The sequence below is a fragment of the Chrysemys picta genome, chromosome 7 (assembly GCF_011386835.1).
Source record: "Chrysemys picta bellii isolate R12L10 chromosome 7, ASM1138683v2, whole genome shotgun sequence".
Lineage (NCBI taxonomy): Eukaryota > Metazoa > Chordata > Testudines > Emydidae > Chrysemys > Chrysemys picta.
The window spans coordinates 58,877,030-59,021,208 of NC_088797.1; the positions used below are offsets into that span (position 1 = coordinate 58,877,030).

General features: G+C 46.6%; 2 protein-coding genes and 1 long non-coding RNA gene across 7 annotated transcripts; 2 read left to right on the top strand and 1 right to left on the bottom strand.

The window, feature by feature from the left end:
- Nucleotides 1–6,081: 6,081 nt before the first annotated feature.
- LOC135972690 (uncharacterized) lies at nucleotides 6,082–7,845 on the top strand. The gene is made up of 2 exons (XM_065551587.1): nucleotides 6,082–6,625; nucleotides 7,221–7,845. Exons 1-2 carry the CDS (start codon nucleotides 6,082–6,084, stop codon nucleotides 7,721–7,723), a joined length of 1,047 nt encoding a protein of 348 aa, XP_065407659.1. The 3' UTR covers nucleotides 7,724–7,845.
- Nucleotides 7,846–45,243: 37,398 nt separating this feature from the next.
- Nucleotides 45,244–77,919, bottom strand: LOC112061093 (uncharacterized). 3 transcript variants are annotated; one of them, XR_010589173.1, is made up of 5 exons: nucleotides 77,841–77,919; nucleotides 52,738–52,838; nucleotides 50,611–50,737; nucleotides 49,313–49,417; nucleotides 45,244–46,049 (listed from the first exon to the last, which is right to left on the bottom strand). It is a non-coding gene; the product is annotated as an uncharacterized LOC112061093 (long non-coding RNA). The 3 variants fall into 3 exon arrangements; XR_010589172.1 differs by lacking the exon at nucleotides 45,244–46,049 and adding an exon at nucleotides 74,528–74,807 and having other exon boundaries at nucleotides 47,457–49,417; nucleotides 77,841–77,917; XR_010589171.1 differs by lacking the exon at nucleotides 45,244–46,049 and having other exon boundaries at nucleotides 47,457–49,417.
- LOC135972691 (cytochrome P450 2H2-like) lies at nucleotides 76,379–111,805 on the top strand. 3 transcript variants are annotated; one of them, XM_065551592.1, is made up of 9 exons: nucleotides 76,382–76,756; nucleotides 79,680–79,842; nucleotides 84,292–84,441; nucleotides 88,565–88,725; nucleotides 89,634–89,810; nucleotides 90,182–90,323; nucleotides 91,515–91,702; nucleotides 93,685–93,826; nucleotides 94,446–95,129. In XM_065551592.1, the coding sequence occupies exons 1-9, from the start codon at nucleotides 76,577–76,579 to the stop codon at nucleotides 94,622–94,624; spliced, it is 1,482 nt and encodes a 493-aa protein (XP_065407664.1). In that variant the 5' UTR covers nucleotides 76,382–76,576; the 3' UTR covers nucleotides 94,625–95,129. The 3 variants fall into 3 exon arrangements, with proteins under 3 accessions (XP_065407665.1, XP_065407666.1, XP_065407664.1); XM_065551593.1 differs by lacking the exons at nucleotides 91,515–91,702; nucleotides 93,685–93,826; nucleotides 94,446–95,129 and adding exons at nucleotides 104,368–104,395; nucleotides 111,231–111,805 and having other exon boundaries at nucleotides 76,379–76,756; XM_065551594.1 differs by lacking the exons at nucleotides 91,515–91,702; nucleotides 93,685–93,826; nucleotides 94,446–95,129 and adding exons at nucleotides 104,368–104,395; nucleotides 105,306–105,550 and having other exon boundaries at nucleotides 76,380–76,756.
- The last annotated feature ends 32,374 nt before the right edge of the window (nucleotides 111,806–144,179 follow it).

A 144,179-nucleotide genomic window follows, 5' to 3' on the forward strand; every position in this document is an offset into this window, starting at 1 on the left:
CCTACTGGGGTCATGTAGTAATTTTTGTTGTCAGAAGGGGACCACAGTGCAATGACAAGTTAGAGCAGCTACAGAACAGCTCTCACAGTCCCCTAAGGACTGTTCCACTAGATGGGGGCATGGCAGAATGTATTGCAACCCAGCTCCATTTTCTCCAGCTGTCATGTCCCCTAGTGTCCCAGATATGTCCCTTGCAATTTATGCCTGCTAGGGGAATCCTCGCTTCTCCTTTAGGATAGTTTAAAGGTTACTTTGTACCACTCGGGTGATGCAGAGAGACCTTAGCAGGGCCCAGGAGCTGGCTCATAACCTCTAAAGTAGCTAGTTAACAGAACATTTATAATGTTTTATTTTTATTAATGTTATTTTACTTTTTAAAAAATGACTGTTGAATAGATTATTTTCTTAAAGCGTTGGAATAGGCATTTGGGTTATGTAGTTCAGATCCCTGAATCACTATAAAATAGTTTTCCGTATCTTCTTAATACAACCCTAATAGTTCATTGTCTAGTGTTGAATGGTTTTAGGGAAATGATGATTCTACAATTTCCTTTTGCAGCTTTTTCCACTGCCCAGTTGTTTTAACCGTACAAAGAAGATGTGGCCTTCCACCTTCAGTGAAACTATGGAAAAAGAAGAGTATACATTCCTTTGAATTGACATACATACTCTCATGCTTCTTCTTGCACAATGTTAAAACTCTTACACTCTTGCACTGTTAGACAAACTCCTATGGCCTGGGTTCAGCCTGTACATCTCATCACACTTTCAAGCTGACACCTCAACAAGCAAACAGCCACAGCAACAAGATAGTTAAGTAGAACAACAAAAACAAAACAAACAAAAAACCCTACATTGCACTACCGAGAAGCAGCAATCTTCCAATCCAGCACTGAATGTGCAACACGATGATACTGCTGAGACTTCAGCATCATGAATGAGATGGAGTTTGCAAAAGTACCACCAAGGGATTAGATTTAAAATTTTCTTGAAACGATTTTAAGGGAGATTGAAATGTGATTGGTATTAACAGCTTCTCCTGTTTATGTAGACTGTACCCCTGGAGAGGAGACACAAATTAATCTTGGTAAACAGAGAGAAAGTGTGGGGAATCATTTGAATTTAATTTGCCTGTCGCAAAACTGCTCCTTGAATGGCTTCTTTTAAGTAACTGAGTTAAATATTTTCTGCGGTTCCATTGGACTTAGTTAAGATAATTTACTTCTGCTCATTTATAAACTGCTAGGTTATACACGATAAACCAAATAGGATTCACTAACCTTTAAAAGAAAATTCTTTTGCCAATCTATAAGCTGCTTTAGTTATCTATGATACATTGAGACAGGACTCACTGCTGATTCTGGAGATAATATACACTTATACAATACTTCCAGTATTGTCTTAACTTACCAAGAGAAGAGCACTGCCCCTAGGATAGATGCATTCTCAAAGGTGTAATCGCTCTTGAAAGCTCTCCACAGAGAGACATACAGAAGGGATTATAACTGAATTAATCATTATGTAAGCAGAGTCAGGATGAGCTCTACCCTGACATCTGGTGGTGAATTATGGTGAGGGTGGAAAGGAACTTCAGGGGCTGATCTTGTTTGCATAGGCACACCCACCTGCCTAGCCTGGGACAACAGCAACTGAAAGTGGTTACTTTGGCTGGTGTGGGACCCCAGTTCCTCTGTTATTGGGGCAGGAAGAATAAAGTGTTGTTATCCTGATTCTGTGAATCAAGGCCGGTGGAACTGTTGTATGACAGAGGGACTCACCGTTAACTAAATAGCACTCGCTAGACAAGGGGCATAGGTTACAAAACCCAGTGAATTGGCGTGGGGGGGGGGGGATGGATGATGACAGGTATGTGTATCTGATGGTATGGGGCCCCTTTTGAGGGCCTGGAACACCAATTGTTCTCTCTCTCCCCACCCCGTTGAATAGCAGAGCTAATTTTGCTTCCGTTAGGAGTCTAGCTAGAGGTTGCTGAGCTGAATTCACTTTGGGCCAATAGTGCACCAGCACTGGGGCTCCCCTACTACAAGCTGAAATCACTAAGAGCTGAAATCACTGAGTGCGGTGTTAACTAGTGGGGGAGCCTGAAGATATATTGTTAAGCAGCTGGCAGAGTGGAGCAGTTTGCGGGATGGTTGGAGCAGCCCACGGAACAGTGAGCTGAGCAGTTTGCGGTGGCAGCTGGAGCAGTTCATGGGATGGCTGGTGGAGTGGCGCGGCTGGCAGAGCCGAGCAGTTTGTGGGATGGTTGGAATGGCCCACAGAACAGCGAGCGGAGCAGAGCAGAGCGGAGCAGTTTGCGGGGGCAGCTGGAGGAGTGGCGCGGTGCGGCTGGTAGAGCGGAACCATTCGTGGTGGAGGCTGCAGCAGAACTCCACGGAGAGGCGGAGCAGTCGGCCTTGGACCACGTAAGGTGCCCCTTAACACCCTGTGTGACCCCCCATTTCCACCCAGGCTGAGGGGGGTAAAACTCTGCAGATAAACTTTTGAACTCTGGGGCGTCACTGACCAGGGGCAGAGACTTTGGGTTGTTGGACTTAAGACCCTGAGGGGAAAAGGACACTGCCAAACTTACGTGGAGGTGGGTCTTTTGCTCATGGTTTGTGTTATGAATCCTGTTTGTGGTGTTTCCCCAACATAATGCCGCATTGTTTCCCTCCTTTATTAAAAGGCTTTTGCTACACTCAGACTCTGTGCTTGCGAGAGGGGAAGTATTGCCTCCTAGAGGCGCCCGGGGGATGGTATGTAATTGTCCCAGGTCACTAGGTGGGGGCTTGAGCCGGTTTTGCATTGCGTTATTGAAATGGAACTTCTAGATACTGAACCCGGCCCTTGTTGCTGCCAACTCAGAGGGGCAGAAGGGTTACAATTACACTGCTCTACAGCCAAAATGCTTCTGAAATAAATGTAGTCAAACTTTATTAAGTCTGGGTCACTGAGAACGAAAATGATGCTTACAATTGTTGATTGGCTCTAGTTTTCAAGATATGCTATTGGGTCAGTATATATGACCCTTGACTTGGGAATGGCGGAGGATAAGTGAGTTATAAAGGGAAGGGATCTCAATTTAAACCAGAAATGACTAAAATACATCTTTGACTGGATCTATGAATAAATTTATGACTGGGTTTGGACAGTACTTGCTTTTTAGGCAAAACAATGAATGATGCAATCTGAAGCTGGTATTGCGTCATACATGATATGAATTGCATCATGTTATTCCTAGAAGTCATGGATGATGCAATCATAACGAAGCTTACATCAGTCTGCTGAACAAATTGCCTTATATCAGCTCTAGAAATCATACAGTGTCGTGCTCTCTTATTTGTCAGTGTTTGATTTTGCAAAGGGACACATTTCTGTTTAGCCAAAGTGAGCAGAGATGCCTCGTACTTGTGTGAACAGTGCAGATAACTTCTGCTATGTTTGTGGTGAAGTGACTATTGCGTCACAAAAGCGCAGTATAACCACTATGGTTAAGAAAGCCTATCACCTTTATTTTTGCTGCAAAATTGGAGATCGGGACAAGAGGTGGGCCCCACACATGTGCTGCAACACTTGTGCAACAAGTCTTCACCAGTGGTTGAACAGGAAAAGGAAATCTATGCCTTTTGTAGTGCCAATGATTTGGAGAGAGCCAACAGATCATGTCAGCAATTGTTACTTCTGCATGGTGCCTCCAGTTGGGAAAGGTGTGTCAAAGAAGAAAAAGTGGACTGTGCATTATCCAAACATTCCATCAGCTATACGCCCAGTACCCCACGGAGAAGGACTGCCGATTCCTGATGCACCAGAATCATTCTCACTTGAGTCAGACGAGGAAGAGGATGAAACTTCTGGTCCTGAACCATCAATGTCACAGGACCCACATTTTCTCCCATCCTCCTCCTCTGAACCACACCTCATAACACAAGTTGAACTGAATGACCTTGTCAGGGATTTGGAACTACCCAAGAGTAAGGCAGAGCTGTTGGGCTCCAGACTACAGCAGTGGAATCTCCTGGCAGGTGATGTTAGGGTTTCCATGTTCCGTGACCGTCAAAAGGATCTTGTCCCATTCTTCTTCATGAAAGGTGATCTTGTAGCCTGCAACAACATCGATGGTGTGATGGCAGCCCTCAACATCGTTCACGATCCAGATGAGTGGAGACTGTTCATTGATTCATTGAAGACGAGTCTTAAAGATGTTTTGCCATCAATTCCAGTTGGCCATGCAGTCCATATGAAGGAAACCTATGACAACATGAAACAACTTTTGAGGTGCATAAACTATGACCAACATCAGTGGCAGCTTTGTGGCGATTTGAAGGTTGTTGCTCTCTTGCTTGGTCTGCAGACTGGATACACAAAGTACAGCTGTTTTTTCTGCGAATGGGATAGTCGTGAAAGAGATTCCCACTACATCAAGAAAGATTGGCCACTCTGACAGTCATTGGAGCCTGGGAGGAAAAGTGTTCAGCATCCACCACTTGTTGAATCAAGGAAGATTTTGTTACCACCCTTACACATCAAGCTGGGTCTGATGAAGAACTTTGTCAAGGCCATTGACAAAACACAAGCAGCTTTCAAGTACCTCCGTGGAAAATTTCCAAGGTTAAGTGAAGCTAAGATAAAGGAAGGTGTCTTTGTTGGTCCTCAGATTCGTGAACTTCTTCAAGATGATGCATTTGACCACGCACTGCGTGGCAAGGAAAAGATGGCATGGAAAGCCTTCCAGTTAGTGGCAATAAATTTTCTCGGAAACAACACGGCAGACATCTACAGGTTGTTGGTGGAAAACCTCCTCAAGGCATACAAAAGCCTTGGTTGCAACATGTCACTAAAGATACATTTTTTGCACTCTCATCTAGATTTTTTTCCACCGAACTGCGGAGCAGTGAGCGATGAGCACGGCGAGCGATTTCACCAGGACATTGCAACAATGGAGAAACGCTATCAGGGCAAATGGAGCCCATCAATTCTTGCAGACTATTGCTGGACAGTGACAAGAGAAACTCCATTTAATGAATACAAGAGACAAGCCAAGAAGCGCCGAGTAGACACTGAATAGGATTAAACTATGTACATAATAGTTTTTTGCCTTTTGTTTCATAATAAATTTTATTTATATAACCCTTTTGCTGATTTTTAAAGTGTTACATAAACAGGACAGGTGAAATATTATCATGTAAAGCAACCATAAACACATGAAAAGACCTAGGTTTACAATTTATGATTAAAACTCTACTATCTACACAATATACATAGACATAAAATGTAAAAACTTAAATATCTTAGAAACAGTAGCCAATCAGTTGTTTTAATTGTCATATTTGAATTCAGCCCATCAAAATACATAATAAATAGCACATTTTATCTCTGAAACAGACGACTTCTCAAAAATTGTAGACCAGTGTTAGTTATTGTTTTTTTTTTTTTTTACAAAAATATTATTTCATTTCCTTTCTTTAATAATAAAATAATCACAATGAACCACTGTGAGCATTCTGCTTGCCTTTAATCATGATGCCCCCTAAGGTCTGGCAAGTACCGTATGTGACTAAAATAATGGGGGTTGCATTCCTGTTCTGGCATTGAGAGGCAATCATTACAATTTGTCCCCCCATTTCTTGTTTTAGTAATTTGGGGAATAAAATTACTCTGAGCTCAACACCTTACAACACTCCTTTCTACTCTATGGCCTGGTCTACACTACGGGTTTAGGTCGACTTTAGCGGCGTTAAACCGAATTAAGCCTGGACACGTCCACACAACGAAGCCCTTTCTTTCGACTTAAAGGGTCCTTTAAACCGGTTTCTTTACACCACCTCTGACGAGGGGATTAGCGATAAAACCGGTCTTTGCGGGTCGGAATTGGGGTAGTGTGGACGGAATTCGACGTTATTGGCCTCCGGGAGCTATCCCACAGTGCTTCATTGTGACCGCTCTGGACAGCACTCTCAACTCAGATGCACTGACCAGGTAGACAGGAAAAGACCCGCGAAGGTTTGAATTTCATTTCCTGTTTGCCCAGCGTGGAGAGCACAGGTGACCCCGCAGAGCTCATCAGCACAGGTAACCGTGATGGAGTCCTCCCAGGATCGCAAAAGAGCTCCAGCATGGACCGAACGGGAGGTACGAGATCTGCTCGCCATATGGGGAGATGAAGCAGTGATAGCTGAACTCCGTAGCAGTAAAAGAAATGGAAAAGTATTAGAAAAGATCTCCAAGGCCATGAAGGACCGAGGCCATAACAGGGACACACAGCAGTGCCGCGTGAAAATTAAGGAGCTACGGCAAGCTTACCACAAAGCCAGAGAAGCAAACGGAAGGTCCGGGGCAGAGCCGCAAACTTGCCGCTACTACGCGGAGCTGCATGCGATCCTAGGGGGTGCAGCCACCACTACCCCAACCGTGTGCTATGACTCTCTCACTGGAGAAACACACAGGGAAGACGGTTCGGGGAACGAGGAGGATGATGACGATGGAGGTACTGTAGGTAGCTCACAGCAGCAAGGAAGCGGAGAAACCGGTTTCCCCAACAGCCAGGATATGTTTGTGACCCTGGACCTGGAACCAGTAACCCCCGAACTCACCCAAGACCCTCAGGGCACACAGGAGACCTCTGGTGAGTGTAACTTTGTAACTATTTGTAAACATTACAAAAAAAAAGCAAGCGTGTTTAATGATTACTTTGCCCTGGCAATCGCGGCCAGTACATCTACTGGAAAAGTCTGTTAACGTGTATGGGGATGGAGCGGAAATCCTCCAGGGACATCTCCAGAAAGCTCTCCTGGTTGAAATGGGGTGATTTTATTAAGGGGACATTCAGAGGCGCCCGTTCCTGCTCTTCTGACCAGAAATGTTCCCCGCTGTTAACCACGCGGTGGGGGGAGGGGTGAAGTGATCATCCCAGAGAATCGTGTGTGTGTGTGGGGCGGGGGGGTTTACTTGTGTTTGTGCCGCATGTTAACCGGGAAACCGCAGCCACTCCTTTTACATTGAAACCCCATTTTAAATGGACAACCCAATTCATCCTTGATATGGGAAATGCGCTGCTGTTTGCAACCTTTCCCGCATGTTAAGAAGGTTAAAAAAGCCAAAACACTGTGGCCTACGATGGCTGCCTGCAAGCCGAAATATGCGACCTTGTAATGAAAGAGTGTACCCATTGTTCTCTAAAATGTGTCTTTTTTAACCACCTCTCCCTTCTCCTCCGCCAGCTGCAAATGTTTCTCCTTCGCAGAGGCTCGTGAACATTAGAAAGAGAAAACGTAGGACGAGGGACGAGATGTTCACGGAGCTGCAGATGTCCGCCCAGGCTGATAGAGCACAGCAGAATGCGTGGAGGCAGTCAATGACGGAGATGAGAAAAGCCCAATATGAACGAGAGGAGAGGTGGCGGGCTGAATCGCGGGAAGAACAGAGCAAGTGGCGGGCTGAAGACGATAGGTGGCGTCAGCTTGCAGACAGACGGCAAGAGGCAATGCTCCGTCTGCTGGAGCATCAAACTGATATGCTCGAGCGTATGGTTGAGTTGCAGGAAAGGCAGCAGGAGCAGAGACCGCCGCTACAGCCCCTGTGTAACCAACAGCCCTCCTCCCCAAGTTCCATAGCCTCCTCACCCAGACGCCCAAGAACACGGTGGGGGGGCCTCCGTCCACCCAGTCACTCCACCCCAGATGATCGCCCAAGCATCAGAAGGCTGGCCTTCAATAAGAGTTAAAGTTTTAAAATGCAGTGTGTCCTTTTCCATCCCTCCTCCCCCACCCATCCCAGGCTACCTTGGCAATTATCCCCCTACCTCTGTAAGGAACTAATAAAGAATGCATGAATGTTAAAAAAAAATGACTTTATTGCCTCTGCAAGCGGGAGGGGAGGGTGGGGTGGGGTGGTTGGTTTACAGGGAAGTAGAGTGAACCGGGTCGGTGGGGGGGGTTTGGAGGGTTCATCAAGGAGAAACAAACAGAAGTTTCACACAGTAGCCTGGCCAGTCACAAAACTCGTTTTCAAAGCTTCTCTGATGCGCACCGCGCCCTGCTGTGCTCCTCTAACCGCCCTGGTGTCTGGCTGCGCGTAATCAGCGGCCAGGCGAGTTGCCTCAACCTCCCACCCCGCCATAAAGGTCTCCCCCTTACTCTCACAGATATTGTGGAGCGCACAGCAAGTAGCAATAACAATGGGGATATTCTTTTCGCTGAGGTCTGAGCGAGTCAGTAAGCTGCGCCAGCGCGCTTTTAAACGTCCAAATGCACATTCCACCACCATTCGGCACTTGCTCAGCCTGTAGTTGAACAGGTCCTGACTCCTGTCCAGGCTGCCTGTGTACGGCTTCATGAGCCATGGCATTAAGGGGTAGGCTGGGTCCCCAAGGATCACGATAGGCATTTCAACATCCCCAATGGTCACTTTCTGGTCCGGGAAGAAAGTCCCTTCCTCCAGCTTTCGAAACAGAGCAGAGTTCCTGAAGACGCGAGCATCATGTACCTTTCCCGGCCATCCCACGTTGATGTTGGTGAAACGTCCCTTGTGATCCACCAGGGCTTGCAGCAGCATTGAAAAGTACCCCTTGCGGTTTATGTAGTCGGTGGCTTGGTGCTCCGGTGACAAGATAGGGATATGGGTTCCGTCTATGGCCCCGCCACAGTTTGGGAATCCCATTTCAGCAAAACCATCCACTATTGACTGCACGTTGCCCAGAGTCACTACCCTTGCTATCACCAGGTCTTTCATTGCCCTGGCAAATTGGATCACAGCAGCCCCCACTGTAGATTTGCCCACTCCAAATTGATTCCCGACTGACCGGTAGCTGTCTGGCGTTGCAAGCTTCCACAGGGCTATCGCCACTCGCTTCTCAACTGTGAGGGCTGCTCTCATCTTGGTATCCTGGCGTTTCAGGGCAGGGGACAGCAAGTCACAAAGTTCCATGAAAGTGCCCTTACGCATGCGAAAGTTTCGCAGCCACTGGGAATCGTCCCATACCTGCAGCACGATGCGGTCCCACCAGTCTGTGCTTGTTTCCCGGGCCCAGAATCGGCGTTCCACGGCATCAACCTGCCCCAGTGACACCATGATTTCCACATTGCTGGTGCCTGTGCCTTGTGAGAGGTCTATGTCCATGTCAATTTCCTCATCACTCTCGTCGCCGCGCTGCAATCGCCTCCTCGCCTGGTCCGGGTTTCGCCTTGGCATGTCCTGGCTCTGCATATACTCCAGGACAATGCGCGTGGTGTTCATAGTGCTCATAATTGCCGCGGTGATCTGAGCGGGCTCCATGATCCCAGTGCTAGCTATGGCGCCTGGTCAGAAAAAAGGCGCGAAAGTAGTATCTGATGGACCAGGAGAAGGAGGGAGGGCGGGAGGGAGGGAGGGCCGAGTGACGACATGGCGTACAGGTACAGGAACAGGGAGAAACACAAACAACTGTCACACAGAATGGTCCCCCCAAAGATTAAAATGAAAACCCTGGGCTTAGCAGGCCATTGATTTCACGGAGGAAGTGGAAGCATATGAATACAGAACAAATCTATTTTTTACATCTTAAGGTGGCAGCCGACGGTGCAGCATGAGTGACAGCCATACCAGTACGACGATGACGGATACCAATCATAAAATACCATCATCTGCCAAAAGGCAAGGGGCTGCTGCTGTGTAGCAATGCAGCCCCACGTCTGCCAGCCCCACGTCCGCCAGCACCCAGCATCGCCCTCGGCCTCTTCTGGGTGCTTAGCAGACAATACTGGGCAATTGGCAGAAAATAGTATATTACGACTGGTAGCCATCATCATCGAAACAGTAGCATGTCTGCCCAGGTGGCCATGATTGACAGCCACACCAATACGATGACGACGGATACCAGTCATAATATACCATCGCCTGGCAAGGGGCTGGTGCAATGCAGCCCTACGGCTGCCAGCCCCATGGCTATCACTCATGCTACACCGTCTACCGCCAAAAGGCAGTTAGCAGCTGCTGCTGTGTAGCAATGCAGTCCCACGTCTGCCAGCACCCAGAGGACATATGGTGACGGTGAGCTCAGCTGAGCTGAGCGGGCTCCATGCTTGCCGTGATATGTTGTCTGCACAGGTAACCCAGGTAAAAAGGCGCGAATCTATTGTCTGCGTTGCTGTGACGAGGGGGGAGGGGCCTGACGACATGTACCCAGAACCGCCCGCGACACTGTTTTGCATCATCCGGGCATTGGGATCTCAACCCAGAATTCAAAGAAAAGGCGCGAACCGCTTCTCGGCTCTCTGAGCTGTGGCGCAAACGTAGTATCTGACGGACTAGGGGAAGGAGGGAGGGGGGCCGAGTGACGACATGGCGTACAGGCACAGGGAATTAAAATCAAGAACGGTGGCTGTGCATCAGGGAGAAACACAAACAACTGTCACACAGAATGTTCCCCCCAAAGATTAAACTGAAAACCCTGGGCTTAGCAGGCCGTTGATTTGACGGAGGGAGGGGGAAGCAAATGAATACAGAGCAAATCTATTTTTTACATCTTAAGACGACGGTGCAGCGTGACTGATAGCCCTCGGCATCTTTCTGGGTGCTTGGCAGCAAATACGGGGCGGCGTATGACGATGGTCTTCAGGCCTATTGCACAATCGGCTGCTCGGGGAAGACTCTGCTAATGTGCGATGACCCGACTTGTAATAGGACGGCTAATAGTCGTAATACACCATTTACTGCCAAAAGGCAAGCCCCACGGCTGCCAGCACCCAGATCGCCGATGAAGGCTACCAGTCTACTGCACCGTCTACCGCCAAAAGGCAGTTAGCAGCTGCTGCTGTGCAGCAATGCAGTCCCACGTCTGCCGACACCCAGAGGACATATGGTGACGGTGAGCTCAGCTGAGCGGGCTCCATGTTGTCTGCACAGGTAACTCAGGTAACCCAGGTAAAGAGGCGCGAATCTATTGTCTGCCGTTGCTGTGACGGGGGAGGGAGGGGCCTGACGACATGTACCCAGAACCGCCCGCGACACTGTTTTGCATCATCCGGGCATTGGGATCTCAACCCAGAATTCAAAGGGGCGGCGGAGACTGCGGGAACTGTGGGATAGCTGTGGGATAGCTACCCATAGTGCAATGCTCTGGAAGTCGACGCTAGCCTTGTACTGTGGACGCGGTCCGCCGACTAGAGCACCTAGAGCATTTTATTGTGTGGACACACACAATCGGCTGTATACAACCGATTTCAATAAAACCGGCTTCTATAAATTCGAACTAATTTCGTAGTGTAGACGTACCCTATATGTTTAAGTGCTTTCCTGATTTGGGACGTTTTCATGAACTGGGGCTAAAACTGGTATTTGGTCCTGCTACTGAATTTATATTTCCATTGCTTATCCTGAAATACATATAATCCTGGTTTATTCCCCAGATATTTAAAGAAATGCATTACAAAAATTCTGCAAAAATTTAGTGTTAAAATGAATAGTATTGTTATGAGGTGTACCAACCCCACACTGGGCCGGAAGAAGTTAATGAAAGGCAGTGGGGTCAGTCAGTCCTACCTCACCACACCTGCACTTGGTATCAAGCCTGGAGAAAGGAGTGAATAGGGTTGAACCCAGCTCAGCTGGGGGTAGGCCAGGAAGGAGAGAAGATCTCTGGCCCTCCCTCAGAGAGAGTAGCTGGGCAGAAATTGTGGTGCTGACTTGGACTGCTGGCATTTAGAGCCCTCCTGAAGGAAGGTATGTCTGCAACAGGGAGACCAAAGCAGTTGGGGGCAAGTGGGAGGAAGTGAGTCAGTACAGGATGCTCTGAGGTGGTGGAGGGGTGTACAAAGAGCAGGAAGACTCTGGCTGAGTTGGGGCTGCTCTGTGAGGGGAGTAGAGATAATTGTCCTGCAGCAGAACCAGCTGGGTGGCAGAAAGTGCTAAAAAGCTCTGCAGTGAGCCTGTGGAAGAGGCTTAGAGAGGGAGGTGTTGATACACAGTGAGCGTGGGAAGGTGCTGTGGCAAAGGCCCAAGACAGGGCAGGGTAGGAAGTGGTCCTGGGAGGCAACAAGGGATCTGTGTAGTCAGGCCTTGACTGCTTATTCAAGGGTTCCCTGGACCAGAATGCAGAGAAGAGGGAGGGCTTGGGTTCCCTTACCAGCCCATTGAGGATGATGGAGATGGAACCCCCTGACAAGAGATATGGACTGATGAAACCCCTGATGCCAGTGGTAAGGACTAGCGAGCCTGTGGGCAGACCAAAGGCCAAACATGTGGTTGATGGAGTACTTTCTTTTGGACTGTTGGCATACCCTAGAAGGGGTTGGAACTACAAGTCACCCAGCCAGAAGGCCAAAGTGGAAGAAGATGCAGCCTCTCACATGGCCAAAGTGGCTACCAGCAGGGGACTTAAAAAGGGGAGAGTCTGGTATGCCATGCCCAGCCAAATGGGGACACCCCAGCTAGCAAGTCACACTTATACCGGTATAAATTGTGAGGCTGTGGGTACATCTTCCACTGTTCAAGTGGGAGAAGTTCTTTAAAGGCAGTTTCAAATAGCTATGTGGTGGGCTTCTGAAGAGAGCTGTGAGCAGAGCAATGTTTCAAAATGAACAAGGGTATCTGAAACTTGCACCATTTTTTTCCCCAGAATGGGTTAATGTTGTGTCTCCAGGAAAGCACTCGCAGTCTAAAAGTTAAGACTGAACTCCTGTGTTCCTCAGATGGTGTGCATCATATCGAATGAAAGTGTCTGTGTACCCATGCATGCACTTGACATGGATCATATGTATTATTTGCTGCATCCCCTTCGGGAACCTGTTGACTAGCATTATTTTGTTTAGCAGTTGGATTAAGAATTTCAAAATAACCTGTGTGCATATCTAAAAGGGTGTCATAAGGAGGAGGGAGAAAACTTGTTCATCTTAGCCCCTAAGGATAGAACAAAAAGCAATGGGCGTAAACTGCAGCAAGGGAGGTTTAGGTTGGACATTAGGAAAAAGTTCCTAACTGTCAAAGTGCTTAAACACTGGAATAAATTGCCTAGGGAGGTTGTGGAATCTCCATCTCTGGAAATATTTAAGATAAATGTCTATCAGGGATGGTCTAGACAGTATTTGGACCTGCTATGAGGGCAGGGGACTGGACTCGATGACCTCTTGAGGTCCCTTCTAGTCCTAGAATCTATGAATCTATGTCAGTCTTCCCTGAAGTACTACCATTCCATACTGGTGACCTAGATAGGATTAGCTTCTCCAGATACCCATATGACTTCTTGAGTCTGAGGCCATGTCTACACAGGGAAACACAGGAAAGTGAAGATTAATTAACTAAAGGTATGACGTTAATGCATCCAAGTTAAAACATGTTATACCTGTAAGTCCCTGAGTGTCCCAGTGTGAACAAGCCCTGAGTCTCTCTCCTCTCTGCACTCCTGAGAGTGTCTCTTAAAACCCTGCTAAGTTTCTTTGTTCTCCAGTGCTTTGTCTTCACTAGGAAAAAGATGTTCTTACCTCACATTGGCTAACCTGTGGTAACTAACACAAGGGTAAAATCCTAGGGAAGACAAAACAGTTTGTAGTTTTAACATGAGCTAGCAGGTGAAGGTAAGCCCTAGACTCCCCCATAGTGAACCTGCTAACACATGTGACAATTACAAACAGCCTTGTCTTCACTAGGATTTTACCTCAAATTAGTTAACTTGAATTACAAACACACCTTATTTTCCATAGTGAATATAAGGCCCAGAAGTTTCAAGAAGTGGTGGGACTTGCCCACCCAGGTCAAACTAATTATATAGGCTGTGCTGCGGGGGGCTAGAGTAATTGGAGGTAATTGTTCTGACATTGTCTCTTAGCAGCCCTTCAGTGGACGCTACTAGGCAATCATTGTGAACTATCTCTGCCTTCTGGCCTGTGGGATGAACTTAATCAGAAATATTTGTGCAGAAAACCATGCCAGTAATAGGGCAAGCTACAGTACAATTCAAGAGCATCCCCATAATTGTCACAGTTTTCATGTGTAATAATGAGATCCATGAAATCATGGAATCTAATTTCATTGAGATAGGATACTAAATGAAAATAGCTAAAAATAGAGAGGTCACATTAAGTCACTGGGACACTGTCCTGCCATGAGATATTTTGTTACAATGAAGTTTTTTTCCATTTTGCATGTCCGTTCTTGGATTTTAGAGCTCTACCAGACCCATAACTATTTCACATTTGGGAACAACATATACCTTCAAATCAGCGGCACTGCTATGGGTACCCGCATGGCCCCACAGTTGCCAACATTTTTATGGCTGACTTAGAAAAACGCTTCCTCAGCTCTCGTCCCCTAATGCCCCTGCTCTACTTGCACTACATTGATGACATCTTCATCATCTGGACCCATGGAAAAGAAGCCCTTGAGGAATTCCACCATGATTTCAACAGTTTCCACCCCACCATCAACTGCAGCCTGGACCAGTCCACACAAGAGATCCACTTCCCGGACACTACAGTGCTAATAAGCAATGGTCACATAAACACCACCCTATACCGGAAACCTACTGACCGCTATAGTTACCTACATGCCTCCAGCTTTCATCCAGACCACACCACACGATCCATTGTCTACAGCCAAGCTCTATGATACAATCGCATTTGCTCCAACTCCTCAGACAGAGACAAACCCGGGGTGGCATGTTTGTAGAAATTTTGGTGGTGCCCAGAACCCGCCCCTGCCCAAACTCCGCCCCCCCACCTGCCCAAGGCTCTGGGAGGGAGTTTGGGTGAGGGAGGAGGTCTGGGGTGCAGGCCCTAGGCTGGGGCAGGGGATAGAGGTGCAGGGTGCAGGCTCTGGGAGGGAGTTTGGGGATGGGAGGGGTGCAAAGGGATGGGGTGCAGGGGTGAGGGCTGTGGGGTGTGGGAGGGGCTCAGGGCTTGGGCAGAGGGTCAGGGTGTGGGGGGATGAGGGCTCTGGCTGGGACTGGAGATAAGGTGTTTGGGGTACTGGAGGGGCTCAGGGCTCGGGCAGAGGGTTGAGGGTGCTGTGGGGGTGTGAAAGCTCTCACTGGAATGTGGGCTCTGGGATGGGGCAGGGCTGGGGATGAGTTTGGGGGGCAGGCAGGCTGCTCCAGGACAGGGGCCTCCTCCCCTGCTGTTTCCCCTGACTGTAGGCTCACTGGGGGGTGAGGGATGGGGCTGCCTCCTTGCCCAGCATGGGGCAGGAACAGTGACTGTGGGCGGGGGAGGAGGGAGGCTGTGCTGCTGGAGGGTCCTGCCGGAAAAGGGAAGGGTTTGAGGGGGAAGGACAGGCTCAGAGTCAGTCTGCCCTGGCAGTTGAGTAGGGGGCACTAGGACCCTGCGGCAGCAGTTGCTGCAGGGAAGCCGCATGGAGGAGACAAAGACAGAGAAGCTCTGCTCCGGGGAAAGACATGCTCTGCTCCGGAGGCGGGGAGACGGGGGACAGCAAGTCGGGGCCACAGGACACTTGGGGGAGGCGGCAGGTGGGGCCGGGGGGGGGGGGCTCCGGCCCCAAATTTTGGTGGAGCTGGGCCCCTGGCTCTGAATATTGCTGGTGCCCGAGCACCACATGGGTATGGAACTCGCCGCCTATGAGAAAAACACCTACAAGATCTCTATCAAGCGTTCTGACAACTACAATACCCACCTGCTGAAATGAAGAAACAGATTGACAGAGCCAGAAGAGTACCCAGAAGTCACCTACTACAGGACAGACCCAACAAAGAAAGTAACAGAACGCCACTAGCCGTCACCTTCAGCCCCCAACTAAAACCTCTCCAGCACATCATCAAGCATCTACAACCTATCCTGAAGGACGATCCATCACTCTCACAGATCTTGGGAGACAGGCCAGTCCTTGCTTACAGACAGCTTCCCCCAACCTGAAGCAAATTCTCACCAGCAACCACAGACCACACAACAAAAGCACTAACCCAGGAACCTATCCTTGCAACAAAGCCCGTTGCCAACTCTGTCCACATATCTATTCAGGGGACACCATCATAGGACCTAATCACATCAGCCACACTATCAGAGGCTCATTCACCTGGACATCTACCAATGTGATATATGCCATCATGTGCCAGCAATGCCCCTCTGCCATGTACATTGGCCAAACCGGACAGTCTCTACGTAAAAGAATAAATGGACACAAATCAGACGTCAAGAATTATAACATTCAAAAACCAGTCAGAGAACACTTCAATCTGCGTGCTCACTCGATTACAGACCTAAAAGTCACAATATTACAACAACAAAAAAGTAAAAAAACAGACTCCAAGAGACTGCTGAATTGGAATTAATTTGCAAAATGGACACCATTAAATTAGGCTTAAATAAAAATTGGGAGTGGATGGGTCATTACACAAAGTAAAACTATTTCCCCATGTTTATTCCACCCTCTTCCCCGCCTCCCCACCCCGCCCACTGTTCCTCACAACTTCTTGTCAACTGCTGAAAATGGACCATTTTGATTACCACTACAAAAAGTTTTTTCTTTCCTGCTGGTAATAGCTCACCTTAACTGATCACTCTTGTTAGAGTGTGTATGGTAACACCCATTGTTACACACACACACACCATGAATCTTCCTACTGTATTTTCCACTGCATGCATCTGATGAAGTAGGCTGTAGCCCACGAAAGCTTATGCTCAAATTAATTTGTTAGTTTCTATGGTGCCACAAGTACTCCTGATCTTTTTGCGGATACAGACTAACACGGCTGCTACTCTGAAACCTACAGTTATACTGACTGTCTGCCCATTTCTACAAATCAAGCCTGGGAGCATCATTTTCACAAACCCTGTCAGAAGAACCAATGCAGTGAGTCCCTAAAGCCCCAGAATTCTGCACACTGCTCCATATGGGACTAATCCTTTAGCACTAATTTGTCACTTAAATGATACGTCAGGAATATTTCAGAGGTGAAAGTACTGTCATGGCACTCTGTAGTCCAGAGACAAAAACTAATAACTTTTTACCGTGTAAGTTTCAGATCTTGTTTTTGGTACAAAGCACTAGGTTTCACCTGGGCATTCCAATGATGTTGATTGCATGTGGTCCCATCCCATTTGTACAGTATTTATAAGTAATTATTTGATTATATGGGATTCAAAGTTTAAAGTTCTTCCCGTTGTTTTTGTATACAGATAAAAAACAATGTCCCATTTGTTATAAACCATGGCATTCGAAGTGCAGCCCTCTGCAATGATTGGCTCTGTTTTTAGATCTTTTACAAGGCTTTTCTTTTACCCAATGGAATAGATCCAGATTTGGTTTAAGGAGTCCTGAGGCAGTCCAGTAGTGTAGGTTTTGATCTGAGAGCATTTAGATGGATTTTTATCCCAATAGCATCTGTTTCTTTGTGCTGGTATAGTATAGAGCAGGGGTCGGCAACCTTTCAGAAGTGATGTGCCGAGTCTTCATTTATTCACTCTGATTTAAGGTTTCGCGTGCCGGTAATACATTTTAATGCTTTTTAGAAGGTCTCTCTCTATAAGTCTATATTATATAACTAAACTATTGTTGTATTGTAAAATAAATAAGGTTTTCAAAATGTTTAAGAAGCTTCATTTAAAATTAAATTAAAATGTTGATCTTACGTGCCGGCCCGCTCAGCCCGCTGCTGGTCTGGGGTTCTGTTCACCTAGGCCGGCAGTGGGCTGAGCAGGGCCTGCAGACGGAACCCCGGCTGGCGAGGGGCCAGCAGCCAGAACCCCAGGTTGGAAGTGGGTTGTGCGTGGCCTGTGGTTGGGACCCCGGCTGGCAAGGGTCCGGCAGCCAGAACCCCAGACCGGCAGCGGGCTGTGCAGGGCTGGTGGCCGGGACCCCACAGCCCACTGCTGCTCAGGGGTTTCATCCGCCGGCTTCTGTCAGCCGGGATGCCAGCTGCCAGACCTGCTCAGCCCGCTGCCGGTCTGGGGTCCCAGCCCTGCCCACATACAGTGGGTACCTACCTTCTCCCTGGTTCTGGCCCATTCTCTTCCTTTCTCTGCACTGAGCTGAGGGTGGAAGTGCACTGAGCACAGGGCTGGGGGTGAAGGGTCTGGCCAGGAGCTAGAATGAGGGAGAGGGCTCCGGGTTGGGGCAGGAGATTTGGGTGTGGGGCACTTACCTGGGCAGCTCCCATTTGGTGCGATGGGTGCAGGTGGGAATGTGGGGTGTGTGTGTGTGCAGGAGCTCCCGTTTGGTGCTCAGGGTGGGGGTGGGGATGTGGGTGGTGCATGGGGTGTGGGGGTGCTGGGTATGTGGGGGGGTGCAGGTGTCAGGGCGGGGGGGCTGGGTATGTGTGGGGGTGCCAGAGTCAGGGCTGGGGTCATGGGGGAGTGAAGGAGTCAAGCAGAGGACTGGGTGTGTGTGAGGGGGGCACAGGGCTCAGGGCAGGGGCCTGGGGTGTGTGCGGGGCTCAGGGCATGGGCCTGGGGGACGTGCAAGGCTGTGGGGCTCAGGGCAGAGGGTTGGGTGTGTGGGGGGGGTCAGGGCAGAGGGCTGGGTGGGTGTGTGGAAGGGGTCAGGGCTCAGGGCAGAGGGCTGGGTGTGTGTGTGTGTGTGGGGTTAGGGCTCAGGGCAGAGGGCTGGTGGTGTGTGAGGGGGGGGTCAGGGCAGGGAGCTGGGTGTGTGGGGGGGCTCAGGGCAGAGGTCAGAGGGCTGGGTGTGTATGTGGGGGGGTCAGGGCTCAGGGCAGAGGACTGGGGGTGCGTGGGGGGGGAGGTCACGGCAGAGGGCTTCCCCGACTCCTGCGGCCCCCAGCTGGTTCACCCACTTGGGGCCCCGCGGCACACCGCACCGCACGAGCGCAACTAGCGCCCCCCCGCGAGAGAGTCCCCTCTGGCTGTGTCTGGAGAAGCCGCTCCGGGCGGCGCATGACCCCGCGGTATGCAAGCTCCTCGTCCCAGGGCTCTCTGGCCACCACCGATTGCCGCTCGCCCGCACCTGCTGTGCACTCAGCACCACCGGGCCGCAGGGCTCTCCGCTCCTCCCAGCAAGTATAGGGTTACCATTTGTCCGGATTCCCGCGGACATGTCCGGCTTTTTCGGGTTAAAAATAGCGTCCGGGGGGAATTTGTCAATGTCCGGACTTCCCCTCCTCCCACCCCCCCATGCAGAGCGTGCGCGTGGCATACAAAGCAGCCCGGGCTCCGACAGCCAGAGCCAGAGCCCTTCCTGCACTTCCCCCCTCCTCTCTCCTGAAACTTGACACCACTCCCCTCCGCTCTCTCCCTTCCCCTCCCCCTCCCTCCCTGCATTCACAGATCGCTGGCCGTTCGCCGTCTGGAGCTCCGACCCTGCTGCCCTCCCCCGCTGCCGAGCGTGCTGCTCTGCAGCACAGTAAGGGGGCCGGGGGCCAGAGAAGCGGCAGGGAGGTTCGGGGGGGGGGGGGGGGAGTCAAGAGACAGGGAGCGGGGGGAGGGTTGGATGGGTCAGGGAGTTCGGGGGGGGGCTGTCTGGGGGTTGGGGGTGTAAGGTTTTGGGCAGTCAGGGTACAGGTGGGGGGGTCTCAGGAGGGGGCAGTTAGGGGACAAGGAGCGGGGGGGGTGTTTGGGAGTTCTGGGGGGGCTGTCTGGGGGTTGGGGGTGTAAGGTTTTGGGCAGTCAGGGTACAGGTGGGGGGGTCTCAGGAGGGGGCAGTTAGGGGACAAGGAGCGGGGGGTGTTTGGGAGTTCTGGGGGGGCTGTCTGGGGGTTGGGGGTGTAAGGTTTTGGGCAGTCAGGGTACAGGTGGGGGGGTCTCAGGAGGGGGCAGTTAGGGGACAAGGAGTGGGGGGGTGTTTGGGAGTTCTGGGGGGGGCTGTCTGGGGGTTGGGGGTGTAAGGTTTTGGGCAGTCAGGGTACAGGTGGGGGGGTCTCAGGAGGGGGCAGTTAGGGGACAAGGAGCGGGGGGGTGTTTGGGAGTTCTGGGGGGGGCTGTCTGGGGGTTGGGGGTGTAAGGTTTTGGGCAGTCAGGGTACAAGTGGGGGGGGGTCTCAGGAGGGGGCAGTTAGGGGACAAGAAACAGGGAGGCTTAGGTAGGGGGTGGGGTTCTGGAGGGCAGTTAGGAGCAGGTGTCCCAGGAGGGGGCAGTCAGGGGACAAGGAGTGGGGGGGGGGGTCGGGAGTTTGGGGGGGCTTTCTGGGGAGGGGTGGAGAAGGTTTTGGGCAGTCAGGGTACAGGTAGGAGGTAGGGTCCTGGGGGGCAGTTGGGGAGAGGGGTCTTAGGAAGGGGCAGTTAGGGGATAAGGAACAGGGAGGCTTAGGTAGGGGTGGGGTTCTGGAGGGCAGTTAGGAGCAGGGGTCCCAGGAGGGGGCAGTCAGGGGACAGGGAGCAGAGGGGTTTAGATGGGTCAGGAGTTCTGGGGGGGGCTGACAGGGGGTGGGGGTGTGGATAAGGGTTGGGGCAGTCAGGGGACAGGTAGAGGGTAGGGTCCTAGGGGGCCAGTTAGGATGTGGCGAAGATCTCAGGAGGAGGCAGTCAGGGGACAAGAGGCAGGGAGGCTTAGGGAGGGGGTGGAGTCCTGGGGGGCAGTCAGGGGACAAGGAGTGGGGGGGAGGGTTGGGGGTTCTGAGGGGGCAGGAAGTGGGAGGGAGTGGAAGGGGCAGGGGCGGGGCAGGGGCGGGGCTAGGACAGGGGCGGGGCTAGGGCGGGGTTCCTCCCGTCCTCTTTTTTGATTGTTGAAATATGGTAACCCTAAGCAAGTACCTATCCATGGCCGCGGCCGGGCGCCTCCTCCCGGGGACGCTCAGCAGCCGGCGCTTACTGCCGCCGGGAATCGGGACCGGGTCCGGCAGTGAACCCGCTCCCCCGGCGTGCCGCCAATCCACCATGGCCAGCTATACCAAGGCAGCCCAGGTGAGCGGGCTCCTTGCTGAGTGAGGGGACGCGGGAGCCCACGGGCAGGCCGCTGAGGCGGCTCCTCTCTGGGCCAGCGCAGGCTCTGCCCCTCACTGGCTGCGTGTCCTCGGGACTCGGGCAGGCAGCAGCGTGCCATTAAAAATCGGCTCACGTGCCATCTTTGGCACGCGTGCCATAGGTTGCCAACCCCTGATGTAGTTCCCCTGCTGATGGTGTGAGAGAAATTGTTGAATCATGTTGTAAAGCCTTTGCATATGCACCATTTCCAAACAGAGTGTAAGTCATTGGGCTAATCCTTCTGGTCTTTTAATCCTCTGCACAACTGAATACAGCCAATTGTACTCAAGGAACTACACAGGAGTTTGACTTCAATTGTAATACTAAATAAAAATGCTGGAGACTGAACTCCTCCAGCTAAGTTTCCATTTCAGTTCTTAGTTATTCAGGATAGTAAGGAACAGGGCAGGTCCAACTCCAGAAATTGGCAGTTAACTTGTTTGCCATAGCAATGACTGAGTCATCGAACCATTGCACAAATGATATAATAAAAAAAGACATTTCCCCTCAGCAAAGGAAAGGGATAGGAGAGAATATGACTATCGCTACACAGATAGTAGCAGGATGAAGTTGGGAGGGAGGAAAAGGACTGTTTTTGCATTGCAAGAAGATGTTAACATGAGGAAGAATGGTTGGGGCCTGTTGGTGGTCAGACAAACCCCATCTTCCTTAAAACAAGTGCAGAGAATTTGTCTTGAGTGCATTTTTAGAAAGGTGGCAACTGGTATTCCATGTCTGCACTCAAAACCCTGTATGTATATGTACATCTACCCACTTCCCCTCCCTCTCCATGTGCACACAGGCATAGAATCCTAATGCTCACTCTGTGGCAGAGGGTCCGCTCTGTTCCAGCAAAGCTTTGTAACGCATGTAGAGCCGAGACTCAGGGGCAGGCAAAGAAAGGCCACTGCTTAAACTGGCCCATGAGGGAGCACTCATTCTAAAATAAAATGAATGGAAAGGAAATATTAGCATCAGGAGAGCATTTCCCTCCTGTATCTTCTGCTTCCCCATATGCTATGATCTATGTTAATGACACCACATGATCCCACCTCCCAGTAAGATCACTGTTAATCCAATTTCCTTCCATTTTCAAATGAAAGCTGTATTTTATTAAATAGCAGAAATATCAAAGCCTATTTTGGAAACTGGTCTCCTAAGTATCCCAAAATTCTCATATCACGTAATTGGGCGAGAGGCTCACTGGTGTTCCTCTCTAATGGCTGCCTAACCCCCCTATGGCCTTCAGCCATCACAGCAGGTGCTTTGTTCCATCAGACCTTAGTAACTATGTCAGAGATTAGGGGTCTATTACAGGAGTGTGTGGGTGAGGTTCTGTGGCCTGCAATATGCATGAGGTCAGACTAGATGATCACGATGATCCCTTCTGACCTTAACATCTACGAGCTATTGTTGTTGCTCTTAGTCACAAAGGGAGAAAACTCCATCTGATCAGGGAGGAGGCATGATGTTACTCAGAGGCATTGAATCTTAAGGAATATTCTCCTTACAAGTGATTATTGGCTCTTCAAAGGAACTGTCAGTTGCTCCTTCCCAAGACAGGACAGTAGAAATGGCTTTATAAAGACACTGACAACATCGTAGTTGTCTTCCTCACCTTGAGCCTGCCCTACAGTCTACAGTGAAACTGTCATCACACTAGAGATGTGAGTACTTTATTTTCTGTCTCTGACTCCCTTCTTTCTCCTCTTTGAAGAGGAACCTCATCACTTGAAAAGTGGGTCCAATGCTGAGGCCCTGAGCCCTCCCAGAGTATTTTAAACCCAGACTTGACTGGGGTCTAGGCAGGATAGAGATCTCTGGCTGTGGAAGTGTTTTTCAGTGACTGCTGCACCCACACTTTCCGAATGGTGGGATGGATACTCAGGTGAGGAGGAAGCTGATCCCAGAATTACCTGCTGACTGAGGATTGATATGCCTTTGTGGCATATAAAGAGCCTTCAGTCGGGATAAAGAAGTAAGTGAGGGGCCAGAGGGATGCAGCAAATTTGCTGCGGATATCTGGTCTGGCCCTCGATGGAGCCTTCATCCTAAATAAAATGGAAACAAGAAAATATTAGTAGTGAGTTTCCGATAATAATAATTTATCAATAACCACAGCAATTTAGGGGCAGTGCTATAAGGAAAACAGTGAACAGTAGAGGAGCTAAATCATTGCTGACTCCAATATTGAACGGGAAACCGCATTGAAAATAGTGGCTTAATGAATCTTTCAGGTACCTAGAAAAAGAATATTGAGGAATGGGATCTCTGAGAGGAATCCAGACATTCAACAACACAACAGTCAAGAGATTAAGAAGGAGACATAATATGTTATATACTAAGAGCTGCCTGCAGGGTTATCTGTGAAGCTGTCAGCCTATGTGCCATTCTGAGACTGTTGGCTTAACTATGTGACTTTAACACTCATCTTTCCCGACCGCCCACACGATACAATGTGTGTAATGCAAAACTCTTTTCTTACCAAGAATCCAGCACTGATTTTACGTAGTCCATCCTCTTCTGATGGGTACTCAGATTTTAACTGGATAAAAACAGACATTCACACTAGACATTAGTCAAATATTCTAGGGAGTTAAACAGCAATGCTCTGGCAAAAGAAATAAACTGCCTAGAATAGTAATTGAGGTTCCATCACTGGAGATGCTGAGAAATGACTTAAATCAGTGTATTCTCTATTTTCCACGCTGTAGATGATTTTGTAAGAGCGTTCCCTTTTCATGTACTTTCTCAATACTCCTTTCATTTGTACTGAGTTTATCTCTTCAAACCATCAGAAAGGGCTGTTTACTTCTGATGGTCCATGGATAATAGATAAAGAAGAACTGGGTTAGTTGAATTTATGGGAGATTCATATAGTGGAGAATCTTAAATGATGTGGGTGGGGGGAAGGAGGGGTAGAGTGGATGATTAGCCAAATTCCACTGAAACCTGATCAGCAAGGAAGCTACTCAGGAAAGGGTATGTTTCTCATCATGACTATCATCTTGTTTTATTATCACTATACTCCGCAGGAGCAAAATACATAAATGCTATGGTGATTGGTAATACATAAAAACCTTTGATCACTAGCTAGAGAAGGGATTATAATCGACATTCGAAGGACTTTCCCCAGGTGATTATCACCTCATAAATGACACAGGACAGGAATTTATCCAGCAATGATGTGATTTCTGCAGCTGGGCATGGTAGTCAAACTGTTTCCATATCTCATACAACAGAAATATGGAAAGGCCTTCCCTTCAGAAGCCCCCAGTGAGCAAGTGTGACAATGGACTGCTCTGCTAGTTCCTTCAGGACAAGTCCAAGATTAGGCTGGTAGCCCTTGGAAAGGCATTTAGCTTCTTTACCCCACACAGCAGCTGCTTTTTCAATTCAGTTAATGTACCACAAAATAAATTAAAAACCAGCATTTTCAACCAAGAGTGAAATAACTCCTCTGCCTTGCTGTGGCCGTTTACATAAGGGCTCTGGGAGAGTTAAGAAACGTAATAATATGCGGCCCTAGGTGCTGCATTCCAGCATGTGCTCTTTGACCAGTCCTTTCCCAGATGTACCCATCATGCACCACAGAACTGGATAATACACAGGGTGCTGCCCTAGGATCATCTAGGAGCTGCTTTAGGTCCCTCATGAGTATGTTTGAAATCCCTAACCCAGGAGGTGGGCAGAACTTCTAAAATAGCTGCAATTCAGCAACCCACTAATCAGCTCTTCCACTAATACAAAGCTGAGCACTGACTTGAGCTAAATGCACTGATGGCTGGGGTTGGGCCAGGGGACTTCATAATGAGGGGTGTGGTTAAATGCCATGCCAACCAGGTTTTATATCCATAAAAGGGCAATGCACATACAGCCTTGCCCTGCCTACCCAAGTGTTTGTGATCATAGTGCCCTCTCTAGAGACTAGTCCAGTCAAAGCCCAATATGAACTTAAAAAAATGTTGGTGCATTTAAAGAAATATTGATAAATGTCCTTAAATATTGAACTTTTCAAGAATGACTTTTTTGATACTAGTCACAGTGTAATGCACTCAGCTAGCAATTAACTTGCTTCCAAGAATCTTAAAAGTGACAACAATTATTAAGCCAGAATGTACACTGTGGAGTAGGTAAATATTATCTCTGTTTTAAAGATGTATAAAGAGAGACTCAGTGATGATAGATATTAGGATATTTATCAACCATGAAATAAATCACTTTCTATTTATATTAATAACATTGTCTGCACTAAGGTTGTGATTGAAAGTTCACTGTAGTCCATAGGGTCTCCATTGAATGAATGCAATTGGTTTTGAATTAGGCCCTTAGATAACATAATACCTTGCTTTCAAGGATCTCAAAATGCCAAACAATAATTAATTCATAACTTTTTAAATACTTACCATTATCCCCGTTTTCAAGATGAATAAAGTGAGACACCTGAAAGGTCAATGATTGCCAAAATTAAAGTTAATCAATGCCTGAAGTGAGTGAGGAGTTTTGCTTAATCCCTAATCTACCCCCCAGAGCCCAAATTAGTGAGAATTCCTGCTGAATCTCCAGATGTAGTACAGCCCCACCACACAGACCCACAATGTGGACATTTTCTGAAAGCCACAATCTGATTAAAGTTAATGGGATTTTGTATTTTATTGTCAAAATATATCATTGAGCAGAGAACTTTGACGGACTATACTATAGTTGGATTAACCATCACAGTGGACATTCTGCTAAAATTCCTAACATGCTGAGTTACAACCTTTTATTTATTCCTTGTGTGTTACATGGGAATAGTGTAGCTCGAGAAGGACAGAAGAAATGTTTTAAGAACTCACTAATAACTAGTCTGAGACCCCTGTGGAACCACAACTCAATTAATATATAATTTACACAGTTGTGTTACATTGGCCATCTGAGAAAATTCACTTACTTCTATCAAAGGTCAGAATGCCAAGTCTCGTGTCTGACACCTCAGGGATTTCAAAAATCCAGCACAGCACAGCACCAACCAGCTCTCATGGAGGCCAAGTTGAGCACTGACTTGAGCTCAGTGCCCCAATAGCTATGTGTGGGCCAGGTGATGCCATAATGAAAGATGTACCAGAATCGCCATAACAACTAGGTGCTAACTCCTAAAAAGGGAATATATTGGATCTTATGTATGTGTGCATCCCTGCATGGTCTGCCCAAGTTTTTGTGATTATCTTGCACTCTCTAGCCCAGAAAGAGAATAAAAGCCCAAATGTTAAGGAGATCTGAAAGTGATTCTTCTTTAGCTCAAGTGACAGAGGCCCTTTTTTTGAATTTATGATCCTGAGAGCTTAGCACGGGAAGCATAAAATACCTGGCTTCTGTTGTGTCTGTCTGCATTCAGCCTCCGATTTAATAATAGTAATTTATAACATCTGGGACAATCGTTAATTCTAGAGGGGTTTAGAAGGGGAGATTGAGAATCAGGAGAGCTAGTTTCCCATTGTAGTTATGCTCCTAGTTGTCTGTGACTTGCCAAAGTTACTTAACAACCCTGCATCAGGGATAGAATGGGGATAATACCACCTAGTCTCTTCTTTTTAATTAAAGCAGTGTGGTTTTCATTATCAGGATGCTTTGGGAGAGGAAGCCAAATAATTAGTTTGTGTTATGGGGGTGCATTGAGTGCAGAGTTAAATTGATTTTGATCACTGGTTAGAAGTAGGGAGAGGGGTTTGGCCCAATCTATGAATCTTATTTTAATTATATTGATTACTTAAGAATTCCCAGTTATCTGTCTGAGGTTTGATAGGTTCTTGTCCCAAGCTCAGTCCTAGTATTATTAAAATTACTATTTAGTTGGGAACTCTGATGTGCACAGTTGCAACACTTACATTTTAGGAACCCTTCTGCATTTACAATAGTTAATACATTTAGCAAAGTCACAAACACTCTAACCCAGCAAGGTAGATAGAGCTGATACAGAATGTACATCTGAACATCCAGATACTCACACAATCCTTTGGAGAACAACCTGATATGTTAGCCATCACCTTCCTTATCATCACCAGTGGCCATCATCCTGGTATCTCCCAAGAGTTACATCTTTCTTTCCTCCTGCAGGCAGGCTGGGTAACAACTTTTATAATACGTTATGCTGACGCCACTATGTCCGATGCATATTCAGTAGGGGTTTCTTGCCTCTTCCTTATTTGAATTTCCTTGCCCTGCTCATGTTGGGTTGCCCTTCTCCTCTAGGTTAGTCTATTAATAATCTCAGTTTATTGTAATATACATCAATTCGTTGCCATGGCACTCTTGTAGTCAGACTTCTGCAGATGTTCTAGCCTAAGATATTGAAAAGCTGGTGTTGGCTCATGTTCATGTGGTTTGCTGGTGTTGTTATGGACAGACTTCTCCCTTAAAACTCTGTTCCCAGTTCCCCAAAACTTAAGGGCTACCGTTAGGCCATTTATTTGGGCCAGAGTTCGAAGGCTTCAAGCCGTATGCTAACTGCTGAAGCCAATGTCTTGTAGGGTAGAGGCCTATAGGTTCCTTGTGTTACTGCTAAATAAAATAAATGCTAAAGGTAGTTCTATGGGCTACAAGAGGGAAAATGAATTTCCTTTTTGTGATTGGGGTGAGTTTGGGGGAGTTAGATGAATTGCTTTTTGTAGGAGTGATTTTTTGGTGGGAGGGGAAGTTGAATTAGTTTTGGCTGTTTTGGTGATGAATTGGGTGTGGGTGCTGGGAGAGGCAATGGCATTGGTTTTTTTTACTCCAGAGTGTAGGGTAGGGCTGGGAGCTGAAATGAGTTTAGTTGCTAGGACATGTTGGGCATGTGGGAAATTGCTTTGGTTTTGGCTGTTGTTGTAAGGGAATTAAATCAGTTTGGGTTGCTGGGGTGGGGAGTTTGATGGGCGGAGGAAAGAGTTGAATTTTTATTTTTTCACCAAGCTGAGTTGGGGAGGAACCAGGTGAAGGGCACTGATTTGTTTTTTGGTCACTGGTGAGCCTTGTGAGAGGAGGCAGCTGAATTGCTTTTGGACTCTGGCATGTGTTTGGTGTGGGAGAGATGAATTGCATGTGGTTGCCAGGGTGCATTGTGGTGGAGGGGGGAGCTGAATGGATTCAGTTAGCTGAGGTGCATTGACATATTAATTTAGATGGAATAAATGGGCCAAAAGCCCCAAAAGTGTTAGCATGACTCTGTCACTGTCCAATATTAAACAGTTTTAAACCAGGTTTGGGGTTTGGTATAGAGACGTTGCTTAGTACCATGGCAAACAAACCATTCTAAGGGCTAGTCTATACTAGCAATTCTAAAGCTCTGCCATGGCAGTGCTTTAACGTGGCCTGTGTGGTCGTGGCAGAGCGCTGGGTGTGAACTCTTCCATCCTCAGAATGCCACGCCGCGCTGCCCCCCCCTCCCCGCGACCACAAGATTGGCCGCCCCTTACCAGGTGCCGCCCCAAGCATGTGCTTGGTTGCCTGGTGCTTGGAGCCGGCCCTGTCCACAGTGACCAGAATGGAGCTGTTCTAACATCTGTGATCTCAGTGTTGGTGGGATAATGACACGTCTCCCCCACAACAAACAACCAGATTAGATTGATAACTCCGTCCTCCTGGACATGTAGGTAACAAGGTCGGGTGAGACCAGAGAGGTTCGCCGAGATGTTCCATGCATCACCAGGTCCATAACCTGGGACAATACCGGGTCAACTCGAGTTGCCTTCTTTACCAGAATAGCGGCGATGGGTGTATTCTCTACCTGTTCAAAGTAAAAGATTTCCTTCTGGGCACTATCTCGACGGTTGACTGGAAAAGGCAGCCTTGAGAGACCATCCGCTTTGCCGTGCAGAGTGGATTTCCGATATTTGATTTCACATGTGTGCGCAGAAAGCAACTATGCCCACCATTGCATACGACTAGCGGCTAATGGAGGAATGCCTGTGTGGGGTCCAAAAATTGAAGTCAGGGGTTCGATGGTCTGTGAGAAGAGTAAACTTCCATCCAAACAGGTACTGATGAAACTTCCGAATTCCAAAAATGATTCCCAATGCCTCGCATTCGATTTGGGCATAGTTAGTTTCTGCTTTGCTTAGAGTGCGTGAAGGAAAAGCAATAGGTCTCTCTTCTCCTGAAGGCATAATGTGTGACACAACTGCTCCCACTCCATAAGGGGACGCATCGCAGCCAACTGTAGGGGTAAGGATGGATCAAAGTGCGTCAGAACTTCAGAATTTAGCAATGCATCCTTAGCTTTGTTAAATGCAACATCACAGGCTTCAGTCCACTTCCAGGCCTTGTTCTGCCCAAGATGTTCGTGAAGTGGTTTTAGCAGTGTGGCTAACTGTGAGATAAACTTTCCATAATAGTTCAATAGTGCTAGAAACGAGCGAAGCTGGCTAACATTTTGAGGAGGGGGAGCCTCCACAATAGCCTTAACTTTGGCAGGGGCCTTACGAAGACCTGTAGCATCAATGATGTGTCTCAAATATTCAACAGAGGGCTGGAAGAATTCACACTTTTCTTTGCGGACTCGCAGTCCATACTCTTCCAGTCTTTGTAGGGTAGCCTCTAAATTCTTTAAGTGATCCTCCTGATTCCTTCCAGTGACCAGAATGTTATCCAGATAGCACTGGACTCCTGGCAAGCCACACAAGATCTTGTCCATAGCCCTCTGGAACAGGGCGGGAGCAGATGTTATTCCGAAGGGTAGGCGACAGTATCGATAAAGCCCCTTATGCGTCACAATAGTCAACAGCTTTTGGGACTTTTCATCAACGTGCATCTGTAAATACGCTTGACTCAGATCAATCTTACTGAACTTTTGTCCCCCAGCCAGGCCTGCAAAGAGGTCATCGATGCGGGGAAGTGGGTATTGCTCTGCACATAACACTGGGTTGACAGTGAATTTAAAATCACCGCAAATCTGGAGGGAGCCATCTTTCTTCACTATTGGAACAATAGGAGTTGCCCATGGGCTACGGGTAACTAGTATTAGGACTCCATTTGTGACCAGGCGCTCCAGACCGCTTCAACTTTCAGCCTGATGGCATATGGCACAGTTGTGGCTTTCAGATATTTTGGTTGATTGTCAGGTTTAATGTTCAGTGTCACAGTGATTCCCTTCATACTTCCCAGATCCTCTCCAAAAACAGCAGCATGTTTCCTTAGTATAGTGGTCAGACCGGTTTCTTCTTTAGTCACTCGGTGCACTTCTGCCCAATTCAGCTGGATCTTCCTAAGCCAAGACATACCCATTAAGGCTGGGTAATTACCTCTCACCACAAACAGTGGCAATTTAGCAGCCTGTCCATTGAGCTCCACCTTAACATCAGTAGTGCCCAACATGGGCACAGCTTCTCCCATATATGTCTTCAGCACTGTTTTTGTTGCTTTAAGCGGAAGATGCTGTAGCTTTTCTTTATACACAGTCTCTGAGACCAGCGAAACGGCTGCACCAGTGTCCAGTTCCATGTGTATACGTTTGCCATCCAACAACAGGGTTACCCAGTATTCATGTGAGCCCACTGCCAAAGACAAAACGTGGAGTGGCTCTTCTTCTTGTGAGGAGGTATCTCCTTGGTCATCCTGGATCAGCTCTAGGGTATGCAGATTTCCCTTTTTGGTCGGCCAGACCACAGGTCTCTTTTTCTTTTGTTTACAGGCACACTCAATGTGTCCCTTTTTGCCACAGTGTCAACACACTAGGTCCTTACACCAGCATTCTGATGCAGGGTGACCCGGCTTACCACAGCGGTAACATTCCTGACTCCCCACAGTTTTGTGGGTAGGTTCTTGTGACACCTTATGCACCCTAGGGGATGCACCGATGGATTGTGCCTCCTTTGTAGCCAGTTCCATGGAGACAGCAATATTAATGGCCTTCTGTAAGGTAAGCTGAGCCTCTGTCAATAGGCGCTTCCGTATAGCTTCACTGTGCAGGCCACACACTAAACTGTCACATAGGGCATCATTTAACATCTCCTTAAATTCACAGTGTTCTGCAAGCTTCCTCAAAGTTGCTACAAATTGTAGAACTGTTTCATCTTCTTTCTGGTCTCTTTTGTGGAACCTATATCTTTCAGCAATTACCAGTGGTTTTGGAGAAAAATGGGACACCAGGATTTCCACAATGTCACTGTAAGATTTAGTGTCTGGCTTAACAGGGTGTAGTAAGCTGCGTAGCGGGGAGTAGGTCTTAGCCCCTACAACACTTAAGAATATTGGCACCTTCTTCTCTTCTGTAATGTCATTTGCAATAACAAAAAGCTCAAAACGCTCAGTATATACATGCCATTGCACTATAGTCTCCTCAAAAGGTTCCAGTGGTCCTGTAAGTGTAGCCATGATTTTAGTTTGTTTGCACAGACAGAGCAAACAAGCCAGTTCTCACCCCCTTCCAGCAGCAAACAAAGTTTGTTTGTTTGTTTTTGTACCTTAGCTTCTACTTCCTTCTGTTGCTGGGGCAGCACAGATATCCCATCCTCCTCACCACGTTGTTATATCCTTGGGGGCAACAGTTTTAGGAAGATATCACTGGAGACACAGAGAGCTGTAAACCTTGGAGCAGCCATTTATTGCTACACACAGCACTAACCAGCAGCCAGCCAAACAGGCTGGGCTATTCCCTAATAATCTAACTCAGTTGCCATAGCAACACAAGATTCTATTACCACGACAACCAAATACACAACACCTTTCCCTTTAGTTAGAGAGAGATTTTAGGTGGAACCCCCGTACCTGACAGTCTCTTAGATGGTGTTAAAGATAATTATTCTTTTGGGGGGAAAGTGAAGACGTTAATGGAGATGGGCTGGAGCTATCATTGTTGCCGTTGTTAAACTCCAATCCCATTTCTTTAAAACCAAGAGAAACACCCATGAAAAGTTTCGATAATAAAGCCTCTATAATCAAATCTTCTACAATAAGCAAGTTTTTATGTCCTTTGGGGCTAATGGAAGCCAAACAGTTTGGGGATCCTTTGTTTGTTTAGGAAGTAGGGCTGTCAAGAAATTAAAAAAAATAATCGCGATTAATGGTGCTGTTAAACAATACCATTTATTTAAATATTTTTGGATGTTTTCTACATTTTCAAATATATTGATTTCAGTTACAACACAAAATACAAAGTGTACAGTGCTCAGTTTATATTTTTTGTATTTTTATAACAGATATTTGCACTGTAAAAAACCAAAAGAAATAGTATTTTTCAATACTTCATCCAAGTACTCATACAAGTACTGTAGTACAATCCCTTTATCATGAAAGTTAAACTTACAAATAGCGCTGTTGTAGTTGGCGTTGCAAGATATTTACATGCCAGGTATGCTAAAGATTCATATGTGCCTTCATGCTTTGACCACCATTCCAGAGGACATACATCCATACTGATGACGGGTTCTGCTCGATAATGATCCAAAGCAGTGAGGACCTGCGCATGGTCATTTTCACCATCTGAGTAGATACCACCAGGAGAAGTTTGATTTTCTTTTTTGGTGGTTCGGGTTCTGTAGTTTTTGCATCGGGGTGTTGCTCTTTTAAGACTTCTGAAAGCATGCTCCATGTGTTGTCCCTCTCAGATTTTGGAAGGCACTTCAGATTCTTCAACCTTGGGTTGAGTGCTGTAGCTATCTTTAGAAATCTCACATTGGTACCTTCTTTGGGTTTTATCAAATCTGCAGTAAAAGTGTTCTTAAAACGAACAACATGCTAGGTCATCATCTGAGACTGCTATAACATGAAATATATGGCAGAATGTGGGTAAAACAGAGAAGAAGACATACCATTCTCCCCCAAGGAGTTCAGTCACAAATTTAATTAACACATTTTTTTAACGAGTGTCATCAGCATGAAAGCATGTCCTCTGGAATGGCGGCTGAAGCATGGAGGGGCATAGAAATATTTAGCACATCTGGCACATAAATATCTTGCAACACCAGCTACAACAGTGCCATGCAAATGCTTGTTCTCACTTTCAGGTGACATTGTAAATAAGAAGTGAGCAGCATTATCTCCTTTAAATGTAAAAAAACTTGTTTGTCTTAGTGATTGGCTGAACAAGAAGTAGGACTGTGTGGACGTGTCGGCTCTAAAGTTTTACATTGTTTTATTTTTGAATGCAGTTATTTTTTCTACATAATTTTACACCTGTAAGTTGCACTTTCATGATAGAGATTGCACTACAATACTTGTATGAGGTAAATTGAAAAATGCCATTTCTTTGGTTTATCATTTTACAGGATAAATATTTGTAATAAAAATAATAATATAATGTGAGAACTGTACACTTTGTATTCTGTGTTTGAAAATGTAGAAAACATCCAAAATATTTAATAAATTTCAGTTGGTATTCTGTTGTTTAACAGTACGAGTAAAACTGCGATTAATCACGATTTAATTTTTTTGAGTTAGGATAAGAATTTCCCCTTAACAGTGCACTAGGATCACTGATTCCCAAAGGTTTATCTGGTATCTTCTGGGTCCTGGTGTGTTCTTCTTTTACCTACAAAACAAATAATAGAAAAATCTTCTCACTTCTCTCGGGAGTGAAAACATTCAATTAACAACTAGGTACACAATTATATTTGCAATTCGTTTCCAGGATTTCCCTCCTATTACCATTTTGATGCCCCCTTTTTTATCTACTGTAGCGGGGTGGTTACCTCGCTCCTGCCCTGAAGGGCTTAAAACAGCCCTGGGAGAAGGTTGTGGCTGGGAGCTGCTAAACTGGGCTGATTGGGAAGCAGCTGCAGCTGGGTCACACCCCAATCAGGCCTCAGCTGGCCCTATATAAAAAGGCTGTGAGCCAGAGACCAAGCAGTCTCTCTCTCTGCCTTCAGAGGGAGAAGGGCCTGGCTGCAGTGAGCTAGAGACAGAGTACCTGAGTGGAGTAGGGCTGGGGATAGGCTGGGGAGCTCCAATCTGGAAAGCCCCAGGCTGTGGCCTAGTAGGAGGCCAAGGGGCACTGGGGGTTGCAGAGGACAGCCCAGGGGTAGGCCAAGGCAGCAGGTCCAAACCCAACCTTGCCTATGATGAGTGGCTGATGCTGCAATCTGCCCCAGGGAGCAGGGGCTAGTTGGTGACTGGCAGTGGCCTTATTCTGAGGTGTGGTAGGGATAGTGGGTGGGGGTTCCCCTGGGAGGGGAGACCCTAGTATTGAGGGGTGTACTTCCAGATAAAAGGGCACCGGGGTCCAGGAGGGACACGGGGGCTGGAGGACAGGCAGATCACTGGCCTGCAGGGGGTGCTTCAATGCTGAAATAAGCTAATACCTGAGGAGACCAGCAGGAGGTGCTGCAGGGGTGAGTCCACGCCTCTACACTATCTATAGATAGATAGTGGGACTGGCTTTATTTTAGCTGTTACTCTTGTGCATGCAAGATCAGTTTTATTTTTATTCTCTTTTTTAATATTTATCACATTTCTCAGGGCTATTTTATTAGTTTATTCTTTTTACCTATTCTATCCTAATGAATACATTTTCATTTTTAATTTAATATCTTTCAATTGATTGTTAATTTGGGGTAATATTTCTTTTAACAATCCCAGATTTTTTTTTCTCAAGATGCTTCTGGAGCTTTAATGGTGGGTTTGTTTGTTTGTTTGTTTGTTTTGTTTTTAAATAGGGGGCACAGTATATTTTTATTGTCCTACTTTTATTCCCTGAATGCTTTGGTTAGCATACAAGGTACCTACCTGTACCTATACATGACATTTTCTGTTTTAATTCTTATGTCACTAGGTTTTCTAACATGAAAACACACTTCCTTCTTCCAAATAAACACAGTTTTTATCCCCTCCTAGTATAAAAAGTAAATTACATTCCTCTTATTCATCATTACACTTTGGATTTTTGGTATGCCATTCCCCATTTTAAAACATTACGCATCTTCTTTTCCAAAGTTTTCTTTTATTAAATATAGTTTATTATTTAAACAAATAATGAAAGAACAATTGTAACAATATACACAACTAGTAAAAATATTTAACTTCCAAGAGAACCTTTATTTACTAAATCAATTGTAACATTGAGGTTTTGGATAATATCAATACCAATAACACCATAGTTTCCTATGCTCTTTAACAAAAATCATCCTTTTAAATCTTTTGTCCCTATTTGGAATCTCATAAAAGAACTTAAGGGGACTAAACTTCTATATCCATTGATCCCAAATATTTTCTTCCATAATACTGGGGAATCATTTCTAAACATTCATTGCTTACTATCTGGGACACTTAGAAGAGAGCAAGTGGCCTCCCTATTCAGATAGCACAACTGGCTATAAACATCTTCCTCAATGACTACTTGAGTCATTGGCCTTCCCTACTCATCCACTATGAGCTATGCTACTATTCCTGGACATAGTTTTAAAGAGGGGGGCCTCTTTAAATAAACAGAATACGTAAACTGTACCAATCCTTGCGTTTACTCCTGGAACTCCTTGTCCATTCTTCTGAATTCTTTTCTTTTCTGGTAATTCCTCTATACTAAGTAAAGAAATATAATTGGGATTACTTACTAGTCTAACTTCAAAACTACTAATTATAACTAGATAATTTTATTATTATTTTTAAACAACTATACACTCCACTATTTTTAAATGGAATTTTACTCTCTGCTTTATTAAATCCTTGTAATATTTTCCGTTAGTAAGCGTCACATCTTTTGTAGGGCTCCCCAGGTACCCTGATCAAAATGTGCCATCAACATGATCTTGTGTTGACACTGGGGAGATTGGGGGCCTCTGGCCTCCGTATGCTGCTACTTTGATGGTGGGGTTCAGCTCCCTTATGATCTGCTAACCTTCGAGCAGGTCGGCAGTGAATAACCTGTCAATTTGGTCCCTTCTCTCATATCACAATAGTCGCTTCCAAACCAAACTCCTTAATGAATCAGGGGCTCTCCATTGTCCCCTATTAGAACTTTTACCTCCCCTTTATTTTGTTGGTCCCCTCTTTCCTGAGGACCATTGTCGGAAACTGATACCTTCTCAATCTTCCTTTTTGGGGATGGCCATCCTTTCTTTTGTATTTTTTATATACAACTTTTTCATACAACAACTCCCAAGCCATACATGGCTCTGTTTTTTCCTTTAACCACTGTGTCTTTTCAGGAAGTCACATCACAGAATCCCCTCCTAGAAAGAAAGACTTTGCCACTTCCCTTTCTAGGCTATTAGGATTACTTCCATAGGGGAATTCAGAAAAGTTCTCTGGCTCTGTACCAGGGTTAACCCTCTTCCTCTCCCCCAAATGTATAAACTAGGGTTACCATTCGTCCGGATTTACCCGGACATGTCCTCCTTTTTGTGCTAAAAATAGCGTCCGGGGGGAATTTGTAAAGCACTCAAAATGTCCGGGATTTCCCCCATCCCCCGGCAGAGCAGAGCAGAGCGAGCGGCTGGGAGGGCTGCAGGGAAGTCCCGGGCTGGATTCAGGAGCAGCTGTAGAGGAGCTCCGCCCTGCATTCTGAGCAAGTGTACAGCACAAAGTGCAGCCCTCCCCTTTTGCAACTGGGAGCGGTTTCTGCCATGCAGCGTAGCAAAATGGGAGCGAGAGCACTTTGTGCTGATACAAGGGCAGCTCTCCCCTGCAGCCCGGTCCGGCAGCACTGTGCAGGGCCAGGGACCGGGTTTTGTTGTGCTGGGGAGCGCAGCCACGTGTCCGGCTGGCACAGAGCCCAACACCCTGTTCTGAGCAGCAGGGTAAGGGGGCCAGGGGGCAGGAGAAGGGGACAAGGAGCGGGGGGGTGGGGGGCTGGGAGTTCTGGGGGGGAGCTGTCAGGGGGCAGGAGTGGGGAGAGGGATCGGAGCAGTCAGGGGACAGGGAGCAGAGGGGTTTAGATGGGTTGGGAGTTCTGGGGGGGGGGCTGTCAGGGGGTGGGGAGTGGTTGGATGGGGCGTGGGAGTCCCAGGGGTCTGTCTGGGGGTGGGGGTGTGGATAAGGGTTGGGGCAGTCAGGGGACAAGAGGCAGGGAGGCTTAGATAGGGAGTGGAGTCCTGGGGGGCAGTTAGGGGCAGGGGTCCCAGGAGGGGGCAGTCAGGGGACAAGGAACGTGGGGAGGGTTGGGGGTTCTGGGGGGGGCGGGAAGTGGGAGGGGCAGGGGCGGGGCTAGGGCGGGGCTCCTCCCGTCCTCTTTTTTGCTTGCTGAAATATGGTAACCCAATATAAACACAGGGTTTTTTTTCCCCCCAATGCTTCCCAAAGCACCGCTTTCCTGGGCCATGCTGCACAGCCTGCAGCTCCTTCTACAAACAAGCTGCTTCTTGCCAGCAATGTGCATGTCTAATCACAGTCTATTGGTACTGTGAATCTAGAACCACAGCTATTGCTGCCTGTATGCCAGTTCCCCTAAGCAGCAATCTTGCTCTTTTAATATTTCAGTTTTCTGCCGCTGCTTATCACAAGTTTGCTGCAGCTTTTCAATCTGCAGCTTATCCTTTAAAACTTTTCCTTGTAGTGTGGAGTTCTCAGCCTTAAACTGAGCCTTCTTCCTAAGACAAAGCTCTGATTGCTGCTGGAGCTGTTGAGTCTGATCTTAGGAAACTCCTGATGTCTTTGATTTCTCTAACTCCTGTATTTTTAAACCATGCTCCTTAACCACAGTTCAGATATCTGTCCCTGTTATCACAGGCATACAAGATGTCTTAGTCAACCATCAGTTACTGTACTTGCCCAATACCCTAATTTGTTCTGGGGTGTAAGGTTTCTGAGGGAACTCCTCAAGGTTGTCTCCCTCATAGTACAAATTGGAGGAATCCTTAACCCAAGGATCGGTCTCTTCCTCTTTATTGTACAAGTCAGGGAAATCACCATCCCAATTCCTCCCTTCTGGCCCCTTTGCTGCCACTATCACTCCTTTTCTCACTTGCAACTCACTTTTCAGAGCATATTTTTGGCACTGACAGGCCTCGTGGCTAACCTTATTTTCCTCCTCTACATCTGTAAGCACAGCTCTCACTGCAGCTTGCCCATCTAACACTTTTTGTTTCCACTCCGTCACTTCCTACCTTAACTTGTCCTGTTCTCTGTGCCTCACGTGCCTCTTTCTGCATGGCTATAGCGTGGGCTTCATGTGTTAAGGCAGTTGTTCTTAGAGTGTCAGCCTCTACCTTTAGGATGTCAGCTTCTCCTTTTAAGTTAGCAGCTTCTGCCTTTGAATTAGCTAATTCCTTTTATTTCTCCTCTAATGCCTTCTCTAAGGTAACAATTTGGGTAGTCTGTGCTAACATAGTGGCTCTCCACATAATCAGCCTCCACTCTTGTCCTTCTTTTCTTTTAGTGCCTGTATTTCTGCCTGAGATTATCTACCAATTTCTTTTCTTCCACTAATCTTTCCTTCTCTAATTTAATAAACTCCTTTTCTAATTTAATTCTTGTTTTTCTCTCTTGTTCTAAAATTATCAACCTCTTTGTTCAAAACAGCAGTTACCATTTGTAAACCCTGTAGGGCAGCCTTTTTATTTACCTTTTTTGTTTGGGCCTCCTGTACAAATTCCTTTTTTCTTAGGCTTACCCCATTGATCCCATTGCTCATAAAATTGGCGACATGCATCAGGTCCAATAAAAGCACCAGGCTTCCAAGGGCCATTCTGATATTTTAAACCAAAATCCTCTAACCCCACTTTTCCTAAAGGAAAATTAAATGGTAATGAATTTATGTTCTTTGCTGTCATTTTTTGTTATTTTGCACACTTAGCCAGATAATAATACCAGAGTCCTAAATTCCCTGAGTAACTCATAGACTATGGCAGGAATGTAGATTATGATTCTAGTTCCTGTCCTCTCACTTGCAGGATTGTGTGTTTTGGTTCTCGTCGTGACCACAATCATGTTTCCACAAAAACAACAAAATTGTTATCCCTCCTGTTAGGGAATCTGCCATGTGTTATACAGATATCCCTTCTCAGGGGGTCTACCTCTGTTTTCCACAAAAACAGTAAACATTTATTTTATCATGGGAAATCTGGGGTCATGTCCAGACCACTCTTAGAACTGTCTATTTTACAGTCCTCACTACTCTTGGGGAATTATGGCCTCCATCTGGCTACAACCACTCCTGGATCCTTATGGGATCTAATATGATTGCCCAGTCCCTAGTTTTTACTACCTACTAAAATAAAGCCTGAGAGAGCTTCTACTGCCATATGTCAATCATCCTCTTTTCTTAACAACTCCTGGCTGGCTCACCAAATCTGTTACCCCCAAAAACAGGTTTTGGGGCACTCCTAAAATAGCGCACCTATTGCTTCCTTAATCTGCCTTTCCTTAGGTATGGTTCTCCAGGGTAGCTAAGGAAATACTTGGAGGACATGGATACCACCTTCTGATAAGTGATTGACACTTTGTTTTGGAAGGAATACTGCTTGTATCTTTTTATTAATGTAAATAATAATCACTAATACAATATGTTTTAAAACACAAAAACAGATTATTAAATAACAAATGACACAATTCCTTTTGATGTTATAAAGCACAATCCCTTATAGCTAGTTAGAGAGCATCCCAAGCCGTATTGCCCTACAGCTTGAAATGATCCTAAGTGGCTGCACCCTGTAACAGGTGATCAGTCTATCACTTTGTCTTACATACGTAAATTACCATTAACACACACTCATACATATTTATTAACCCACGCATATGCTAACACTATACTATGCTATAACTGACAAGCTCTCTGTCTGACTTCTGTTTCTTCTGCATGTGCTCTCTCTCCAGCTCTTCCACAGATTTGCTCCATCTGCTCTCTTCTCCCCTCTTGGTTCCAGCTTCTCTCAATCTCTCCCTCTCCACTAATTGTCTTAACTGTCTGCCTTTTATACAATGCTAAGTGTCAGGTCTTTTATACAATCTATTTTTAGATTCCGCATTTCATTGGCTATCTGTTATATCATCCTATTTGTTTACATTCTGTTGGCTAGCTGACTGTCAGCCATTGTGGGCCATTATCTGTCAATCGTTGTTTACCACTTTTGTAACCTTTAGCCTATGTTCAGTTATGACCTTTTTACCTACATTCAGTGGCTGTGACCTTTAGCCTACTTTTGTAATGCGCACACACTCAGAAATATCATGTGACCTGCAGCTTACAATTGTAGATGACCTGCAGCTTCCAATGGTGGATTGACTTATGATTATTCAAAATGGAAGCTTGGGACACAAAATGGAGTCTGAGGAATTTCACCGATATCAGGTGAGGGGCCAGAATTAATTGCTGGGCAGGAGATGGGCAAATGTTCAGAAGCTCTCACCCCAACCAGGGGCTATTTGCCTGTGTGACAATGTGGTTCTGGCGGAACCCAACTGAGAGTGCCAACTCAGGACAAATTGCTCAAATAGGGCAGTTACAGCCCAAGGCTGGGGTTTTTTCCACAAGGCAAACCAAACCAGCCAGACTAAGAGGACTTCGGTCTCACCCCACTGGCTAACCGCAAGTCTCACAAGCAATCTCCTTAGACACTCCAGTTTCCCAGTATTACCACCAGTGCCACTCGTTATGGGGACAAATGGTTATGAAAACCAATACCCCAGTAAAAGAAAAAGGTTCTCCTGATCCCAAAGGACCAAGCCCCAGACCCAGGTCAATATACAAATCAGATCTTACCCACAAATCACGCTGTTGCCAATCCTTCAGAATCTAAAATCTAAAGGTTTATTCATAAAAGGAAAAAAATAGAGATGAGAGTTAGAATTGGTTAAATGGAATCAATTACATACAGTAATGGCAAAGTTCTTGGTTCAGGCTTGCAGTAGCGATGGAATAAACTGCAGGTTCAAATCAAGTCTCTGGAATACATCCCCCGCTGGGATGGGTCCTCAGTCCTTTGTTCAAAGCTTCAGCTTGTAGCAAAGTTCCTCCAGAGGTATGAAGCAGGATTGAAGACCAGATGGAGATGAGGCATCAGCCTTATATAGTCTTTTCCAGGTGTAAGAACACCTCTTTGTTCTTACTGTGGAAAATTACAGCAAAATGGAGTCTGGAGTCACATGGGCCAGTCCCTGCATACTTTGCTGAGTTACAAGGCGTATCTGCCTTCTCTCAATGGGTCCATTGTATAGCTGATGGTCCTTAATGGGCCATCAAGCAGGCTAGGCAGAGCTAATCTCAGCTTGTCTGGGATGTCACCCAGAAGCATAGCATAAGTTTGCCATACAGACAGTATAGAGCCAATATTCATAACTTCGACTACAAAACTGATACACACATATAGACAGCATAATCATAACCAGTAAACCATAACCTTGTCCTAGACACCCCATTTGACCCCCTTTATACAAGATTTGCATGCCACTACAGGACCTTGGTTGCAACAATGATCTATACGGTCCCAGTTTATGTCAATAACGTCACAGCCTGTCAATATCGGGTGATCCTGGCTGCTTTTCCTACCTAACTTATCTGAGGGCCCTACAGATACTTTCCAAACCCACTGATTGAAAACACCTTTTGACTTCTGGGTTTGAAAAACCACTAAGCTTTTATTCAACCAGATTAAACATGCAGAATTTCTTATAAGGTTAATTTCTTGAACAGTTTCCTATCACAGAAGCCAGTTTCAAAGGTTACCCAGACACAAAGCTTTGTAGTATTAGGGAATTGTGTTGAGCAGAGGGAAGGAGACCAGGAAACATTAGACAATTTGCAAAATATTTCCAAAGGAGGCAAATGTTAGGGACTTAATTTTCAGAACTGATACTAGTTACCAACTTTAAAAACAAAACCCCCACACATTCAGTTTTTAAATTTCCAAGATTGTTCCTAATTTGCCTTCTAATGGAACCTGGGTGAAATACTGGATGTCGGGAGGCTACAACACTCCATAATGCAATGAACTGATAGCTAACTTGGTGAAGGTGAAACTGTGAGTTAAAAGCTGCAGTGCACCAATAATCCAGGACCAGACTGTCCCATATGTTTACTGGAAAATATCATGGGATGCCCCTGCCAGCCAATGCCTTTGTCTATTTTTAAAATTCTCCTCTGTGTATTGAAGGAGAGGTCTGTCTCTTTAAATCATGCAGAACCATAGGTTCCTTCATTCTCTTCCTCCTACAGGGAATGTACTGGGAAGCAACAGTTGCTGCCCCATATTCATGGCAGCAGCACCTCACATTAACCCAGAATGCACTGCAGGAGCTAGAGCCAGAGAACGAAGCTGCCTGAGCCCTGTGCAGAGTGGATCCCCACAGCAGCCTGGGGAGGGTGGAGGCAAAGGGCTGCCTGTCTCTCACCTGAGTCCTGATGGGGAATAGAGAATTTGAGCCTGGCAGGTAGCTGGGCTCAGCATGCTCCTTGCAACAGTATCTGTCTTCTGGCTGATGGAGGGAGGGTGACGGCTCCCTCAGACCTGGTTAGGCAGTGAAGAGTAGCAAGTAGCCCAGGACTTAGCCATGAAAAGGACTGCAAATAACTTGGGGGAGAATTAAAAATGGATTTTGGTTGCAGGGGATAAGTTTTTGGGGGGAGGGCATTGCATTGGTTTTGGTCACTGGGATGTGTTGAGGCTGGAGGTTTTGTTGATTTTGCTCACACGGTATCTGAAAGCCCCCCTGCAGTGAGAAATCTATTCATTCATCCAGCTGGGGACCTGACAGGAAGTTTTTCAGTCTCCCTCTTCTTGTGGCAGTGATTTGGAATGCACACCTCTCCCCATGCCAAACGGTGGGCACCAGCCTGCTGGGAAGTTTTTCACTCCACTTCCCAACACTCAGGGAGGGACATTGGAATGTGATGGGGGTTCTCTGGCCAGGGCTTGTGTGGGTCTTGGTGTCAATGAAGATTCAAGAGATCCAGACAAACCAAGTAACCCCAGATAAGACAGCTGGGATTCTTGTACAGGACTTGAAGTGTCTGGTCAGCTGCTCTAGAAAAATGCATGGACCTACGCACCAGGTGGGGCATTCCTGATGATCACGTCCATAAAGGAGCCATCCCTGAACTGTGTCTTTGTAGACTGCATGATAATGATTTACTAGGTTGAAGGAGGAGGGAAAAATTCTTACTGTCGCCCTCCTAGGAGTTGTTTTTCCTGTTTGGTGTGAAGTGTGGCACTGTGGATTCTTAATAAATATCACATGTTGTTATGGGAAGGTAGGAGGAGTAGGAAAGAAGAGCAGAAAAGCATTAGATTTTAATTTTCCAGAAATTCAGGAAGGTAGCTTGTAAATAACCACATTAACTCAGGTTTCCTGGCCAAATTCTAATGTGAAAATTACAAGTGGCTGATTCTGGAACAATGGCAATGAGTCCTTATTTGTAAAGAAGGCAGCAAAAGTGATGCTCATTTGGAGAGCATGTTGGCCTTGCAGTTTCCTTTATTCAACTTTCTTGTGAACAGAGTGCTGCTCTTTGAAGCACAGTTGAATTTTTACACCAGTCTTTCTCTGCCCTGCAGTGGAGTAAGAACATAGAGCTGAGCCTGTGCTCTGCCTCAGAGAACTGAAGCCTGCGTGTTCCCACTCTGAACCTCTCAAGAGGCTACGTGTGGGTATTTGCCTCTTCAGGGGAATAACTATTTGTCTTACCTCACAAACACACACATGAGAACTATGTAGGGTTACCATACGTCTGTTTTTTCCCGGACATGTCCAGCTTTTTGGCAATCAAACCCCCGTCCGGCGGGAATTGCCAAAAAGCCGAACATGTCCAGGAAAAATACCGGCTGGGCACTTCCTCTCCCGCGGCTGCTCTGCTCCTCCCCGGACTCAGACTTCGGCTCTGTTTAAGAGCCAAGCTGCCCGAGCCAGCGCTACCGGCTTCGGGCAGCCCCCTTGACTCTGGACCCCAGCCACTGGCTGGGCACTTCTCCTCCCCGGCTCCAGCTGCTCTGCTCCGGCGGCGCAGGGTCCGGAGGCACGGGGGCTGCCCGAAGCCGGTAGCGCTGGCTCGGGCAGCTTGGCTCTTAAACAGAGCCGAAGTCTGAGTCCGGGGAGGAGCAGAGCAGCTGGAGCCGGGGAGGAGAAGTGCCCGGCTGAGGGCGCAGGATCCGGAGGCATAGGGGCTGCCCGAAGCCCGAGTGCTACCGGCTTCATGGTTTGCCGGGCAGCCTCCAGACCCTGCGCCCCCGGCTGGGCGCTTCCCCTCCCAGGCTCCAGCTGCTCTGGGGAAGCGCCGACCGGGGGCGCAGGGTCTGGAGGCTGCCCGGCAAACCGTAAAGCCGGTAGCGCTCGGGCAGCCCTTTTCGCGTGGCTGGGAGGGAGGAGGGGGAGTTAGGGCGGGGACTTTGGGGAAGGGGTGGGGAAAGGGCGGAGTTGGGGCGGGGCCGGGGGTTGGAAAGGGGCGGGAAAGGGCTGGGGCTAGGGCCCGTGGAGTGTCCTTTTTTTTTTTTATTTTTTTTATTTTTTAAATATGGTAACCCTAGAGGTATGTTGTGAGGTTTAACTAGCTCATGTGTGGGAGGCACTTTGAAGCTGAACCGTGGCCTGAGGTTTATAACTGCTAAGAATTACCAGGGCCTCACACACTTTGAAGCTTATGTAGGCCAAGCTCATTGCACACAAAATAGCTCCTTTCTCCTACAAGCTTCTTCTGCATCATCCTCCCACCCCCCTCTATTTTAGGGATTCCCTGCATCTCCCCCCCGCCACAGGTTCTGCATGTCCCCCATTCCCGTTCCTCTTATACCAGTTTTATAACTGAAGAATGGTTACTGTGCAAAATGATGGCTAAGGACCTCATGTTGCAGTATTTGTGCTCCTTCTTTGTGCTTTACTACTACTAGCACTTCAAGAAGAGGACACCCAAGGGAATAAAGTGCTTTGCTGAGGGTCCAACTTCTCCCAGTGTACTGCAGTGCTGCACAGATGTAGTGCAGTGGAAACAATACAGGATGAGAACCGCTTCCAAAACTCATGCATTCTTACAGATTCTCACCAGCATGTTGAGAAGGAGTAAAATGAAGAAGGCGGATTCTCCAGCAGTAGAAAGAAACACATACCAGAGAAAGAGTTGTTATATTAAATGATGGGCTAAGTGCACAGAAAAAGAAAAAGAATGTGTAATATTCTAGACCTTTCTGTTTGGTGGAACTTCTCGCAATTGGGCACTATTTATTATTTCTTTGAAACTGATATACAAGGGGCAGCGTGACAAAAACATATAAACTACCTTCGGTATTTGACCATTTGCAAGGCTTAGCCAACATCTACCTGTACCCTGAGCTTGGCTACCAGCTGACATCTTTATCAGATAGGCCACCCTATGTTGACAATGATGCAGTGTGAGATCTAACATCAGTTAATACCATGCTGTTGAAGAGGCAGTGTTACCCCCCAAAATGGATTTTTGGGGCACTGCTATAATAATCTGCCTATTGCCCCCTTAGTCTGTTCTTCCCAAGGTAAAAGTTTCCTGGAGTTGTTAAGGAAACACTAAAGAACACGGATATAACCTTCCGCTAAAGTAATTGACACAGGCAGTATACTTTATTTTAGAAAGAATACATCTTTTTATTAAAATAACAATCCCCTACTACAATATGATCTAAAAATCCTAAACAAGGCACAAAATCCCAGAGACACAACAGGGCTGCCCAGAGGGGTGTGTGTGTGTGTGGGGGGGAGGGGGCGCAAGTGGGGCAATTTGCCCCAGGCCCTGCAGGGGGCCCCCACGAGAATATAGTATTCTATAGTATTGCAACTTTTTTTATGGAAGGGGCCCCCGAAATTGCTTTGCCCCAGGTCCCCTGAATCCTCTGGGCAGCTCTGAGACACAAATCCCTTAATACAAATTAAACAGCACTTAAACTACAATAGCATATAGTTCAAATGGTTCTAAGCAAGTGATCTAGTGCAAGTGGCCAGTTTGCAACAAATTGCTGACAGCAGATCTTAAATTGCTTTAAAATTACATAGACAAAATATAGTTAATGCACACACATTAAATACTACATACCATCCTAAACTATACTTACTTAAAAGATGATTAAGCTTATTCTATAAATCGGTTACTGCTTGATTTTTAAAAGAAAATAGCTGCTGCTGTTCAGTTCCTGGTCAGTCAGCTCTGCTCCGCTTTCTTTGCAGTAGCTTTTGTATGGCTTCTCTTGCTGGCGCTCCCTGCATGCCTCTCTCCTTCTCGACTCAGCTTCTGGATTCCAAAACTGTTGTTGGCAGTTGGCCTTTTATGCTACGTTGTAGCTCTTTCTTTACATACCTTCCTAGTCTTAGACAGTTACCTCCCTCGCACGTGCTCAATCCTGACCATTACCTCCGAATTCCGAACGACAGTTCTGACCTTTAAAACAAGTTGTGACCAGTATGAGTGGGTTCTGACCAGTTAGCTGCTTAACTGACTGAACTGTCACCCCTTACTGCACATGCCCAATAGTTGCCAATCTTGCACATGCTTACTGTTGTCCTTACCTCAGAGCTGTGATTCTGCCGAGGCCCCACACCCACACTTGGCTTTTTGCCAGGGCACCTTCCCCCCGCACCCCTCCCAGAAATCCTAATTTTTTACTGAGCATGCTCAGGGTCCACAGCATCCATCTCAGGTGCAGTGATTTTTACTTATTCAAAATGGAGTTCAGAAATACACAGTAGAGACTGGAGAATTTTCTCTGGTAATATTCCCCTTCTTGAGGGTGTGATAGTATCTATTATCTGACCCTCACTTTTACTAGTGAGTTCAATGGGTGTTTGACCTTGCCCAACATTGGCTCAAGGCTCCTATTTAGGACCAAGCATGACTTTCTTCTTGTTGGCACAATAACTCATTACCCCGGATTCTGCCTTACTAGAATGATATGACCATCTTTGGCTCTATTTTAAAGCTCCTGAGCCTCCTTATATCATGCACCGGAATAAGTGTTTCACTGCCACCAAGATTTGAAGCATTAGGATTACCATACGCAAGATGTAAATTTTTCCTTTAAAATTTACTTTTATTGATAGGATGGTAGACAGTAATCACAACCCTGTGTGTATACCAGCTTTGATTTCTATAACAGGTGTCTTCAGTTTGCCAAAACTGAGACAATTGCTACAAGCTTTTAACAATTACATTACATAAACACGTATAAATGGTAACTTAATATTTATGTAACTAAATCTTAAACTATTATATAAACTTTTACAATCATTACAAAAAATTTAAGATTGCTTATGTTGCTTTCTTTTAAACTTTCACACAAACAGTGACATGCACTTGTTTACAGTTTTTAAAGTATTCTTAACAAGTTTGCCTTCAATTTCCAACTTTTCCTAAACCGTTTTTAGACATTTTAACAAACTGTTTTCAATTTCTAATCCTCTGGGCAAATTGGAATATAATATTTTTCTGGTCCAAAATATTACAGATATTACTCAAACAATATGTTTCAGTTATCCATACAATAGGGTGCAGCATTTTATTTAAAATTCAAGTGGCAGTAGATGACCATCCCAAAAATACCTCTCACCAATTGTGTTTTGTATCTTTTTTACTTGTTCCACAATTTGTTTAATTTCATCAGTTGAGTGATGTATAGTAATCATACTTTTACATGCATTTTCCTGTGCCTTTTGCAAGTATCTTTGCAAATCAGAATGGTTTAGCAATTGTTTAACTAAACTGATATTCATACTCAGTGGCACTGGGTTGACACTTTTGGTCCTTCACTTCCTTATATTCAACTTCAGGTAATGTAAAGTTAAAATCACATCCAATCACTGAAACTTTATTACATAAACATTGACTTTCATAAGGATTATGTCTTGTATTAAACAAATAATTAACATTAAACTGTTCTGCATCAACTTCTAATGCATACACTTGTATTTCCTATATACACAACCACAGATCCAGTGTTAAAAAATGGATTTAGTTGACAATGGCATTTTCCTTTTTTCTGGATTTAAACAGATATCATAAGATTGTATAACATCATTATTACAAATATATCCACTTCCATGTTCTTCCATACAAGTTTTAAGTTCTACTGTTTTCCATATGGTGGCTTGATTTATGGCCCATAATTTGTGTTCCATTGGTTGCATTACACCATAATTGACGTTTAATCCCAATCCCATAATAGGGGAATGCTATTCTATTTGAACATAAGACATTTCATTTTGCTGCACATTATATGTAAAATTTATTATTTTCCACCAAGAATATAAATTTTGCTCCTAGATAGTAACCTATTTCAACATACTACTTATTTCAAATGGCAAAATACCACTTATAATCAGGAATGGAATATCTTTTACCAAATCATTGGTCCATGTTTCTGCTTATATGCAAGCTAGTGCCATAGACACATTGCTTTGAAGCACTTCTATTGTTTGTAATGTACTAGAACTACTTCTTGCAACCTTTTCCAGCCGGGGAGTAGACTAGCTATCAAGTAATGACCAGCACTTATTTAATTGAGGGGTATTTTTAGACGTTTAGACAAAGCACCTAAATGCTGTTCTATTGCATCTAATTTATAAGGAATACTCCCTTGTCGATACTGTTTAGCACCGTAAGACCTGTTTCTGCTCCTCCTGAAACTGTACCAAATCTCTTTTGACTCTTTCAGTAGAGGGCTTTGGCAAAATCTCTGAGTTTGGCTTTGCACCCATCTTTTCCATTCCTTAAGTAATGGTTTTATATACTTGCACATTGTGGTTGTATGATTGAGATGTTCATGGGGGTTAAGTCTAGCACACTCCATTTTTAAGGAATATGTGGGTTCTAATATTAACTGTCATTTGACATCTTCTTTTATCACATAAGGACCAATTTTCACTTGATTTGGCTCGGATATCCATATTACAGTAAAAGTTTTATTAAAACTATAAGAACCAATATATGGACCAATAATTTTACATATTCCACTCTGACCTTCTCATTATAGCTGTACTGCCTTCACACCAATATGAAAACACAGTTTGAGTCTTATCTTTTTCATATCTACTCCCCTGTTCTATTAGCTGACTAAACCAAGGTCCTTGTAAACTTAGCTGTCCCCTTAGTACAACCTTTTGCTGAGATGTACACTGAAATACTACCCTGCAATATCTGCCTTGTGAGTAAACATTATTAAATGTCATTCTTTATACTCAGATCATTATGAGCCCACCTTATTAATATAGTTTCTTTTTCCTCTTTTATCCACTTAGGGGCATACCATGCTATAAAAGTATATTAGGAAATTGAAGGACATGGATTTTTCCATATGGGTATAAGAGTAGTAGTGGTTGGATTAATTGTGACAACCAGGACACTAGTGGAGCCGGCAACTATCCCAGAACCATCTCTTAACATACACTGCCATTGTCCTGACTGAACTGCTTTTTCCTGTATTATTCCTTTTTCCTCTTCTATAAACCAGTTACATTCTGTTTGTCCTGGTGAAGGGGAAATCATGGGTACATAAAACACCCCAAATAGTAGGAGCAGCAAAAGATAGAGAACATCTATGGGTGTCTTCTGCAACTATGTCTGTATTTTCTACAGATCCCATTATGATCTCAATTCAGTTCTTTATATTTTGACTATCAGGCTGAGGGACTGCAAAAAAGACAGCTAACCTCAGTATTAGTAAGAGTAGTTAAATTAGGTTTTCTCCATTGTATTGTCGCTCTCAGTACTCCAGTCTCCGAACTCACACCACCATACCAAGATCCAGCAAGCACCTATGCCAAGAAGAGAGAGGATAAATAGGGCTTCACCTTTTATCATCTGGGTTGCATTTATTATGTCTATAAAACAAATAACAGAAAATGTCTCTTCTCCCATTTTAGCAGGACTATAAACTTTTTACCAACAGCAATTTTTACTAGCTAAAACAAAACAAAAAAGTCCATTTTATTCCCTATTATAATTTATATGGAAATTTGATAAAAACAACAAGGTTTATATTCTTAACCTCTTATAAAACTTAAGTGTTATACACACATTCACACAACTTTTTGATTCATTCTTTATTAGATTTACTATTACTGAAGGTTCCTTATCGTATTACTCTGAAAACTTTTACATTTACCTAATCTTTATTGATTTTTTTAACCTCTTTCCCCCCTATATATAGGTATAACCTATATGTCCTTACTAAAGTTTCCATGGTATAAGTTATTGGAAGCACATTATTTGATCTATTAAAACCCCTGGAAACTTCCTAACTTCAGCTAGAAGTTAGGAAATCTATATCATTATTGGGAGACTTTTAATGGTGGTGATGGTGCTCTATCTACCATTGTCTATTTATTTACCTGGTTTTGAATTCATTATTTTCATTATAGTTCCCTTCAGTTTAGTTAGGTCATTTTTATACATTTATCTCTTTATCTGTAGCTAGTTAAATAAAACAAAACATTTTTTCCCCAAAACTGTTACAACTTTTACTCAACTGCCACTACATAAGGAAAATTAAACCAATAATAAATGTTGACAAACTAATCTGCCCGTCTCAGCTATAGGAATCCACTCTCCTTCCCTCAGACCCCTAATAAATTCCATCATGTTTTAGAGGAGAAAATGCAAAGCCTCTCTGCCCAAGGAGGGCAGAAGTAACAAGGAAAAGATTGCACTAGGCAGCAGTAAACTCCAGAAATAAGGAACTCTGTATAAACATTGCATACATATTCATAAGTCAACGCTAGCAGGCTCACTCACAATGGACAAGTCCCATTAAATTGGAATTGTTGTATCTGGCCATAGGTCAGATAATGCCCCGAGTGAGTCAAAGTTTGATGCTTCCTTGGAATGGCTGTAGGCTCTAGTTCTGAATTTTCATTTTCAGCACCCAAAGCCCTGTACAAATTGGCAAATAGCAAACCCGTTTCTGAGGTACATTCAGGGAAGAATGGCTGAGACTCTGAATACTCACTGGGAGGAAGATGGTCAGTTGTGATTTAGGAAAGCCCCAGTCTGGAATGTGAGGTTGGTCTGGGGTAAAATAAGGGTCTTCAGCTGGCAGTAACGGTGCAATAGCTGTGACGGTGGAGAGCTCAGCCCTAAAGAAAGAGAGTTGAAATGTTAGCTGCTGCAGAGCTAACCCCTTTATCAGCTCTGCCAGTCTGTATTTCACTCATATCTGTAGCAATCCTCCTCCCTTCTCTAATAAAATGTGTATTGCTTTAAAGGAGGCTATACAAGCATCTTTCAGCTGGGTAAGGGGGAAGAAGCAGCAGGCAAAAAAACTAAAGTAAGGGGAATAATGGGCTTTACATGTTTCACCTATCCCTTGTCCAGAGAGATTCTAGGGTCTCCAAGTAGAGAACTTGCCTTTGTTCTTCTCTGTAAAGCACTGCTGGAACTATATAAATAAGGAAAGGGTGGGACAGTTTGCTCTAATTATGGATGTAAGGTCATGGCCGGGGCTATTTAGTGGTCAGAGCTGGTGCAAGGATGTTTCGCGCCCTAGGTGAAACTTCCACCTTGTGCCCTCCCCCCTCCCCGAGCCCTGCGGCAGCTTCCTGCCCTGAGGTGCCCCCCCCCACAGCAGCTCCCCTCCCCGGCCCGGGGAGCAGTGCGGCAGCTCCCCACCCCAGCTCACCTCTGCTCCGCCTCCTCCCTGAGCACGCCGCCCCACTCTGCTTCTCTCCCTCCTGGGCTTGCTGCGCCGCAAGCCTGGGAGGCGGGAGAAGTGGAGCAGCGACGGCATGTTCAGGGAGGAGGCGGAGCAGAGGTGAGCTGGGGCAGGGAGTGGTTCCCCTGTGTGCCATGCCCCCCACCCTTACTTGCTGCAAGCGGCCCTCCCCGCGCCCCCCTGCCCTAGCTCACCTCCACTCCATTACCGCCCCAGAGCGTGCTTTTGTCTGCCCTCAACCACTAGGCGCCCTAGGCAGCCGCCTAGTTTGCCTAGTGGTTTAGGGTTACCATATTTTGTGCCTCCAAATGGAGGACACTCCATGGGGCCCCGGCCCCGCCCCCAGCCCCGCCCACGCCCCCGCCCCAACTCCGCCCCCTCCCCAAAGTCTCCGCCCCCTCCCCTGCTTCCCGCGAACATTTAATTCGCGGGAAGCCTGAAGCAGGTAAGGGGGGGAGTGGGGGGAGGAGGTGCGGCCCAGGCTGGCCCCCCCGGCGGCTCCAGCCTGGGTCGGCTCGGGCCCTGGGGTGCCGGCCCCGGCCGGCCACCCCCGGCCTGCCCAGCACTGCCGGCCGGCCCCCGGCGGCCCGGCGCACCCCCCGGCCCCACGACCCCGGACCGGCTCCCGGACCGGCCCGCACCCCCGTGGCCCGGCGCACCCCCCCGGCCCCGCGGCCCCGGACCGGCTCCCGGACCGGCCCCCCGGCGCACCCCTGCGGCCCGGCGCACCCCCGCGGCCCCGGACCGGCTCCCGGACCGGCCCCCCGGCTCAGCGCACCCCGCGGCTCCCGGACCGGCGCACCCCCGCGGCCCGGTGCACCCCCCCCCGGCCCCGCGGACCCCCCAGCGGCCCGGCCCCGCGGCCCGGCGCGACCCCGGCCCGGCCCCGCGGCCCGGCGCGACCCCCGGCGGCCCGCGGGCCCGGACCGGCTCCCGGCACCGCGCCCCCTGCTCCCCGCCCGGCCCCGCGCCCAGCCCGGCCCGGCACTGCGACCCCGGCCCAGCACCGCGCGCCCGGCCCGGCTCCCGGCCCGGCACCATGCCCCCGGCCCCGCGACCCCGGCCCGGCCCCGCACCGGCCCCGGCCAAAGAGGCCCCAGCCGAGCCCTCCCTCCCTCCCGATTTTCCCGGACATGCCCGGCTTTTGGGGATTTCCCCCCGGACGGGGATTTGAGCCCCCAAAAGCCGGACATGTCCGGGAAAATCCGGACGTATGGTAACCCTATAGTGGTTGCACCGGCCCTGTTAGTGGTCAGACAGTGCCCAAGCTGAGAGAGAGACTGTGGAGCTTTCTTACAATGCCTGGAATGAGAGAACTGTCTTGCATTTTCAGGAAGCTGGCAGCACTATTCCTCACATGCATTTGAACCCTTACAGACCCTCTCTCCCACACAAGCTAGAATTAAGGAGAACTTGACTACTTACTGAAGGGGGTGGGGGAAGGAAGGAATTGGAATTACATAGCCAGCCCAAACTTCATGGGGCCAATGATTGAATGTGAGCTCTCTGCTAATGTACAATATGTCCTAAAATAAGAGAAATAGATACAGAATATTAGCAGCTGAAAAATGTCCCCACTTGTCCCCAATATGCCATACTGGTCCCTGTTAATGCACAGTTAAATTTACCTGTGCCAGTACAATCTGTTTAAATCCCCTTTCCCTGCCTCCAACTAAAATCCATAGTTCAAAGCCTTTCTGTCTTTGTTGTGGTAGTAGAAACAAGTAAATAATTGTGAGAAGAGGAACAACCAAAGGTGCTTTACCCAAACAAGTGAGTCTATTATTCCATCGGACAATAGAGATAACATGATCTAGCCCCACAAGTAGCTGAAAATAAATATCTTACTCTGAACCCCAAAAGTGTCAGTGGCAGGTGCTAGGCCATGGGATTCAGGCTGATAAGGATCAGGGCATCTCTGATTTCCAACTATAGGAATAGCAGCACCCCAAACACCTTATCTCCAGTCCCAGCCAGAGCCCTCATCCCCCCACACCCTGACCCTCTGCCCAAGCCCTGAGCCCCTCCCACACCCCACAGCCCTCACCCCTGCACCCCATCCCTCTGCACCCCTCCCATCCCCAAACTCCCTCCCAGAGCCTGCACCCTGCACCTCTATCCCCTGCCCCAGCCTAGGGCCTGCACCCCAGACCTCCTCCCTCACCCAAACTCCCTCCCAGAGCCTTGGGCAGGTGGGGGGGGCGGAGTTTGGGCAGGGGCGGGTTCTGGGCACCACCAAAATTTCTACAAACATGCCACCCCGGGTTTGTCTCTGTCTGAGGGGTTGGAGCAAATGCGATTGTATCATAGAGCTTGGCTGTAGACAATGGATCGTGTGGTGTGGTCTGGATGAAAGCTGGAGGCATGTAGGTAACTATAGCGGTCAGTAGGTTTCCGGTATAGGGTGGTGGTTATGTGACCATTGCTTATTAGCACTGTAGTGTCCGGGAAGTGGATCTCTTGTGTGGACTGGTCCAGGCTGCAGTTGATGGTGGGGTGGAAACTGTTGAAATCATGGTGGAATTCCTCAAGGGCTTCTTTTCCATGGGTCCAGATGATGAAGATGTCATCAATGTAGTGCAAGTAGAGCAGGGGCATTAGGGGACGAGAGCTGAGGAAGCGTTTTTCTAAGTCAGCCATAAAAATGTTGGCAACTGTGGGGCCATGCGGGTACCCATAGCAGTGCCGCTGATTTGAAGGTATATGTTGTTCCCAAATGTGAAATAGTTATGGGTCTGGTAGAGCTCTAAAATCCAAGAACGGACATGCAAAATGGAAAAAAACTTCATTGTAACAAAATATCTCATGGCAGGACAGTGTCCCAGTGACTTAATGTGACCTCTCTATTTTTAGCTATTTTCATTTAGTATCCTATCTCAATGAAATTAGATTCCATGATTTCATGGATCTCATTATTACACATGAAAACTGTGACAATTATGGGGATGCTCTTGAATTGTACTGTAGCTTGCCCTATTACTGGCATGGTTTTCTGCACAAATATTTCTGATTAAGTTCATCCCACAGGCCAGAAGGCAGAGATAGTTCACAATGATTGCCTAGTAGCGTCCACTGAAGGGCTGCTAAGAGACAATGTCAGAACAATTACCTCCAATTACTCTAGCCCCCCGCAGCACAGCCTATATAATTAGTTTGACCTGGGTGGGCAAGTCCCACCACTTCTTGAAACTTCTGGGCCTTATATTCACTATGGAAAATAAGGTGTGTTTGTAATTCAAGTTAACTAATTTGAGGTAAAATCCTAGTGAAGACAAGGCTGTTTGTAATTGTCACATGTGTTAGCAGGTTCACTATGGGGGAGTCTAGGGCTTACCTTCACCTGCTAGCTCATGTTAAAACTACAAACTGTTTTGTCTTCCCTAGGATTTTACCCTTGTGTTAGTTACCACAGGTTAGCCAATGTGAGGTAAGAACATCTTTTTCCTAGTGAAGACAAAGCACTGGAGAACAAAGAAACTTAGCAGGGTTTTAAGAGACACTCTCAGGAGTGCAGAGAGGAGAGAGACTCAGGGCTTGTTCACACTGGGACACTCAGGGACTTACAGGTATAACATGTTTTAACTTGGATGCATTAACGTCATACCTTTAGTTAATTAATCTTCACTTTCCCGTGTTTCCCTGTGTAGACATGGCCTCAGACTCAAGAAGTCATATGGGTATCTGGAGAAGCTAATCCTATCTAGGTCACCAGTATGGAATGGTAGTACTTCAGGGAAGACTGACATAGATTCATAGATTCTAGGACTAGAAGGGACCTCAAGAGGTCATCGAGTCCAGTCCCCTGCCCTCATAGCAGGTCCAAATACTGTCTAGACCATCCCTGATAGACATTTATCTTAAATATTTCCAGAGATGGAGATTCCACAACCTCCCTAGGCAATTTATTCCAGTGTTTAAGCACTTTGACAGTTAGGAACTTTTTCCTAATGTCCAACCTAAACCTCCCTTGCTGCAGTTTACGCCCATTGCTTTTTGTTCTATCCTTAGGGGCTAAGATGAACAAGTTTTCTCCCTCCTCCTTATGACACCCTTTTAGATATGCACACAGGTTATTTTGAAATTCTTAATCCAACTGCTAAACAAAATAATGCTAGTCAACAGGTTCCCGAAGGGGATGCAGCAAATAATACATATGATCCATGTCAAGTGCATGCATGGGTACACAGACACTTTCATTCGATATGATGCACACCATCTGAGGAACACAGGAGTTCAGTCTTAACTTTTAGACTGCGAGTGCTTTCCTGGAGACACAACATTAACCCATTCTGGGGAAAAAAATGGTGCAAGTTTCAGATACCCTTGTTCATTTTGAAACATTGCTCTGCTCACAGCTCTCTTCAGAAGCCCACCACATAGCTATTTGAAACTGCCTTTAAAGAACTTCTCCCACTTGAACAGTGGAAGATGTACCCACAGCCTCACAATTTATACCGGTATAAGTGTGACTCGCTAGCTGGGGTGTCCCCATTTGGCTGGGCATGGCATACCAGACTCTCCCCTTTTTAAGTCCCCTGCTGGTAGCCACTTTGGCCATGTGAGAGGCTGCATCTTCTTCCACTTTGGCCTTCTGGCTGGGTGACTTGTAGTTCCAACCCCTTCTAGGGTATGCCAACAGTCCAAAAGAAAGTACTCCATCAACCACATGTTTGGCCTTTGGTCTGCCCACAGGCTCGCTAGTCCTTACCACTGGCATCAGGGGTTTCATCAGTCCATATCTCTTGTCAGGGGGTTCCATCTCCATCATCCTCAATGGGCTGGTAAGGGATCCCAAGCCCTCCCTCTTCTCTGCATTCTGGTCCAGGGAACCCTTGAATAAGCAGTCAAGGCCTGACTACACAGATCCCTTGCTGCCTCCCAGGACCACTTCCTACCCTGCCCTGTCTTGGGCCTTTGCCACAGCACCTTCCCACGCTCACTGTGTATCAACACCTCCCTCTCTAAGCCTCTTCCACAGGCTCACTGCAGAGCTTTTTAGCACTTTCTGCCACCCAGCTGGTTCTGCTGCAGGACAATTATCTCTACTCCCCTCACAGAGCAGCCCCAACTCAGCCAGAGTCTTCCTGCTCTTTGTACACCCCTCCACCACCTCAGAGCATCCTGTACTGACTCACTTCCTCCCACTTGCCCCCAACTGCTTTGGTCTCCCTGTTGCAGACATACCTTCCTTCAGGAGGGCTCTAAATGCCAGCAGTCCAAGTCAGCACCACAATTTCTGCCCAGCTACTCTCTCTGAGGGAGGGCCAGAGATCTTCTCTCCTTCCTGGCCTACCCCCAGCTGAGCTGGGTTCAACCCTATTCACTCCTTTCTCCAGGCTTGATACCAAGTGCAGGTGTGGTGAGGTAGGACTGACTGACCCCACTGCCTTTCATTAACTTCTTCCGGCCCAGTGTGGGGTTGGTACACCTCATAACAATACTATTCATTTTAACACTAAATTTTTGCAGAATTTTTGTAATGCATTTCTTTAAATATCTGGGGAATAAACCAGGATTATATGTATTTCAGGATAAGCAATGGAAATATAAATTCAGTAGCAGGACCAAATACCAGTTTTAGCCCCAGTTCATGAAAACGTCCCAAATCAGGAAAGCACTTAAACATATAGAGTAGAAAGGAGTGTTGTAAGGTGTTGAGCTCAGAGTAATTTTATTCCCCAAATTACTAAAACAAGAAATGGGGGGACAAATCGTAATGATTGCCTCTCAATGCCAGAACAGGAATGCAACCCCCATTATTTTAGTCACATACGGTACTTGCCAGACCTTAGGGGGCATCATGATTAAAGGCAAGCAGAATGCTCACAGTGGTTCATTGTGATTATTTTATTATTAAAGAAAGGAAATGAAATAATATTTTTGTAAAAAAAAAAAAAACAATAACTAACACTGGTCTACAATTTTTGAGAAGTCGTCTGTTTCAGAGATAAAATGTGCTATTTATTATGTATTTTGATGGGCTGAATTCAAATATGACAATTAAAACAACTGATTGGCTACTGTTTCTAAGATATTTAAGTTTTTACATTTTATGTCTATGTATATTGTGTAGATAGTAGAGTTTTAATCATAAATTGTATACCTAGGTCTTTTCATGTGTTTATGGTTGCTTTACATGATAATATTTCACCTGTCCTGTTTATGTAACACTTTAAAAATCAGCAAAAGGGTTATATAAATAAAATTTATTATGAAACAAAAGGCAAAAAACTATTATGTACATAGTTTAATCCTATTCAGTGTCTACTCGGCGCTTCTTGGCTTGTCTCTTGTATTCATTAAATGGAGTTTCTCTTGTCACTGTCCAGCAATAGTCTGCAAGAATTGATGGGCTCCATTTGCCCTGATAGCGTTTCTCCATTGTTGCAATGTCCTGGTGAAATCGCTCGCCGTGCTCATCGCTCACTGCTCCGCAGTTCGGTGGAAAAAAATCTAGATGAGAGTGCAAAAAATGTATCTTTAGTGACATGTTGCAACCAAGGCTTTTGTATGCCTTGAGGAGGTTTTCCACCAACAACCTGTAGATGTCTGCCGTGTTGTTTCCGAGAAAATTTATTGCCACTAACTGGAAGGCTTTCCATGCCATCTTTTCCTTGCCACGCAGTGCGTGGTCAAATGCATCATCTTGAAGAAGTTCACGAATCTGAGGACCAACAAAGACACCTTCCTTTATCTTAGCTTCACTTAACCTTGGAAATTTTCCACGGAGGTACTTGAAAGCTGCTTGTGTTTTGTCAATGGCCTTGACAAAGTTCTTCATCAGACCCAGCTTGATGTGTAAGGGTGGTAACAAAATCTTCCTTGATTCAACAAGTGGTGGATGCTGAACACTTTTCCTCCCAGGCTCCAATGACTGTCAGAGTGGCCAATCTTTCTTGATGTAGTGGGAATCTCTTTCACGACTATCCCATTCGCAGAAAAAACAGCTGTACTTTGTGTATCCAGTCTGCAGACCAAGCAAGAGAGCAACAACCTTCAAATCGCCACAAAGCTGCCACTGATGTTGGTCATAGTTTATGCACCTCAAAAGTTGTTTCATGTTGTCATAGGTTTCCTTCATATGGACTGCATGGCCAACTGGAATTGATGGCAAAACATCTTTAAGACTCGTCTTCAATGAATCAATGAACAGTCTCCACTCATCTGGATCGTGAACGATGTTGAGGGCTGCCATCACACCATCGATGTTGTTGCAGGCTACAAGATCACCTTTCATGAAGAAGAATGGGACAAGATCCTTTTGACGGTCACGGAACATGGAAACCCTAACATCACCTGCCAGGAGATTCCACTGCTGTAGTCTGGAGCCCAACAGCTCTGCCTTACTCTTGGGTAGTTCCAAATCCCTGACAAAGTCATTCAGTTCAACTTGTGTTATGAGGTGTGGTTCAGAGGAGGAGGATGGGAGAAAATGTGGGTCCTGTGACATTGATGGTTCAGGACCAGAAGTTTCATCCTCTTCCTCGTCTGACTCAAGTGAGAATGATTCTGGTGCATCAGGAATCGGCAGTCCTTCTCCGTGGGGTACTGGGCGTATAGCTGATGGAATGTTTGGATAATGCACAGTCCACTTTTTCTTCTTTGACACACCTTTCCCAACTGGAGGCACCATGCAGAAGTAACAATTGCTGACATGATCTGTTGGCTCTCTCCAAATCATTGGCACTACAAAAGGCATAGATTTCCTTTTCCTGTTCAACCACTGGTGAAGACTTGTTGCACAAGTGTTGCAGCACATGTGTGGGGCCCACCTCTTGTCCCGATCTCCAATTTTGCAGCAAAAATAAAGGTGATAGGCTTTCTTAACCATAGTGGTTATACTGCGCTTTTGTGACGCAATAGTCACTTCACCACAAACATAGCAGAAGTTATCTGCACTGTTCACACAAGTACGAGGCATCTCTGCTCACTTTGGCTAAACAGAAATGTGTCCCTTTGCAAAATCAAACACTGACAAATAAGAGAGCACGACACTGTATGATTTCTAGAGCTGATATAAGGCAATTTGTTCAGCAGAGTGATGTAAGCTTCGTTATGATTGCATCATCCATGACTTCTAGGAATAACATGATGCAATTCATATCATGTATGACGCAATACCAGCTTCAGATTGCATCATTCATTGTTTTGCCTAAAAAGCAAGTACTGTCCAAACCCATAGATTTATTCATAGATCCAGTCAAAGATGTATTTTAGTCATTTCTGGTTTAAATTGAGATCCCTTCCCTTTATAACTCACTTATCCTCCGCCATTCCCAAGTCAAGGGTCATATATACTGACCCAATAGCATATCTTGAAAACTAGAGCCAATCAACAATTGTAAGCATCATTTTCGTTCTCAGTGACCCAGACTTAATAAAGTTTGACTACATTTATTTCAGAAGCATTTTGGCTGTAGAGCAGTGTAATTGTAACCCTTCTGCCCCTCTGAGTTGGCAGCAACAAGGGCCGGGTTCAGTATCTAGAAGTTCCATTTCAATAACGCAATGCAAAACCGGCTCAAGCCCCCACCTAGTGACCTGGGACAATTACATACCATCCCCCGGGCGCCTCTAGGAGGCAATACTTCCCCTCTCGCAAGCACAGAGTCTGAGTGTAGCAAAAGCCTTTTAATAAAGGAGGGAAACAATGCGGCATTATGTTGGGGAAACACCACAAACAGGATTCATAACACAAACCATGAGCAAAAGACCCACCTCCACGTAAGTTTGGCAGTGTCCTTTTCCCCTCAGGGTCTTAAGTCCAACAACCCAAAGTCTCTGCCCCTGGTCAGTGACGCCCCAGAGTTCAAAAGTTTATCTGCAGAGTTTTACCCCCCTCAGCCTGGGTGGAAATGGGGGGTCACACAGGGTGTTAAGGGGCACCTTACGTGGTCCAAGGCCGACTGCTCCGCCTCTCCGTGGAGTTCTGCTGCAGCCTCCACCACGAATGGTTCCGCTCTACCAGCCGCACCGCGCCACTCCTCCAGCTGCCCCCGCAAACTGCTCCGCTCTGCTCTGCTCCGCTCGCTGTTCTGTGGGCCATTCCAACCATCCCACAAACTGCTCGGCTCTGCCAGCCGCGCCACTCCACCAGCCATCCCATGAACTGCTCCAGCTGCCACCGCAAACTGCTCAGCTCACTGTTCCGTGGGCTGCTCCAACCATCCCGCAAACTGCTCCACTCTGCCAGCTGCTTAACAATATATCTTCAGGCTCCCCCACTAGTTAACACCGCACTCAGTGATTTCAGCTCTTAGTGATTTCAGCTTGTAGTAGGGGAGCCCCAGTGCTGGTGCACTATTGGCCCAAAGTGAATTCAGCTCAGCAACCTCTAGCTAGACTCCTAACGGAAGCAAAATTAGCTCTGCTATTCAACGGGGTGGGGAGAGAGAGAACAATTGGTGTTCCAGGCCCTCAAAAGGGGCCCCATACCATCAGATACACATACCTGTCATCATCCATCCCCCCCCCCCCCCCCGCGCCAATTCACTGGGTTTTGTAACCTATGCCCCTTGTCTAGCGAGTGCTATTTAGTTAATGGTGAGTCCCTCTGTCATACAACAGTTCCACCGGCCTTGATTCACAGAATCAGGATAACAACACTTTATTCTTCCTGCCCCAATAACAGAGGAACTGGGGTCCCACACCAGCCAAAGTAACCACTTTCAGTTGCTGTTGTCCCAGGCTAGGCAGGTGGGTGTGCCTATGCAAACAAGATCAGCCCCTGAAGTTCCTTTCCACCCTCACCATAATTCACCACCAGATGTCAGGGTAGAGCTCATCCTGACTGCTTACATAATGATTAATTCAGTTATAATCCCTTCTGTATGTCTCTCTGTGGAGAGCTTTCAAGAGCGATTACACCTTTGAGAATGCATCTATCCTAGGGGCAGTGCTCTTCTCTTGGTAAGTTAAGACAATACTGGAAGTATTGTATAAGTGTATATTATCTCCAGAATCAGCAGTGAGTCCTGTCTCAATGTATCATAGATAACTAAAGCAGCTTATAGATTGGCAAAAGAATTTTCTTTTAAAGGTTAGTGAATCCTATTTGGTTTATCGTGTATAACCTAGCAGTTTATAAATGAGCAGAAGTAAATTATCTTAACTAAGTCCAATGGAACCGCAGAAAATATTTAACTCAGTTACTTAAAAGAAGCCATTCAAGGAGCAGTTTTGCGACAGGCAAATTAAATTCAAATGATTCCCCACACTTTCTCTCTGTTTACCAAGATTAATTTGTGTCTCCTCTCCAGGGGTACAGTCTACATAAACAGGAGAAGCTGTTAATACCAATCACATTTCAATCTCCCTTAAAATCGTTTCAAGAAAATTTTAAATCTAATCCCTTGGTGGTACTTTTGCAAACTCCATCTCATTCATGATGCTGAAGTCTCAGCAGTATCATCGTGTTGCACATTCAGTGCTGGATTGGAAGATTGCTGCTTCTCGGTAGTGCAATGTAGGGTTTTTTGTTTGTTTTGTTTTTGTTGTTCTACTTAACTATCTTGTTGCTGTGGCTGTTTGCTTGTTGAGGTGTCAGCTTGAAAGTGTGATGAGATGTACAGGCTGAACCCAGGCCATAGGAGTTTGTCTAACAGTGCAAGAGTGTAAGAGTTTTAACATTGTGCAAGAAGAAGCATGAGAGTATGTATGTCAATTCAAAGGAATGTATACTCTTCTTTTTCCATAGTTTCACTGAAGGTGGAAGGCCACATCTTCTTTGTACGGTTAAAACAACTGGGCAGTGGAAAAAGCTGCAAAAGGAAATTGTAGAATCATCATTTCCCTAAAACCATTCAACACTAGACAATGAACTATTAGGGTTGTATTAAGAAGATACGGAAAACTATTTTATAGTGATTCAGGGATCTGAACTACATAACCCAAATGCCTATTCCAACGCTTTAAGAAAATAATCTATTCAACAGTCATTTTTTAAAAAGTAAAATAACATTAATAAAAATAAAACATTATAAATGTTCTGTTAACTAGCTACTTTAGAGGTTATGAGCCAGCTCCTGGGCCCTGCTAAGGTCTCTCTGCATCACCCGAGTGGTACAAAGTAACCTTTAAACTATCCTAAAGGAGAAGCGAGGATTCCCCTAGCAGGCATAAATTGCAAGGGACATATCTGGGACACTAGGGGACATGACAGCTGGAGAAAATGGAGCTGGGTTGCAATACATTCTGCCATGCCCCCATCTAGTGGAACAGTCCTTAGGGGACTGTGAGAGCTGTTCTGTAGCTGCTCTAACTTGTCATTGCACTGTGGTCCCCTTCTGACAACAAAAATTACTACATGACCCCAGTAGGGCGGACCAAAGCCCGAGCCCACCCCAGCCCTGCCGCCTTGGGCAGAGGGGCCAAAGCTGAAGTCCAAGGGCTGCTGCCCTGGGCAGGGGGCATGTAACCTTAGCCCCCTTGCCCAGGGCTGAATCCCTCAGGCCTCAGCCCTGGGTGGCGGTGCTCAGGCTTCGGCTTCAGACCCCGGCAAATCTAACACTGGCCTTGGCAACCCCATTCAAATGGGGTTGCGACCCATTTTGGGGTCCCAACCCTCAGTTTGAGAACCCCAGAACTTCACAAAATTGATTTTAGTGTTTATAACCACATTGCTAGATTTTTGTCTTGCTGCCCTTTTATTTCACTCTCTTCTTACCAAACTGTGGAATACTTTTAACTCCTCTGGGTAGAAAGTCAGTTATTTGACTATAGATGAATCTCACCATTTGGGGCAGAAAATATGAATGTCTAATTGTTAGGCAATCAGGCAGGAAGCTCACTTATAGTTTAATAAACCCTCACTACTTTTATTTGTGTCCTGCAGTGCACAAACCTCTCATTCAATACAGTACTAAAGCATTTCTCATAACATTGTTTTACAGTTCAAGTGCTGGACTGTACATTGTTTATGTCTTTTATTTTATGCATCTGGATGAACCCAAACGAAGATTTTGATGACCTAGTTTAAGTTCCATTTTTCCCTGACTTGTCAAGGTGACATATTTATAAATGAAATGTTTGTTCATTATGTAATAGTACTTGATTTTGTTCCAGATTGTGTTACTGTACTCTAGCTCCAGATTGAAATACTGCTTTAGTTGCAGAAAAGGAATCATCGATTCTATTCACATTGAACCCAACTCTATGAACACTATGCACCTGAATAGTAATTGTATATACATTTACGTGGGCAATTACATTTGAAGGCATCACTGTAATAAATACAGGAAGATATATCCATTATATTTCTGACATAATGACCTTCTTTATTCTATGGCATAATAAAGGAGAGAGAAATAAATACTGTATATGCATATGCAGAACACTAATAACATATGATAATTTAATTCTTATTGTGAAATCTCTCTGCAGGCAGTTTGCATCTCCCTTCAAGTTCTTGAAGCTACAGGCTGTTATTTCCAGTGGAAATGTTCTTTTGCATTTCCACAACTCATAAGCTCTTACAATGGATATCAAACTAACTAATGCTACAATTATACGCCACATAGGCTAGATCCCTGGGGTGTGCCCAGAGTGCTAGTCATGTGCACATCTATAAAGGTAGCTTAAAGCAGAATCTAATGTTGCTTCAATGCCAGAATAGTCCTGTGCCAAGCGACAGCCATCCCAAAGGGCAGATTCTGTAGTTAGTGGCTGCAGTGACACAGGGAAGTCCCAGCCATACCCTGTTTTTGCTGCTGTGCAGATATCAGGGAGAAAAAATGGTACTGCAGCCCCTATTGGAGTTCTAAGTAGCCCCGTTTTTAATGGAGTGGTCCTCCCAGGTCTGGTTACACCGGTTTTAGGACCGGATTCCCCTGGCAGTCCAGAACCACACTGGAACATCTGTCTCTATATGCCTGCATAAATTACTAGATTATGTTAAAGATGGAAGAAATAGTTTAGGAAAGAGATAAACCACCTGAAACATCTGCCACTTTTAGAACCAAATTTGAATCAAACCTTTTAAAATAAATATTTAGTGCTTTTGTGTTTCTGGCTCAGCAGAACCGACAGTGACAAAATAGTGCAACAGAGACTGTTCTTGTAATATTGTAGCTAGAACTGTACTGTATGTAGTACTGAGTGTTGAAATATTTCCAACCATAGCTTGCAGATTCAAGGAGCCAGATTCAGTTGTAGCCTCTCCCTCCACACAATTGCTAGAAATAATAAAGTATCTGATTTTGCTGCACCCAACCAGAGAGTGAGAACTCTGTTTTTCTCCGACAATTTGGGGGCTCATCCGGGAAGACACGAGGGAAGTGGGAGGGTTGCAATAAGGTACGGGTTATATTATTCATTACTAGAATAATTTCTATACAGGTAAAATTTCCAGTGGCAGAACAAACTCTTTGGGTATTCGTTTGATTATTCACTAATTGGGTGACCAAATAACAATAAGGGCCTCTTTCATTTAACACGTTGCAAATTCCAGGAATAGCCATCATATCTACTTCGCTATAGAACCCATCAATTTCAATTACAGATTCTTGGGGTTCATTTGTAGTGATATCCTATAACTCTATCTCCACCGATCCATTTGTTTTCCACTCAATTGTTCGGTTATATGACCTATTCTGAACTTTAAAGAATAATCTTTCTGAACAAAATTTCAATAAATCACTAAGATGTGAAGGCCTTGGCCAATTAATTTACTTAGAATTTACGGTATTGTCTGTATCTGGGTAAATTACAGTGGTGGTGGCAAGGGTCGAGGGGCTGTTGGGGGTAATTTTTTGTGGTAGCAAGGCGCTTTTGATATTCATCATCTGGAAGCCAATTAGGGAGGGCAGTGTATGCTGATGGTACTCATCCAAAAATACAGGGCACAGCCTGTAGAATAAACCCAAAAATCGAATCAATACCACATTCCCAAGCATGGGTCCCACAAGTTTTTTTCCTGCCAGTGTATAATTCTTTGTTTCTTCACCAGGGTCAGTTCTTAATATCTTTTGTAGCCTGGAATTCCTGGACTTTAGCAATTTCAGCAGAACAAGTATTTCCTTCTGCTTTCCTGAAGCAATCGTGGCTCAGCATCATACAGGGGAGAGGTTACTAGCACATCACCCTGTAATGCTTTGGTTTCTGTAGCAAATACTGAATGCAGGTTAGCTCTATCAGTGGACAAGGGAGAGGTTACCAGCACATCACCTTGTCCTTTTCTCCTGCTGTCCAGAAGGAGGAAAAGAAATACCCAAAGAAGAGACAGGCTGATCGAGTGGAATTATCTTGAGGTGGAGGAGCTTTCTTGCAGTGAGAAGCATGGGTCCCGACAGTCAGTCCTTGACACTTTACAGTGGTGTTGGTAGGTAGCAGGACATGGTAAGGGCCTTTCCAGTGTGGAGCCAGAGCAGTCTTTCATTGATGGACCTTACGTAGACTCAGTCTCCTGGTTTCAATAAATGGCAGGGCTGCTAGGGTCTTTAGATAATGCTTCCTTTACCTGTGAGAAAAGAAACCTGACACGTTTCATTAATGCCTGGCAGTGTTTGCAGATTCTACAGCTGCTTGGGCACATTCAAGCGCCCCAACGCCTTTTGTTGGCTCGAGCCAAGTCCCAGCCATGAGTAGTGTCCTTGAACGGGGCCAGCGTCTTATCTTCTGGACTGTTGTGTTCTTTTTCCTTCTCCCCTTCTTGGCTTCTTTAACCTTCCGGTGACTCTCATTCACACTGGTGTACACACATGTTCACTAAGGCCTCTGTTTCTAACTCTCCACTCACACACCTTTTTCCCCACAATGAACACATACATATTGCCATTATACAGTACTTTAGTCTTATTATTCAATGTATGCCACATACACGCTTCCAGTAAAATAACTTTATTACAGAGCTTTGGAGCAACAAGCCAGGACGAGCACACCCATTTTTGAGGAGTCCCTCAGTACAACCTCTGGTGTCCAATAGCTTCGCTCCCTCCCCAGCCATCTGGCTAGAAATCTGAGGTAGCCAGAAGGATCCCATGTGCAATATGGGGAGTGGGTTAACCTTTCATGTCCTTGTTTCCAAAGACTGTTGGTGTGCAAAGTTTAACAACAATTTTTTCAATTAAAAGATCTGGCCAATGAAGTTTCTTTTTCTTACTTAAGCAAATGTGTTAGACTTTAGTATATCACATTTTCCTGATTTATCCAAACACTTCGTATTTCAGGTTGAATAAAACAAGTATCTGCATTTTAATTTAACCCTTCTGTTTGATTTTAAACTAGACTATCCTATGAAAATATTAAACACAACAATTCTGGCCATGAGACAAACACCACAAGACAGGACATAGAACACAGAACATAATTCCTATTATGCCAGTAAATGCATGGTATGTTGATTGCTTTTCAGCTGGCATCAGATTTCTCTGATTATCTGAAAGTCAAAAAAACAGAGGTCTACCCCTTCTGGGCAGTCAGTCATTGCTTAAAATATACAAATACCCTTGTTGATTTCAGGCAAAACAGAGGAATTACCCCATATTTTCTTGTATTTGTTTCATAGGCAGCCCAGGTTTCAGTGCTTCTATCTTATCAGTTAGATAATTTGCATTAATACAGATGCTTTTTGGCTTGCTTCTGGATCCAAAGCTATCCACAGCTTAAAGATTCTTACTTAAAAAGGGACACAATTAACTTTACCAGAATTTTGATTGCCTTTTACTTCTAACTCCTACTTTCAAACACACAGTGATCTGAAAGAAAACACTACTTATTGTAGCCCCTTAGAGCATAATAGGATTTTAATTAAATAGCACTGTATACATTTCTTTAGCTAATTCGACTAAATTGTTCATAGCCAAATGATTGCAATCAAATAATTTCTTTGCATGGATTTATTTACAAACATTTCAAAGACAGCAAGAACTTTCCCCTTTAGCATTTTTACAAAGTTCAACTGCTGTTCCCTCCAGCAACTACAGAGATAACTTCTCACTCTTTCCTTAAATCACTTGCTTGTCTTCCAATGGCCACTTTTTATCAACTCAAATCACCATTTCAAGTATTGTCCTGGGGATTTGAAATCCCCATGCTTATACTTACTTACTCCTTCCTTCCACTATGCCCTCAAACTTTCCAACCTGTTTTCCAGTCTCTCTATCTGTTGTTTGCCCGCTTGGGCCCAATCCTGCTTTCCTCGCTGAACCGTCCCTTCCATGGGCACCGGCTTTGTTCCACTACCAATTTAGCTAGAAGGGTGGGCTTCTCAACTAGCCCCCAACCTTCCTGGTCTCTTCCCTTAAACATTCTTACTCACAAGGCTACCCGAGTCCTCCCCCATGAGGCTTTCCACCTGGACAGAACACACAGCCAATTGGCATTTAACTGTTCAATTTTCTCTCTAGCTGTCAGGTACACATCTCTTCCCTTATTCCCCAACTCCTCTATTCCCAGTCCTGCTACGACTGGGGGTAGATCCACCTGCCACCCTTCCCCATCAACTGGGGTGGAGAGAGGACTGCGAAACCCCTGTCTGGTTCCCAGACCTACTGCAGCTGAGAGAGAACACACTTTTAATCATGCAGTTCTTAACATATAATACCAACAATACCAAGCAAAGCAAACATAAAATAACAAGGGCAAAACAAATAGATGGTGTGCGTTCTGCAGGGCTCTCCTGTTTTGTCAATTGCCCACCAAACTGTGACAGATTTCTGTTACCAATCTATCCCTCATGTCAGTTGATCAGGCTGACAGCGCAGGATCGTGGGGGGAAGATAAAGAAATCACACCATATGACTGAATTTTAAAGCTTCATTAATAAAATAATAAAACAACAACAGAGAGTGTTGGGAACGTTCCCACATCACTCAGAGGAAGAAAAACATTAATTCCCCAAGCCCTAAGCCACTTTCATACTCACACACGTACGTCCAGACTGGCCACGTCTGTGTATAACATTCAGAGAATGGGAAGAGGTGGACAGGAGATTATCCTGTATACAGCTTGTCCAGAATTTCCAACATGCTTCCGCTCTTGGGAGCGCTGTTCTTTTACACCCTGGGGTCTACTGGGCATCTTTTTCAGAGATTCCAGTCCAAGCTGGCTGCCTGTGGCTTCTTCAGAGTCCCCAAACCACGCCGTCTCCAGGGTCGCAAAGGCAGACTGTTGGATCTCACTGGACAGTTAAGCTTTGCAAATGTAATCTGAGTCCTGTAACTTGTATTGCCTTTGGTTTGCCTCTGTCTATATTTTTTCACAGCCAGCTGGGGCCAAAAGCAGTTTTTCTTTGTACTTAGAATGGTCTGCATTGATTCTTGACTTTGAACGCAAAGCAACTTTCTCTTTATCTCTGGGTCAAGCTGAATTTCAAAATTACCCATTCCTTTCCTCAATAGACAAATTGCTCCCACTGTGTGTCAGAGGCTTTTTGGTGATTAAAAGCTCCTCTGAGATGTATGATCTTATCTAGATTGAAGGTACCTTCTAATGGGCATTGTTTAGATGGATTTTCACACATGTAAAGATTCCAATTTTCTAAATATCTGCAGGTTTTAGGACCATAATGTACGTACATGTAACATGCTGGGGTACCCTTAGGGGGTGAGAGGGAATGCTTAGACTGTCCTCCACCCATTTTCCAATCACACACAGGGAGAACACCCTGTCCGCTAGCGGCTCAGAAACTAAAGGGTCTCACCCTACAGGGCACTCACACAGGAGAGGTTAACGAGGATGGCCATGACCCTCCTACATCTCCCTTCAGCCCTCAGAGAGACGGCGCCGCTTACTCTCATTGCCTCCAATGAGATGGTCAGATCAGTCAGTGACTCGCATGGAGATGAAAGGGGAGGGAAGATGGGTTCACACACTCCTAGACCCAGGTAGCTCCCTCGCTGGACAATGCCAGGCAGAGGCAGCCCACCGTGGGTCGGATCTTTTACCGATCCTCTAGGTGGAGAGTCACCGGGCTTGCTTTAGAATTTTTCTGGTCACGAGCCAACAGCTTCACAGAATACTCTAGGCGTCTTCCGGCGACTCTCATTCACACTGGTGTACACACACATTCACTAAGGCCTCTGTTTCTAAATACCATGATGCATCGGTTTTCTCCTCTTTTTATCTTTTTTTTAATTTTAACCTGAGGGCATCACCACAACCCCTCTGTCCAGACTGAACACACCTGTGTTCTTCTCTGAGGGCGTTACCACAACCCCCTCAAGGAGGCCCTTGAAGAATTCCACCTGGACTTCAACAATTTCCACCCCACCATCAACCTCAGCCTGGACCAGTCCACACAAGAGATCCACTTCCTGGACACTACAGTACAAATAAGTGATGGTCACATAAACACCACCCTATACCGGAAACCTACTGACCGCTATACGTACCTACATGCCTCCAGCTTCCATCCAAGACACATCACACGATCCATTGTCTCCAGCCAAGCCCTAAGATACAACCGAATTTGCTCCAACCCCTCAGACAGAGACAAACACCTACAAGATCTTTATCAAGCATTCGTAAAACTACAATACCCACCTGGGGAAGTGAGGAAACAGATTGACAGAGCAAGACGGGTACCCAGAAATCAGCTACTACAGGACAGGCCCAACAAGGACAATAACAGAACACCACTGGCCATCACATACAGCCCCCAGCTAAAACCTCTCCAGCGCATTATCCACGATCTACAACCTATCCTGGAAAATGATCCCTCACTCTCACAGACCCTGGGAGGCAGGCCAGTCCTCGCTTACAGACAACCCCCCAACCTGAAGCAAATACTCACCAGCAACTACACACCACACCACAGAAACACCAACCCAGGAACCTATCCCTGTAGCAAAGCTCGTTGCCTACTCTGTCCCCATATCTACTCTGGCAACAGCATCAGAGGACCCAACCACATCAGCCACACCATCAGGGGCTCATTCACCTGCACATCCACTAATGTCATATATGCCATCATGTGCCAGCAATGCCCCTCTGCCATGTACATTGGCCAAACTGGACAGTCCCACCGCAAAAGAATAAATGGACACAAATCGGACATCAGGAATGGTAACATACATAAGCCAGTAAGTGAACACTTCAATCTCCCTGGTCATTCTATTACAGATTTAAAAGTCACTATCATTGAACAAAAAAACTTCAGAAACAGACTTCAAAGAGAAACAGCAGAACTAAAATTCATTTGCAAATTCAACACCATTAATCTGGGCTTGAATAGGGACTGGGACTGGCTGGCTCACTACAGAAGCAGCTTTTCCTCTCCTGGAATTGACACCTCCTCATCTATTATTGGGAGTGGACTACATCCACCCTGATTGAATTGGCCCTGTCAACACTGGTTCTCCACTTGTGAAGTAACTCCCTGCTCTCCATGTGTCAGTATATAATGCCTGCATCTGTAACTTTCACTCTATGCATCCGAAGAAGTGAGGTTTTTACTCACGAAAGCTTATGCCCAAATAAATCTGTTAGTCTTTAAGGTGCCACCAGACTCCTTGTTGTTTTTGTAGATACAGACTAACACAGCTACCCCCTGATACTTGACCACAACCCCTCTGCACCGGTGCATTAACCTAATGCATTTGCCTTATGTATTAACCTTATTGGGGGCGGCCAAACTATAGTCCCCAGTACCGCATACAACTACCTTATTTAGGGTGGCAAACTAAGTCCTCAGTACCACTTCAAACTAACCTTATTGGGGGTGGCGAAACAATTCCCCAGTAGCGCTCTGCATCTGATCTTGCTGCACAGTCAATAAGTTCAGATGGCGTAAGCCCAACAGGGACAGACAGCCCCACGGACAGTCCTCCTCCGACACCCCAACTTCTCACACAGTTCTTTCCCACTTGCCTCACACAATCCTCACGTCTACAAGTCTCGCGTTATTAGGGTAACAGCTAGCCTGACTCTTGCACACAGAAGAGACTGTTTGCATTGACAGGTTTCAGAGTAGCAGCCGTGTTAGTCTGTATCCGTAAAAAGAACAGGAGTACTTGTGGCACCGTAGAGACTAACAAATTTATTAGAGCATAAGCTTTCGTGGGCTACTGCCCACTTCTTCGGATGCATATAGAGGTTTTTTTTTTTAAGTAATAATCAAGCTAGCCCAGTACAGACAGTTTGATAAGAAGTGTGAGAATACTTACAAGGGGAGATAGATTCAATGTTTGTAATGGCTCAGCCATTCCCAGTCCTTATTCAATCCTGAGTTGATTGTATCTAGTTTGCATATCAATTCCAGCTCAGCAGTCTCTCGTTGGAGTCTGTTTTTGAAGTTTTTCTGTTGTAAGATAGCCACCCGCAGGTCTGTCATTGAATGGCCAGACAGGTTAAAGTGTTCTCCCACTGGTTTTTGAGTATTATGATTCCTTATGTCAGATTTGTGTCCATTAATTCTTTTGCATAGAGACTGAATAAGGACTGGGAATGGCTTCTTATCAAACTGTCTGTACTGGGCTAGCTTGATTATCACTTCAAAAAAAATATTTTTCTCTTACTTAATTGGCCTCTCAGAGTTGGTAAGACAACTCCCACATGTTCATGCTCTCTGTATGTGTGTATATATATCTCCTCAATATATGTTCCACTCTATATGCATCCAAAAAAGTGGGCAGTAGCCCACGAAAGCTTATGCTCTAATAAATTTATTAGTCTCTCAGGTGCCACAAGTATTCCTGTTCTGTTTGCATTGAAATCCCCTTCAAATCCCTGTCAGTTCTTGCTCTACTTTCACAACTGGAATATCATACAAGAAGATCTGGATGACTTTGAAAACTGAAGTAATAGAAACGGGATGAAATTTAATAGTGCAAAATGGTAGGTCATGCACTTAGGGACTAACAACAAGAATTTTTGTTACAAGTTGGTACTTATCAGTTGGAAGTGACAGAGGACAAAGACCTGGCTGTATTGGTTGATCACAGGATGACTATGAGCCATCAATGTGATGTGGCTGTGAAAAAGGCTAATGCAGTCCTAGGACGCATCAGGCAAGGTACTGCCAGTAGAGACAGGGAAGTGTTAGTATCATTATACAAGGCACTAGAGAGACTTCATCTGGAATACTGTGTGTACTTCTGGATTGCCATGTTTAAGAAAGATGAATACAAACTAGAACAGGTGCAGAGAATGGCTACAAGGACAATCAGAGGAATGGAAAACCTACCTTATGAGAGGAGACTCAAAGAGCTTGGCTTGTTTAGCCTAACCAAAAGAAGGTTGAGGGGAGATATAACTGCTGTCAATAAATACATCAGAGGTATAAATACCAGGGAGAGGAGGTATTTAAGTTAAGTACCACTGTGGACACAAGAACAAATAGGTATAAACTGGCCATCAACAAGTTTAGGCTTGAAATTAAACAAAGGTTTCTAACCATCAGAGGAGTAAAATTCTGAAACAGCCTTCCAAGGGGAGCAGTGGGGGCAAAAAATCTAACTGGCTTCAAGACCGAGCTTGATACATTTATTGAGGGGACGGTACGATGGGACTGCTACAATGGCATGTAGCTGATTTGCGACTGCTAGCAGCAAATATCTTCAATGGCCAGTGATGGGACACTAGAAGTGGAGGTGTAGCGAGGCGGTGGGATACCGCACAGCCCCACTTAGGGCCGAACCTCCCCTAATACCAACGTGAGCGGAGTCACCGGGTCTGGCGCCTGCCCCTCAGAGGTCACGGCGCCGACCCGGAAGTATAAAAGCCCACCTGCCGAGCTCAGTGGAGAATAAGCCGGCAGAGAGAGCAGACGTCTGTGGCCGGGCTCCCGCTTGGGAGACACCCGCAGGCCGCGACCGGCCTGCTGACTCACCAGGCCAGCCAAGCCTACCCCTTGCCCGTTACCCTGAGGAGGACTGGCCAAGCCTGCCCCTTTCCAGCTATCCCGAGGAGGGGCCGAGCCTGCCCCTTTCCTGCTATCCCGAGGAGGAGCCGAACCTGCCCCTTTCCAGCTACCCCGAGGAGCCGAGCCTGCCCCTTTCCTGCTATCCGGAGGAGGAGCCGAACCTACCCTTCGCTACCTACCCGGAGGAACCAATGCTGGTGGAGAGCACCGAGGACACTAGTACGGTCCAGGTACCGTACGAGGGGGAGAGTGGAAGTAGCCCGGGGGCAGCCGACCCCAGTCTGGCTGCAGCACTGCCAGAGCCTATGTCAGTGCGTTGTGGCCAGGAGCCCCACTGACAGCAGTGAGTTTCCGCCGCTGCTAGGGCCCCGGGCTGGGATGCAGTGGAGTCGGAGGGCCTGCGTCCCCCCTGCCACCCACTCCTTGGGTGGCAGACTCCCCCTTTTCCCTGGCCTAGAGAGGCTGGGTTCCTGATTGCCTATTTGATTGCTGCCCTGCCCTGACCTAAGGCCTGGGCTGCTACAAACATTGACTCAGCCCCTGCTTAAGGGCCTGGGTTCCTGATTGCCTATTTGATTGTTGCCCCGCCCTGACCTAGGGCCTGGGCTGCTACAAACATTGACTCAGCCCCGGCTTAAGGGCCTGGGTTCCTGATTGCCTATTTGATTGTTGCCCCGCCCTGACCTAGGGCCTGGGCTGCTACAAACATTGACTCAGCCCTTGCTTAAGGGCCTGGGTTCCCGAACTATTGGCTCAGCCCCTGCTTGAGGACCTGAGCTCCAGACTGCATGGTTGCTGCCCCACCCTGATTGAGAGCCTGGGGCTTTTTCTGACCTATTGGCTCAGCCCCTGCTTAAGGGCCTGAGCCGCTAACCGTGTGTTTGCTGTCCCACACTATCGCTGGACCAGGACTGACGGCGGACCAGAGCGAGGCGGTGGGATACCCCACAGCCCCGCTGAGGGCCGAACCTCGGCCGAGACTACTACAGGAGGGCTCTGAGTTACAACAGGGAATTCTTTCCCAGGTGCCAAAGCTGCTGTGCATTGACGTAGTTGTGCATAGGTCTCCCCTTCAAGTTGTCTCCCATTGATGTATATGCACCGTGACGCTGACATAGTAATGTCACCTCCCCGACTGGCATTGAGCCATGGTTCATGTACATATGTCAATTCAGCATGAGTTGACCCTAACAGTCTCCAGCAACTGTCCCACAATGCCCGACGCTGGCCGCTTTTGTCACAATTGTGAACTCCACTGCCCAGTGGTCATGTAGACTGGAAGCTACCCTCTCCCCACACTTAAAACATCCATGATTGTTTTTAAATGCGTTTTCCTGATTGCCCAACTGAGTGAGCACCCCTAGCAGCTCTCCAGTGTTGTGTGCAACTTCCCAGCTGATCATGCTGGCTACACACCTGGAGTAGTGAGGAGATACTGGGCCTGTGGGGAGAAGAGGCTGGGCAGGCACAGCTCCGAACCAGCCTGACCCTTCACACCACCGTGGATACCTCAGAGGATCCCAGGTCACAGGACCCTGCCTTGAACCGAGAGGTGTAGGAGGAGGAGGAGAATGGGGACAGGCAACCGAGGAGGGGAGTCCAGCTGTGCTGCGAGCCAGGATCTGTTTTTGAATCCACCGTAGTCCAGCCAGTCCCAGCAGTCGAGCACGGACAAGCCCAAAGCAGGGGAAGGAACCTTGGGTAAGTGTGTAAATAAATTTTCCATGAGTTATGACTCTCCCAACTTATCTGGACACAGCTATCAAATTTTCATTAATTGATTCATACTAGAAGAGGTAGACAAACAACAAATAGCAGTAGAGTTATCTGTGTTTCATTCCCCTATGCAGAGGTGGGAGGGGGGCCACGTGGAGCAGTTTCTTTACGTACACAGGGATGTCCCTTGAATCTTCATGAGCGATCTTGATGACACTTCCCTGGAGGTACTTTTCTAGGGATGGCAGCCTTATCTCTTGTTTATGCCCCACCATGTATTGCCAAAACTACCCAAACAGCAGTGTGCTGAACAGTGGCTGGTTGCTTAGTGGGAGACCTACCTATAGCTCATCACCCTATGCATTGGCACAAGCACTCTTGGCTAGTACGCACAGTGCTGACACAGGAAGCCAAGTACGCACACGCATAATCAACGTACGAACTCCTGCAGCTGTACACCAATGTAACTCACATTGGCAAAACTTTGTAGTGGAGACATGGCCACAGTCTACACAAGCCAGTGCTAACATGAGGCATACTGCCTCTCTCAGGGTACACATGCACTGCTTTGCTTTGATCACACCCATGTGGGGCTTGCACGCCCCCCTCCATTCACTTCATATCACAATCACAGCTCTGGCCAGCTGCTCCAACTAACTCTTCCACCATTCCATACAGTTAGCCCCACCTCAGTGAATGCAGCTGGAGTGAATACAGATGATTCCCAGCCCCAGGGAGGCAGTTACCATTGTGTGGGTGATACCTTAAGTCTAAATTGCCTGGTTTTCACAAATTTGCATTTAAAATACCTTAACCCTTCAGTGCCTGGTTTTTGAGAAGTTTAAGTTTCCCTGAACTCAGTGTTCTAGAAGGACATAATTGTTCTCCAGTTCTTTTCCCAACTATCCAGCCCGCACAGGTTCATAGACCGACTCTTGAGCTGAAGAAAGTATGTCATTTATTTGCTGTTTCAGTGAGTGATCAGTCCATGAAATAGGGCATAGCAGAGGGTTAAATGCAAGTGCACCCCCATTTTCAGGTGCGTGCCTTACACACATTGTTACAAAGCTATTCATTATATATTTGTAACCACTTTCTTGCCTAACACTATGATTAGTTTGCTAACTCTGTTTTTTTCCTGATCAAACTGCTGATGCGGGTGGTCACCTCATCAGGTTGCTAGCTCAGCTTTTCACCTGGCTGTTCTCTTTACTTGCAAGACAAGTTGGTATCTTTTCACATGTTCCAACTTCTAAAATATACATGCTACATATTACATAGCCTACAACAATATACTTTGGGACACCCTTAACTATGTGTTAACCAAGTTTTTTGTCAGTATAAGTATGTAATATTTCAGCTAACAGCATGCCTCCATGCAATATGTATCAAAACTGGAGAAGTCCATGGAAGTCTGGACCGCTTTAGAGAGATTCCCTTTATGATTAACTTTTATCCTCTCTGGACAAATACATGGGGAACAAAGGCTGGAGGGGCAAACACACATGATATACAAATAAAGGTTCAAGGGAGCTCATTCCTAGTTTGATATGTCTCTTTTGCTGGACAATGACTAATCTAGTTAATCAAGCGGAACTGAGAGAGGCTATAGGCTTGCATGCTCTGCATGCTCTGTTCCAACGCACAATATTGGCTTGCACACTCTGTTCCACCGCACAATATATAAAGTGTGGATTCTGAAATACCAGTAAACTCCCTGCTAGAACCCAGAATAATTGCTACTCTGTAATGGAGCCTCTGGGAGCAACAACTATTTTCCTGGCGCTGTGTATCTCTTGCCTTCTTTTCCTTTCAGCATGGAAAAAGATGTCTGGAAGTGGGAAGCTGCCGCCTGGCCCTGTTGCTTTTCCCATCATCGGAAATGCACTGCAGCTGAATACGAAGAACTTGCCCCAATCAGTGCGTGAGGTAAAAGTATTTGTTTCTCATCTATTGTTTGGTTGTCAGGGCCGGCGCTAGGTTTTTTGCTGCCCCAAGCAAAAAAATTTTTGGCTACCCCCCACCCCAGCTGCACCCTCCTGCTGCCCCAGCCCTAGGTCACTGGTAACTCGCTCCCAGGGCGGGTCATTCAGCAGGAATTCTGGATGTGCACAGAACACAGACAGGATTGGTTCCCATATGGTTACAGAACTGCAGTAAAGTGGAACAATTTTCAGCTTGTGTGACTGGAGGATATCTGGATGCACATTATAAGACTGTCCTACATAAATGAGGAAAAGTTGAGGTGCCTTTATTATTCTTTTGTTCCATTCTTTGTTTCTATAGGGAATGCACTATCACGGTCTTTCTTTTAAACAAATAAAACTAAAACTTTAAAAAAAAAAAAAAAGGAATGGCTGTTGAAAATAGCAACTCCAGTCCTAATAACCACTGGGAAGCATTTCTTGCTCAATTTATTCAACTTTTTCTACAGCAAGTTACAGTGGATCAGTATATTTGATTTGGGGGAAATGAAGTAACAGCTGCGCAAATTGAGCTTGAGTACTCGTGAATTTTGAGGGTGTTCAAATCTGGAACACAGGTGCTAGATTCCCTTTCTGAATATTAGCTATATCTGGAGAGGAAAAGTCAATTTCTGCTTCCATGGCTCAGAAGTGGAAATCCTCCTAAGTGCCTGTTACTGTATCTAAAGCTGCCCAGGTCTAGAGCCTCCCCTCCCTTACTTTTCATTTTAAATTCTAGTGGGATCCACATACCTCCCTTGCTAGGCTTCAGATAGAGAGGTGCACCGTCCATTTAGTCCCCCCAATTCCTTCTTTGGGGGAGATCCCAGGGCTGGGGTGGCAGGGGGTGTGGGCGGGGGAGAGCCCAGGGCTGGGGCAGCAGGAGGGTGCAGGTGGGGGCCAGAGCTGGGGCGGCAGGGGTGGTGTCGGGGGGAAGAACCCAGGGCTGGGGCAGCAGGGGAGTGCAGGTGGGGGCCAAAGCTGGGGTAGCAGGGGGTGTGGGCGGGGGAGGAGGACGGCAAAAAACCTAGAGTTGGCTCTGTTCCTACCATTCACAGCAAGCTGCAGATTTCAGTTCCATACTCCTTTCCCGCACCGCTTCCTGTTGCTAGTGGCCAAGGGAATGCTGGGAAATGTAGTTCTTTCCCTGCTCCTGGGCTGGCTCTATAGGCAGGGAGCTAACCAAGGAACTACAGCTCCCAGGGGCCCCTGTTGCTTCTTAGCTCCTATGCTGGATTCTTGCGCCCCTTGCAAATCTGCCGCTCCAAGCAACTGCTTGCTTTGCTGGTGCCTAGAGCCGGCCCTGTTGGTTGTCGTTGGAGGTTAAGCAGAGCGTAGCTCAAGCAGAACTCTGTGAAATGTCTGGCGTTTACACAGTGACAATCCCATGTCACTCAACTCCTCATAGTTCAGTCTTAATTCTCCCCCCCCCCTCCGCAAAAATAATCAATCTTGAATGCTAGATATAAACTGTTCATGTTAACGTATGCCTTTTATTATAGGTGTCTTAGTCACAGGTAATCCATAATATACCTGCCCAGCTTCACTGCAAGCTGTATAGACAATCACACTGTGGGGGGAGTGGTCTAGTGGGGTCTGTCGAGAAATGGCAGTCAGACCTGGTTTTTATTCCTACCTCTGCAACAGACTCTGGCTCCATCTACAGTTGGAGCTTGGGGTCTGATTCCCAGCGCACATGGGCAGACTTATGCCATCAAGCTAATGTGCTAAAAATAGTAATAGCTGCAGAAGCGTGGGCTAGCCACTCTAAGCATAAACCTACTTGTACCCCTGGGGTATGTACTTGGGGCAGCTAGCCCATGCCACGCTCTCTGCTACTGTGGCTATGCCACTGTTCTTAGTTCTAGCCCAATGAGAGCTGGCATGAGTAGGTCTGCTCGAGTTGGGAATCAAACCCGTAGCCCCAAGTGCAGATGTAGCCCATGGGTGCATCCAAGTAAGTCACCTAAGCGCTCAATTTCCCCATCTGTAAAATTGCTGTAATGATATTTGCCTGCTTCACAAGGGGATGGTAAGGTGTCAACTGCAGGTCAGCTATGAAAAAATGGCTTTGTTCTGCCCATGCTATTGTTTCACTATAATTGTCATCTCAAATACCATCATCTCACATGCGAATGGCAATCCACAGCCTGGGATCTGACTGCCAAGTTGGTTTCTTTCCTTCTTGCTCACCATCGCAAATAATAAAAGTTAAACAGGAGAAACTCTGCCCCCAGTTACATCTGTTCAACCTCATTCTCATTGAATCCTACCGTAAAGAGTTACAGATATGTAACCCCATTGTGGTTGATTTGCACAGGTGTAATGGATTGGAAATTAGGCAGTAAGTCTATTTGTAATGTAAAAGGGGGAACAGAATCTCACTCCACTCTCTCTCTGGCTCTGCAGGGCTGACAGGAATAAGGAAAAACTGTCTTGTCATTATAAAGTCAGCAGATGTTGCTATGAATAAATGGAGGCAGGAGTTCTGTGGCGTTAGAAGTGTCATTTGTACACAGTCATTTTTCAGAGTAGAACTGAATTGTCATTAGTTAAATAGTGCAAATTGCTAGAGCTCACAAATGAAAGGACCTGCATTAATTCCAACTGCTATCAGGATGAGATAATTATATAACACAGATAGAATGATCCTTCTTTCACACTCACTCTATCTCTCTAGGAAAAACACAGTGTTAACAGAACATCAAGATTAGAAACTGAAGCAAATGTCAGGCAATTCCCAAATCAGAATAGTAAACTCTGACTAGTATTATCTTAGCCGCATATGAGCTCTTTCATTAATTTGTAATTTGATCTGATCACATTCTTATTCTTAATTAAGTGGATTTATGTTAAAACGTGCTGGTTTTGTGTGTTAACTTTGACAGCTCAGTGCAAAGTACGGCCCGATTTTCACAATATATTTGGGCTCAGAGCGGGTTGTGGTGCTGTATGGACATGAAGTTGTGAAGGAAGCGCTGATTGATCAAGGGGACGAGTTCAGTGACAGAGGACGTATGCCAGTATTTGAAAGGTTGCCCGACAAAAAAGGTAAATTTCCAGAAACATCAGCATATAGAGCTGATGTTCTCTGTATGTGGAAAACACAACTGAGACGACACAAGGGGAAGCAGCTGGAGTTTCATTTAGAACAGTAGCAAAGATTGGTTCCATTCCCTGTTACTCCACTAGCTCCCTGACATGAATGGGTGGTAACATCTCACTACAGGTGAGTGAGAGGCAGTGACTAGGCCATCGCATAACAGAAGGGCCAGAATACAGCCAGGAGACCAGCGCTGGACAGGCCAAGAGGGTCATGAATTCCTATCCTCTTCTTCCCAAGCTCAGTGGTGTAACAAGGCCCCAGAGGGCCCTGGTCCAAGAATAGATTAGGTAGCCCCTTTTTCAAATCACAGGCCATAGCCCCCAACCTTCCTCCCTCCCCCACAACATCCCAGCCTACAACTCACCTCATCACCCCCAAAATCCACTATTTCCCTCCACACCTCTCACATCTCACCCCACTTGCCCTCAATCCCTCACCCTGCAGATCACTGATGCTTCCCACTCCCCCTATAACACCTCAACAACTGGCCCTCCAGCCCTTCACCTACTGCCCCTGAGACCTTCCTGGCCCCTCACTGGTGACCCAGCAGTTCAGCGCTCCACTGCCATCCCAGGCTAGGGCTGCTACTCCCAATCCTGGCTGCCCAGTGGTGCCCATCTCCCACCCCACACTCACGTGGCCTGAGTCCAGCTGGAGTGATCAGTGGGGTTGTGACTTGGTGCACAGGGTTGCATCACCACTCAGGTTTCGGCTGACTACTACTCTGTCATGACAAAGGGCAACCAGTCCAAACCTGAGTACCCAGTCGCAATGCCACACAGAGCTGGCCTGGCTGCTCCTCTGTCCGACGCCATGCTCCAGGTGACGTGCTGGAGCACTGCTCCATCTGGTTGAGCCCCCATAAACTTCTGGGCATTGGCAACTGCACCACTTCTGCCATTGTAGCCATGCCACTGCCTGTCCTCACTAGACTAGGTATGTCCCAGGAGGGGTGGAGGATTATTTTTATTATTGTTTCACTTTGTTGCCTGAGCTTTAGATTATGTATTAATTATATAGATTTCTTAAGAATTCCCAGTTATCACTTTGAGGGTTGCCAGGTTCTTGCCCCCAAGATCAGGCCCAGAATTATAAAAATTATTATACAGTTGGGAACCCTGATGTGCACAGTTGCAACACTCACACTATAAAAACTCTTTTATATTTACAAATATTGTTTATTAATACATTTAGTCCTGTCACAAACATCCCAACTCAGTAAGGTAGATAGAGATACTACGGAATGTACATCTGCACATCCATATACTCACACCATCCCTTGTAGAATAACCTGAAATGCTAGCCATCATCTTTCTCATCACCATCACCTCCCTCATCATCACCAGTGACCATCATTCTGGCACCTCCCAAGGGCTACATCTCTCTCTCCTACCGCCTCTAGGCTGGGATGCCACTTTTATAATATGTTACGCTGATGCCGCTGGAAACTTTAGCTCCACTGCACAGACCTCTGCCACTTGAGCTAATGGAGTAACCATTAACAGTAGTAGGTTATCATCTTTATTTGTGGACCAGCACTAGGAGCTGAGTGGTGCTGGTGTATGTCCAGTGATGACAGTATCTTTGGAGACTTTAGCCGCTAAACACTAAGCCCTGGTCTACACTATGAATTTAGGTCGAATTTAGCAGCGTTAGATCGATTTAACCCTGCACTCGTCCATACGACTAAGCCCCTTTTTTCGACTTAAAGGGCTCTTAAAATCGATTTCTGTACTCCTCCCTGACGAGGGGATTAGTGCTGAAATCGACATTGCCGTGTCGAATTCAGGGTAGTGTGGATGCAATTTGACAGTATTGGCCTCCAGGAGCTATCCCAGAGTGCACCATTGTGACCGCTCAAGACAGCACTTTCAACTCAGATGCACTAGTCAGGTACACAGGAAAAGCCCCGGGAACTTTTTAATTTCATTTCCTGTTTGACCAGTGTGGCGAGCTCATCTGATCGCTGTATGGGGAGATGAATCATTGCTATCAGAACTCTGTTCCAAAAGACACAATGCCAATATATATGCTAAAATCTCCAAGGGCAAATGTGAGGTGTTTATTTACAATGCTCACAACTGCAGTGTTGATCTGAGCGGACTCCCGCTTGCAGAACTATGGCGTATGCATGGATAATCCAGGAAAAAGGGCGCGAAAGGATTGTCTGCCATTGCTTTCATGGCGGGAGGGGGGGAAAAGGGTGGCGACTGATGACATGCACCCCAAACTACCCGCGGCTACCTTTTCCATTATCTCATTTATTTTTAATTAATGAAGAAAGAATGCGTGGTTTCAAAACAATAGTTGCTTTATTTCGAAGCGGGGAGGGTGGTTGGCTTACAGGGAATTAAAATCAACAAAGGGGGCGGGTTTGCATCAAGGAGAAACTGGTTTTCGAAGTCTCTGTGATGCACAGTGCGCCTTGCTGTGCTCTTCTAATCGCCCTGGTGTCTGTCCGCTCAAAATCGGACACCAGGCGATTTGCATCAACCTCCCACCTCGCCATAAATGTCTCCCCGTTACTCTCACAGATATTATGTAGCACACAGCAAGCAGCAATAACAATGCAAATGCTAGTTGCGCTGAGGTCTGATCAACAGCGGCAGCGAGCTTGTAAACATCCAAAGGCACATTGCACCACCATTCTGCACTTGCTAAGACTATAGTTCAACTGCTCCTTACTACTGTCCAGGGTTCATGAGCTATGGGAGCACAGGGTAGGCTGGGGTAGGTGCGACCGCACAGTGCTGCTGGCTGGGAGAGCAGCCAGGTCGCTGGAGATCAGGATGGCAGAGTTGCAGCGGAAGTGGCGGAGCGAGCAAAACAACATTGCATTGCTGCTCCGAGGACCGCTAAAAGTCATACATATGACAATGGCTTTCAGTCATACTGCACAATCTGCTGCTGGATTGCAAGAGCTCGGGATGGCAGAGTTGCAGCGGAAGTGGCGGAGCGAGCAAAACACCATTGCTGTTCCAATGGCTACAAGTTCTACTGATGAGAACGGCTGCAAGACTTCTTCTCCAGCGACAAAGGAGAGGAATATGATGCGCCTAAAATCTAAACAGGCCCGCACATGTCCCAGAGTCACTACCCTTTAGACTTGCCTGCAACAGCAGTGATGACGGAGAGCTGAGCGGGCTCCCGCTTGCAGTGCTATGGCGTCTGCGCGGTTCACCCAGGAAAAAAGCCGCGAAAGGATTGGATGCCATTGTTTTCACAGAGGGAGGGAAGGTTGACTGACGACATTTACCCAAAACCACCCGCGACAAATTTTTGGCCCCATCAGGCATTGGGAGCTCAACCCAGAATTCCAATGGGCAGTGGGGACTGCGGGAACTGTGGGATAGCTATCCACAGTGCACCACTCCGAAAGTCGACGCTAGCCACAGTACTGTGGACGCACTCCGCCAACTTAATGGTCTTAATTGTCTTGAGTGGGGACACACACAATCAACTGTATAAAATCGCTTCCTAAAAAATTGACTTCTATAAATTCGACCTAATTTCCTAGTGTAGACATACCTTAAATCTCCACTGACAATGTGTGAAATGCTATTTTTCAAGGGCTTATAATTTAGTGACATTTGGGTAGATTTTCATGGGAATGGCATAGTCACACCTTGACACAAAGGTCAGCCCCTAGCCAAATTTCAAATCCCAGCTCCCAAATGGGAGTGCTAGAGTTTCTCAAAGAAAAGGTCCCAGCATTTTTTAACATGGGTAGAACAACATATTTTCCCCTAACCTTGTTCATGGAAATGGCAGAACGCTTTGGCTGAAATATTCAAAAAATGTTCAACCTGAGGCACACAGACAGAAAATTTGTAGCCTAAATGGTTAAAATTTGGCAAACTAATGTGTTTCCCAGTTTACTTCTAATTTTTAGTTTGTGCCAGTACATATACTTTGCTCTAATTACTGTGACTTGAAGAATCCTCATTCCTGTGATGAGCCACGCTCTGTTAGAGAACAAACTACAGGTATTGGACATGTTAATTGTGACAGGGTGCTGGCTAAGAAACTCTGAGCCAGGCCTCTGTCATACCCACTCCAATCAAGGAAGGGGAATTGGAACGGGCTGAGTAAGCCCAGGCCTAAGTGGCAAACGGGGAACAGCTGCCGGCCTCGTTAGCTAGGGGCGACATAAAGGCTGGCAGGAAGGAAGCCAAGGAGAGAAGAAAAGGGAGAATAGAGGGAGTGGGAGCTCATCGCTGCTGGCTGCAAGACTGAAGCTGTTTGTAGCTACAAGGTGGTGGGAAAGTAAACTGTAAATAAAGAGTACCCGTGATTACGCAGAGGTCTCTGGCTGGTTTGTGGGTGCAGCAGGAGCAGAAGCTAGAGTGGCAGGGCCTTCCCTCCTTTCTTTCCCATTCTCTTCCCTTTTTCAGGTATTCCTATGAACAGTGTGGGGCCGTGGAAGGAGCTACGCCGATTTACCCTCACCACTTTGAGGAATTTTGGGATGGGGAAGAAGAGCTCTGAAGTGCGAATCCTGGAGGAAGCCCATTTCCTGGTGGAGAGGCTCAAAAACACTCATGGTGAGGATCAACTTTATGTCTGTTGGAAATTAGAATTGAAGAGTCAGTTAAAGTCTTTCTGCTTTTCATGATATTAAATACTGAGCAGTGGTTCAGATATTGATATTGGTTCAAACATCTTCTAACTAAAGCCTTTATCTGCACATATAACTAACTGTGTTAATATAATACAAAAGTATGTGGGCAAAGGTCTAAAGATGACCTTTTCTGGCCATTGTTTCCCATGTTTTCTACCCACTGATCTATGGCCAGTGAGCAAATGGAAAATGTTTGTCTAGAGTTGGCAGAAGCTAAGACAGTGAACCAGGTAAGAGTGGATCCATTTATCTTCAGTCTGCTGCATTAATGAGACACCCAGGCCTAGAGTTGCTTATTCTCATTTTCATCTCTGCTACACGTCTGATACAAATTTGGCACCTACATTCTATAATGATGGGCTCCCACAGGAATGATTGGAAACCACTGTGTAAATGGACAGTGCTTTATAAGTGACCCACTAATTATTACTATTTATGTTCCAGTAGTGAGCACAGATCCCAAGATTGGGGCTTTATTGTGTGCATGCTATACAAACAGATAGGAAGGACTGTTCTGTACTGCAAGCAGCATACATTTGAAATAGACATGAAAAATAAAAAGTGGAGGAAGGAAGTGTGATGGATCTGCTAAGCAGGGGACTATATGGATGCCATCCTGGCAGACATGCAGGAAACATCTTGCCTGGTGTATTTTGATGGCATCATCACTGGGAGGTCATTTGAGAAGCACCCGCAGAACTTGGGAGTTGTGCTGGAGAGGCTACGCCAAGCCAACTTAAAGGTGAATTCAGCAAAATGCAATTTTTTTCTGTGACAAAGTAAATTACCTGGGGCATATGATCTCAAGGGATGTTGATGGTGAAGCCATCCAGTCCTGGTCAGTGCCGAGTGCTGTCACTGAGGAGCAGCGTTTCATTGGTCTGGTTTCATACTACTGGAGAATGGTATCAGAGGGGTAGCCGTGTTAGTCTGAATCTGTAAAAAGCAACAGAGGGTCCTGTGGCACCTTTGAGACTTTGAGTTAGTCTCAAAGGTGCCACAGAACCCTCTGTTGCTTTTTACTGGAGAATCATTATTTGTTTTGCCACAATTGCACAGCCACTGCTCAAGCTGGCAGAGACGAGGTGGATGTTTGAGTGGACTAGCCCTGCCAAGAAGCCTTTCTGGAACTAAAGTGGAGGCTCATGTCTGTAACAATACGGGCCTACTGAGATCCCCAGCACCATCCATTCTAGATACAGATGCCAGTGAAGCTGGTATTGGTGCTGTCTTGACTCAACCATATGGAGACAAGGAAAGAGTAGTTGCATATGTCAGCAGGATGCTGAACAAAGCAGAGCAGACCTACTCCATGGCTAATGCAGAGTTGCTGGCAGTGGTGACCTTCACAAAATACGTTTGCCACTTCCTGCTGTGGAAAGGATTCCTGTGAAGAACAGATCATGGTTCCCTCCAAGGGCTTTATAATTTCCATGATGCCCAAGGACAATTGCACTGGTGGCTGGAACAGCTGGCTCAGTTCCAGTACCAGATAAGACACCATCCAGGCTAACAGTACACGAATGCTGATGCTCTGTCCAGGAGACTGAGCCTGGACAGTGCTTGCAAGGAGGGTGGTTGTGAAAGGCAGGTGCCAGCTTGAGATAAGAACAAAAGCCAAAAGCAAGCTCACACTCAACCAACCAACCAACCAAGCAAAGGGGGCCGTCTGCCAGAGGAAGGTGCTGCCCCGAAGAAAGATTGTGATCGCAGGCATATTGGCCAGAGAAAACGGGGCACTCGTGAGAGGTGGGTGCTGACCCCGTTACAGGGACATTTGGGGATGGAGAAGCTTAGCCAAAGGGTTTGAAGTTGATGCTACTGGCCTGGATGGTGCAGGTCGCTTAGGGGCCATGGATGTCTTGTTATACCTGTAGGGCCCATAAGACAGATCATCCTACACCCAGAGCACCCATGGTTACCACCCAGACAAGCCACGCTCTGGAAATGGTAGCTATGGTTATTCTGGGAGAGTCAGTCAGTACACCCTTGTGAGAGAAGGCTACTTCTCTGAGTGGGGAGAGGCTCATCCACGGCCTGATCGAGAAGCACAAATGGTTGCTAACCTCACTCCTTGCATTCCAAAGGCAAAAATTTTGAATCATGCTTATTCTAAGGGGTGTGTGACGTCCTTCAGATAAATAAGACCTGTACTACACCTTAACACCCACACTCAGACAGTCTGTTGGTGTCAGGAATCAGGGGCTGCTGCAGAGTCCGTCTCTGGGCAACCTAACGAGCGCAGTTGGCCTGTGATAGGCTGCCTGATTAGCTACACCACCTGACTGGTGGGAAGAGACAGCGGACCAGCTCTTAAGCCCAGCTGCAGCAACAGTTTGGCGGCTGCTCAAAGCATTTGCCCATGGTTGTGATAGCTCCTGCTCCTGCCTTGCCTAATTCCAAGTAACCTGGCTCTGACCTTTGGCTCCAATTCTTGATTTTTGACTTTGGCTCTGGCATCTGACCTCTGGGTCTGACCCTGGGCTCCTACTCTCCTAATCCTGGCTACCAACTCCTGCTCTGAGCAGTAGGCATGACCAGCCACACCCAGGTCTCTGCCAGGTGGAGCGTCTGAACTGTACATTCGCAGCTATGTTGTAGATGCCAGTCAACAGAAGTGGGACAGTTTTCTTCCCTAGGTCATGGTGGCCTACAGGACTAGTGTGTACCCCTGGGATGACTGCACATCATATAATGTGATGTTTGGGCATGTGACCACCTTCCTAGCAGAATTGCTGGATGGGGTAGCCATGACAGATGAGTTACTAATCCCACAGAGTACCTAGCACTTGACAGGCATCCTCAGCACTGCTGTCCAAGCAATAAAGCCTCACCAGGGCCACCTAGAGAGAAGGAGCCCTAAGATTTAAGGGGGACTGCCCAGATATACCAGGAGGGTGAACTGGTTTGGATCCACAGAAGGAAAAGGAGTTTGAGTGCTAAATTGCAGCAAAAGTACAGGGGCTCGTACAGACCATCCTGCCTCTTGCAATATTTAATGCAACACTAAGAGCTAAACTGAAGTTGGCTCTGCCCATCTGGTGAATTGTGAGTGGGAGAGGAGAATGCACTGAGACCCTTCCCCACCATTGGTACTACATTAGTGCTGCTGCTGCTGCTACTTGTGCACTCTGAGCCAAGGGGCAGATATTGCTGTTGGGAATGAGTCAAAGAGAATCGAAGGGTGAGGGACACAGGCAGGGGTCTGGTGCATGAAGAAAATGCTGCTTCTGGATGTTCCCCATGAGCACTGTGGTCTCAGGTCAGAGGGGTGAACTCTTGCCGATAATTTCCAGGAATGTTGTGCTGGTCCCTTTGACGCTGCAGCCCCAGGTTAGCTCTTAGTGACCAGCCCCATGTGTTCCTTGTGCTTATGAGGAAGGGAGAACCTGAAACGGAAGCTAAGATGTCACTCGTGAGCCAGTGGGAAATTCAGTCTCTCCAGCTGTGTTAGCTGAGCTGTGGGGCCTGCTTAGCGCACTCTGAAGGCAGAAAGCAGACCCATCCCCCCTGCTGTTGTGCTGGGAGCCTTTATTCCTTCCCTAGCACAACAATTGTGTATTTACGCTGCACGGACGGGGCTGTCAGTGCCAAGGGGAGATTGCTGCGCTCTGGGAGTTAGTGATGATGCTACAACAACACATGCAATGGCTCAGGCAGAGCCCTCTGATCAGGATCCTGTTGTGAAAGGGTTGGGATCCTTTCTGTGAAATGGGCCCCAAGTCAGACAGGCAGGTGTCACTCAGAGAGGCACTGATGGCCCCTGGTCAGACCACAGTGTGTCAGGCAGAGAGCAGCAGAGCAGACAGAGTTAAACTGATTGCCAAGAAAAAAAGTTGCAAGTGTTTAATTTAGCGTGTGAGCAGTAAGAGTGAGGGTTGGGGCAGCCTTAACCCACCCTCCCCAGGGAATATTGCTGTCAGCCCCACCTTGAGTTTTGCCCTGTGGTTGGAGATCCACAACGTCCCTGTGCTGCCCATGACTCTGATGCTGAGGGTGAAGACACTGAATTAAAACTGACTCTTATTAGTTTTGTTTTACTCCAGGGCAGCCCTTTGACCCCACCCTCTTCCTCACCCACGCCGTCTCCAATGTCATCTGCTCCATCGTCTTTGGGGACCGGTTTGACTATGAAGATAAGAAGTTTGTGACTTTAATAAATCTCATAGAGGAAAGTAGCAAGCTCCAGCGCTCTCCCTGGACAGCGGTATGTTCAGGGATTTATTCTATTCTTCTCCTTTGTACTGGGGGAGGGGACAGAAATTTCTTTCTTTAACTATTAATTTTCCATAAACAAGTGTTATTTCAGATTCCCATAATGGTTTCCTTCTCGTTAGGCTGCAGCTACTACCAAACCCAGCTTCAAACTTGTTTCTAAGTATTGTTTAAATTCCCACACAAAACACGTCATTAGCTCAGAATTAAATTTGCTTATGGATATTCACTATCAACATTTTCAGTAAAGGAAGTTGCCAGTTAAAATGTTAACATCCACACCAATCACATGTCACATGCCTTATCACATAAGCAACATGATAGTGAATGTGATCACATTTCTCATCTCCAAAATAAACTCCTTTTCACTTCTAGCTCACAGCCACTTACCTCCATGCCCCCTTCCTGAAAACCTCACTAAATGTACCAAATGAAGGGCCAAACTGTCTGCTGGCATAACTCATTTGAAATCAATGGAGTTTCATTGGCAGAGAATGTGGGTCTCTTAAATTCGACCTCAGCACGACTAAAGTAAATTTCCCTTTGAAAATCTATAATGTGCTTCCACTTGGCAAGAAAATTTGTGTTCAGAGTTAAGATAGTGCACATCAGTGTGATTTTTCAAGAACAAGATGTGTCTATTGAAGATGGTTTTATTTTGAAAATAATGAAGAGTCTTTTAGCTAATGTAACTGAATGTCACTGAACTTTGTGTGTGGAATATATATGCATTGGGTAATGTGAGTTCGTAAAGTTTTCAAAGTTCTTTAGAATCCATTTAGAAAATAAGATGTCACAGAAGAGTCTGTGCTGCTGTAGTTAAGTCATTTGAGTAAATACTATGAAGGAAGCTTCTCTGCCCAGGAAAACCAAGATGTGTTTTTCTTTCAATCTTTACAGCTGTACAATTTTTTCCCGACTCTCATGCATTACATCCCTGGGCCTCACCAGAGAATCTTTAAACATTTTGAGGAGTTGAGAAAGTTTGTTCTAGAGAGAGTGGAGATGCACAGAGAGTCCCTGGAGCCCAGCTGCCCTCGAGATTTCATCGATGCTTTCCTCATCAAAATAAAACAGGTAGGTGATAGCCGCAGCCTTTCCTCTTTACTGGGGAGTGGGTTATAGATATCAGTGCTATTTATTTATTAAGGAACAACAGAGTATGTGGCTTTTCAGAAGCCCCTAAAGGGAGACAAGGAAATTATAATATAAAGGGAGAAGCCCTATTCACCCGATTAATGTAAAACCACCTTAGTGAACAGAAATGGCCCAAAGCACTGCAATAATGCTGCTGTAATCTCCAGTACTATGGCCCATTTCTGTAGGATTTGATAACGATGCCAGGTGGGTCACATTTTGGGTAGAAAATTAGACTTCTTTGGCTTCTGACAATAGATCCGACGCTTTTACAATCAATTATTAACCATCTCTACCAAATCTTTCTGCAGGAGCAACACAACAGCCAGTCGGAATTTACCACTGAGAACTTGTTAAGAGGAACATTAGACTTATTCTTTGCTGGAACAAGGACAACCAGTGAAACCCTGAAACATGGACTCAAGCTTCTTATGAAATACCCAGAAATAGAAGGTAACAGTGACACACACACAAAATGTTAAATCTTGGGGAGATGTGAGGAGTGCCTGGCTCTATAGATCAGTAAATGTAGGCAGACCCTCCCCCAATAAATCACCAGATACCATCTGGCCTGGGTTGGCAGTGACCTGCATGACTGCCATGTGGTGGATGTTCTTTGGTTCATGTGAAGTGAGTTGAAGATGTGTTGGGGGACTTTCTTACTCCACTCCCCTGCAGGCAGAAGTTCTCATCCAAAAAGCACCAGTACAATGGGCATTACTTGTCCCTATATTGGCCATCTGAGGCGAGGATCCAAAGGCTGAATGGGCTGTTGTGACTGAATTCCTCTCTCAAATCCAGATCAGCGTTCAGGTTCTCTGATAAGGGAAGTGTATGTGTATGTCTACACTACAATTAAACATCTGTGGCTGGCCCGGGTCAGCTGGGTCTGGCTCACAGGGCTTGGGCTACGGGGCTGTTTAACTGCAGTTTAGATGTTTTGGCTTGGGGATCTTCCCTCTTCCTGGGGTCCCTGAGCCTTGGCTCCAGCCTGAGCCCTAACGTCTAAACAGCCCCGTAGCCTGAGTCCTGCGAGCCTGAGTCAGCTGACATGGCCAGCCACGGGTGTTTAATTGCAGTGTTTGTAAAAGAGAAGCCTGCACTGCCACTAACCAGGCTGTGTCTGTTCTGTGGGTAACAGATGCTTTCACATTCCAGGGCTGTCAAACAGGCCCCTTCCCCTTGAATGAAGGCAAAGTTGTTTTGCCTTTGGATTTAATGGGCTTACAGAGGACAGGATCATGTAAGGGCTTAAATCAAAGCTCTGCCAGTGCTAAAAAAAACAGCTATATCCAGTGCTAATTCCAATTTCATATTAGCAAATGGCCGGGGGCGGGGAGATCCTTTGGGACTCTCTTGCTTAGTAGATATTTAGATGCACTGGTGATAATTTTACACTGTGCTCTAGTTAGTAACAGAACCAGGTATGAACAATATCATTGCCCTGTAATTACATTGTTGGCCCTTTGTCATAGCTGCGAAGCACAGTAGTTTCTGTAACACAAAATTTCACCTGTTTTGTTATATTCCCAATGTCCATCTGCTGAGACTTGTGTTTTGCGGGCAGAGAGACAGACTGTTGGGCAAATCTATGGGAATCCCGTTGTTTAGTCTTCGTGTTAAACCTCATTAATTTGATGACAGAGAAGGTTCACAAAGAGATTGACCGTGTGATCGGCCGAAGCCGAAGCCCCTGCATGGCGGACCGAAGCCAGATGCCCTACACAGATGCTGTGGTCCATGAGACCCAGAGATTCGTCTCTCTTGCCCCTCTTGGTGTCCCACGTGCTGTGACTAGAGACACTCATTTCAGACAATACATTATCCCCAAGGTCAGTTCTCTGTGTTTCTGTGAAAAGGCCAGTTCTTCTGCCTTTTTCTCTTTTTAATTTTGAATTGTTCACAATAGAAATAGTTTGGCCAGTTTTTGTGTGATGGGAGTTTTAAATAATTGCCAGGAATGTACCAATTATATTGAAACTTTCCAAGCCCCTGTATGCAGCTGAACAGACTTTCATAGTCTGCAGGTTAGGGTTTCCATCCAGAAGAGGGTTTGAGAGCCTAGTTGCGAAGCAGTAAGATACGGAATAGAGAATAACTTTAGCAACGATGTGCAGCTAAGATTTTGGTATCACACCAATGCGTGCAATCATTGCCCTCTTTTTTGAGGCCAAAGGGTGGTGTTTCTGGGGAAACTTCTTGACACTGTTCGGTCAAATCAAAACAAAATAGCGCATGCAAATGAGTAATGAATGAATAAGTTTAAAAAGTATCAGAGCTCCCCACACCTTTGCCCATTTCTGGAATTGAATGCAAACCAGTACAGATAAATACACACCACAAAACAAACCACGCTTCAAGGCTGAGGTTTCTGTAAAATGGAGTCGGGCTCTTACTGTTAGTCAGATGATGCCAGTTACTGAACTTAGTTCAGCCAGCAAACCAAAAAAAATCAGAAAAAAATATTCATTTAACTTCTGAAAATCTTTGCAATTTGTCAGCAAGTTGGAAAAATCTGGTCTACTTCAGAAATCTTGGTGTGGGTTTTATCCCCCTTCTTTAACGCTTTAGCGCAGTGGATAGGGCACTTTCCTGGGATGTGGGAGACCTAGATTTGTACCTCCACTCTGGAGCCGGGACTTGAACTCAGATTTCCCCAGTGAGTATCCTAAACACCAGGCTATAGACTATGCTGGGGTGAGTCCTCAATCTCATTTGCTGAAGCTATTCTGTTTTGTATCAATACTTAAATATTCAGTGAAGCAGGGACTCAAGCGCAGCTCTTCCCCCTCTCCCGCCCCCTCCCCCCACCCCCATTAGGCCAAAAACCTGGGAGGTAAGAAATATGGATTGAAATCTTCCCTCTGCTTGATTCAGAGGAGGGATTTGAATCCACATATCCTGCCTCCCAGATGAGTGCCTTTCTCACCAGGCTATAGAGTCATTCTCACTGGTCAGTGGATATTTAAATGTTAATAAAAAGTGGAACAGCTTCATAAGGACAGATTGAAAGGAGCCTATCCTGGAATATCTGAGAGCTTGGAGGTTAAAATCCGCATTTTGGATGGGGGGAAGATCTGAGTTCAAATTGCTGCTGTAAATTGGGGATTCAAACTTGCATCTCTCACTTCCCAAGTACCTTAGCTTCAGGCCTAAAAGTTATAGGGAGACACACACCCTGACTCATATGTGTTTTCTGAAGCAAATAACTTTTCCCCAGATAAAACTAATTGGGTCAAATTTGAAAATAGTTTTGTATCATCTGAAACTGCATTTCTGGTGGATAAATTTTACCCAGTTCTAATCTCCACCAAACTCTGCACCGGTTGAGGTGTTAAAATGCACCAGAACTCACCATACTCAGGGGCGGGGTTGCTGACTGAGTTTCACTGTAAAATTGCATGGGGCTTTTAGCTTAATTATGAATATGGGGAAACTGTTGGTGTGATGAATACGGTATCTTGACCAGGAAACCTCAAATGCTTCAGAGCATCAGCTCAGAGGTGCAAGTGAAACTTCTAGATCTTAGCCAAACTCTCCCCATACTTTTTGATGTTGAATTCAGGATAGTGATCAGATAGGAACAACCTCTCTGAAGAGATTTCAGGATTTCCCTGTGGATGAGACTTCAGTGGGATTAGCTCTTCTCATGGAATTTTAACATTTCTACTTCTGGATGAAAACATGAAGTTCAGGAGCTGCAAGGAAATAAAGAAAAATCAAGATGGGTCCCACTGTCCAGCTCTGAATTTTGAAGGTTTCTCTGCTTTGGATAGTATCCACTTTAACTCTGTTTATATGTTTACTAATTTAGGGCACCACTATATTCCCTGTACTGCAGTCAGTCCTATATGACAGCAAGGAATTTCCAAAGCCTGAGCAATTTAACCCAGGGCATTTCTTGGATGAAAATGGTGCCTTCAAGAACAGTGACTTCTTCATGCCTTTTTCTATAGGTAAAGTTATCCATGTTTATTTCAAATCTCAGACTGTCTTCTAGCTTTGCCTTGATGACTCTACTGGCTCACATTGTCTGCAGAGGGTTTTCAGGTGGTCCATGAAGAAGAGTCTCTCACGCTAGTAAAACATCTATCAGTCTTTAAGCCGTGTAACTTCCTGCTAGCTGTCTGAAGTGACTTTTCAGACGCACTACACATACTCCTCTCTTTGCTCTGCTTGGTAACTTCATGCTTTTCTGGTGTCTGTCTGGTGTAAATGAATGCATGATCAATTATTCCTTCATCCACCTTCTCATGAGCCTGCCCACACCTCCTTACTTGTTACACAATAACCACCACATTACTTGCCCCTTAACACTTATAAGCCAACTTGAGAAGTGCATAAGCTATTCCTCAAATCTTCCCAACCCTCTCCACAAACTAGATTTAAAAAGACCACTTTATATATGGAACTCAAACCTTAAAACAATCTTTGAATGGCTTCTTAAGCCCCAAATGCTTTCCTACCATCCTGAACTTGGAGTGACTTCCATTATTCTCCGTCCATAGAAACAGCATGTAAAATGCTGCAAAGAAAGATCTCCAGCATCTCTTCAATATTCCTTTTTCATTGCAGGGAAACGGAGTTGCGTGGGAGAGGGTCTGGCTCGGATGCAGCTATTTTTGCTACTGACAACGATTTTGCAGAACTTTACCTTGAAGCCTCTCATTGACCCCAAGGATATTGATATAACTCCAATGACATTAACCTCAAATGCCCCAATGTCCTACCAGCTCATTGTTATTCCTCGGTAAATACCTTGAAAAGTCACCTCCATTTCCTGAGGTGATTAATTTGATTGTCTGTGATCTTGAACTCCTTAATACAGTGACAGAAATTAACTAATTGCCAGGAAATGAACAGACAAATTAGTCAACTTTTTAAGTAACTAGGATTTAACAACATTAAGTGTTATACCATAAAATAACTACATAATTGACTCTAATGGCATGTACAATAATCCTGCAGTGTTCTCAAATGGGCTCAGGTGTGAATCTATTCTCAACATAAGCTGTTTTTAGTTCATTTGTGGTGTAGTTGACAACCATGAAAGCTTCTTTGACAGCTGTAAAGGCTGCTCTGTTCACAAGGAGCTAGTAACAATGTCCAGCACTTTGGGTTTGTTCAGACAATGATAGTGAATTATGACGATGACGTTCTGCTTCGGTGGGGAGAGTTTCTGTGGCAGGGGACTGAACTGGCGTTCGCACTCCCCACTTTACCTAAGGTTCAAATAAATTCAGTAGGATTAATCTTTTACTCTTCATAAAGATTCTTTCTATAATTTTTGTAACTCACCTCTGGAGTCTTAAATCTATAAAATAAGATTCCAAGAATGTCATTCTGTGTGTCACTCTGAAACCTAAAATGTCTGCTGAGTCAGTGGGAAGGGAGGGAAGTGACAACAAGCGTGGTTGAGCTCCTTTTGTTCAGAATATCACCCGGTAGAATAATCAAACTTTGTTACCATCCAGTTTTTAAGTTCGCAGCCATTTTGAATTTATGAATTACTCCCATGAGTTCAGTAAGGCGTGTATTTAGGCCCTGCCAAGAGTCCTAGAGTCCTAGACCATTGTGATATCCAGGGAAAGTCAACCAGTCACCACCTTTATTCTACAGCTAACTTGCATGCAACAAATTAATTGGTTGTATGAGGAAGACTGCATAGAGGGTGGATTACTTGGACTAGCTGACACACCCATAGGCCCAGATGCCCACTGTGCAAATCCACATAGCTCTCCCAGCACAACACAACCACACACAAATCAACACAGCAACATAACCAGCATCCACAATAACCCCAAACATCACATCCACGCCGAGGATGTCTGTAGAGTCAGTGTGAAGTGAAGGAAACAGCTACAAGCATGGCTGAGAGCTCTTGATGTTTAGAGTATCTCTACTTTCAGTCATCATTTGGATGTGCTGCCTGTTACAGTGCAGTTTTTAAGTTCTCAGACATTTTTGGCTTAGACATTAGGAATTATTCCTGTGCGACAGCACAGGCTTTCAACTGCTAGTATTTATTTAGTGTCACTATTTAACCCAGTTTTATGACATGTAGAACTCAAATGGCGCTCAAATGGAGAGAGATAAGTGGCATAGCATGCAATTGGAAGATACCAGTAAGATTAAAAGAGAAGGTCTATAAAACTGGTTCATCGACGTTTACTGTATGGCAGTGAGTGTTGGGCAACAAAGAAGAAACATGAGCAAATGATCCATTCCCCAGAAATGTAAATGTTGAGCTGGATGAGTGGTCTAAGTGAGAAAGACCACCCGAGGAATGTGTATGTTAGACATGCTCAAAGTAACATCCATGAATGAAAAAATGAGGGAGTTCAGGCTCAGATGGGTCGGTCCTGACAACTACATGGGTAAGAGAGTTCAAGAGATCAAGATTGACGGGAAAAGAGAAGAAGCTGATCCAAGAAATCATGGGATGTCCTAAAGGAAGGCATGTTAGCATGGGGTGTGATAGAGGATATGGCACTGAACAGAGCACTTTGGAGGGAGATGACTCATGAAGTGGACCCCTTCTGACAGGATTAATGCAAGGAAAAAACCTCACTTACATTACACACACAGGGTACGGGAAGATGGAAAGGTGGATGATGAGCGTGATGTGTTACCCTATGTTTAGAGACTCTTACACCATGGGGCCTCGTACATACATCACCCTTAGGAGATAGGTTAGAACCTCCCTTCCTACTAGCTTCTCTGTCCTCTCCCATCACTCCTCCTTCCACAGCTGTCGGCTTCATGCCTTCTACTCTATCCCTGGAGGAACATTCCCTGCACCCTCATTCATCAAGTGCCCTCTCTCTCCCGCTTCCAATCTCTTATTGTTGCCCCTTCCTTTGAGGAATCCCTTCTCTTTGCTTTTCCTCATCAGTCATCCCCCACCCCTGCACAGCTGCCAGGATTTATGCAGCTCCATGCGTGGCACAGATTTCTCTCACAGGATCCCTTCAAACAGTGGGAGGCAGGACCTGACTCCTTGTTTCCCTCAGAAGGGTGTGGGCGGGGGGGGGAGGGGAGTCTTGTGGGGAGCGAGATGTAACTGCAGATGTGGTGTCTGGGCAGGAGGGGGCCTGAGGATTATTGGACCCCTGGGGTGTTTGGGGTGGGCGTGGCTATGGCTTCGGAGGAATGCTGGGAGGTTGCACGGGACTGGGACTGGGTGTTTTGCCAATCAAGGCAGAAAAGGTTTTCAGCACTCTCCTCGGAGCTGGGGTAACCAGATAGCATAGGTGTGGGGCGTAATAAGATCCTATAGAAGACAAAGCCCCTAATATTGGGACAGTCCCAATGAAATCAGGATGTCTGGTCACCCTACTCAGAGCAGCTGTGGTGAGGGAAAAAAACAACAGCTGAGCAGCACAGAGGTATGGTGCCACCACCCCCAGAAATTGGTGCCCAGGGCATCCACTTTATTGACCTGCCCTAAAACTGGCCCAGGGAAGCCTGGAGGTGAGTGGGGTTTGGTGGAGTCTCCCTCATTGTTCTGCTTCCCGTTAGCCACCCCCAATCAACCCCTATAGCCTGGGCCTGCCCCCTCCAGCACCTCAACCCTCTAAGTTCAGTCCCTGGCCCAAGCCTAACCCCACATTTCAACTTCTGCTTTCCCAAGAGATCCTGCTGCCCCCCTTAGCCCCTCATTCTCTCCCCAAGAGCCCCTGCTGCCCCCACTCAACAGCTCATCCCCTTTAGCTTGTGCCTGCTCCTCCCAGTACAGGGGGCGCTGACACCGACACCCCTGCCTTGTGTAAACTGACCTCTGAGTAGGTTTCTTGTTATAGTTTGAAATACATCCAAAGGGCACCCTATCCCCAAACCACTGACCAGGATTTAGCAATGGTCCATCACAGCGGTGGTATAATTTACTCAGCAGGTGAGAACTGAGACGGGCGGGAATTACACTGTGATAAAAGGTTGTTTAATGGTAGGCAGGATAGTAGAACTGTCTGAAAAAAGAATAATATAACAGGGATTCTATTTAAACTGGTACAAAGAGACCTGGATTCCACCTACCTAGAATAACATTTTAACCCTTCTGCCAGGTGGAGCCAGCAGCAACCAGGGCCAAGTTCAATATCTAGAGGTTCCTTTTCAACAATACAACACAGAACTGGTTCGAGCCCCCACCCAGTAACTTGGGAAAATTACACACCGCCTCTGAGAGGCAATACTTCCCCACTCGTAAGCACAGAGTCTGAGTGTAGAAAAGAAACTTTTAATGAAAGGCGAGAAGTCACCCAACCTTAATTAGGGAAAGTGCCACAAGCAGGATTCATAAACATAAAACTGTGAGCAGGACACTCACCCAGAGTGTGTGGGGCAGTGCCTTCCATCTCATGTTCTTGAATCCTACAACCAAAAGTTCCTTTACTGTACCCATTTCTGCTCCCTCACCAGACCCCACTCTAAGTGGGTTGTCCTTGGTCAGTGAGGACCCAGGGTTCAGAGGTACATCTCTGTGAGTTCACCTCCCACCCAGGGAAGAAGGCACCTTGCTTGCTCCGCCATCTGAGTGTTTGCCCCGGCTGGCCGCTCATGCCGGCTGCCGGCTCGTCACTACACTGGCCAGGGTCCCACCGGCCGCTGCTGCCGGCTCACTGCTTCCACTGGCTGCTCCTGATGGCCTCCTGCTGCTCCCACTGACCTGTCAGTCACCTTCTTATCTGCTGTGACCTTTGCATGTCAGTCATAGAATCATAGAATATCAGATTGGAAGGGACCTCAGGAGGTCATCTAGTCTAACTCCCTGCTCAAAGCAGGACCAATTCCCAACTAAATCATCCCAGCCAGGGCTTTGTCAAGCCTGACCTTAAAAACCTCTAAGGAAGGAGATTCCACCACCTCCCTAGGTAACCCATTCCAGTGCTTCACCACCATCCTAGTGAAAAAGTTTTTCCTAATATTCAACTTAAACCTCCCCCACTGCAACTTGAGACCCCTTGTTCTGTCATCTGGTACCACTGAGAACAGTCTAGATCCATCCTCTTTGGAACCCCCTTTCAGGTAGTTGAAAGCAGCTATCAAATCCCCCCTCATTCTTCTCTTCTGCAGACTAAACAATCCCAGTTTCCTCAGCCTCTCCTCATAAGTCATGTGCTCCAGCCCCCTAATTATTTTTGTTGCCCTACGTTGGACTCTTTCCAATTTTTCCACATCCTTCTTGTAGTGTAGGGCCCAAAACTGGACACAGTACTCCAGATGAGGCCTCACCAATGTCGAATAGAGGGTAACAATCACGTCTGCTAGCAATGCCCCTAGTTATACAGCCCAAAATGCCATTAGCCTTCTTGGCAACAAGGGCACACTGTTGACTCATATCCAGCTTCTCGTCCACTGTAACCCCTAGGTCCTTTTCTGCAGAACTGCTGCCTAGCCATTCTGTCCCTAGTCTGTAACAGTGAATGGGATTCTTCCGTCCTAAGTGCAGGACTCTGCATTTGTCCTTGTTAAACCTCATCAGGTTTCTTTTGGCCCAATCCTTTAATTTGTCTAGGTCCCTCTATATCCTATCCCTACCCTCCAGTGTATCTACCACTCCTCCCAATTTAGTGTCATCTGCAAACTTGCTGATAGTGCAGTCCACGCCATCCTCCAGATCATTAATGAAGATATTGAACAAAACTGGCCCCAGGATCAAGCCTTGGGGCACTCCACTTGATACCGACTACCAACTAGACATGGAGCCATTGATCACTACCCGTTGAGCCTGACGATCTAGCCAGTTTTCTATCCACCTTATAGTCCATTCATCCAGCCCATACTTCTTTAACTTGCCGGCAAGAATACTGTGGGAGACCGTATCAAAAGTTTTGCTAAAGTCAAGGAATAACAAATCCGCTGCTTTCCTGTCATCCACAGACCCAGTTATCTCCTCATAGAAGGCAATTAGGTTAGTCAGACATGACTTGCCCTTGGTGAATCCATGCTGACTGTTCCTGATAACTTTCCTCTCCTCTAAGTGCTTCAGAATTCATTTCTTGAGGACCTGCTCCATGATTTTTCCAGGGCCTGAGGTGAGGCTGACTGGCCTGTAGTTCCCTGGATCCTCCTTCTTCCCTTTTTTAAAGATGGGGACTACATTAGCCTTTTTCCAGTCATCCGGGATCTCCCCCAATCGCCATGAGTTTTCAAAGATAATGGCCAATGGCTCTGCAATCACATCTACCAACTCTTTTTTTTTTTAAAGTATATATACATATATATATACACACTAAAAAGTCTGTTCATGATTTTTAGCTCTTAGCAGGCTGGGCAGAAACATAGTCCCACCACAACTGATTTCAGCTCTAATCGAGCATTTAAAATAACAAAGCAGCTCCTAATGAAGCCTATTTAGCTCTGTCTTTGAACAGTGAGGAGAAACAGGTTAAACCTAGACCACAGACCCTTGGGGAGAGTCCACATTCCCTGGCTGGGGCACCTATCCCCACCCCTTTTACTTGAGCCCCTGGCTTAACAAGGTCCTTTCAGCTGAGGATGTCCCACTCATTTGGGACAGGTTAAGCACAATTCTGTTCCCCTTTATTCATACAATAATGACAACAACATTTGTAATAGCATTTCACTACCTTTGCATTCAGTACGAAAGTAATTTGTAACCCAACGCCAGCCAAAGTTGATTACTTTGAGCAACACCGCTTTATCTACTGAATATCTAAGCAGAGTAGATGTGTTCATGTAAATACAGTTTTCTCTTGAAGTCTCTCCCCCTTCCAGCTCGCTGTCAGGGAAGAATTCATTCAGACCCTGCTTACACATTAAATATATGAAGAATATATATACTAAAAAAAAAAAAAAAAAGATTCGAACACACACACTATAACTTACTATTAACTATACTTAACTAAATATAACCCTCTAAATAAAAAACATCTCTTTATCTATCTGTGTATGCACAGGCTTTTATCTGATAGGTTAGTGGTTCTCAAACAGAGGTCCGTGGCCCTCGAGGGGACCATGACCAGGTTTCAGGGGGCCGCAAAGCAGGGCCAGTGTTAGACTCGCTGGGGCCCAGGGCAGAAATCTGAAGTCCTGCCATCTGGGGCTGAAGCCAAAACCTGAGCAACTTACCTTTGTGGAGACCCCATTGCTTCTTGTCCTATCCTCAGAGGTTAAAGAGAACAATTTTTCTCCCTCCTCCTTGTAACAACCTTTTATGTACTTGAAACCTATTATCATGTCCCCCCTTAGTCTTCTCTTCTCCAGACTAAACAAACCCAATTTTTTCAGTCTTCCCTCATAAGTCATGTTTTCTAGACCTTTAATAATTTTTGTTGCTCTTCTCTGGACCATCTCTGGACTTTCTTCAATTTGTCCACTACTTTCCTGAAATGTGGTGCCCAGAACTGGACACAATACTCCAGTTGTGGCCTAATCAGCGTGGAGTAGAGCAGAAGAATTACTTCTCGTGTCTTGCTTACAACACTCCTGCTAATACATCCCAGAATGTTGTTTGCTTTTTTTGCAACAGTGTTACACTGTTGACTCATATTTAGCTTGTGATCTATGACCCCCAGATCCCTTTCCGCAGTACTCCTTCCTAGGCAGTCATTTCCCATTTTGTATGCGTGCAACCGATTGTTCCTTCCTAAGTGGAGTACTTTGCATTTGTCCTTATTGAATTTTATCGTGTTTACTTCAGACTGTTTCGCCAGTTTGTCCAGGTCATTTTGAATTGTAATCCCATCCTCCAAAGCACTCGCAACCCCTCCGAGCTTGGTATCATCCGCAAACTTTATAAGTGTACTCTCTATGCCATTATCTAAATCACTGATGAAGATATTGAACAGAACTGGACCCTGAACTGATCCCTGCAGGACCACACTGGATATGCCCTTCCAGCTTGAATGTGAACCACTGCTAACTAAGACTCAGATTTTGTCACTGATATTTTTAATAAAAATCATGGACAGATCATGGGCAATAAACAAAAATTCACAGACGTCCATGATTTTGACTAAAAATATCCTTCACAAAACGGGGAGGGAGGAGGGTCCAGCACTCACAGTGGCTAGGCTGCTGTGGGGTCCCCCTGCCCTCCCCCACCACCTGCCATGGCTGGGCTGTTGGTGGGGGGTTCCTGCCACATGCCGTGGCTGGGCTGCTGTGGGGGGTCCCTCGGTCCTCCCCTACCATGGCTGGGCTGCTGCAGGGTCCCCTGCCACCCACCATGGCTGGGCTGCTGCAGGGTCCCCTGCCACCCACCTTGGCTGGGCTGCTGAGGGGGGGTCCCCCTGCCTTCCCACGCTGCCTGCCATGGCTGGGCTGCTGTGGGTGGTGGGGGGGTGTCCCCTTGCTGCCCAGTGAGATTGAGACTTGTCTACATTACAAAATTAATTATGCTGGCATAGCTATGTTGGCCAGACATGTGAAAAAAATCACATGCCCTAGTTGGCACAATGATGCCAGCGAAACTTCCAGTGCAGATGCAACTATGCTGGTTTATCTAATCTCGTGCAGTGTAGATACAACTCTGGTGCCAGAAGAATTCCTTCGGTCAGTATACACTGTGTCTCCATCAGGAACTCTGCTAGCATAGCTATGCCCACATTGGCTCTGTAGTGTAGACATTCAGACTGTAAATTCTTCTCAGCCAGGTGCTTCTCTTTGTTATATGATTGTACAGCACCTAGCACAATGGGTACCTGACCCATGACAGGTGCCTAGTTACTACCAGAATAAGAAGAACTGACCTTGGGGATAATGTATTGTATGAATTGGGTGTTTCTCACTGCAGCACGTGGAACGTTCAGGGGGACGACAGAGATGAACCTCAATCTCATGTACCATGGTGTCCACGCAGTGTATGTGGCTTTGATTTGCTATGCAAGGAATTTGCGTTTGGCCAATCACACGGTCAACCTCTTAATGAATTTTCTTTGTCATTAAATGAATGACATTTAAGACAATTTGTAAAGAATGTGCTTCCAAGCAAATTGCCCAAATTTTTGCCACTTTGTCTACACAATATCTGCTTAGGCAGATGCAGACAGGCAATAGTACAAACCTGGCTAATTTTATGTTCTAGAAGCTACTATCTATGATACCTAGAACAAAGTGCCAACAATGCAATTACGGGGCAGTGATATGACTCATGCCTGGTTATATTACAGAATAGAGCACAATGTGATGTCATTGCCCGTGCACATAAACTGTAAAGCAAGACAGTCGTAAAGCACCTTTCTCAAAGCCAAACATCAATTTGAGCTTGAAGAAAGCCCATGATGTGGGAATTTGCTGCAATTTGAATAGCCTCCAGCATCGGCAGAGCTTTGATTCAGACCCTTTCATGATCCTGACACCTACAAGCTGATTAAATCCAAAGATGAAACGACTTTGGCTTTATTTGAGGTGAAGGTGCCGGTCTGCCAGCCCTACAATGTGAAGGTACCTGTTATCTACAGAGCAGGAACAGCTCAGGTAGTGCCAGTGCAGGCTTCTCTTGCCCAAACACACACGTCCCTTCTCCCTGAACACTGCTCTGGAGATGATCCCTTGTGCCATGCAATACCCACATCTCCACAACACTTACAATTAGGTGTGTGTGCCAAGTGCGTGTGTGTGTTAACCTTCAGTCCCTGGGTATTTCAGGAGGATCAGGAGTCCATATTTCAGGGTGGGGCTGGTTGTCCCCATTCCCATGAGAAGTAAGTCTAATGTGCTTCTCACCACGTCATCGACATGAAACACCAGCTGGTTGTTCTGTGGAAATGCATGGAACAGCCTTGTGATTGCTGGCTTTAAACCCAAGGCCGGCTCTCGTTTTCTTGCCGCCCCAAGCAAAAATTAAAAAAAAAAAAAACCGGAGTGCCGCCGCCGCTGAAGCAAAGGTGCCGCCCCAAAGGGCCGGAATGCCGTGCCACCCCAAGCACATGCTTAGGCTGCTGGTGCCTAGAGCCGGCCCTGTTTAAACCTACAGGAATTTAGCCCCATGAGCAAAAAAAAAGTTATTTTCTCAGCAATATGTAGCCCACTGTGACGGGGTGGCTTGCCCTTTGCGGGCTAGAGGCCTGGGGTCAGCCAACCCTGATTATTAAGGAAGCACACCTGAACAGGGGTCCCCTGGATCCCCTACAAAGAGCAGCAGGAAGGGGTGGGTGGTTGTTGAGGGAGATCAGAGGCTACTAATAGTGAGTAGGCTCCAGCAGAGGGTCCTGGGGCTGAGACTGCAGGGAATTCCTGCAGAGAGCAGACTGGGGGGAGATGAGAAGCCCTGCGACTGAGTTTTTTGTTTTCTGCCAGTAAATTAGACCCTGGGAGAGGGCAATAACAGCAGGGTAAAGTCTGTGTGGAGTTTATCTCAGGAGCCTCTTGAAGGGGGAAATGGAACTGGGTTGCAGGGCTGCCCTGTGTTCACTCAGGGGCGCCATGACATGGCAACTTGTTCAAACCCACTTAAATCTGGGGTTACACGAGCATTTCTGCAGGGCTTTGGAGCACTGCTCAGTGTCGCCATCTTTTTTTTTTTTTTTTACAGGCGAGAATTGGAGCATGACTGTAACCAGGTTAGTTTACATATTTTGCTGAAGCTGTGGCTGCAAAATATTGCAGGGAATTAGCAGGCTGGGCTTCCCTTTAAGAAGCTGGTCATTGTTTGACCCGTGGGTGTGGGCACAGGCCGCAATTTTTGATGCCTGTTTGTTTGGTCTGTCCTTTTAGAGCTATGGTCTGTGCAGCTTATTCATTGGAGTAGAGCCATTGACTTTACTGTCACTGTTCACATGAATGAGGCCAAGGGGCCTGGCCATTATATTGTAAATTCCTTGGGGTGAAAACAGTGTCTTCCTTTTGGTTTTATATACAATACTGCATCCTGTTGCGTGATCCTATTCTGTTGTTCTGTTTCTTGGGGCTTAAAGCATTTGAATTTCTCTGGGTGTGGATGTTAATGTTGCAACTGATGAATTCCTTGATTTTTACCAGTTGCATTGATAAAGAATGCCTCTAATTAAACTAACTCTGAGCTAAGTGTTTTGTGGAGCAGTATAAATCATCCTGAGGTGATGTACATGAAAAAAATAACTTCAGTTTTGTTCTATTAGTTACAGAGCCCAACCTGTGACATACAAAAAAGTAGAGACAAGATAGGTGAGGTAATATCATTTATTGTCTCATTATCTTTTACTTCTATTTATTTACCTCACCCACCTTGTGTGTCTAATATCCTGGGACCAACACAGCAACAACAACTCTGCTAACACAGATAGTGTGGGATGATGTCAAGTTACTGAGAAGGGTTAAGATGTGGGAAGGTATCTGCTGGCTCCTGCCTGGGACATGATCTCATTAAAGTAGATGATAGCAATGCCATCTGGAGGCAAACTGTGGAAGGTACAGTGGTCAGTCTCCTGCTGGGACCTATTGCATTTGAGTTTTGCATTTAAGATGATCTGAGTATTTTATTTTTATAAACAGTCGGTGGAGAAACACCTTGGTCAGATAAATGACTCTATGAAAAGGACATCATGTTCCCATAGAGCAGAACTTCAGAGTTTCGAACACCAGTGTTATGAACTCACCACACACCTCATTTGGGACCAGAAGTATGTAATCAGGCAGCAGCAGAGACCAAAAAAGAAAAAAGACGAAGCAACTACAGTACAGTACTGTGTTAAATGTAAACTGCCAAATAAAAGGGAAAGCAGTATTTTTCTTTTGTATACTAAAGTTTCAAAGCTGTATTAAGTCAATGTTCAGTTGTAAACTTTTGAAAGAACAACCATAAAGTTCTGTTCAGAGTTATGAACGTTTCAGAGTTACAAACAACCTCCATTCCCTAGGTGTTTGTACATAAGAACATAACATAAGAACATAAGAACAGCCGTACCGGGTCAGACCAAAGGTCCATCTAGCCCAGGATCCTGTCTACCGACAGTGGCCAATGCCAGGTGCCCCAGAGGGAGTGGACCAAGAGGCAATGATCAAGTGATTCTCTCCTGCCATCCTTCTCCATCCTCTGACAAACAGAGGCTAGGGACACAATTCCTTACCCATCCTGGCTAATAGCCATTAATGGACTTAACCACCATGAATTTATCCAGTTCTCTTTTAAACGCTGTTATAGTCCTAGCTTTCACAGCCTCCTCAGGTAAGGAGTTCCACAAGTTGACTGTGCGCTGCGTGAAGAAGAACTTCCTTGTATTTGCAAAAAGAACAGGAGTACTTGTGGCACCTTAGAGACTAACAAATTTATTAGAGCATAAGCTTTCGTGGGCTACACGAAAGCTTATGCTCTAATAAATTTGTTAGTCTCTGAGGTGCCACAAGTACTCCTGTTCTTTTTGCGGATACAGACTAACACGGCTGCTACTCTGAAAGCTGTTCCTTGTATTTGTTTTAAACCTGCTGCCTATTAATTTCATTTGGTGACCCCTAGTTCTTGTATTATGGGAATAAGTAAATAACTTTTCCTTAACCACTTTCTCCACACCACACATGATTTTATATACCTCTATCATATCCCCCCTTAGTCTCCTCTTTTCCAAGCTGAAGAGTCCTAGCTTTTTTAATCTCTCCTCATATGGGACCTGTTCCAAACCCCTAATAATTTTAGTTGCCCTTTTCTGAACCTTTTCTAGTGCCAGTATATCTTTTTTGAGATGAGGAGACCACATCTGTACGCAGTATTCGAGATGTGGGCGTACCATCGATTTATATAAGGTCAATAATATATTCTCAGTCTTATTCTCTATCCCCTTTTTAATGATCCCTAACATCCTGTTTGCTTTTTTGACCGCCTCTGCACACTGCGTGGACATCTTCAGAGAACTATCCACGATGACGCCAAGATCTTTTTCCTGACGTGTTGTAGCTAAATTAGTCCCCATCATATTATATGTATAGTTGGGGTTCTTTTTTCCAATGTGCATTACTTTACATTTATCCACATTAAATTTCATTTGCCATTTTGTTTCCCAATCACTTAGTTTTGTGAGATCTTTTTGAAGTTCGTCACAGTCTGCTTTGGTCTTAACTATCTTGAGCAGTTTAGTATCATCTGCAAACTTTGCCACCTCACTGTTTACCCCTTTCTCCAGATCATTTATAAATAAGTTGAATAGGATTGGTCCGAGGACTGACCCTTGTGGAACACCACTAGTTACCCCTCTCCATTCTGAGAATTTACCATTAATTCCTACCCTTTGTTACCTGTCTTTTAACCAGTTCTCAATCCATGAAAGGACCTTCCCTTTTATCCCATGGCAGCTTAATTTACTTAAGAGCCTTTGGTGAGGGACCTTGTCAAAGGCTTTCTGGAAATCTAAGTACACTGTGTCCACTGGATCCCCCTTGTCCACATGTTTGTTGACCCCCTTAAAGAACTCTAATAGATTAGTAAGACACGATTTTCCTTTACAGAAACCATGTTGACTATTGCTCGACAATTTATGGTTTTCTATGTGTCTGACAATTTTATTCTTAACTATTGTTTTGACTAATTTGCTCAGTACCAACGCTAGACTTACCGGTCTGTAATTGCCGGGATCACCTCTAGAGCCCTTTTTAAATATTGGCGTTACATTAGCTAACTTCCAGTCATTGGGTACAGAAGCCGATTTAAAGGAGACGTTACAAACCTTAGTTAATAGTTCCGCAACTCACATTTGAGTTCTTTCAGAACTCTTGTGTGAATGCCATCTGGTCCTGGTGACTTGTTAATGTTAAGTTTATCAATTAATTCCAAAACCTCCTTTAGTGACACTTCAATCTGTGAGAGTTCCTGAGATTTGTCACCTACAAAAGCCGGCTCAGGTTTGGGAATCTCCCTAACATCCTCAGCCATGAAGACTGAAGCAAAGAATCCATTTAGTTTCTCCGCAATGGCTTTATCGTCTTTAAGCGCTCCTTTTGTATCTTGATCATCAAGGGGCACCACTGGTTGTTTAGCAGGCTTCCTGCTTCTGATGTACTTAAAAAACATTTTGTTATTACCTTTGGAGTTTTTGGCTAGCCGTTCTTCAAACTCCTCTTTGGCTTTTCTTATTACATTCTTGCAATTAATTTGGCAGCGTTTATGCTCCTTTCTATTTGCCTCACTAGGATTTGTCTTCCACTTTTTAAAGGAAGGATTTGCCTTTCTAAAGGATTTGTCTTCCACTTTTTCTCTCTCAGTGCTTCTTTTACATGGTTGTTAAGCCACGGTGGCTCTTTTTTAGTTCTTTTACTGTGTTTCTTAATTTGGGGTATACGTTGAAGTTGGGCCTCTATTATGGTGTCTTTAAAAAGCACCCATGCAGCTTGCAGGGATTTCACTTTAGTCACTGTACTTTTTAACTTCTGTTTAACTAATCCCCTCATTTTTGCATAGTTCCCCCTTTTGAAATTAAATGCCAGAGTGTTTGGCTATTGAGATGTTCTTCCCACCACAGGAATGTTGAATGCTATTGTATTATGGTCACTATTTCCAAGCGGTCCTGTTATAGTTACCTCTTGGACCAGCTCCTGTGCTCCACTCAGGACTAAATCTAGAGTTGCCTCTCCCCTTGTGAGTTCCCGTACCAGCTGCTCCACAAAGCAGTCATTTAAAGTATCGAGAAATTTTATCTCTGCATTTCGTCCTGAAGTGAAATGCTCCCAGTCAATATGGGGATAATTGAAATCCCCCACTATTATTGTGTTCTTAATTTTGATAGCCTCTCTAATTTCCCTTAGCATTTCATCATCACTATCACTGTCCTGGTCAGATGGTCTATAATAGATCCCTAATGTTATATTCTTATTAGAGCATGGAATTACTATCCATAGAGATTCTATGGAACACGTGGATTCACTTAAGATTTTTACTTCATTTGATTCTACATTTTCTTTAACATATAGTGCCACTCCCCCCCTCCCTTGCACGACCTGTTCTGTCCTTCCGATATATTTTGAACCCCAGAATGATTGTGTCCTATTGATTGCTCTCAGTCCACCAGGTTTCTGTGATGCCTATTATATCAATATCCTCCTTTATCACAAGGCACTCTAGTTCACCCATCTTATTATTTAGACTTCTAGCATTTGTGTACAAGCACTTTAAAAACTTGTCACTGTTTATTGTCTTCCCTTTTCTGATGTGTTAGATTCTTTTTTATGTGAATGTTTATCATCTGGTCTGGCCCTTACATTATCCCCCTCCATCCTCTGCTCCTGACTATAACCTGGAGATTCTCTATCATTAGACTCTCCCCTAAGAGAAGTCTCTGTCCGATCCACATGCTCCTCTGCAGCAGTCGGCTTTCCCCAATTTAAGAACCTGAGGGCCTCAAGTGAAATAATATTAAAAATAACCCTTTGTTCATTGTGGGTTCTGCTTAGTTTAGTGAGGACCATGAGAGGGAAATGTGGGTATTTTCGGCAGCATATACTTAGGCCTGGTCTACACTATGACTTTAATTCGGATTTAGCAGCGTTAAATTGAATTAACCCTGCACCTGTCCACACAACGAAGCCATTCATTTCGAAATAAAGGGCTCTTAAAATCGATTTCTGTACTCCAGCCCGATGAGCGGAGTAGCGCCAAAATCGATATTGTCATTTCGAATTAGGGTTAGTGTGGCCGCAATTCAATGGTATTGGCTTCCGGGAGCTATCCCACAGTGCACCATTGTGACCGCTCTGGACAGCAATCTGAACTCAGATGCACTGGCCAGGTAGACAGGAAAAGCCCTGCGAACATTTGAATTTCATTTCCTGTTTGCCCAGCGTGGAGAGCACGGGTGACCACAGATAGCTCATCAGCACAGGTAACCATGCAGGCCGATAATCGAAAAAAAAAACAGCATGGACCGTACGGGAGGTACTGGATCTGATCGCTATATGGGGAGAGGATTCAGTGCTAGCAGAACTTCATTCGAAAAGACAAAATGCCAAAACTTTTGAAAAAATCTCCAAGGGCATGATGGAGAGAGGCCACAATAGGGACTCAGATCAGTGCCGCGTGAAAGTCAAGGAGCTCAGACAAGCCTATCAAAAAATAAAGGAGGCAAACGGTCGCTCCGGGTCAGAGCCGTGGACATGCCGCTTCTACGCCGAGCTGCATGCAATTCTAGGGGGGGGCCGCCACCACTACCCCACCTCTGACCGTGGATTCCGAGGCTGGGATAATCTCATCAGCTACACCTGAAGATTCTGTGGACGGGGAAGAGGAGGAGGAGGACGACGAGCTTGCGGAGAGCACCCAGCACTCCGTTCTCCCCAACAGCCAGGATCTTTTTCTCAGCCTGACTGAAGTACCCTTTCAACACTCCCAAGCCAGTATCCAAGACCATGACCCCATGGAAGGGACCTCAGATGAGTTTACCTTTTAAAATATAAAACTTGTTTTAAAAGCAAGCGTTTTTTAATGATTACTTTGCCCTGAGGACTTGGGATGCATTCGCGGCCAGTACAACTACTGGAAAAGTCTGTTAACGTGTCTGGGGATGGAGCGGAAATCCTCCAGGGACATCTCCATGAAGCTCTTCTGGAGGTACTCCAAAAGCCTTGCCACAAGGTTTCTGGGCAGTGCAGCCTTATTCCATCCTTCATGTTAGGACACTTGACCATGCCATGCTAGTAGCAAGTAATCTGGTATCATTGCATGACAAAGCCTGGCAGCGTATGGTCCCGGTGTTTGCTGGCATTCAAGCAACATCCGTTCTTTATCTCGCTGTGTAATCCTCAGGAGCGTGATATAGCTCATGGTAACCTGGTTGAAATACGGGAATTTAATTAAGGGGACAGAGGTGGCCGTTCCTACTGGGCTGTTTGTTTGGGGCTGAAAAGAAATCCTTCCCTGCAGTTAGCCAAGCGCGGGGGGGTGGTGGTGGGGGGGAATTGGCCCTGAGCTTTTCACGTTTGGCTAGCAGGGATCTTCCCTGTTACCAGCCATGGGGTAGGGGGAGGGGTACAGCGATCATCCCAGACAATTCATGGCGGGAGAGAGGGGCGGGGGGTTAGTTTGGTTTCTGTAGGGATCTTCCCTGATACCAGCCACGCGGTGGGGGGAGGGATAAAGCGATCATCCCAGAGAATTGGATGCAGGGGGTTAGTTTGTTTTCTGTTGCTGAAGGTTAACTGGAAAATCGCACCAGTCAACGGGCTTTGCTTGGTATGTGGGAAAGGAGGGCGCAGAAGCCGAAAGGCAATGGCTTACCATGGCCGCATGCAAGCTGATTTCTGTTGCCCGGACCTGCGTCTGTGATCTCTAACACCAAAGCCACAGGCACTCAATATTAAGATGGAAAATGCGACCTTGTACTGAAATCACATGTGCTATGTAATGTGAATAGTGTTGTTCACCATGAAAGAGTATAAGCATTGTTCTGTAAAATGTATCATTTTAAAAACTTCTCTCCTTTTTTTCAACCCTCCCTCCAGCAGCTGCAAATTTTTCAAGCCTCTCTACTCTGTCCCGAAGGTTATCTCAGATAAGGCGGCGGAGAAAGAGGACGCGAGACGAGATGTTCTCAGAAATAACGGAATGCACCCGCAATGAAAGAGCTCATTTGAATTAGTGGAAGGACACGGTATCTAAATACAGGAAAGATGCTAGTGAACGTGAGGTCATGAGGGACGCTCGAGATGAGAGGTGGCAGGCTGCAACGCTGGGGCTGCTGCGTGATCAAACGGACACGCTCCGGTGTCTGGTGGAGCTTCAGGAACGGCAGCAGGATAACAGACTGCCGCTGCAGCTGCTGTATAAACTCCCTCCCCCCTCACTATGTTCCAAATCCTCCTCACCCAGATGTGTAAGAACGCGGGGGGGGGGGAGGCTCCGAGCACCCTCCCACTCCACCCCAGTGGACAGCCCAACCAAAAGACTGTCATTATATTGAATTTTTTCAGTGGCCTTTTACTTCCCTCCTATCCCCCTCCCAAACCTCATCCAGATTACCTTGTCAGTTCTCTCCCTATGTTTATAATCAATTAATAAAGAATGCATGATTTTTAAACGATAGTGACTTTATTTCCTTTAAAAGCAAGCTATGATTTAAGGGGGGAGGGTGGTTTGCTTACAGGGAATGAGTCAATCAAGGGGGCGGGTTTTCAACAAACAGAACTTTCACACCGTAGCCTGGCCAGTCATGAAACTGGTTTTCAAAGCTTCTCTGATGCGCAGCACCTCCTCGTGTGATCTAATCACCCTGGTGTCTGGCTGCGCATAATCAGCGGCCAGGCGATTTGCCTCAGCCTTCCACCCCGCCATAAAGGTCTCCCCCTTACTCTCACAGAGATTGTGGAGCACCCAGCAAGCAGCAATAACAATGGGGATATTGGTTTGGCTGAGGTCTGAGCGAGTCAGTAACGAGCGCCAGTGACCTTTTAAACGGCCAAATGCACATTCTACCACCATTCTGCACTTGCTCAGCCTGTAGTTGAACAGCTCCTGACTCCCGTCCAGGCTGCCTGTGTATGGCTTCATGAGCCATGGCATCAAGGGGTAGGCTGGGTCCCAAAGGATAACTATAGGCGTTTCAACATCTCCATGGTTATTTTCTGGTCCGGGAAGTAAGTCCCTTGCTGCAGCTGTTTAAACAGATTAGTGTTCCTGAAGACGCGAGCGTCATGAACCCTTCCCGGCCAGCCCACGTTGATGTTGGTGAAACGTCCCTTGTGATCCGCAAGTGCTTGCAGCACCATTGAAAAGTACCCCTTGCGGTTTATGTACTGGGTACCCTGGTGCTCCAGTGCCAAGATAGGGATATGGGTTCCATCTATCGCCCCACCACAGTTAGGGAATCTCATTGCAGCAAAGCCATCCACTATGACCTGCACATTTCCCAGAGTCACTAACTTTCGTAGCAGCAGCTCAGTGATTGCTTTGGCTACTTGCATCACAGCAGCCCCCACAGTAGATTTGCCCACTGCAAATTGATTCCCCACTGACCGGTAGCTGTCTGGCGTTGCAAGCTTCCACAGGGCTATCGCCACTCGCTTCTCAACTGTGAGGGCTGCTCTCATCTTGGTATTCTGGCGCTTCAGGGCAGGGGAAAGCAAGTCACAAAGTTCCAAGAAAGTGCCCTTACGCATGCAAAAGTTTTGCAGCCACTGGGAATCGTCCCACACCTGCAACACTATGCGGAACCACCAGTCTGTGCTTGTTTCCCGGGCCCAGAATCGGCGTTCCATGGCTATAACCTGCCTGTAAGACGTCCGGACTCACCCCTGCGGTGCCTCCTGCTGGTCATCCAGGGAATTAGCTCACCAGCCTCTGGAGCGCCCTCTGCAAGCCGGTGATCGCCTATCCTCTTCTGGCGCCCGCGGCCCTCCCAGGACCCGGTGCCCCTATTACTGGGATGCTGCCCCCTGGCAGTACCCCACAGATCTGGGTCTCCCCTCCCTGGGGAACCCCCACCCACTATCCCCACCTTGCCTCAGCACTAGGCCACTGCCAGTCACCAACTAGCTCCCGCTCCCTGGGGCAGACTGCAGTATAGGCCACTCATCACTGGCAAGGAGGGTTTGGACCTGCTGCCTTGGCCTAGCCCTGGGCTGCCCTCTGCAACCCCCAGTACCCCTTGGCCTAATACCAGGCCGCAGCCTGGGGCTTTCCAGGCTGGAGCTCCCCAGCTCCTCAGCCTTTCCCCAGCCCTGCTCTACTACAGGTACCCTATGTCTAGCTCCCTGCAGCCAGGCCCTTCTCTCCCTGAACGCAGAGAGAGACTCCTACTGAGCTCCTGGCTCCCAGCCTCTTATATAGGCCAGCTGAAGCCTGATTGGGGCATGGCCCCAGCTGCAGCCACTTCCCCCAATCAGCTCAGCCTTCACGCTGCCTGCTCCCTGGGCTATCCCAGGCCCTTCCAGGCAGGAGCAGGTGTCCACCCTGCTACACTGCCCCATTAACAGCAGGATCTCCAAAGCACCGGGTCCCGCGATTTAATAGAATTCCATGTCCATATCCTCATCACTCTCGCCACCGCGCTGCCGTAGCCTACTCCTCGCCGCCTGGTTTTGCAGGTTCTGGTTCAGCATAAACTGCATGATAACACACGAGGTGTTTACAATGTTCATGACTGCTGTCTTGAGCTGAGCGGGCTCCATGCTTGCCGTGGTATGGCATCTACACTGTTCACCCAGTAAAAAGGTGCAAAACGGTTGTCTGCCGTTGCTTCCCTGGAGAGGGGGGAGGATATACCCAGAACCACTCACAACAATGTTTTTGGCCCCATCAGGCATTGGGATCTCAACCCAGAATTCCAATGGGCAGAGGAGACAGCGAGAACTATGGGATAGCTATGGGATAGCTACCCACAGTGCAATGCTCCGGAAATCGACGCTAGCCCCGGTACATGGACACACACCACCGAATTAACTTGCTTAGTGTGGCAGCATACATTCGGCTTTATACAATCTGTTTCCAAAATTCGAATTATATAAATTCGGATTAATCCTGTAGTGTAGACATACCCTTAGAATAAGTGGTGGGGTTGGGGCTGGCAATTAGATATATACAGAATCCAGAAACATCTCCAGTGGCCCTCCAAAAATATTTCTGACGTGCACCCAAAACCATTTCGGATCTCCTAAACAAAATCAACCAACCAGCCACTTTGAAGTGGTTCTGCACCGCACAAAAGCTCCTCTCTCTGTCCATGCAATGGAGAGAAGAGCTCCCTTAGGGAGCTTGAAGCTGGAAGCCTCTCCCTCCGTCATTTGCAGTCTAGAGTGCTGCTGGGCTGAAGGTGATAGGTGCTGGCAGCCTCCCCTGTCCAGACTGCATTCTGAAAGTGCACTGAATAGTCTGGAAGTCGGCAGCCCTTCTGCTCATGGCTGGTCTCTGCTTTGTGCAGCTGGAGGCAAGAGAGAAAAAGCAATCAGTTGCTACAAAGACTTTTTGTTTCTTTAAAGGAATGGAGGAGGGGATTTAACAGGTGGGGCTTATCTCCATTTGCCCCTAGTTATCAATGGTCACTGCTCCGGCCTTCTTTGTCTCTCCAGCCCTGCTATCCTGGATCTTACACTGGCTTAGCAACTCTTGCAGTGAGACGTTAAGAGCCATGCGTCGTGAGCCAGTGGCCTAGTTAAGGAATGGATGGCATCCTCGTTGGGACTTTGTATTTCCAAAGACTAAGATTTTTCAAAGACAGTGAGTCCCAAGTGGTTAGCCAAACTTTAGGGTCCTGTGGGTTGTTTATGTGAGAAGGAGAAATTGATGATGGAGCCAGGTATCTTTGGAGCAATCCTATTTATTTACTAAGCATGTATGAAGTCCCGTTTTCCTGAATGCAGGAGGAATCAAACAGGAGAGCTTCTTTGCTCACAGTTCCAAGCCTCTTTCAGACAACAATCCACCCCAAAAGTTCTCTAGGCTTTTCTCAAGGCCATGCTCTCAACGTGCTTGTTCAGGTTGTAGCCTTAGCTTTCAGCTCCTTTTCTGTCTCTGTTCTGTGGTGTTTTCTTGCTGCCTGTCTTCCCCTCCCCCTCAACTAAAACAATGCCCAGCCAAGCCGTCTGCCCACAGAGTTCAAATTCCTGAGTGGCCTCATGTGTCCCTTTGTCGGGGAGCCCCTATTATTTCAACTATGTAGTTCCATAAAGGAGTTTATTGGCTTCTTACAATGATCCTAAATGAAGGGCAGTGATTATGCTCCCCAGTTTCAACAAGGTTTAATCCAGCCAGTAACAAAAGGAAAGTTAAGTTCCTAAAGCCCTATTCAGGCACATAAATAAGAGACCTGATTTGCAAAAGGACTGAACACCAGAAGGCTCTCAGTTACGCTGACTGGAGTTGCTGACACAGGTCAAGCCATAAGTCCTGAGTTGGAAGGTCTGCGGAGCGCAGTATGGACACGTTAGCATGGCTGAGAGACCTGAGTCTACTGGTGGAAGCCCAGGTTTACATTCAATGTGGACACTCAAGTGCAGATGTAGAAACACCCGGTCCACATGCCTGGGTCCCACAGACCCAGCTTTACAAAGCAATTTAGACATACCCAGGGTCTCTGCTACAGCGACTTAGCTGCAGTTGTAGGGCCTGTAGTGTAGATGTACCCTAAGTGACAGTCTGTTCCAAATAACATTATGAGCAAGATTTGTCTACTGAGCTACACCGAGTGACTCGTGCTTATCCATGGACAGCACTGGGGTTGCACAAGGCACAACTAGAAGAAGAAGGAATTCACACAGGTGTTGCTGAGGACCCAATAAGGTTGGCAGAACCGTTATTATTGTTATTGATGTAGGAGCTAGAAAGTGCAGTGTTCCTTGCTGTGAAGAAAAGACAAGGCTCAAGTGTAATAAGACTCATAGACTTTAAGGCCAGAAGGGACCATCATGATCATCTAGTTTGACCTCCTGCACATCGCAGACCACAGAACCTCACCTACCCACTGCTGTAATAGACCCCTAACCTCTGGCTGAGATACTGAAGGCCTCAAATCATGGTTTAAAGACTTCAAGTTACAGAGAATCCACCATTTACACTAGTTTAAACCTGCAAGTGACCTGTGCCCCACACTGCAGACGGAGGCAAAAAACCCCCATGGTCTCTGCCAAACTCACCAGGGGGAAAATTCCTTCCTGACCCCAGATACGATGATCAGTTAAACCCTAAGCATGTAGGCAAGACCCATCAGCCGGTCACCTGGGAAAGAATTCTCTGTAATAACTCAGAGCCCTCCCCATTGGAGATATTTGCTGGTAGCAGTCTGTAGCGAGGCGGTGGGCTACACCACAGCCCCGCTGAGGGCCGAACCTCCCCTACTACCAACGTGGGCGGAGCCACCGGGTCCGGCGCCCGTCCCTCCGAGGTCACGGCCCAGAGCCGGAAGTATAAAAGCCCGCCTGCAGAGCTCAGTGGAGCCCAGGCCGGCGGAGAGAGCAGACGTCCCTGGCCGAGCTCCCGCTTAGGAAACAGCCGCAGGCCGCAAACGGCCAGCTGACTCACTGGGCCGGTCGAGCCTACCTCTCGCCAGGTACCCTGAGGAGGATTGGCCAAGCCCGCCCCATGCCAGCTACCCCGAGGAGGAGCCAAGCCTGCCCTGTGCCAGGTACCCCGAGGAGGACTGGCCAAGTCTGCCCCATGCCAGCTACCCCGAGGAGGAGCCGAGCCTGCCCTTCGCTACCTACCCTGAGGAGCCCATGCTGATGGAGAGCACCGACCACACTAAGACGGCCCAGGTACCATACGAGGGGGAGTGTGGAAGTAGCCTGGGGTCAGCCGAACCCAGTCTGGCTGCTGCACTGCCAGAGCCGATGTCAGTGTGTTGCGGCCAGGATCCCCACTGATAGCAGCGAACGTCCGTCGCTGCTAGGGCCCCGGGCTGGGACGCAGTGGAGTGGGAGGGCCTGCGTCCCTCCTGCCACCCACTCCTTGGGTGGCAGACTCCCCCTTTTTCCCCTGGCCTAGAGAGGCTGGGTATTTGCCTGACTATTGGCTTATTGCCCCACCCTGACCTAGGGCCTGGGCTGCTACAAACTCTGACCCAGCCCCTGCTTAAAGACCTGGGTATTTGCCTGACTGTGTGATTACTGCCCCGCCCTGATTGAGGTCTCGGGGCTCTTTTCTGACTGTAGCGAGGCGGTGGGCTACCCCACAGCCCCGCTGAGAGCCGAACCGTGGCCCAAAACAACTACACGGTCACAGATTGGCTACATGCCATTGTAGCAGTCCAATCGTACCATCCCCTCCATAAACTTATCAAGCTCAATCTTGAAGCCAGTTAGGGTTTTTTTTTCCCCCACTGCTCCCCTTGGGGGGCTGTTCCAGAACTTCACTCCTCTGATGGCTAGAAACTTTCGTCTAATTTCAAGCCTAAACTTGTTGATGGCTAATAAACACAAAAGGGATCCTTTACTGAGGGCTGCTGGGTGCACACAGACATTAGGTGCCTGACTCACTACTAAGGGTGCTTCACAGCCTTGTGGCAATGCAAAGGGTTCATGCTGCCTTTATGGCCCCTTGATGCTATCCCAGGGGTGTAAAGCAGCTTGAATGCAACTGGAAGTTGGGCCCAGGCCCTCCATAGCGCTCTAGCTTCCAGGTTTTGCACCAGCTTAAATCAGTTTCAGAATAAAAGCCCACTTCTAGTTAAATCAGTGCAACTTTGTGTATAGATAAGGTCTTAGGCCAGGTCTACACTAACCCCCTAATTCGAACTAAGGTACGCAACTTCAGCTATGTGAATAACGTAGCTGAAGTTCCAAGTACCTTAGTTCGAACTTACCTCGGTCCACACGCAGCAGGCAGGCTCCCCCGTTGACTCCGCGGTACTCCTCTCGTCTAGCTGGAGTACCGCAGTCGACAGCGAGCACTTCCGGGTAAGTGTAGACCTACCCTTAGACTCTGGAGCAAAGCTGAGAGGGTGTATTCTGGGCTAACTGTGAATAAAATCCCCTGTAATACAAATATGAGAGGGGTAGCCATGTTAATAACTCCCTTCTCTTCATGTGCCAGTATATTTATGCCTGTATCTGTAATTTTCACTCCATGCATCTAAAGAGGTGGGTTTTTTACCCATGAAAGCTTATGCCCAAATAAATCTGTTAGTCTTTAGGTGCCACCGGACTCCTCATTGTTTTGTAATACAAATATTATATGAGCATTAACAGTTTATTTAGTCAAGATGAAGGATGTTTGTGAAAACCATTTTTTTTAAAGCCTGAAATACGATGAGTTGAACTATCTGGGATTGACACTGTGCGAACTTTGGAAATGTCTCAGTTCTACTTGCATCAGACTCAATTTTATGTCCACCTACAACAAAATAACTAAGAAGGACTCTTGCTGCTTATCTTCTCTATACTTTGGGGCAAGTTCTTAGTAGTCAGGTGCAGCAGGTTCCCTAGGATGGGAAGAGTGACAGGGCCTGGTGGCAGCTTCCCATTTCCAAACATCTTTCTCCATGCTGAAAAGAAGGCAGAGAGACAAACCACCAGGAAAACAGTTGTTGTTCCCAGAGGTTATATTCTGGGTTCTAGCACAGAATTTATTTTGTATTTCAGAATCCAGAATACAGTGCAAATAAGGGGTACAGGCAATTGGCAAATAGCAGTTCTCAGTTCATCGAGATAAACAAGATTAACTCCTGAGTAGCAAAGGTTACCTGACATTATCAAGCTAGGAATGAACTGCTCTGAGTTTTTGTATGTTTACTGTGTTTGCCTTTCCTGTCTTTATTCCTTTATGTATTCCCTTTCCAAACCAGCCCCACACATGTGTATCAAAAAGGTATTACATCAGTGCTTCAGAATCTGGGCTAAATGGAAATCAAGGTGCTGGTTTTGCTTGTCAAAGCCCTGGATGGTTTGAGGCCTAGTTATCTGGGAGCCATGCTTCCCAGTTGATCAATGGAGGCTCTTAAGCTGAAAAACTTTCTGATTTGTCCACATCCTTCTTAAATTGTGGCAGCCAGAACTTGACCCAGTACTCTGCACGAATGAGAGAGTCCAGAGAAGAGCTGCAAAAACGATTTTGAAACCTGACCTGTAAGGAAAGGTTAGGAAAACTGGGCATGTATAGCTTTGGAGACTAACTGGGGATCTGACAACTGTCTTCAAATATGTTAAGGGCTGTTATAAAGAGGACAGGCACCAATTGTTCCTATGTCCACTGAAGGTAGGGCAAGAAGTAATGGGCTAAATATGCAGCAAGGGAGATTTAGCTTAGGTATTAGGAAAATCTTTCTAACTAAAAGGATAGTTAAGCTCTGGAATTGGCTTCTGAGGGAGATTGTGGAATCCCCATCATTGGAGTATTTTAAGAATGGGTTAGACAAACACCTACACCATCCCTGACAGGTCACCTGGCCTGCCACAGTGCACGAGGCTGGACTTGATGACCCCTCCACGGCCCTTCCAGCCCTGCATTTCTGTGATTCTATGGTATAAATGGGACAGTGTGGCTGGCATCTCTGAGGCCCCATTAGCCCTGGGATTTGGAACACCCACCCCCCCAGAGCCTTTCTTTAAATTTCAAGACATGCTGCAAGGCCCAGTTTTTCTAGCAGGAATTTGAGGAGAAGACAGTTTAGGGATGGTGGAAATGAGTAATTTGTACAATTTTTTCAGAGTTCTATTGGGAACATCATGGGGTGATAAGCTCTTTATTATTACATTTATATTAGATTGTGACAACAGATGTAAGAGCATCCAGAGTGGAGGATGGGCCCCTGCAGAGCGACTGACTGCCTTTATAAATCACTATACGTATAAAACAGAAAACTGTCTCAGTCCACTCAGCTTAATTTGTATAACTTTATAATTAGGTGACATATTCAGACAGCTCCTATTAATCATGTATCAAAGGGGTAGCCGTGTTAGTCTGGATCTGTAAAAGCAGCAAAGAGTCCTGTGGCACCTTATAGCCTAACAGACGTATTGGAACATGAGCTTTCGTGGGTGAATACCCACTTCGTTGGATGCATGCACACCCACGAGCTTTCACCCACGAAAGCTCATGCTCCCATACGTCTGTTAGTCTATAAGGTGCCACGGGACTCTTTGCTGCTTATTAATCATGTGACCATTGTGTTTAATTCACTAAAGTATGTTCTGTATTTTCAGTCATTATCTCTTTTTAATCAGTCTGTATTTGTTTCCTGCAAACCTTTGGTTGATGTCTCCCTGCTGGTGTTTATCAGTTCATGCTGGTTCGCCACAGGTCAAGCTAGTTCAAGCACTGAAAGCTGTTTAGCAGTTCAGATGGTTCTGGCTAATAGTTACATTACTCTCATTGCTGCTGAATAGGCCTCAGACACGCCTCGTTAATCATTGCAAAGTCCGCTTTTCCTAAACAGAAAGGCCACTTATAGGCATCTCTGCCCCGTCACCCCATACTACACTGCCCACACAAACCTCTTGCTCTATCTTGGGGCTCACTGTTACCTTTCTGCAGCTTCCTCTTCCTTCCAAATGTTGCTGCTTTTTACAGTTTTGTCTGTGTCTTAGATGATTTAAATATATATTAGAATTGAATACAAAGTAACCATCTAGATTTGGGAAATGTGATAGGTATATGACTGCCCACTTACTGCCTTGGGGGTGAGTGGGAGAAAACGTACGCGGTTAAAAGGTTTTTGGGTCACAACCCACGCCCTCCTCAAAGATTGAAGACAATACTTCAGAGCTTGAAGACAACTTGCACTGACCTGAGATACTGGGATTCTTGTGACTTTCCAGGAAAGCTGGGCTAGTGGTTGGGGTACTAGTCTAGCTTAGGTTCAGTTCTGTTCTGCCACAGACTTCTGTGACCATCAGGAAATCACTTGGGCTCGCTCTGTGCCTCAGTTTTCCAGCTGTAAAATGAGGATAATCCCTATATCACAGGGGTGGTGTGAGAACACATATGTTAAAGGCTGGGAGATGCTCAGTAACAGGGCCCATATAAACTGCTTTAGATTTAGACATTTATTTATTTCTCCCCTTTCTTTTTTATATTTCTTGATAGGGTTTTTTCTTATTGACAATAAATTGAGATTACTGTTCAGAGAAATTATATGGCTCCAAATTGTTTCCATAGCGTTAGTGTGCAGTATAAAGTTATGTCTACACTGCAATAAACCACCATGGGCCTGGGCTTGGGCTTGGGCCTGAACATTTACACTGCAGTTTGATAGCCATGTAGTCTGAGCCTCGCAAGCCCAAGTCAACTGACCCAGGCAAGCCTGGGTCACATCCCAAGAGCTTCCCGTGTTCCTTGCAGGAATCAGGAGAATGATGTCACATGCTATATTGCTTAGAGCTGTCTAAATCCTGCCTAAAGCTCTTAACCTGTTCTCTCTCCAGGGGCACGCTACCTATGATTCATTGAAGTCATAAAACCTGACAAACAACATACAATTCCTGTTCGCTGGATTAATTTTTTTAAATGTCCACCATGGTTTTTGGTGAAGGCCTGTCCAACTTGTTCGATGGTAGCAATAAAAAGCAAAATAAAATTATCCATTTATCATTAGCTGTGGTGAATCATTGGCCTGGGCCTTGGAAGATCTGCGTACAATTATTGGTTCTGCCACAAAGCAACCTGCATGTCTTGGAATGACACTTAATCTCTCTGTGCCTCTGTTCCCGTTCTGTGAAACATATTTCCTTGTCTGTCTTGTTTGTTAGAGCGTGCCTGCGCCAAAGAGCTTAGTCTCTTACTATGTGTATATACAGTGCCTAGCATGTCTCAATTGGGGCCTTTAGGGCCTACTGCAGTACAAATGATTATCTTACAATTATAATGCTTTTTATTCCATAGATTCCCAATGCACTTCATATAGGGGGATCCTGGTATTTACTGCTCCACTCCCCCATTTGGAGGTCATGGAAGTTCACAATTTATAGATCTTGCTAATGCACGACGAGTAAAGGTTGCGTGGGTTTTTTTGTTTGTTTTTTTGCAGCCCCTATTCTGGGTCATCCAAGTTGTTTTCTGGGTCATCTATATCCATTTAGTTAAATTCCACCAAGTCACTGGCACTGGCAAATGGAGTTTCTATCTTGCCAATCTGTTGGCTTTGCAATGTGTTTGTATTAGCGTCCTGTCACAGAGGCTTGTTTCGAATTACCCCCCTAATTCGAACTAAGGTACGCAACTTCAGCTACGTGAATAACGTAGCTGAAGTCGAAGTACCTTAGTTCGAACTTACCTTGGTCCACACTCGGCAGGCAGGCTCCCCCGTTGACTCCGCGGTACTCCTCTTGCTGAGCTGGAGTACCGCAGTCGACGGCGAGCACTTCCGGGTTCGACTTATCGCGTCCAGACTAGACGCGATAAGTCGAACCCAGAAGTTCGATTTCCAGCCGTCGAACTAGCGGGTAAGTGTAGCCAAGGCCTAAGCCTCTCTGTTTCTTGCTGACGATAGTGTTATCTGAAGTATTGAATGCTGAAACTTCTATTGAACTGCATTACCTTGTACCTGAGCACTGCTGGAAGCTGGGGAAAGGGTTTGTTCATTATTGTCTTCCTATATGTGAGTGTAGGGTCCCTCCTGAAGGACGGTGCTGAATACCCGTGAGGCTTTTGGTGGCAGAGTCTCTGCAGCCAAGGTAGAACTGGATGACATTTTTCAAATCTTGATTCTTTATTTTTTTTTAATGAAAATTTATCAAAATTTCAAACTTTCTCTCAAAAATGAGAAAAAAATCAACAGTTTGCATGAAATTCCTGCTCCTGCCCAAAGCCTACAGCCCATATTTCAACCACCTCTAGGACAAGGATTAGGGGCACTTGCCACAGGTACCAATGCTACCAAATTTCGAGGGCCCACTGCTCACGTAGGATCAGGTCTGTGCAAGAGAAGGTGGTGGTATGAATGGGGAGCAAGGAGTTCATGGTGGTGTCCTCAGTCCGGAGGAGCAGTTGCCTGTTACGTATGAAGGAAGCAAAGCAGGGGGCTCTTGCAGAAGAGGCTTTGGCTAGGTGCCCAGTCACCTGCAGGCATTGTCCCCAGAGTGGAATAGCTGTCAGAAGAGGGCAAAGAGTGTGTCTGGCTATCAGCACCCTGGAATCAGCAGATGGGGACAACAGACCTTCCGCATCCCCAGTGCCGGGGGGAGATAGGAGTCCCACTGTCTCCCCTCATCTGAAGCAGACCTGCCATGGCAGGTAAGAAATGGGAGAAGAAAACTGGTAAGAGGCTGTAAGAGAAGCCCTGTGATTAGATAACCCTAGATCAAAAGCTGTGCTAGCATTTGGATGAGAATTTGTTTAATATATACAATCATCTGAATGGCCGGCAATTGCATTATGTAAATTACTGTAACTGAATTACTTGTGTATGCATAGGAAGTAGACTGTTAACTTCAAAGCAAAGGTCATTGAGTGATCAACATTGCGAAGTCTACGGAGCCATGCTGTGCCAAAAACACTTGCCAGACTGTTTTCAACTATAAGAAGGAACCTTGGAAGAAGTTCTGAATCTCTGATCTATCTGGATGTGGTCAGGCGGCATACCAAACACAAGACAGAGGTCCCCAGAGCCATTTTGGGAAGCCCTGAGAGACTTATGGAAAACATAAGTCTTATAGATTACTACATCTTTGCCATTATATTGGATTTACAAACTCTGATTCATCTGTAATGTATTTTATGTGCTTCAATAACTCTCATTTCTTTTCTTATCTTATAAATCTTTAGTTTAGTTTACTAAAGGATTGACTGAAGCATTGTTTTTGGTGAGATCTGAAATATACCTTGACCTGGGATAAGTGACTGGCTGGTACAATATGATATTTGATTTCTGTGACCAATATCATTAAGTCCAGTTTGTCTGGGTGGTGAGCTTGGCTGGGGTGCCTAAGGTGACTGTCTGTGGCTCCATGGTGAGACTAATATAGTTGTCCAGAAGCACACATTTGTTACTGGCTTGGTGAAATCTAACACTAGAACATACCACCAGTCTGGGGTGTGTGCCCTGTTTTCTGATAGTCTGACCTGAGATTGGCACGCTCAGTTGTGAACCACTCCAGACACCGTGACACCGAAGCTACCATGTTTTCTTCTGTCTCAAATATTCTTTCCCTTCCCAAAGACTGCCAGGTGGCTGAGGTCTTTCATTCTTTGTCCCAGGACCCAGGCCACTTGCGCAGGACACAAACACAAGAGGTTTAATGGAGGAAGGATGGATCAATGGCTCTGACACCTCTGCGGTGATGGCTCCCAAAGCAAACAGGCAATATAGGCCCCTTGGACCAGAAAGCTTAAATTATTTATTACTTTGTATTATGGTAGCACTTAGGAGCCCCAGTCATGGACCAGAACTCCATTACCCTAGGCATTGTACAGACACAGAACAAAAAGACAGTCCCTGCCCCAAAGAGGTTACAGTCTCAGTATAAGACAGAAGACAACCAAGTGAGCACAAGGCAACAATGAGGCAATACTGGTCAGCGTGATAGGCAGCAGTTTCAGCGCGCTCGTTGCCTAACGACTGTCAAGTGTTTTGTAGGCATCTCGGTGGACAAAGACCTTTAAACTAGCCTTAGGGGACAGGGATCCATTTTTAAAATGTTTCAAGCACCCAAGTTAGGTTATAATTAGGCTTGGAAGGATTCCATTTTATTTTCTGTCACTTGAGAGGGATAACACCAATGCTTCTTTCCAAACGTTTTCTTTATCTTTATTTCCTGTGGCTTAGATTCCTCTGTGTGCGCGACTGTGACTAAGAACAAAAAGTTTAAAAAACAAAACCCAATTCAGATACTAACCCGCTGTGACAGTACCTCCCATAAGGCTTTATGGAAATATGCCTAGAATGTGTTTTATGCTACATATTCCATGTAACATATCTCCGTAAAGTTTATGATCTACTGAATGTATTAATCCTATTTGTATGCATGTATCATTTTTGTATGCGAAGTTATGAATGTTATGAATGTTGGCTATATACTGGCTTGATTTCTAAATAACCTTAGTAGAGCATTTGGTCAGTTCCTGGAGAAAGGAATGTTGAAATCAAGTATCGAATCAAGGGGTATGTCTACTCTACGGGATTAATCCGAATTTATATAATTCGAATTTGGAAAACAGGTTGTATAAAGTCGAAATGTATGCGGCCACACTAAGCACATTAATTCGGCGGTATGCGTCCAAGTACCGGGGCTAGCGTCGATTTCTGCAGCGTTGCACTGTGGGTAGCTATCCCATAGCTATCCCATAGTTCCCGCAGTCTCCCGCGCCCATTGGAATTCTGGGTTGAGATCCCAGTGCCTGATGGGACAAAAAACATCTTCGCAGGTGGTTCTGGGTACAGCCTCACCTCCTCCCTCCCTCCCTCCCTGCATGAAAGCAACGGACGGCAGACAACCATTTCGCGCCTTTTTTCCTGGGTGGGTGAACACTGCAGACTCCATACCATGGCAAGCATGGAGCCCGCTCAGCTCAAGACAGCAGTCATGAACATTGTAAACACCTCGCGCGTTCTCGTGGAGTTTATGCTGAGCCAGGACCAGAGAAATGAGGCGAGGAGGCAGCGGCGGCGGCAGCGCAGCGACAAGCATGATGAGGACATGGACATGGACATGGACACGGACACGGATACAGAATTCTGTGAAACCACGGGCCCCGGTGCTTTGGAGATCATGTTGTTAATGGGGCAGATTCTATCCATGGAACGCCGATTCTGGGCAAGGGAAACAAGCACAGACTGGTGGGACCGCATAGTGTTGCAGGTGTGGGATGATTCCTAGTGGCTGCGGAACTTTCGCATGCGTAAGGGCACTTTCATGGAACTTTGTGACTTGCTGTCCCCTGCCCTGAAACGCCAGAATACCAAGATGAGAGCAGCCCTCACAGTTGAGAAGCGCGTGGCGATAGCCCTGTGGAAGCTTGCAACGCCAGACAGCTACCGGTCAGTCAGGAATCAATTTGGAGTGGGCAAATCTACTGTGGGGGCTGCTGTGATGCAAGTAGCTAAAGCAATTACTCAGGTGCTGCTACGAAAGTTAGTGACTCTGGGAAATGTGCAGGCCATAGTGGATGGTTTTGCTGCAATGGGATTCCCTAACTGTGGTGGGGCGATAGACGGAACCCATATCCCTATCTTGGCACCGGAGCACCAAGCCACCGAGTACATAAACCGCAAGGGGTACTTTTCAATGGTGCTGCAAGCACTTGTGGATCACAAGGGACGTTTCACGAACATCAACGCGGGCTGGCCGGGAAGGGTTCATGACGCTCGCGTTTTCAGGAACACTACTCTGTTTAAAGGGCTGCAGCAAGGGACTTACTTTCCGGACCAGAAAATAACCGTTGGGGATGTAGAAATGCCAATAGTTATTCTTGGGGACCCAGCCTACCCCTTAATGCCATGGCTCATGAAGCCATACACAGGCAGCCTGGACAGGAGTCAGGAGCTGTTTAACTACAGGCTAAGCAAGTGCAGAATGGTGGTAGAATGTGCATTTGGCCGTTTAAAAGGTCGCTGGCGATCATTATTGACTCGCTCTGACCTCAGTCAAAGAAATCTCCCTATTGTTATTTCTGCTTGCTGCGTGCTCCACAATCTCTGTGAAAGTAAGGGGGAGACCTTTATGGCGGGGTGGGAGGCTGAGGCAAATCGCCTGGCTGCTGATTACGCGCAGCCAGACACCAGGGCGATTAGAAGAGCACACCAGGAAGCGCTGTGCATCAGAGAAGCTTTGAAAACCAGTTTCATGACTGGCCAGGCTACAGTGTGAAATATCTGTTTGTTTCTCCTTAAATATCTGTTTGTTTCTCCTTCATGAAAACCCGCCCCCTTTATTGACTCATTTTCTGTAAGGAACCCACCCTCCCCCTTCCCCCATCTTTCTTTCAAACCAAATAAAGTCACTATCATTTAAAAATCATTTATTCTTTATTAATAGATTAGAAAAAGAGGGAGGGAACCCGGGTGGGATTTGGGAGGAGGATCGGTGGGAAGGAAAAGGCCACTAAAAAAAGGTTAAAAAAATGACAGCCTTTTGCTTGGGCTGTCTACTGGGGTGGAATGGGAAGGTGTACGGAGCCTCCCCCCCCGCATTCTTACACGTCTGGGTGAGGAGGATACGGAACATGGGGAGGGGGGAGGGTGGAACAGGGGCTGTAGCGGCAGTCTGTTTTCCTGCAGCCGTTCCTGAAGCTCCACCAGACGCCGGAGCATGTCTGTTTGCTCACGCAGCAGCCCCAGCGTTGCATCCTGCCTCCTCTGATCTTCCTGCCACCACCTCTCATCTCGAGCGTCTCTCCTCTCCTCACGTTGGTCCCTCCTGTCCTCACGTTGGTCCCTCATGTCCTCACGTTGGTCCCTCCTGTCCTCACGTTCACTGGCTTCTTTCCTATACTTTGAAACCGTTTCCTTCCACTCATTCAGATGAGCTCTGTCACTGCGGCTGGATTCCATAATTTCAGAAAACATCTCGTCTCGCGTTCTCTTCTTACGACGCCTTATCTGTGATAGCCTTCGGGATGGAGGAGGGAGGCTTGAGGAATTTGCAGCTGCTGTAGGGAGGGGAAAAAAGAGAGAATTGTTTAAAAAGATACATTTTGCAGAACTCTCAGTGATGAGGAAATCATGAATTACTAATCACTAATCATGAATCTTATGTGGACTTAGACTCAGGCCGATTAACACAGAGTTTACAGGGCAGATGTGACAGTCAGCCACTGCCAGTAATATACAGAGGTTAACAAATGCCTTCATGCTCTCAGCTCTTTGTGTTAAATCTTCCTGTCTTATGAAGATTTTATACCAGGCTCAGCTGCTGGCTTTCCCCCCTGCTACACCGATGGTTATCCCCAGAGGACTTTGGCTGCACTCATTCTGCCCCACTGTGGCCAGAGTCTCTGATCCATTGAGGCACCTTTACACAGCTGCAGTCGCCTAAAAGTGCTCTACCCCCAGCAGAAATGGCCTCTCAGGAACTCTTCCTGCATAAGTGTGTTTCCTGGGGGGGGCGGGGAGGAATATAGAGCAGCAACACAGCTCTACACCACCTCAGGTATAAGGGAGAGCAGCCTCAGGGTTGCTCTAACTTACACTCAGCTGCAACAGCCCCCTATGGACTAGCCACTAGCTGAGAATGGCCAGAGTGCAGTGCGCTTGCTTATGTCCCGTACCCCATGGGCCTGGTAGCTGTGAGAGTTGGCCTAGGGCCACCCTCCCCCCCCCCCTTTTTCTGCAACAAACTGAAGGAGGAATGGGGAATCTGGCCCCTGAACTGCAAATCAGTGCCCATCACAGTTCTTTGCCTCTTCCCTTGCATGGAACTGAATATGATTCAAGCCTCCTAGTGCAGATCCTGGTCATCCTCACCTGTGGTCTCCCCAGCTCTAGCTGCCCTGGAGGGCCCACTGTTACCTCCCACAGCTTGCCAGCCACCCTCTTGCAGAGGTGAAAGTAAGCCGGTACGGTACGGTACAGTGTACCGGACTGGACCAGCTACCCAAGGCTGGCAATTTAAAGGGCCCTGGGCTCCCTGCAGCAGCCGGAGCCCAGGGCCCTTTAAATCACCTCCAGAGCCCCGCTGCCGGAGCCCTGGGGTAGCGGCCGTAGGGCTCTGGCAGTGATTTAAAGGGCCCGGGGCTCCAGCCGCTGAGGGGAGTCCCAGGCCTTTTAAATCACTGCCAGAGCCCTGCCGCCACTACCCGGGGCTCTGGCAGTGGGACTCGGGCGTCGCTTTAAAGGCCCCGGGACCCCTCCGTGGTGGCCGGAGCTCTTGGCCCTTTAAATCTCCGCCGGAGCCCCGGGGTAGCAGCGACAGGGCTCTGTCGGCAATTTAAAGGGCCCCGATCTCTGCTGCGGTAGCAGCAGCCAGAGCCCTGGGCCCTTTAAATCACCCCTGAGCCCCGGGGCTCCCAGCTACCTCTGCAACTGGTAGCTCCCAGGGTGATTTGAAGGCCCCGGGGCTCCCAGCCACAGCCAGAGCCCCAGGGCCTTTAAATCTTGATTTAAAGGCCCCGCCTCTTCCACTTGAGGCCAAGCCTCTTCCACTTGAGGCCACGCCCCTGCTCAGGACTCCGGCGTACCGGTAAGTCCTTTAACTTACTTTCACCTCTGCCCTCTTGCCTTGTGTTCCTTGTCAGCCACCGTAGCTGCTTAGTAGTATATCTTCCCAGCCCACAGTCAGACAGCTAAATCAGGGGAGGCTGGAGGAAACTGTGGGGAGGCCAAAAATATAAAAAGTGTTTGGCTTTAAGGGACTTCTTTTGGGAAATTTTGGAAAAGATACTTCAAATTTCCTGCATTTTAGAAAATTAAGTCTTTTGAAAAAATATACAAGTCAAATATGCCATCCCAGTGTGTGTCTGTATCTGAACTACTTGCCACTGGGCCAAATTTTGTTCCGTTAAATTGCTAAGTGCACTGGAAGCTCAGGGCACTCCGCATACTCACACTTACCTCTCAGGTTATGTCTGCACAACAAAGAAAAACCCATGGCTGGCCAGTGCGCGGGCTGTGGGGCTGTTTCAATGCTGTGTAGATGTCTAGGCTTGGGCTGCAGCCCTGGCTCTAGGACACTGTGAGGTGGGAGGGTCCAAGAGCCTGGGCTCCATCCCGAGCCCGAAAGTCTAAACAGCAATGAAACAGCCCTGCAGCACGAGCCCCGATCACCTGAGTCGGCTGGCACAGGCCAGCTGCGGGTTTCTAGCTGTGTGGACATACCCTCAGTCTGCCAATGTCCAGCCACGGGGCACCATGTGTAACATGAGCTCAAAGGAGTGACACACAAATGGTTCCATACAAAAAAGCTTCACTAAAAGACCATTTAGGTTGGGGAAAGTCAAGCCTCTAAAGTTAGGAAATGCTAATTTACAGCTGCCCATGCAATTTAATTTGGCCTCCTTGTGAGTCCATCCTTTGTGCTGATGGAGCCAAGCGTCTGGTGGAAGAAATAGTATGTGATCATGTAAATAAAGATTATCATAATGCATATGCACTAGGGGGCTGAATTAAGGTTGCACAGGCAACTAAATCTGGCATTTCCAGATAATGTTCATTTAATGTAGCTGTCTTCTATGTAATCAGTTTGTGTGTGCTTGACTCTGCAACCTATATAATGTTTTAAACATAGTTTTTATATGTTATAAATTGTAATGTACTGTCTTTAATTCTGCACTATATTAGTTGTCCTCATTTTTTCTTCTCTTCTATCTCTGTATGTCTGTGCTTGTTTCTCTTCTAATTAATGTTTCTGCCCTTCTGTTTCTCCTCCCCTCTTCCACCCCTTGTTGATTCTCTCTACTGAAAATCTCCCCTTCCGGGTCTCATCCCTCCCACTTGGAGTATTTGTTTATTTTCTAAACAGTGGTGCAAGTAGAATTCATTTCTTACCGGTACACTGCACAAGCTAAAGGGGAGGCACAGGACCCCACCACATGACCCTGCCCCCACCCCGGGACCCCGCACTCTCCTCCTCCCCTCTCCATGATCCCTCCCATGTTACATGGGGTGGGGGAGTGCTCCCAGCGGGTGGACACGGCACAGCTTCTGTGTGGGCTGCTAAGAGAAGAGGGGGGCTTGCTCTCTGGAACAATGGCCAGTTCACATTCACACCTGTTTGGGAATTGCCAGCAGAAGAGCTTCAAACCAGCTCCCTCTGACAGCAGAGAATATTTTTTTCAGACACGCTGGCAACCGAGCCCCACACCAGCAGATCCTCTGGCTCTACCGCCCCAGCCCTTCCATGCAGCTGCATCTCCTGAGTCCTGTCCACGGTCTGTACAACAGCCCTGCCGGAGGACAGGGCTGGGGGGGGCCGAGGATAGGGCCGGTACAGCCGCGCCAGAGGAGCTGCCGGTGTAGGGTTCTGCTCCTTTCGTGTTGTGGTTCCCAGGAGAGCCCTGAACTGCTGGGCTCTCCTGGGAATCGCAACAGCAAAAGGAGCAGAACATGGGACCGCCAGGCAGCTTTACACCAGCAGCTCCTCTGGGGTGGCAGCCCCACCCCTAGCCCTGTCCTCCGGAGGCGCTGCTGTACAGATCCCAGACAGGGGACACAGACACGCAGCTGCGTGGAAGGGCTGGGGGCAGTACAGCCACGCCAGAGGACCTGCATGTTCTGCTCCTTTCGCCGCTGCGGTTCCCGGGAGAGCCGTGCAGTTCAGGGCTCTCCCAGGAACCACATTAGCGAAAGGAGCAGAACATGAGGCCACTGGCTGTTCCTCCGGTGTGGCTGTATCGCCCCCAGCCCTGTCCTCTGGTAGGGCTGCTGCACAGACCCCGGACAGGAGACGCAGGCACACAGCTGCATGGAAAGGCTGGGAGTGGTACAGCCGTGCAGGAGGAGCTGCTGGCGAGGGGCCACCCAGAGGCCCTATGTTCTGCTGCTCCTGTGTCTTTCCGGTATGGCATACTGGCTATAAATAGCTTACTGTTATGCTGTACCGGCTATAAATAGTTTACTGGTATGGCTTACCGGACCGGACCGCCCTACTTGCACCACTGCTTTTAAAAGATCAATCATTTCATTGCCTCCTCCTCAGGGGTCATCCAGAAGTCTGGATGGAGCTCACCATGTTCCAGCAACTCCCAGCTACTGGATGGTCTCTTGTTGATCATAGCCAACCAGGCGTAGCTTAAAGAAGCCTTGAAGCTGCTGTAAACTACACCAGGATGGAAATCAGCCCCAGCTGGCCCCATCATCAAACGAAAAATAATGGCCCCTTTGCAGCTCTCCCCCTCAGCCATCTCTGCTCTTAGGCTTCTTGATTTTGGTCTTAATCTATGCTGACAATGGTCCTCTAGTGCAGCAAACGTCATAAGAACGGTCATACTGGGTCAAATCCAGTGGTCCAGCTAGCTCAGTAGCCTGTCTCTGATAGTGCCCACCGCCAGATGCTTCAGAGGGACTGAACAGCCAGTTTCCACTGACATCAGCCAGACTTGTCAGTGCCTAGTAACTCTGGGGAAAAAATGGCTCACTTTTATTTAGGTGCTCAGCTTGAGGCACCCACGTTTGAAACTTTGCCCTGTTTATTTAATCTTTAGTAGAGCTGGCAAATAAATGAAGAAACATCCTGAACACTTTTTTAAATTTCAGAGTCATGCTCATTTCAGAGGTTTCCAAGAGAACATGTTTTCTTGTATATGAAATGTTTTGCAAACATTTTTATCAATTTTTTTTTAATTTTAAAAATTTTAAATCTTGTTTCCTTTCCTCATCTTTTCACCCACTTTCTATTTTGCCATTGATATGGGGGAGGAAAAATAAGAAACCAAAAATGTTAGTTTTTGTCTTTCTGGTTTTATCCCAAAACTGGATTTTGAAAGGCCATTTTAACCATAATAACTTCAGTTTAAAAATGTCACCCAGCTCGAATCATAAATGGTGTGTCATAAATAAACCCTTAACATTCAGCAGTAGAGGTCTTTGGTTGATTCATTTACAATAGGCCGACGGAAGAGCATCCCTACATTACTCCCGGCCAATGATGTGTTTTGGAGATTTCTGGGTTATTGTACACAACCGATGAATTCCCAGCCTCTTACAGCCCCCAGTGATGTGTTTTGGAGATTTCCGGGTTATCAAATGTTTCTGCCCTTCTGTTTCTCCTCCCCTCTTCCAGACTATCTCCTCCACTCTTCCACCCCTTGTTGATTCTCTCTACTGAAAATCTCCCCTTCTGGGTCTCATCCCTCCCACTTGGAGTATTTGTTTATTTTTTAAACAGTGGTGCAAGAAGAATTCATTTCTTACTGGTACACTGCACCAGCTAAAGAGGGGGCACGGGACCCTCCCACATGACCCTAACCCCACCCCGGGACCCCGCACTCTCCCGCTCCCCTCCCCATGATCCATCCCACGTTACCTGGGGTGGAGGAGCACTCCCAATGGGTAGACACGGCACAGCTTCTGTGTGGGCTGCTAAGAGAAGAGGGGGGCTTGCTCTCTGGAACAATGGCCAGTTCACATTCACACCTGCTTTGGGAATTGACAGCAGAAGAGCTTCAAACCAGCTCCCTCTGACAGCAGAGAATATTTTTTTCAGACACGCTGGCAACCGAGCCCCACGCCAGCAGCTCCTCTGGTGCTGCTGTATCACCCCAGCCCTTCCAGGCAGCAGCATCTCCTGAGTCCTGTCCAGGATCTGTACAACAGCCCCGCCGGAAAACAGGGCTGGGGGGAGGGGCGAGGCTAGGGGCGGTACAGCCGCGCCAGAGGAGCTGCTGCTGTGGGGTTCTGCTCCTTTTGTGCTGCGGTTCCAGGAGAGCCCTGAACCACAGGGCTCTCCTGGGGATCACAACAGCAAAAGGAGCAGAACATGGGACTGCTGGGCAGCTTCATGCCAGCAGCCCCTCCGGCGTGGCAGCCCCACCCCTAGCCCTGTCCTCCAGAGGGGCTGGTGTACAGATCCCGGACAGGGGACACAGACACGCAGCTGCGTGGAAGGGCTGGGGGCAGTACAGCCACGCCGGAGGACCTGCATGTTCTGCTCCTTTCGCCGCTGCGGTTCCCAGGAGAGCCATGCAGTTCAGGGCTCTCCCAGGAACCACATTAGCGAAAAGAGCAGAACATGGCACCACTGGCGCTCCTCCGGCACGGCTGTATCACCCCCAGCCCTGCTCCAGCCCTGTACTCTGGTTGGGCTGCTGTACAGACCCCGGACAGGAGACGCAGGCATGCGGCTGCATGGAAGGGCTGGGAGCGGTACAGCCATGCCGGAGGAGCTGCTGGTGAGGGGCCACGCAATGGCCCTATGTTCTGCTCCTCCTGTGTCTTTCCAGTATGGTGTATTGACTATAAATAGGTTGCTGGTACGGCTTACCGGACCCTACCGCCCTACTTGCACCACTGCTTTTAAAAGATCAATCATTTCATTGCCTCCTCTTCAGGGGTCATCCAGAGGTCTTGATGGAGCTCACCATGTTCCAGCAACTCCCAGCTACTGGATGGTCTCTTGTTGATCATAGCCAACCTGGCTTAGCTTAAAGAAGCCTTGAAGCTGCTGTAAACTACACCAGGATGGAAATCAGCCCCAGCTGGCCCCATCATCAAAGGAAAAACAATTGCTCCTTTGCAGCTCTCCCCCTCAGCCGTGTCTGCTCTTAGGCTTCTAGATTTTGGTCTTAATCTATGCTGACAATGGTCCTCTAGTGCAGCAAACGTCATAAGAACGGTCATACTGGGTCAAATCCAGTGGTCTAGCTAGCTCAGTAGCCTGTCTCTGATAGTGCCCACTGCCAGATACTTCAGAGGGACTGAACAGCCAGTTTCCACTGACATCAGCCAGACCAGACTTGTCAGTGCCTAGTAACTGAAAAAAAATTCTCTCACTTTTATTTAGGTGCTCAGCTTGAGGCACGCACATTTGAAACTTTGCCCTGTTTATTTAATCTTTAGTAGAGGTGGCAAATAAATGAAGAAACATCCTGAACATTTTTTTAAATTTCAGAGTCATGCTCATTTCAGAGGTTTCCAAGAGAACATGTTTTCTTGTATATGAAATGTTTTGCAAACATTTTTTTTTTATTCTAAAATTTTTAAATCTTGTTTCCTTTCCTCATCTTTTCACTCACTTTCTATTTTGCCATTGATATGGGGGAGGAAAAATAAGAAACCAAAAATGTTAGTTTTTGGCTTTCTGGTTTTATCCCAAAACTGGATTTTGAAAGGCCATTTTAACCATAATAACTTCAGTTTAAAAATGTCACCCAGCTCGAATCATAAATGGTGTGTCATGAATAAACCCTTAACATTCAGCAGTAGAGGTCTTTGGTTGATTCATTTACAATAGGCCAACGGAGGAGCATCCCTACAATACTCTTGGCCAATGATGTGTTTTGGAGATTTCTGGGTTATTGTACACAACCGATGAATTTCCAGCCTCTTACAGGTTTTAAAATAATGCTGGTGTTAAATAATCCTTTGAAAGGTCTAAAGAAGGTGTCTTTTAAAAACTTCTTTGGCTTGTTTTCATTTTATGGCATATTGTCCCTTCCAACAGCTTAGTGGACAAGGTCAAATGAAAGGAATTTGAGACCTTGGAGATTTAGAAGCTCATACATGAACAAAGTTTGACACCCAGCTATATTAAATTATGAGAGGGTGATGCTTGGTCCAGCTAGTGACTATTATTTGATGGGAGACTAGTATATTAAATGTTATGGGTGGTTGGCACCCTCTGATGCTATTCCCTGCTAGTGAATAATGTTTGCTGGGACACAAGTGTATTTTAAAATGTTCTGGATAGATGGTGCCCTCTATTGCTTGGTCTGGCTAGTGAACATTCATAAGCCACAAACATATTAAACACGATGCCCCTGCTGCTTAATCCTGCCAGTTTAGGACTTCTTGCAACCAGAAGCCAACAACGCAGCATAGAATTATAATATCCTACCAGGGCCGGCTCCAGCTGTTTTGCCACCCCAAGCGGCGAAGGAAGGGGAAAAAACCAAACAAACACGGTTGAGCTGCCGCCAAAGTGCCGCCGAAGAGGAAGAGTGAAGGACCCTCCGCGAAATTGCCGCCGAAGACCCGAACGTGCCGCCCCAACAACAGACGGACTGCCGCCCCTTTCTATTGGCCGCCCCAGGCACCTGCTTCCTTCGCTGGTGCCTGGAGCCAGCCCTGCATCCTACTCTTCCTCTTTTTTTATGCCAGTTAATACTAGTTTAACCCTTCTGCCCGTCAGAGTTGGCAGCAACAAGGGCCGGGTTCAGTATCTAGGGGTTCCTTTTCAATAACACAATACAACACCACCTCAAGCCCCCACCCAGTGACCTGGGACAATTACATACCATCCCCCACCGGGCGCCTCTAAGAGGCAATACTTCCCCTCTCGCAGTCTGAGTGTCCTTTTAATAAAATGAAGGAAACAATGCCGAATTATGTTGGGGAAACACCACAAACAGGATTCATAACACAAACCATGAGCAAAAGACCCATCCCCAAGTAAGTTTGGCAGTGTCCTTTTCCCCTCAGGGTCTTAAGTCCAGCAACCCAACAGTCTCCCCTTCCACAGTTTCTGTCCTTGGTCAGCGCAGCTCCCCAGAGTTTAGAAGTTCATCCGCAGAGTCCACCTCCCAGCCTGGGTGGAAGCAGGGGGGCACCTTACATCCTCCGCTGCTCGGATTGACGGCCGATTGCCACGCCTCTCTGTGGGGTTCTGCTGCAGTCTTCACCACCAGCCGCGCCTCTCCACCAGCCGCTCTGCTGGCCATTCACCAATATGTCTTCAGCCCCTTCCCCCCATTTAACACAGCTCTCAGTGATTTCAGCTCTTAGTTATTTCAGCTCTCAGTAGTGGAGCCTTAGTGCTGGTGCACTTAGAGCCACTAGCCCAAAGTAGGTCTAATGCTTAGACCTAGGTATCAGTGATTTCAACTCTGAACTTCAACTCCTTGTTGCTGCCAACTCTGACGGGCAGAAGGGTTACATTTTTGGGGGGCTTGTCCTTCCGCCATAAAATGCCAAGTACAGTTCTACTGTCCTTGATTCACATACCCAGGATAACAACCCTTTATTACTCCTGCCCCAAAAACAACGAAACTGGGGATCCCACAGCAGCCAAAGTGACCATTTGGGCCAGCAGTCCCATCATGCTAGGCAGGGTGAGTGTGCCCAGGCAAAGGAGATCAGCCACTGAAAGGAATCCAGGAAATTTTTGGAAAGTGTAGGGGACAATTTCCTGGTGCAAGTGCTGGAGGAACCAACTAGGGGCAAAGCTTTTCTTGACTTGCTGCTCACAAACAGGGAAGAACTAGTAGGGGAAGCAAAAGTGGATGGGAACCTGGGAGGCAGTGACCATGAGATGGTCGAGTTCAGGATCCTGACACAAGGAAGAAAGGAGAGCAGCAGAATACGGACCCTGGACTTCAGAAAAGCAGACTTTGACTCCCTCAAGGAACAGATGGGCAGGATCCCCTGGGAGAATAACATGAAGGGCAAAGGGGTCCAGGAGAGCTGGCTGTATTTTAAAGAATCCTTATTGAGGTTGCAGGAACAAACCATCCCGATGTGTAGAAAGAATAGTAAATATGGCAGGCGACCAGCTTGGCTAAACAGTGAAATCCTTGCTGATCTTAAACGCAAAAAAGAAGCTTACAAGAAGTGGAAGATTGGACAAATGACCAGGGAGGAGTATAAAAATATTGCTCAGGCGTGCAGGAGTGAAATCAGGAAGGCCAAATCACACTTGGAGTTGCACTGGAAAAATCATGGAGCAGGTCCTCAAGGAATCAATTATGAAACATTTAGAGGAGAGGAAAGTGATCAGGAACAGTCAGCATGGATTCACGAAGGGGAAGTCATGCCTGACTAACCTAATTGCCTTCTATGATGAGATAACTGGCTCTGTGGATGAGGGGAAAGCAGTGGATGTGTTATTCCTTGACTTTAGCAAAGCTTTTGATACGGTCTCCCACAGTATTCTTGCCACCAAGTTAAGGAAGTATGGGCTGGATGAATGGACTGTAAGGTGGATAGAAAGCTGGCTAAATCGTCGGGCTCAACGGGTAGTGATCAATGGCTCCATGTCTAGTTGGCAGCCGGTTTCAAGCAGAGTGCCCCAAGGGTCGGTCCTGGGGCCGGTTTTGTTTAATATCTTCATTAATGATCTGAAGGATGGTGTGGACTGCACTCTCAGCAAGTTTGCAGATGACACTAAACTAGGAGGCGAGGTAGATACACTAGCGGGTAGGGATCGGATACAGAGGGACCTAGACAAATTAGAGGATTGGGCCGAAAAAAACCTGATGAGGTTCAACAAGGGCAAGTGCAGAGTCCTGCACTTAGGACGGAAGAATCCCATGCACTGCTACAGACTAGGGACCGAATGGCTAGGTAGCAGTTCTGCAGAAAAGGACCTAGGGGTCACAGTGGACGAGAAGCTGGATATGAGTCAACAGTGTGCTCTTGTTGCCAAGAAGGCTAACGGCATTTTGGGCTGTATAAGTAGGGGCATTGCCAGCAGATCGAGGAACGTGATCGTTCCCCTTTATTCAACATTGGTGAGGCCTCATCTGGAATACTGTGTCCAGTTTTGGGCCCCACACTACAAGAAGGATGTGGAAAAATTGGAAAGAGTCCAGCGGAGGGCAACAAAAATGATTAGGGGTCTGGAGCACATGACTTATGAGGAGAGGCTGAGGGAACTGGGATTGTTTAGTCTCCAGAAGAGAAGAATGAGGGGGGATTTGATAGCAGCCTTCAACTACCTGAAGGGGGGTTCCAAAGAGGATGGAGCTCAGCTGTTCTCAGTGGTGGCAGACGACAGAACAAGGAGCAATGGTCTCAAGTTGCAGTGGGGGAGGTCCAGGTTGGATATCAGGAAAAACTATTTCACTAGGACGGTGGTGAAACACTGGAATGCGTTACCTAGGGAGATGGTGGAGTCTCCTTCCTTGGAGGTTTTAAGGCCCGGCTTGACAAAGCCCTGGCTGGGATGATTTAGCTGGGAATTGGTCCTGCTTTGAGCAGGGGGTTGGACTAGATGACCTCTTGAGGTCCCTTCCAACTCTGATATTCTATGATTCTATGATTCTATGATTCACTGAAGTCCTTTTCCACAGCTCACCACCAGATGTCAGCATAGAGCTCATTCTGACTCTGCTTACATCAGTATCAATTTATGTGTTGGCTTCCTTGGGGTTCTAACAAGAGTCTGGGCTCTTACTTATTCCTCTTCCTGTCTCAAATTCATAAATTACCTCTCCCGTCTTCTTTCTTGGAGAAATGAAATTAGTTGTTCCTTTCTAAAGGTTTGATCCCGAATATGTGGTCATAAATTGGAGCACTGCTATTGACTTTAGTTGGGTCAGGATTGGACTCTAAGACCGTTGTAAATATGGCTGTGTGCATCCATCTCTTGTGTTTTGCTGCTGAAGTACACTGATTTAGACACATCTGTGTTTGAAACAGAAGGAAGAGGTGCATTCTTCATCCCTATGGAGAAAGACAGCGGACATACAGATAAACCATTTATTATTGCCCTGTTTCTGTGGTTCTGAAAGAAATCGTGTTGATATGCTTTGGTGAAGAGGCTATGCTGAATTACAGATGTATGCAGGCTCAGTGCAACCACTAGGCGAACTAGGCGGTCACCTAGGGCACCACATGGTTGGGGGCATCTGAGATTTTTCCTCCCTCCCCTCCCTTCCCCTCACACAGAGTGCGGCGTGGCTGATTGGACACCTGGGCCTGACTTAGCTGCTCCCATTGGCCTCCAGCAGGCAGAGTCCCTCCCCCACTCCCCCATGTCCCCTTGCCTCAGTGTCGCGTTGCCAGCACGCTGCGGGGGAGGGGCTGTGGGCTCCGCAGCCTGTTTGTTTTGGCTCCACGTGGAGCCAGCGGCTGGAGCAGCATGGTGGTAAGGGGAGTCCTGGGGGGGGGGCTGCAGGGGGAGGGATAAGGCAGGTTAGTCCCTATCTGTCCTGGCATCACATTGTGCCCTGGAAGTGGCCATCAGGTCCGGTTCCTAGGTGGGGGGGGGGCACAGGGCTCCACGGCCAATGAGAACTGGGGGGGCGGTGCCTGCAGGCAAGAGCAGCGCGCTGAGCCTCCTGGCCCCCCGCCTAGGAGCCAGACCTGCTGGCTGCTTCCAGGGTGCAGCACAGAGCCTGGACAGGCAGGGAGCCGCCTGAAGTAAGCCCCCTGAATTATTCACTGTTTCTCAACCCCCCACCCCCATGTCATAGATTCATAGATTCCACGGCCAGAAGGGACCATTGTGATTCTCGTCTGACCTCCTGCATAACACAGGTCAGAGAACTTTCCCCAAAATAATTCCTAGAGCAGATCTTCTAGAAAAACATCCAATCTAATCTTTTTATTATTATTATTAAACTAGATTTAAAAATTGCTAGTGATGGAGAATCCACTCTGACAGTTGGTAAATTGTTCCACTTGTTAATTACTCTTACTAATTAAATATGTACGCCTTATTCCTAGTCTGAGTTTGCGTAGCTTCAATTTCCACACATTGGATTGTGTTACACCTTTCTCTGCTAGACTGAAGAGTCCATTATAACATATTTTTTTCCAAGGTAGGTACTTATAGACTGGAATCAAGTCACTCCTTACCCTTCTCTTTGTTAAGCTAAATTGATGAGCTCCTTGAGACTATCAGTATAAGGCATGTTTTCCAATCCTTTAATCATTCTTGCGAATCTTCTCTGAACCCCCTCCAATTTATCAACATCCTTCTTGAATTGAGGGCACCAGAATTAGATACGGTATTGCAGCAGTGGTCTCATCAGTGCCAGATACAGAGCTAAACTACACTTTCTACTACTACTCAGGATTCCCCAGGTCAGAGAATCTTCACAGTGGGGAGTTTCCTGTTTCCTGGCCAACTGATGGCTGATTTTTAATTAAATTTCTTTTAGTGATTTCATTGGCTTGGAAGATTTTTTTCCTCAAAACTGCTAAATTAAAAAAGCAAAACCCAAAACCCATCTATTTTGGCTTTCTGAGGCGAGTCTGTAGGACAGCACCTCTGCTCCCCACTTTCCTCAGAAATGGCAGACTCGGGCAGCAGGCCACAGAAACTCAGCTTCCAACCAGCTTGTGGGCAAGGTACACACCGAGACAGTGGAGCAGGCTGGAGCAGAGCAAGCTTCTGGTCAGCAGCTGGGCAAGGTCCACGCTGAGACGGTTGAGCAGGACGCATGGACACTCCTTTCACTGAGACCAGGCCCAAATCACTGGCGTGGAATTAGAGCTAAGTCTTTCAAAAGAGTGGCAAAGTGCTTTCTGGGTAAGTCGGGGAGCAGAGAGGATGTGTGGAGGGGGTTGGGAGACACTTACTTCAGAGTTCTCATGCTCTTCTTCCTATTTTAATTCAATTACAGGAAAATGCACCTCTTCCAAGCTTGATTAGATTCAGAGTTGGTTGCTGTCACCCTTTCATTGGCTTAGTACCTTCCCGGGTTTTCCTTAGGATTCTCTTCATCTTATGACATACATAGTTTGTTAAGGCATATGTGCTTTAGAGTTGCAATTATTTCTCTACAATTATATTTCTTTGTCATTTTGGCAGGAGCTTCTCAGAACCTCTTTAAGTTTAGAATTTTAACTCTTCTTTTTATTCAGCCCAGTATCTGTGCTATTCCTTCAATTTTATTAGAATTCTATCAGAAATCAAAGTCTGTTTTCAATAAATCCATCCTGTTCTTTACAGTTGAAGTTTATAGTACACAAAACACTCTGCAATGGGGTGTCAGCCCCACACTGGCCAAAGAGAGGTTAAAAGGGGCCTAGGGCAGCTGTGCTGAGAGTGGCCAATCAGAGAACAGCAGTCAATCAGGGCCAGCAGGCCAATATAAAGAGGGCTGCAGAAAAGAGCAGTTCAGTCACTGCAGGGAGCCCAAGGTGTGAGAACTGAGTTCCTACTGGGCTGAAGCAACTGCAGCACCAGGGACAGCTCTCGGCGTCCAGTACCGATCCCAGGGGTAGGGGAGAACTCCTGGCTGGCGGCCAAGGCTGAGCAGACAGGCCCTGAGGTGAGGGCAAAGCTGGTGCTGAGGCCCTGTGGAAGCGGCCCAGGGATTTGTGGCAGCAGTGGACCTAAGTAGAGGGCTGCAGGAGGAGGCTGCCATTTGTAGGGTCCGTGGTCTGGGTCCTGGAGTAGTGGGTGGGCCCCGACTCCCTCACATTAGCCACTGGGGAAGTGGCTGAGAATTCAAGAGTGCTGGACTATGAAGCCAGAACCCCAGAAGGGGGAGACACAGATGGTGACCCGGCCGGAGAGCCGAGCCATGAAGAGGATGCTGTAGTTTCTGAGGTGGCAAGAGGGGCTGCAAGCAGAGGCAGTGACGGTGCGTGGACCACTGATGAGGACGTTGGCCTCAGAGTTAATCCCCAAAGAGTCCAGAAGGAGGCGCCAGAGCGCGGTGAGTGACGCGCTCCATGACACAGTCTTTTAAATTTCAATAATTATTAGAAAGTCTTTGTCTTAAATAGTTATTTGAGAAGTTGTAGATTCTTTATACATTTTTTGGAGAGAGGATCCTTCTTTAATGGCTGAGAATGCTCAAGCAATCCCTTTACCCAATTCAGAAAGTTGAGTAAAGGGATTGCTTGAGCACTCCCAGCAATTAATAATTAATTCACTACAACATGAGTAATTTTGTATTGTCTCTGTTTACCCGTTTACCCGTTTTCCAGATCATTTATGAATATGTGACCCTATTCGGACACAGACTGGCTAACCTAGTGAGGAGGGCTTTAAACTAGGTTCGACGGGGACAGGTGAGCAAAGCCCACAGGTAAGTGGGGAACATGGAGACCGGGGAAATGGGTCGGAAACGAGAGGGAGTGTGGGCTATATTGGCAGAGAGAAAGGAGAGTCAGGACAAAACTGGGAGGAAAGATCAAACCAGTATCTTAGATGCGTATATACAAATGCGAGAAGTATGGGGAATAAGCAGGAAGAACTGGAAGTGCTAATAAATAAATACAACTATGACATTGTTGGCATCACTGAAACTTGGTGGGATAATACACATGATTGGAATGTTGGTGTGGATGGGTACAGCTTGCTCAGGAAGGATAGACAGGGGAAAAAGGGAGGAGGTGTTGCCTTATATATTAAAAATGTACACACTTGGACTGAGGTAGAGATGGACATAGGAGACGGAAGTGTTGAGAGTCTCTGGGTTAGGCTAAAAGGGGCAAAAAACAAGGGAGATGTCATGCTAGGAGTCTACTACAGGCCACCTAACCAGGTGGAAGAGGTGGATGAGGCTTTTTTCAAGCAACTAACAAAATCATCCAAAGCCCAAGATTTGGTGGTGATGGGGGACTTCAACTATCCGGATATATGTTGGGAAAATAACACAGCGGGGCACAGACTATCCAACAAATTCTTGGACTGCATTGGAGACAACTTTTTATTTCAGAAGGTTGAAAAAGCTACTAGGGGGGAAGCTGTTCTAGACTTGATTTTAACAAATAGGGAGGAACTCGTTGAGAATGTGAAAGTAGAAGGCAGCCTGGGTGAAAGTGATCATGAAATCATATAGTTTGCAATTCTAAGGAAGGGTAGAAGGGAGAACAGCAAAATAGAGACAATGGATTTCAGGAAGGCAGATTTTGGGAAGCTCCGAGAGCTGATAGGTAAGGTCCCATGGGAATCAAGACTGAGGGGAAAAACAACTGAGGAGAGTTGGCAGTTTTTCAAAGGGACACTATTAAGGGCCCAAAAGCAAGCTATTCCGCTGGTTAGGAAAGATAGAAAATGTGGCAAAAGACCACCTTGGCTTAACCACGAGATCTTGCACGATCTAAAAAATAAAAAGGAGTCATATAAAAAATGGAAACTAGGACAGATTACAAAGGATGAATATAGGCAAACAACACAGGAATGCAGGGGCAAGATTAGAAAGGCAAAGGCACAAAAGGAGCTCAAACTAGCTACGGGAATAAAAGGAAACAAGAAGACTTTTTATCAATACATTAGAAGCAAGAGGAAGACCAAAGACAGGGTAGGCCCACTGCTTAGTGAAGAGGGAGAAACAGTAACAGGAAACTTGGACATGGCAGAGATGCTTAATGACTTCTTTGTTTCGGTCTTCACCGAGAAGTCTGAAGGAATGCCTAACATAGTGAATACTAATGGGAAGGGGGTAGGTTTAGCTGATAAAATAAAAAAAGAACAAATTAAAAATCACTTAGAAAAGTTAGATGCCTGCAAGTTACCCGGGCCTGATGAAATGCATCCTAGAATACTCAAGGAGCTAATAGAGGAGGTATCTGAGCCTCTAGCTATTATCTTTGGAAAGTCATGGGAGACGGGAGAGATTCCAGAAGACTGGAAAAGGGCAAATATAGTGCCCATCTATAAAAAGGGAAATAAAAACAACCCAGGAAACTACAGACCAGTTAGTTTAACTTCTGTGCCAGGGAAGATAATGGAGCAAGTAATTAAGGAAATCATCTGCAAACACTTGGAAGGTGGTAAGGTGATAGGGAACAGCCAGCATGGATTTGTGAAGAACAAATT

Coding starts and splice junctions, on each gene's coding strand:
- LOC135972690 (XM_065551587.1), top strand. CDS start 6,082: ATGGAGTCCTCCCAGGATCGCAAAAGAGCTCCAGCATGGACCGAACGG. Junction 6,626..7,220: donor GGGCACACAGGAGACCTCTG/GTGAGTGTAACT, acceptor CTCCTCCGCCAG/CTGCAAATGTTTCTCCTTCG.
- LOC135972691 (XM_065551592.1), top strand. CDS start 76,577: ATGGAGCCTCTGGGAGCAACAACTATTTTCCTGGCGCTGTGTATCTCT. Junction 91,703..93,684: donor GACAATACATTATCCCCAAG/GTCAGTTCTCTG, acceptor TTACTAATTTAG/GGCACCACTATATTCCCTGT. Junction 93,827..94,445: donor CTTCATGCCTTTTTCTATAG/GTAAAGTTATCC, acceptor TTTTCATTGCAG/GGAAACGGAGTTGCGTGGGA.